The sequence below is a fragment of the Saimiri boliviensis genome, chromosome 15, assembly GCF_048565385.1.
Source record: "Saimiri boliviensis isolate mSaiBol1 chromosome 15, mSaiBol1.pri, whole genome shotgun sequence".
Lineage (NCBI taxonomy): Eukaryota > Metazoa > Chordata > Mammalia > Primates > Cebidae > Saimiri > Saimiri boliviensis.
This window is the reverse complement of record NC_133463.1, coordinates 91,085,384-91,222,392: the sequence shown is the minus strand read 5'-3', so window position 1 is coordinate 91,222,392 and position 137,009 is coordinate 91,085,384. Positions and strand designations below refer to the sequence as shown.

Genomic DNA, 137,009 nt, shown 5'->3' with positions numbered 1-137,009 from the left:
AGGTTGCGGATGGGGCCGTTTGGGCTTGGGCCCCGCTCCCAGGCCTGCCCCAGCGGGGACGGGGTGGCGCCTGCCCTGTGGGTCCCTTCTGGTACCACTTCCCGGCTCTGCTGCATCGTTTCTGTTGTTTGCTTTCTTTTGTTTGAGCCAAGATCTCTCTGTGGCTCAGGCTGGAGTGCAGTGGCGCGGTCACTGCTCGTCGCAGCCTCGACCTCCTGGGCTGAAGTGATCCTCCCGTCAGCCTCTTGAGTAGCCGGGACTGCAGGGGCTCGGCACCATGCCCGGCTAAGTTTGTTGTTGTTGCTGTTTTTTAAGATGAAGTCTCGGAGAGAGAGATCCAAGACGGCTGATCACCAGCAGCTCGGGATTGGAGCTCCCAGTGAAAACGCAAAGAACGAGAGGACGCCACACCTTCACATGAATTCTTGTTGCTCACGCACCAGGAGATTCCCAGCGGAGGAGCCCCACGGGCCGCCAGCGCGACTCTTGTGACCGGAGAGGCGGTTTTGCCGGCGCCTCGGAGCGTCGGTTCTTGGTGCAGAGTCGGAAAAGCACCATCAATCTTAACGCCGCTGATTGAGTCGGCGCAGTGGGTTGCTCAGATTTCGGCGCTGAGAATCAATAAGTCGGACGTCCACTCAGAAACCTAATTACAAAGACGGTAATTATGAAGACCACAGATGGATAAAGCTACAACGAAAGAAAGAAAACAGCCAAAAAAGGCTGAGAATACCCAAGATCAGAACGCCTCTCCCTCAGCGGGGGATCCCAGTTCCTCATCAGCAACGGAACAAGGCTTGATGGAGAACGAGTGTGTTCCAATTACAGAAGCAGGCTTCAAAACGTGGATAATGAGAAACTTCTGTGAATTAAAAGAACTTGTTCTAACACAATCCAAAGAAACTAAGAACTTTGAAAAAAGGTTTGACAAAATGTTAACAAGAATACACAATTTAGAGAGGAAAATAAGTGAATTGATGGAGCTGAAAAACACAATACGAGAACTACGTGAAGTATGCACAAGTTTTAACAGCCGAATTGATCAAGCAGAAGAAAGGATATCAGAGGTCGAAGACCAACTCAATGAAATAAAACAAGAAGACAAGATTAGAGAAAAAAGGATAAAAAGGAACGAGCAAAGTCTCCCAGAAATATGGGACTATGTGAAAAGACCTAATCTACGCTTGATAGGTGTACCTGAATGTGACGAAGAGAATGAATCCAAGCTGGAAAATACGCTTCAGGACATTATTCAGGAAAATTTTCCCAACCTAGTAAGGCAGGATAATATTCAACTCCAGGTAATACAGAGAACACCACAGAGATATTCCTCAAGAAGAGCAACTCCAAGGCACATAATCGTCAGATTCACCAGGGTTGAAATGAAGGAGAAAATACTAAGGGCAGCCAGAGAGAAAGGTCAGGTTACCCACAAAGGGAAGCCTATCAGACTCACAGCAGATCTCTCAGCAGAAACCCTACAAGCCAGAAGAGAGTGGGGACCAATATTCAACATCATTAAAGAAAAGAACTTTCAACCAAGAATTTCACATCCAGCCAAACTAAGCTTCACAAGTGAAGGAAAAATAAAGTTTTTTGTGAACAAGGAAGCACTCAGAGATTTCATCACCACCAGGCCTGCTTTACAAGAGCTTCTGAAAGAACCACTACACATAGAAAGGAACAAACAGTATCAGCCTTTCTAAAAAACACCAACAAGTAAAGAGTATCGATATAATGAAGAATTTACATCAACTAATGGGCCTAAAACCCATTGCATCCAGATCCATCTCACATGCAAGGATACACAAAGACCCAAAACAAAGGGATGGAGAAAGATTTACGAACCGAATGGAGAGCAAAAATAAATAAGTAAACAAAAAGCAGAATTTACAAATTTTGCCTCTGATAAAATAGTCTTTAAAGCAACAAAGATCAAAAGAAGCAAAGAAGGACATTATATAATGATAAAAGGATCAATGTAACAACAAGAAGAGCTAAAGATCCTAAATATATATGCACCCAATACAGGAATACCAAGACATACAAGACTTATAAAGAGACTTAGACTCCCACACAATAATAGTGGGAGACTTCAACATCAATATTTGACAGATCAGTGAGATAGAAAATTAACGATATCCAGGACTTGAACTCAGATCTGCAACAAGTAAATGTAATTAACATTTATAGAACTCTCCACTTTAAATACACAAAATATACACTCTTATCAGTACCACATCATATAACTTAGAAGTTTAAATGAAATATTGGCTGGCTCCTTGTTTGTTGTTCTCTTCCCTCATTTTCTTTCATGTCTCCATTATTAAGGACAATTATGGGCATACCCATATTTAGGCTGCATTCTAGCCCCGGCAATAAAGCAATACCCCCATTCTCTCTCCCTCTTTCTCTTTCTCTTTATTCCTCTTCTTTATTCTTTTTTAAATTATTCTTTTTTTCTTTCTAAAAAAAAAAAAAAAAGAATTGTTTAAGCAGCCAATGCTTGAGAAAAAAAAAAAAAAAGATGAAGTCTTGCTAGCTCACTGCAACCTCTGCCTACTGGGTTCAAACGATTCTTCTGTCTCAGCCTCCTGAGTAGCTGAGACTACAGGCATGTGCTACCACGCCCAGGTCATTTTTTGTATTTTTTGTAGAGACTGGGTTTCACCATGTTGGCCAGGCTGGTCTCAAACTCCTGACCTCAAGTGATCTGCCTGCCCTGGCCTCCCAAAGTGCTGGGATTACTGGCGTGAGCCACCACACCCAGCCTTTTCTTATTTTTATTTTTGAGACACAGTCTCGCTCTGTCGCCAGGCTGGAGTGCAGTGGCACTTTTATTTTTTGTAGAGACGGGGTTTCACCATGTTAGCCAGGCTGGTCTCGACCTCTTGACCTCATGATCCACCAACTTTGGCCTCCCAAAGCGCTGGGACTGCAGACATGAGCCACCGCACCCGGCCTTAAGTTTTTAAAATTATTTTTTAGTGGAAAAGTCTTACTATGTTGCCCAGGCTGGTCTTGAACTCCTCAACTCAAGTAATCCTCCTGCCTCCACCTCCCAACATGCTGGGGTTCAGGGGTGAGCCACCGCGCCGGGCTGGGGGACTGTTTTGCAGATCAGGTGACTCTAAGGTTTCCTCTCAGGACACACTGCTGGGCAGAGCTGGAGCCCACATACTGCTGCCCCCCGGAGCCAGCGCCCTGGGGTGTGGCAGTGCCTCCCTGCTGGGCAGCAGGGCCACCATGTGGTGGGCCGTTTTGGTGCTGTCTCCATGGTAAGGACGGAACAAGCCGGGCACACAGCCTCCTGGCAATGCCACAGGTGTCAGAGGCAGCCCCTCGTGAGGGGTCATTTCCTGGCTGGGGCAGGGTTGGGCAAAGAGGCTGCAGGCTCATTTGCTCACCCAGATGCTGCAGCCCAACCCTGAGCCCCGCTGGAGGTGCCAGGGCAGGGGTGTTGTGGTAACCTGGGGCCTCTGCACCCCCGTCCTTCACCACCACACCTTCCTCTTGGCCCTTCCCTACAAGACCTCTGGGGCCACTCCAGCCCCCAGCCCTGCCTGGCTGACCTGAGCCTCACCCTGAAGGCTCTGTCACACTCATTCATTCATCCAACAGTGTGTGTCAGCGCCTGGTGCTCGGGGATCTTCCAGTGACCCCGGGTTCCAGCAGCAAACAAGACAAGGTCTCTGCCCTGGTAGGTCTGAGGGCCCAGTATGCTGAAGGGTGTTTTTGACAGTGCGTGTCTTGGGATGGTGCAGCCACAAATAACTGGAAATGCAGATGCCAGCAAAGGAAACATTATCTTGTGTGATCAGAAACCCAGAACTGCTTCGTACCACAGGCTGGACACCAGCAGGCCTGAAAGCTTTGGCTGGCAGTGGGCACCTGGGGCTGGGGTGCCTAGCTCAGCCTGGCAGGCTTCTCACTCTGGTCCAGCTGCAGCCGTTAGCTGGGTGTGAGCCCAGAATCCTTGCTTGTGGCAACAGGAGGCTCCGGGAGCCTGAGCAGAGCCGGGCGCGTGTGTGTGCACGTGAGTGTCGTGTGTCCACAGGTTTGTGCTCGTGTGTGGCATGTGCATGCCCGTGTGCTCCAGTTCGTGGAAGTGTCCGCATGGATAAGCGTGTAAGTGGCCTTTGTGTTTGTGTGTGTGCACACGTTGCTGCGTCTGCATGTGAGGTCAGGGTGTGCGGCCTGTGCCAGGCTGGAGCTGCTGGCTGCAGGACAGTGAGCCCGTGTGGCCTCCTGCCTCCTCCTTCTCTCCTCTTCTGTGCAGCAACATTCCTGGAAAGCCCAGCACAGCCTTGCCACCTCTAGGTCTGTGGTGCATCAGGCAGCTCCCAGACGTCGAGGGAGGTGGCAGCCTCCTGAGTGCCGGCTGGCCTTGTCTCTAGCGGGGGTGTGAAGAGGCTTGCTCTCCAGGAAGGCCCCCTGCCTTGTAGGGGAACAGGGTGGAGGCAACCGCCATGGCAGCCCTGTGGGACTCATCTGAGGCCAAGCAGGGGCCGTCTTCAGGCAGGAGGGGCAGGTGATGGCTCTGGCGGCTGAGGAGGCTGTGGCCCCCTGTGCCTGAAGGTCAGTGGGCAGTGACGAGGTCACCCCAGCTTCCAGCCGGGCGCTGGCCTGGACGGGTGCAATGATGGCTCTGTCCAGACTCTCAGTTCTTTCATAATCGCCTGGAACGGGAAGTGCTGGAAGGAGGGCGGAGATCGGCCTGGGAGCGCAGTTCCTGGCTGGGAGGAAGGAGGGGCCCTGCCCCATCGGTTTGATACTGAGGAGGCCGCAGGGTCCAGCCCTGCAGGGTCCAGCGTGTGTTCTTTTGTGTGCGGAGAGACAGATTGCAGAAAAGACACAAGGACAGAGAGATAAGAATTCAGCTGGATTGGCCGGGCGCGGGGGCTCAAGCCTGTCATCCAAGCACTTTGGGAGGCTGAGGCGGGTGGATCACGAGGTCAAGAGATCGAGACCATCCTGGTCAACATGGTGAAACCCCGTCTCTACTAAAAATACAAAAAATTAACTGGGCATGGTGGCGCGTGCCTGTAATCCCAGCTACTCAGGAGGCTGAGGCAGGAGAATTGTCTGAACCCAGGAGGCGGAGGTTGCGGTGAGCCGAGATCGCGCCATTGCACTCCAGCCTGGGTAACAAGCGCGAAACTCCGTCTCAAAAAAAAAAAAAAAAAGAATTCAGCTGGGCCGGGGAGCACTGCTGCCAAATGGCAGAGTCCAGCAGTGGCCGGAGTGCCGGGACCAGCTGATATTTATTGTTTACAAGGCAGGGGGCAGGGCCGGAGACTCATCTGACATGATGGGTAGGGATGAAGCAAATCACATACTTCAATACGCGGGGCCCGGTGGGTACAGCGCAGAGCGCCCGTCCCTCAGGCAGCCGCTGCAAGGAGGGGAGGCACCTACGACGGTGTCTTTCTAGGCACTTATCAGAGAGATCGAAGGCTTTTAGGGTTCCTCTATTCTTACGCCTCACAGCTTCTAAGAATTTACAAGGGAGCATTGGGTGGGGAAGCGGAACGTGAAAGTGGACAAGGATGGCGACTGTCAGCGCACAGCGCCACGGAGACGGTTTAAGCCCCTGGATGTCTGTGGGCCGGGTGGCCAGTGTCAGACCTTCCTCCAGAGCCGGCAGAGCAGAGTGTTCTCTGAAACTCCCCAGTCAGAGGGAAAGTCCCCTTCACCTGCTAGGTAACGGGTGCCTCCCCAGAAGCTGGCGTGACCGCAAGGCATTTACTCACCTCCTGATCACCTCTCACAGCGACCCTTCAGTTCCTAATTATATTTCACCAGATTACGTCTATACTGTAAGATTAAAATGTTGATGTAGGGGGAAACCCCGCAAGAGCCGAGTCAAGGGCCTAAGTCTCAGCCTGTTCTCATATATAGAATTAGAAAAGAATTAGAGACGTGGTTACATGGTTATTCCTGTATATAATCATAAAATAATCACGTAGCTACTCATGTGCAATCTTAAATATATATATATATATATAATCGTATAATCTTTAATCTTCCTAATAAGTCTCAGGTCAAGAGGCAGGGGACTGAAGTGGCATTGGAAAAGAGGTGACCCTGAGGCACGCTGCTCTAAGCCCCCTGTCACGCCCACATACGGGCTGCTGGAGGGCGCCTCGGCTGTGCGGCAGCGCCAGCGCTGGGAAAGCCCCGCTGTGTAGCCAGCTAGGGGAGGAGACGTCCAAGGTGGCCGAGACGTCCCCTTCCTGGGGCGGTTAGGAGGAAACTCCGCTTGTCCACGCTCCGTGGTAGGCCTGACGGCTGTCAGGAAGCCCGCAGACCTCCGGGGCTCAACTGTCTCTGTGTGACGCTGGCTTCAGCGGTCACGTTCCAGGTCCACCCTCACGCTCTGCTTCTGCACCTGGTTCCTCTTTTTCGTAGAAGATGAGAATGAGTCATAGTGACATAAACCTTAGTGACCTTGCTGTTTCTTGACAAGTATGAAAAAAGTGCTTGATGCCTCAGGTTTTCTGCTCGCCTCGGCTTCTTCAGTCTTGGGCCCCCTGCCTCCAGGACGCATGACTTACCTGACCCTGTCGCTGACCGCCATGACCACACCCTACCTGCCCTGCCCCTGCTTTGTGCTCAGTAAAAGTCGGGGCGTCCAGGCACTTGGGGCCACTGCCGCTCTCCCAGCTTTGGCAGCAGTGGATTCCCAAGCCCAAGCTCTCTCTTCTCCATTCTGTGTCTTGTGTCTTTATTGCCACAGTTTCTCATCTCCACGCCTGCAGGGAGGGACTCACGGGACCTTGTAGGGCTGGACCCTATATGTCCCTACACTATAATACTGAAGACTAATAGAGAATAATGATGCAATAATATTACATAATTGTGTGATTGTATCTAATATCTACTTGGTGTCATTTCTATAACTAAGCCATCAGTGAATATGTCATTGCTATAACTGAGTCATCAGTTATTTATGATGCTGGGACAGATTGTGCCTTCAGTCTCTGGCCATGGCACCTGGGCAACTTTCTTCCCACAGACACCTCATTGCTTTTAAATTATACAACATTTCTTGTATAAATTCCCTTTGATAACACTTTCACGACTTTCACAGACAATCTTCAACTTTCTGACCTGCAAACATCCCTTTCTTTAAACAGCCAGTTATTTTGTTTCAGCACAGAATTTACCATTTAAGATTCTTTTTTACACAAATTCTACTTTTTCTTTTTGTCAAAGATGACAACCGTTCTTTTCCAAAACAAACTGCTTTCATGCCTGTGGACTAGGCTGCCTAAGGGCACAAGATTGGATGTAGGATCACACATGGTACACAGTTTGTTAACTTTTGGCAAGCTTTAGAAATAGGTGCTGTCCTGTAATGCATCTCAGCCATCTGCAGGTTACTGGGTTAAGGATTTTTGACAGGAAGGCCACTAGCTGTCAGTGGCCTCTGTGCCTTTGGGCCAATATTTCTTCTTCTTTTTTTTTTTTTTTTTTGAGACAGAGTTTCGCTCTTGTTACCCAGGCTGGAGTGCAATGGCGCCATCTCGGCTCACCGCAACCTCTGCCTCCTGGGTTCAGGCAATTCTCCTGCCTCAGCCTCCTGAGTAGCTGGGATTACAGGCATGCACAACCATGCCCAGCTAATTTTTGTATTTTTAGTAGAGACGGGGTTTCACCATGTTGACCAGGATGGTCTCGATCTCTCGACCTCGTGATCCACCCGCCTCGGCCTCCCAAAGTGCTGGGATTATAGGCTTGAGCCATCGTGCCCGGCCCTTTTTTTTTTTTTTTTTTTTAAGGCAGAGTTTCCCCATGTTGGTCAGGCTGGTCTTGAACTCCTGACTTCAGGTGATCCGCCTGCCTCAGCCTCCCATATTGCTGTGATCACAGGTGTGAGCCACTGCGCCTGGCATGGGCCAGTATTTCTTAGGCTATGCCCTTGTTTATGCTGACAAAAGGTGGAGTGGCTGCTTACGGAGATAAGCTTTCCACCTGTTGGATTTCTGGTACTTGCCAAATGAGGGGGTTTAGCCTGCCTTGTGCGAGCTTTTTGTATGAGGGCTTTATTTTTAGGGCGTAAGAGTCTATCCGTAGATGGAGACTCTGCAAACTCTTGGGATAAGACTATCCATTGGTTTGCTATTTTCTACCGGAGTGAGGGTGTTCTCACTCCAAGGCAAATAGGTCCGGGCTGTTTTCTGCCAATGGAGAAGCCCAGAAGGCATCTTTTAAGCCTATTACTCTAAACTACTGGTGATTGTAGTGGCGTAAGGATTGGGAACAACAGGGTTTAAGAAGCCCATCACGGAGAAGACCTTCAATTTTCAATTAGAAGTTTTAAATTTACCCTGGCTTTTAAAAGAATAGGGCACATTGCTTTCTCGTCGCTACTTCTGTCTCTTCTCTTCTCTTTGACTCTGTCTCCCTCCGTCTCTCTGACTTCCTCGGCTCCTCGTGTTGGTCTCTCTCTCCTCTACGCTTCTCTCCCTCTCTCTCTCTCTCTCTCTCTCTCTCTCTTTTTCAAAGTTCCTTTGAACTTACCCTTACCGTACTCCGTCTCCTGCCGGTATTTAGCCTTAGATGGAGTTTGCTACCTGCTTGGGCTGATTTCAGGAAGACCCGGCCCCGCGAGCTGGGGCCATTGCTGGCCACATACTGTCCACAGCAGTGGTGGAAATGCACACCAGGGTGTAGCCGGCTGGGACGGTCCCCTGCAGACCCCACCCCCGGCCCCGCCTGCCGGAGCCCACGCCCTCCTAGGAGGAGAAGGGGTGGCTGGGGAGGGAGGACGAGAGGAGGGGTGGGGAGGAAGGTGGGGTGCAGGAAAGATTCGCCAGGCCACCGGCATGGCCCGACCTGTCGCCAAGTTGACTCCTCCTGGCAGCCTGTGTGGATCCCACCCATTTACCTCAACAGTTTCACGCCCTCTTGAACTCTCTCTCTTTTAGAAGCTCTTTTGCAGGTTTATCTTTCTACTTCTCTATTTATTTTTTCTTTTCTTTTTTTTTTTTAAGACGGCCTTTCGATGTTGTTACCCCGGCTGGAGTGCAATGGCGCGATCTCGGCTCACCACAACCTCCGCCTCCTGGGTTCAGGCAATTCTCCTGCCTCAGCCTCCCGAGTAGCTGGGATTACAGGCACGCGCCACCATGCCCAGCTAATTTTTTGTATTTTTAGTAGAGACGGGGTTTCACCATGTTGACCAGGATGGTCTCGATCTCTTGACCTTGTGATCCATGCGCCTCGGCCTCCCGAAGTGCTGGGATTACAGGCGTGAGCCACTGCGCCCGGCTTATTTTTTCTTTCTTGTTGATATTTGGCCAATTGTTAGTGACAAAAAAGTTCCAACATTCCCTGCCCCAGAGGGTCGCAGGACCCAGCCCAGAGTATTTTCCTGCCTGCCTCGTCGGTGGGCTGCGCTGCTATTGACCCGACAGGGGTTTGGGCGGGAAATTTTTGATCCGCTGTAGGAACGTTTTGGCTTGTGGTGGGCGGGGGGGTGGGTGGGGATGTTCAGGTTCCTAGGCTCCCATAGCACCATAGCAGCAGCTCTACGGATCATACCTCTTTCCTCCCCCGAGAAGAGGGGAAAGGGAAGTTCTGAATACCTTTTTTTTCCATTGCTCTCTCTCTCATTTTCTCCATTTTTGGGGTGAGGCTCAATTTCCCTTACTGGAAATGTCTTGCCACTCTCGCTGTTGGAGGTTTTTATGAGGTCTGATCCCCGCCCCTCCACGTCCAGCAAAGATATCTTACTTAAAACACAAGGACGTAGAATGTGCTGTGTGCCTGTAAGTGTGGCATGTCTAACAGCGACACAGGGTAGGGCTTAAGAAAGTTATTAGCACACTTATGATTTCAAGAACGGAAACTTTAAAAAGGAACTTTTCTACTTCCCACAACACCCTCCACCCATCCTGGTCCTGGAGAGCCTGATGGCAGTGCCTGACCTCAGGAAGAGGAGACCAAGAAAATACACTTTCTTGGCTGAGTGCAGTGGCTCACACCTGTCATCCCAGCACTTTGGGAGGCGGAGGCAGGCGGATCACAAGGTCAACAGATCGAGACCATCCTGGCTAACATGGTGAAACCCCGTCTCTACCAAAAATACAAAAAAAAAAATTAGTTGGGTGTCGTGGTACACGCCTGTAGTCCCAGCTACTCGGGAGGCTGAGGCAGGAGAATTGCTTGAACCTGGGAGGCGGAGGTTGCAGTGAGCCAAGGTTGCGCCATTGCACTCCAGCCTGGCACCTGGTGATGGAGTGAGACTCTGTCTCGAAAAAAAAAAAAAGAAAAAAAAAAAAAGAACTGGCAGGAAAGTTGTTTACTGAAACTAGAGGCAGGGGGTGAAGAGAACCAGGAAGTTAAACTTCAAAACGGAGAACAAAAAGTAAGAGAGCTAAACATGCCGACATACTGCTTCTTTGAAGAGAAACTTGGAGCTCACTGTATTTAACATGAAGGTTGTAGTGAGCTGAGATCACGCCACTGCATTCCAGCCTGGGTGACAGAGACTCCATCTCAAAAAATACAAAAATTAGCTGGGGGTGGTGGCAGGCGCCTGCAGTCTCGGCTACTTGGGAGGCTGATTTGCAGGAGAATTGCTTGAACCCAGGAGGTGGAGGTGGAGGTCAGCTGAAGTGGCGCCACAGCACTCCGGCCTGGGAGACAGAGCAGGACTCTGTCTCAAACCAGCAACCACAGCAACAAAACCCCGACAAAGAGCGACGAGGATGGAGAATAATTGTACTGAACGATGGAATAGCTGTCAGCGGACAGGGGACGATGCCGGGGTGCTTTCTCTCCCACTGTGGCGGGGTCCCAGGCTTTTATGGGCTCAGAACAGGGGAGGGCGTGCTGACTGGTTGGTGGGCATGAAAAGAGAGGCTAAAGCAAAGGCACCACTCGAAGGTGGGCACAGCAGTGTGGAAAGCCAGGCAGGAAAGGGTAGGCGTATGTAAGCAGGCACAGGTGAAGGGTGGGGTCAATCAGAGGAAAGCACTCCAGACAGGAAGACAAGTTCTCGAACCCATCAGAGGATTTAACCTGCAGCTTGGCTTCCAGGCTGTCTTCGGCTTGGAGGTGGGGCTCCGCCAGGGACCCACCCCTACCGCACTGGCTTTGGTCTGTCTCCTGTGGCCATCACCAGCGCCTCTCCCACCATGCTAGTACCCAGGAATACGTGAGTTTTTGCTGTGTAGCCAATCACCCTAAAATGCAGCAGCTTAAGACCACATCCACTGATTTGCTGATAATTATGGGACTTGGTAATTTAGGCTGCGTTCACCTGATATGACTCAACTCCTGGTCCCTGTGTTGCCATCTGGGTTCACCGGCTGGCAGTCAGGAGGCGGTCAGCAGGCCGACATGTTGGGTGGATGATTGCTGGCAGGAGGGTCAGTGGTAGGAAACCGGTGCCTGAATCAGCATGGGCTGCTGTGACAAATCACCAGAGAATCAGTGGCTGATGGCTGGGTGTGGTGGCTCACGCCTGTAATACCAGCACGTTGGGAGATTGAAGCAGGTGGATCACCTGAGGTCAGGAGTTCAAGACCAGCCTGGCCAACATGGTGAAACCCCATCTCTACTAAAAGTACAAAAATTACCCAGGTATGGTGGCAGGTGCCTGTAGTCCCAGCTACTTGAGAGGCTGAGGCACGAGAATTGCTTGAACCTGAGAGGCAGAGGTTGAGTGACCTGAGATCACACCATTGCACTTCAGCCTGGGTGATGAAAGCAAAACTCTGTCTAAAAAAACAAAACAAAACAAAACAAAAAAAACAGTGGCTTAGATAATGAATATTTCTTATAGCTCTGTTGGCTGAAAGTCTGAGAGCAGAGTGCCAGCCTGGGTGGGTTGTTGGTGAGGGTCCTCTTCCTGGTTCCAATGAGATGGGATTTCAGCAGGACTTGTTTCACAGGATACATACAGGTCCCAAAGATCCCACGATAAAACAGGCTGCAGTAAAGAAGCCAAAACCCACCAAAACCTGTGTGACCTCTGTTCATCCTGCTGCTCACCATGCACTGACTGCAACCTGTCAGCATATTACAGGAAACTCCCACCCGAACCATGACAGTTTATAAACACCAGGTATCTTCTGCAAGTTGCTCTACATGATCTGAAAGGGGGAGAAACAGTCAGTGCCAGGAACTCCCCACCCCTTTCCTGGAAAACGCACGAGTGATCCACGGCTGGTTTAGCACGTGAACAAGAAATAGTCATCACAAGAGTCAGTCAGGCAACCCACACTGCTGTGGGAAGTAGGAAAGTTCCTTTCTAAAGTTTCCTTTATTTCTGAAGAGTAAGTGTGCTAATAACTTTGTTGAGCCATACCCTATGTAGCCGTTAGACCTGCCATGCTTACAGGCACATAGTATATTCTACGTCCTTGTACTTTAACCAGGATATCTGTGCTGGACGTGCTCACAGCCCTGTCCCAGCTCTCCATTGCCTTTACCTGTTTAGAAAAGTTGTAAGTTGTTAGCCAATCGGGTCTTAGTTTAGATGGTGAGGTCTGGCTCCAGCCAATGGAGATCAGGCACAGTAGTAAGGACAACCCCAGATGCATAAGGGATAAATTTGTGTGTTTTCCTTTGTTCTTTGTATTCTCGTGGCATGATGGCTAGTGACGTACCCTTCCTGCAGTGCAGGAAGTAAAAATGGCGTTGCTGGAAGATGCTGTGTCTCAGGGCTGATTTTTCTTTGTGGCGCTGAGCATCTATTTCCAACGTCTGCTATCAGTAGCCACCCGTTTATTCCTTTACTCTGTCTTTTTTTTTGGGAGTGGGGGACGGAGTCTTGCTCTATTGCCCAGGCTGGAGCGCAGTGGCATGATCCAGGCTCACCGCAACCTCCGCCTCCTGGGTTCCAGCGATTCTCCTGCCTCAGCCTCCTGAGTAGCTGGGGCTACAGGCACGCAGCACCACACCCCGCTAATTTTTGTATTTTTAGTAGAGGCGGGGTTTCACCATGTTGGTCAGGCTGGTCTCCAACTCCTGACCTTCTGCTCCACCCACCTTGGCCTCCCAAAGTGCTGGGATTACAGGCGTGAGCCACCACACCCGGCTATTCCTTTACTTTCTTTCTTTTTTTTTTTTTTTTGAGACAAGAGTCTCACTCCATCACCAGGTGCCAGGCTGGAGTGCAGTGGCACGACTTTGGCTCACTGCAACCTCCACCTCCCGGGTTCAAGCAATTCTCCTGCCTCAGCCTCCCGAGTAGCTGGGACTACAGGTGTGTGCCACTGTGCCCAGCTATTTACTTTCTTAATACAGCTGTGTAGGGGGAAAACTCCGTGAGTGCCGAGGCAAGGGTCTGAAGCTTCAGCCTGTTCCCATATCAATAGTGATTTACAAAAGAATTAGAAATGTAGGCACATAGTTATTTCTTTATATAATCATATAATCTTATAGTTACTTATAATCATAAAGATATATACTCAATATAACCTTTAATTTTACTAACGACTATTGGGTTATGAAGCATGGAACCGAGGTGACGCTGTGAGTAAAGTGACCCTAAGGCACGCTGCTCTAAGCCCCCTGTCAGGCCCGCATAAGGGCTGCTGGAGGGCGCCTCGGCTGTGCGGCAGCGCCAGGGCTGGGAAAGCCCCGCTGTGTAGCCAGCTAAGGGAGGAGACGCCCAAGATGGCCGAGACGTCCCCTTCCTGGGGAAGTTAGGAGGAAACTCCGCTTCTCCACGCTCTGTGGTAGGCCTGACGGGTATCTGGGAGCTTAACTGCCTCTATGTGACGCTGCGCTTCAGTGGTCACATTCCAGGTCCACTCTCACGCTCTCCTTCTGCACCTGGTTTCTCTTTTTCTCAGAAGATAAGAATTAATGTCCTTGACGTTTCTAACAAATATGCAAAGAGCCCTGACACGTTAGGTTTTCTCCTTGCCCAGGCTACTTGAAAGTCCTGGGCCCCCTGTCTCCAAGCCACGGGACTTCCCTTGCTATACCTGAGCGAGTTAAGGGATGCGCCCACTCTGAGATTGAATTATGAGTCCTTTAGTTTAGCCAGCGACTGACAGGTGGCTAATGCCCCAAATTCTCTCAGCCCCAAAGAAAGAGTCTGGGGGTTTCCTATGCCCCAGTTTGAAAAGGGAGGGGGGAACCTAGCTGAAGTAATTTTTTCACAGAAGCAGAGTAAGCAAAAAGTTAAAAGATAAACTGGTACAGGATACATAAAACAGTGCCAGGTGCAAGGGCTACAGCTGCCATGAACAGACACACAGCTTACGGATATGGGGGCTCATGCATTCCCAGGCTCTGCTGGTGCCTCCTCCCTCGGCCTCTTATCAGGAAATGCGCTCCGGGACGTGCCCGGTGTCACCCCGACCCAGCTGCATACTGCAGGTGCATACTTAATGAGGAGAAGAACCGAGACGAAGAGGCTAAGATGGAGTCTGTCCGGCTCAACAAGCTTCCATGAGGCCTGAGCAGTTCTTAGCTATGAAAGAGAGTCCGTTTAAGCTAACAAAAAGCAGGTTATCACACTCCCCTCTTGTGTTTTTGGGGATTCAAATCATGGATTCCTCAGTTACAGTGATGGGGTTATATTGGGTTCTTAGATACATAAGTTTAACGGAAGCTACGCGCTGTTTTACGGACTTAATAAACCAATTTAATAGGCAGGGCCCGAAAGTTAACCCCAACAAGAGGAGGAGCAGAGGTCCCACGAATCCCGTTCCTAAAGCAGTCAGCCAGGGTCCCAGTTACACATGCTTTGGTACCACGGGTGCTTTTCCCCCGCTCCTGTTGGCGTCTATCTAAATTTTCTCCAACTCTTTGAAGAGTATCCTGTATGGCTCCAGACTGGGCAGCATCAAAACAAGAGCTTTCCCCTAAAGCTGCACGGAAACCCCCTTGGGAGAGGAACACCAGGTCCAGGCCTTGGCGGTTTGGAAGCACCACTTCGGCCAAGGAGTCTGCCTGGGCACGCGGTGTGTTTACGGCTGACTGGAGATTTCTTAAGTCGGCATCTACTTGTTGAGTTAAGGACATTAGTCCAGTTTCTCCTCAGACTAGGGCGGCAGTGCCGACTGCTGCTGAGCCAGCCACACTAAGGCCGGCCAGAAGGGTTACTAGGAGTGGACACCCCGGCGGACCCTGGGGTGCCGTTCAGGCGGGGTGGTAAAGAGTTGTCCCTCTGGTCTGCTGAACACATAAACCCGGGGAAGCACATGAACTAACACGCACAGGAGAGGTCCAGGGTCGGTCCCGGTGACGCCACGGGTGAGGCCCGAGCTCCAGGCCAGTCAGGTACTGTTGGGTTTTGCTGGCCTTTTTGATGCGAGAGTGGTGAATTCAAGCAGGAATGCCGTCAACTTTCCAGGCTGTGGGCATGGTGAGGGTGGCAGTGTGACGTCCTTTCCAAGCAGGGACGCGTCCTTCCTTTTGAAACTTTTTTTTTTTTTTTTTTTTTTTTGAGACGGAGTTTCGCTCTTGTTACCCAGGCTGGAGTGCAATGGCGCGATCTCGGCTCACCGCAACCTCCGCCTCCTGGGTTCAGGCAATTCTCCTGCCTCAGCCTCCTGAGTAGCTGGGATGACAGGCACGCGCCACCACGCCCAGCTAATTTTTTGTATTTTTAGTAGAGACGGGGTTTCACCATGTTGACCAGGATGGTCTCGATCTCTCAACCTTGTGATCCACCCGCCTCGGCCTCCCAAAGTGCTGGGATGACAGGCTTGAGCCACCGCGCCCGGCCCTTTTGAAACTTTTGACATACACCAGGTTACCAGGACGGAAGGGGTGGCAGGGCCCCACCAGGTCAGGAACTGGAGTAGCGGTTGCTCCCGGGACGAGCAGCTGGATGGTATCTTGAACCTGTTGGAAAGACTGCAAGCACTGTAACAAGTTAGCGTAGCTCTGCTATCTGCGTGTCCCTCAGTTTAGGCAAGACAGGTCGGGCCCCCCCCCCATGATTTCAGAAGGAGCGATCCGCCTTATAAGGGGTGCATCCAACTCTGAGAGGGGCTAAAGGAAGGAGCTTTATCCAATTTTCACCAGCCTCCAAAATAATTTTGTAAGAGCACTTTTTAAGGTAGGATTCATGCGTTCTACCTGTCCAGAGCTCTGGGGTCGATAGGCACAATGGAGTTTCCATTGAATAGTTAATGCCTTGCTGACTGATTGAACTATGGACGAGGTGAAGGCTGACCTGTTATCAGACCCTCTGGTGACAGGCAGCCTGTATCGAGGGATGATTTCACCATAGCGGCAGTTTTGTTCTTGGTGGCAAATGCCTCAGTCCATCCGGAAAACGTGTTTACCAGCACCAGGAGGTACCTGTACCCTGCCCGGTGTGGCTTTACTTTGGTAAAGTCAACTTCCCGCCTTCCTCCTGGGCTACATCCTCAGAGACGACGGCCCAATTCAAGCTTTGGACCTGGCCTGGCACTCATCTGGGCACATGCCGTGCACCGGGAGGCCACTAGAGTAGTGAAGTCCTGGAGGTGTGGGAACTTGAAATGGCTCCTTAGAAGCTGGGCCAGCTTTGTTCCTCCCAGGTGGGTGGAAGAGTGGAGGCGGCTGACCAGCGCTTCTCCGAGGGCTCGGGAGGAAGATCCAGGAGCCTGGGAGGATCCACCGTCCATCCTGATTCCTACCGGCCTGAAGACCCGATGCTTGCTTCTCTTCTTCAGAGGAGTACGTCGGGTGGTCGGGTAGGTCGGGCTGTGGGAAAGAGACGGCTGGAAGCCGTCAATGGGGTAGCCGGGAGAGCAGCAGCTTCACAGGCTGCAGAACCTGCCTTTTGCTTTCCCCGGGCAACAGCCTGTTTTCCTTCTGACGTCTTTTGCAATGAGTTACAGCCACCTGTGGGGGAGCCGGATGGCCCCGAACAGGGCCCAAATCTCTTCCTTTTTTTTTTTTTTTTTTAGACGGAGTTTTCGCTCTTGTGACCCAGGCTGGAGTGCAATGGCGCGATCTCGGCTCACCTCAACCTCCGCCTCCTGGGTTCAGGCAATTCTCCTGCCTCAGCCTCCTGAGTAGCTGGGATTACAGGCACGCGCCACCATGCCCAGCTAATTTTTTGTATTTTTAGTAGAGACGGGGTTTCACCATGTTGACCAGGATGGTCTCGATCTCTTGACCTCGTGATCCACCCGCCTCGGCCTCCCAAAGTGCTGGGATGACAGGCGTGAGCCACCGCGCCCGGCCTTCTTCCTTGTTTTTAATAGTTCGTTGCTGAAGTGAGTAGCCCCAGCTCCTGATACGCGGCCCCGTGACCATGCACAGGAGCCATCAGTGCGGATGTTAGCACGTTTGCCCTAACCCCATCGGAGGGCTTGAGTGAGGGCATGTAACTCAGCGCTCTGTGCAGAGGGGCCGGTGGGCAGCGCCTGGGCCCACGGTAGGTCGGTCTCCGTGGTAACGGCCACAGCAGCTTTTCCCACCCCTCGCTCAAGGAAACTGCTACCGTCTGTAAACACGGTGGTATCCGCTTTTTTTAAGGGATCATCCTGGAGCTCAGGTCTACCTGTCGCTGCGGCTTCTGGTAATTCCTGGCAGTCACAGTTAGGGGTGGTGAAGTCTGGATCAGGAAGCAGAGGAGCTGGATTTAAACACCTTGTCGGGGAGAAAGTTAAGCGAGGCGGGTCTGACGGCAAACTCTGATACTGCAGGATGCAGGCATTAGACGTCCACTTGCCAGGGGCACCTCGTAGTAGGGCCTCCATGGCATGCGGTGCCGTGAGGGTTAAATTCTGGCCCAGAGTGAGCTTATCAGCCTCGTGAACCAGGCTTGCTGTTGTTGCCACTGCTCGCAGACAACCTGGCCACCCGGAGGCCATAGGGTCTAACCTTTTAGACAGATACCCCACTGGGCGTCACCGTGGCCCCAAGGTTTGAGTGAGCACCCCTTTAGCCACTCCCTGCTTTTCATGGACAAACAGGTGAAATGATTTGAGATATCTGGGAGGGTTAAAGCAGGGGCCTCAGTTAGTGCCTTCTTTAAGTTGTGGAAGGCCTGTTCTTCTGTGTCAGTCCAAACTAAAGGGCCACTCCCTCCTGTAGCTGTGTACAAAGGCTTGGCAGTTTCAGTGAACCCCAATATCCACAGGGGACAGTATCCCACAGCCCCCAGGCATTCATGTGCCTGTCTTTGGTAGTGGGGGTGGGGATCTGCAAGACGACCTCCCTTCAAGCACCGGCGAGGGCTCTTCTCCTTGGTTTAGGTCATATCCCAGATGGGAGACTCTAGAAAGACAAAGCCGGGCCTTTTTGGCTGAGACCTGGTACCCAAGCTCCTGAAGGAGGTGAAGAAAGTCTTAGTATGTTGCAGGAAGCTTTCAGTAGTTTCAGTAGCCAGTAACAAGTTGTTCATGTACTGAAGCAAAGTATAGTTAGGGCGATTGGCTTGTTTCCTGAACCAACCTCTGTTCATTCGAAAGCAAAAATAGGTTGGCTCTTAGGAGCCCGAGGAATGGCGAAGAAAGCATTTTTCAGGTCCAGGACAGCGCACACGGTGTGTTCTGATGGGAGGCAGTGGAGCGGTGTGTAAGGGTTAGGGACAGCTGGGGAGACCGAGGCTCTCCACTTGCTACCTTCCCGTAAGTCCTGCACCGGGCTGTAACCATCTGTCCCGGGTTTCTGAACCGGCAGGAGCGGAGTGTTCCAAGCAGACCGGCGAGGTGTAAGCATATTGGCCTGTGAGAGCCGCTCAATGTGGGGCTGATGCCCTCTCCAGCCCGCTGACCCACAGGGTATTGCTTGACTGGAACAGGCGGGGCAGCAGCCACAAGTTCTACAACTACTGGCGGATGGTGCTTTGCCAGTCCTGGAGGATTTGATTCTGCCCGGACCCGGGGAAAAAAGAGTTTGCAGACCGAGTAGGAGAGGGTGAGTTTTGCCCTTCTCGGCTGTGAGGACAAGCTATTCCTCCGACAGGGGCAGTCAGCAGGAGCTGAGCGGGCGGGGGCTCCGTGTCCGCTAACTTGAGACGGACTTGCTGAGCTGAGGACGAGACGGAGGACTGTGACTCGTGACGCAGGTTTTGTCCAAGGGAGGGAAGGGGCACTCTGGAGCTACTAGAAATGAATGATACTCTCTTTTCACCTAAGTTCACCTCACGTGAATGGGTGACAGGATATTCCTGAATAGCTCCGGTAGCCCCCTGTGCAGCCACCCCTGTTAGAGACACTGCCCAAGGGTGTTTGCAGCATAGAATGTTCGGCCCTCGTGTTGATTAGAAAACGTACAGGCTAGCCCCCCTGTTGGCTTGCTCTTATATTCTTTCCTGTGTGAACTCAAGAACCCATGTGGCCTCCTGGCCTCGCCCCAATTTGGCGGTCTGCCCTGTGACACACAGACACACAGTCAGTTGTTTTATTTTCCTTCTCTCTCTCTTTCTCTCTTTCTCCCCTGACCCTCTTTTTCCCTTTCTTTCTTTTTTTGAGACAGGATCTCGTTCTGTTGCCCAGGCTGGAGTGGTGTGATCACAGCTCACTGCAGCCTCGACCTCCCGAGTTCAATCAATCCTCCCACCTCAGCCTCCCTAGTAGCTGGGACTGCAGGTACACAGCATCATGCCCAGCTGGTTTTTGGTATTTTTCATAGAGATGGGGTTTCACCATGTCGTCCAGGCTGGTCTTGAACTCCTGGGCTCAAGTGATCTGCCTGTCTGGATCTTCCAAAGTGCTGGGATTGCAGGCAAGAGCCACCAACCCCTGGCCTAGCTGTCATCTTGCTGTGTTACCACATGGTGGAGAAAAGAGAGCTGGTCTCTGGCGGCTGCTGTGCTGCTTTTTTTTTTTTTTTTTTGAGATAAGAGTCCTGCTCTGTCACCCAGGCTGGAGTGCAGTGGCGAGATCTCGGCTCGCTGCAACCGCTGCGTCCCTCGTTCAAGGCATTCTCCTGCCTCAGCCTCCCAAATAGCTGGGACTACAGGCACCTGCCACCACGCCTGGATAATTTTTTTTTTTAGACGAAATCCTGCTCTGTCACTCAGGCTGGACCACAATGGCACAATCTCAGCTCACTTCAACCTCCCTGTCTCAGGTTCAAGCGATTCTCCTACCTTAGTCTCCCCAGTAGCTGGGACTATGGGTGCATGCCACCACACCTGGCTAATTTTTTTATGTTTAGTAGAGAATAAATGTTGTTCACTATGTTGGCCAGGATAGTCCCAAACTCCTGATCTTGTGATCTGCCCACCTCGGCCTCCCCAAGTGCTGGCATTACAGATGTCAGCCATGACGCCCCACTGTTGCTTCTTATAGGGCACTAGTCCCATTGACGAGGGCTCCACTTTCATGACCTAACCACCTTCCAGAGGCCCCACTTCCTGATACGATCACATTGACGGTCAGGATTTCAACAGATGAATTCAGCACGTGGGGACACACATATTCTGTTCTCAGTGCTCCACATGTGCTGGTCATGGCTGAGCAGGCCAGTCCCAGCTGTCACGAGGTAACGGTCACAAGAGTCTTGAGGGAAACGCAACAGGCTAGTTTACTGCATGAGTGCTCATCAAAACCCCTGATGGGAAATGTCATCGCATTCACTCTGAGTCCTCTCACGGGGGCCCACAGGCCTGTCTACAGGCCACTCCTGGCCACCTGGAAGGGGAGAGGCAGAAACTCTAGCTAAGTGTTCAGCTGGGAGAGTTGCAGTGGGAGAGGAGGAGGAGGGAGCATAGGACTGGGTGGTGCCTGGATGGGGTCTGCAAGGCAGCAGGAAGCAAAGATGGCTTCAGATCCACCTGGGCTAGGTGGGAGTCCTGGCTGGGGGTCTCATGGCCTGAGTTGGCCTGTTCTACTGCATGGGCTTCCCAGCCTCCACCCGTCCTTCTGCTTAGGGAGCCAGCCCTCTCCATCCAGCAAGCTGTCTTTGCTGCCGCCACTAGAGAAGCCCCCACAGTGCCTGTCACTGTATGTGAGGTAGAGTGATGCCGGCCCCCGGTGAGAGGTTCCGATGCTGGCCTTGGGAGCGGGGCAGAGGCAGGCTGGGCGGAGGCCATGGACTGCATCCTCACCTGTGTGCACAGGGGTGTCTTAGATGCGCCATGCGTGTGAGTCCTCTCCGCCACCGTTGCCACGTTTCACGTCTACATTGTTAGAAACCTTGATATCTTATTTTTGCTGCACCTACTTATTTTATAGAAAATAAAAATCTTTCCACCACATCTCTCATTTCCTACACTCTTCCATCTTGTAGATCTGAGTCTCCAGATTGTACCACCTTGCATCATCTGCAGCCTGAAGAACTTTCTTTTTTTCCTTTTTTTGAGACGGAGTGTTACTCTGTTGCCCAGGCTGGAATGCAACGGCATGGCCTCGGCCCACTACAACTTCCACCTCCCAGGTTCAAGCAATTCTCCCGCCTCAGCCTCCGAGTAGCTGGGACTACAGGTGCGAGCCACCACACCCAGCTAATTTTTGTATTTTTAGTAGAGACGGGGTTTCACTATGTTGGCCAGGCTGATCTTGAGCTCCTGACCTTGTGATCTGCCCACCTCCGCCTCCCAAAGTGCTGGGATTACAGGTGTGCGCCACCATGCCCGGCCTTCTTTTTTGAGATGGACAACTCTTGTTGCCCAGGCTGGAGTGCAATGGTGCGATCTTGGCTCACTGCAACCTCCACCTCCTGGCTTCAAGTGATTCTCCTGCCTCAGCCTCTTGAGTAGCTGGGATTACAGGTGCTTGCCACCATGCCTGGCTAATTTTTCAATTTTTAGTAGAGACGGGTTTCACCATGTTGGTCAGGCTGGTCTCTAACTCCTGACTTCAGGTGATCCGCTTGCCTCAGCCTCCCAAAGTGCTGGGGTTACAGGCGTGACCACTGCACCAGGCCTGAAGAACTTTAACACTGCTTATTCCTTATTCACTGTAGTAAAATTTTTACAGCATAAAAGTTGTCATTTTCACCTTTTTTTTTTTTTTTCTTCCTGAGACAGAGTCTTGCTTTGTCCCCCAGCCTGGAGTAAGTGGCACAATCTCAGCTTGCTGCAACCCCTGCCTCCAGGTTCAAGCAATTCTCCTGCCTCAGCCTCCTGAGTAGCTGGGATTATAGGTGCCTGCCACCAGGCCCTGCTAGGTTTGTATTTTTAGTAGAGACGGGGTTTCGCCATGTTGGCCAGGCTGGTCTTGAACTCCTGCATGATCCGTCCGCCTTGGTCTCCCAAAGTGCTGAGATTGCAGGAGTGAGCCACCTGGCCCGGTCTAGCCATTTTAATGTGCACAATTCAGTGGCATTATTACCGTCACAACTTTGTATAACCATCACCACTACTTTCAAAACGTTTTCATCACTCCAGACAGAAATCCTACACCCATTAAACAATGCTTCTTAATCCTCCTTACCCCAGCCCCTGAACCTTTAATCTAATCTACCTTCTGTCTCTAAGAATCTTCATTCTAGATACTTCATGTAAGTAAATCACACATTTGTCTTTTTGCGAGTGGCTTATTTTACAGAGCACAGTGTTTTCAGGGTTTATCCATGGCAGGTGTCCCCAAACTTTTTACACAGGGGGCCAGTTCACTGTCCCTCAGATCGCTGGAGGGCCGCCACATACTGTGCTCCTCACTGACCACCAATGAAAGAGCTGCCCCTTCCTGAAGTGCGGCAGGGGGCCGGATAAATGGGCTCAGGGGGCCGCATGCAGCCCGCAGGCCGTAGTTTGGGGACGCCTGATCCATGGTATATCCTGTGTTAGAATCTCCTTCCTTTTTAAGGGTGAAAAATATTTCATCGTTTGTATGGACCACATTTTGTTTATCCTTCCATCTACTCATGGACGCATGGGCTGTTTCCCTTTGGCTCTTGTGAAAAATGCTGCAGTGAACATGGAGGGCGCAAATTAAGTCTGAGTCTCTGATTTCCATTCTTTTGGGAATACAGCCAGAAGTAGGGTTGCTGGATTATACGGTCGTTCTCTATCTTTTCTTCTAGAAAGGCAGATTCCCACATGCAGCGCCTCCTGTGGATGTGTGTGGAGTCTTGACAACCCTACGCTCCCCCACAAATGGAGCTTGAGCGCTTGTCTGGAGGGTCTAGCGGGGGAGCGCAGCTCCTCTAGCGGGTAGGGTCGTCCTGTTCGACCGAGCCGCAGCTTCGGGAGGGACGCGCTCGCAGCGGCGAGGACGGAAGGGACACCCGCCCAGCCAGCCAGAGCAGCCGAGTCCACCCTGGCGGTTACTGCGGTGACAGACGCCGCGGCCAGATCGCCCTCACATCCGGCAGTTCTCCTTTTAACCTCTTGAGGAATCTCACTAGTTTTCTGCGGCGCCGCGCCATTTACATTCCCACCGACAGCGCACAGAGGTTTACACGGGAACACGTTTCTACGGACGAACCAAAAGCTTTCAGGCTTTCCGAGCTCCATGTCTACCCAAGGAACCCTGCTGTCCCGCGTCTTCTCCTCCGGCCACAGTGAGAGCGTCCGCAGAGCCTCCCGGGTCAACAGGAACCGTTCACCGGCCGTGCTCCCATGGGGCCCCCCGGAGAGCCTCACTCTCACCCGGCGCGAAGTGAAACGCAGGGGCGTGGGAAGGCGCGGCGGTGCGGCCTGGGGCGGCCCCGGGTCTCGCCCCTCCCGCAGTCTCCCAACGGGACGCGAACTCGGGCGGCACAAGCCGAGCCGGACGACTCCCCAGAGCCCGAACCGCCGCTTCCCGGCCGCCACCGGGCCACTTCCGGGCGCTCACTAGTGACGTCAGCCCTCTCTGCGCGTGCGCGCCTCCGCCTCCTGCCATTGCCAGGGCGACGGCGGGTCGCAGGTGGCCGGGGGACATCCGGGCCGTTTCCCCGCGGCCCCGCCCCGCCCCGCCCGCGGGGAAACGGTCGCGTAGCGATGACGTCGCGGGGGCCTGGCCGGGCGTCGGGGACTCAGGAGATGGAGGAAAAGGAGATATTACGGCGGCAGATCCGCCTCCTGCAGGGTAGGTCCTGCCGGGCCGGGACGCGAGTCCCGTTCTTCCCGCCTCACCTCGCGGCGGGTCCCCAGCCCCCCTCGTCGGAGGGGTCGCTCTCCGCCCGCGGGCTCCGAGTGTCGGCCTGGGTGGGGGACCGTGGGGTCTGTCAGGACTTGCGGGCCGGCGCGGGGCGCGGGTCGGTCCCCTGCTCCAGCTTCGTGGGGGAGGGAGTGCTGCCGGCCCTGCGGCGGCCGCGGGGGGCGGGGGCGCGGCCGTCGCCTGGTAACCCCCGCCCCCGAGCTGTGGGGCTCCCCGGCGCCCACCCTCTGTGCCCGCGCCCCGCTGCGGGGCTGGGACTGGTTCCGTCCTTGACGCCCGTTTTTATTTGTTTGTTTTTTAGAGACAGAGGCTTGCTCCGTCGCCCAGGCTGGAGTGCGGTGGCGCGATCTCGGCTCGCTCTCACCTCCGCCTCCCGGTTCAAGCCATTCTCCTGCCTCGGCCTCCTGAGTAGCTGGGGCTACAGGCACGCGCCGCCACGCCCAGCTAATTTTTGTATTTTCAGTAGAGACGGGGTTTCACCGTATTGGCCAGGCTGGTCTCCTAACTCCTGACCTCAGGTGATCCGCTCGCCGCGACCTCCCAGAGTGTTGGGATTACAGGCGTGAGCCACCGCGCCTGGCCTCGACCCCCGGTTTTGATGCCCCTTTTCTCCGTACGGTCACATTCCTCTTGCTGTTCCAGACGCAGACTCAACAGGCTTCAGCTTCCACACTTAAACATTTTGAAACCCAAATTGGTCTTTCCAAACTTAAACAAAATAAAACAAAATTCATGGGCAGACGCAGTGGCCCACGCCTGTTATCCCAGCACTTTGAGAGGCTGTGGCAGGAGGATGGCTTGAGCCCAGGAGTTTGAGACCTTCCTGGGCAACCTGTGCAAGACCCTGTCTCTACAGAAAAATGTTAAAAAATGAGATGGGCATGGTGGCTCGCGCCTGTAGTGCCAGCTACTAAGAGGCTGAGGTGGAAGGTTCGCTTGTGCCCGGGAGGTCCTGGCTGCAGTGAGCTGCGTTTGGGCCTCTGCTCTCTAGCCCGAGCAACAGCGAAATCCGTCTCAAAAGCCAAAACCAACCAACCAAACAAAAACTAATAAAATGAAAATGAAAATGAAAAATCCGTTTTGCTTTTATTCTCTCTAAGGAAGAACTTAAAGATTGGGAAATCATGTAGGCAGGAGAGGCCAGGTGGGCCGCCTCCCACTTGGGGTCACTTCTCAGGCTCACATTTCATGTGCTCTTGGGTGTCACCAGGTCTGGACATGGCTTTCTGTGCCCCTGGGGGCAGGGGCTGTGGCAGGGAATGCTGACAGGGGAGTCTGGCTGTTGCTGGTTTGCTGGGTGAGTCGGAGCACCCCTGGCTGCTGCTGTCCTTGTCCAGGGACTTAATTGTGGTTGTGTCAGTTCATTGCAGTAGGACTCCAGCCCATTGCTGTCTCCTCTTCTGCAGGGAAGACTGTGACATCTGATAGGGCAGTGGTCTATGCTTCTAGTACTCCTATTTTCTTTTTTTGAGATGGAGTCTCGCCCTGTCACCCAGGCTGGAGTGCAGTGGCATGATCTCCGCTCACTGCAATCTCTGCCTCAACCTCCCGAATAGCTGGGATTACAGGTGCATGCCATCATGCCCAGCTAATTTTTGTGTTTTTAGTAGAGACAGGGTTTCACCATCTCGGCCAGGCTGGTCTTGAACTCCTGACCTCGTGATCTGCCCTCCTCGGCCTCCCAAAGTGCTGGGATAACAGGCGTGAGCCACCGTGCGTGGTAGTCTTCTTGTTCCCTTTTGTCAGGCATGGAGTCCTCGGGAGTGCCGGTTCTGTCACACTCAGCGGAGCGCCCCCTTTCCATCTGTGGGCAAGCCAGAGGGCCAGTGCTATCATCCGATCCAAGTAATACAGAGGGGATCGCTGCTGTTGTCTTCATACTGAGTGACACTTCTCATCAAAGGATTGTGGACCCAGTAGACCAGCAAATAGGGGTTGTTATACCACATGGTTCATTTTTGTGTTAAGCAGGCGAAACTAGGATTGAAGTGAAGCTGATGGAGAAAAGGCTCATGGAAGCGACAAGCCCACATGACGTGGGCTGAGTTGTCAGTGAGTCCCAGGTGCTGGGGGCTGTCCCTCCTGAAACTGGCAGGGGCTCAGACGTGAGATGGGGTCTGGGGGTATCTTGCCACTGATGCCCTTTGGGGGTGGTCATGATGGTTGCGTTACCCTCTGGCCGAGCCTGTGGTTCTCTCTTCTCAGGTCTGATCGATGACTACAAAACCCTCCATGGCAATGCTCCAGCCCCAGGCACGCCAGCAGCTTCCCAGTGGCAGCCACCCACTTACCACAGTGGCAGGGCCTTCAGTGCCCGCTACCCTCGTCCAAGCCGGAGGGGCTACTCCTCACACCATGGGACCTCGTGGCGCAAGAAATACTCCCTTGTGAATCGGCCTCCGGGACCCTCAGACCCACCTGGCGACCATGCTGTGCAGCCATTGCATGGGGCTAGGGGTGGCCAGGCTCCTGACCCACGGCAGCATGTCCTTGAGAGACAGGTCCGGCTCACTCAAGGTCAGAATATGGTCACCAAAATTAAACCACCATCAAAGTCTGGCTCTGCCAAGGCCTCAGGGGCCCAGCGGGGCTCTTTGCGAGAATATGAGGACACCCCCTGGAGTGACCAAAGGCCCCAGGAAGGTGAAGGTGAGCCCCCTAGGGGACAGCTGCAGCCCTCAAGACCAGCAAGAGCCAGGGGCACCTGCAGTGTGGAAGATCCTCTTCTGGTCTGCCAGAAGGAGCCTGGTAAGCCCAGGGTGGTGAAGTCTGTGGGCAACGTAGGCGACAGCCCCCTGGAGCCCCGCCGGACTGTCAGTGAGAGTGTGATTGCCGTCAAGGCTAGCTGCCCATCCTCCGCTCTGCCCCCGCGCACTGGCATGGCCCTGGGCCGGAAGGTGGGTTCTCATTCTGTGGCCAGCCGTGCTACACAGCTCCTCGGAGATGGGAGAGTAGATGCCGGCCCCGCGGATCAGCCAGTTCTGGCTGGCTCCGTGGTGGGCCCGGCCAGACCGGCCTCAGGACCCAGGCAGGCCCGGGAGGCCTCGCCGCCTGTGTCCTGTCGAACTAACAAGTTCCGGAAAAGCACCTACAAATGGGTGGCCGCCTCTGCGAAGAGTCCCCGGGCCGCTCGGAGAGTGCTCAGCCCCAGAGTGGCTGCAGAGAACGTGCGCAAGGCTGCCGCTGGCGTGGCCAGTAAGGTGGAGAAGCCGCAGCTCAGAGCCGACCCAGAGCTCAAGCCCAGGAAGCCAGCCACGTCCTCCCAGCCAGGGTCTGCCCCCAGCAAGTACAAGTGGAAGGCATCCAGCCCCTCTGCCTCCTCCTCTTCCTCCTTCCGTTGGCAGTCGGAGGCTGGCAGCAAGGAACGTGCCTCCCAGCTCTCCCCAGTCCTGTCTGGGTCCCCGTCGGGGGACGGACCAGCAGTAGGACCCAGTGGTTTGAAGCCCCTCTCTGGGGAGACCTCAGTCTCAGCTTACAAAGTGAAAAGCCGCACCAAGATCATCCGGAGGCGGGGCAGTACCAGGTGGGCATCTCGGCCGGCTGTCGGGGAGTGTGAGGGGCTGTGAGGAGGGTTTGTTGGTGCTCCAGGTGCATCCGCTGAGCTCGGAGCTTCGCCTGCGGTCAGCTTCACGTCTCCAGCAAGGAGTGAGGCAGGGAGTGCTCCCGTCTGGCAGAGCTTTGGGTCAGGCTCAGGGCGGTTCGGGGGCTTGCCTAGGGCCCGGCACAGACTGGGAAGGGCAGGTGTCCCTCCCTCATGGTGCTGGCATCCCGTCCTTTCTCCTGCCGGTGAGAGATGAGAAGGTTGTTGGAGGCAGCTTCTGTTCCAGTTGCCTAGGGTTCACAAAGAAGGCTTTGTGCCAGGCCAGGTGCAGGGGGAACAGCCCCCAGGGACCAGAGCAGGGTCCACGTGTCCCCGGGAGGTGAAACAGAGCAGTATGTCTGCCCCTGACCTGGAGCTGCCAGCCACAGGTCTGTGCCGGGAGGTGGACTGGGGCTCTGGGTCCTGCCAGGGGTGCCTGATTTTTCCTGCATGGCCTGAGTCTAGGGCTTGGGCTCCAGGAGGCCTGGCCTTTGCTGGCCCCCAGGCTGAGGGCTGCTCCTGCTGGGCTGACTGGATGGGGGCTGGCAGCTGCTGGTAGGTGGCAGCCTCCTTGGGCGTTCCCGGCTTTGGGCTCTGTGGCCTCCCTTGCAGAGTGCGGCGGCTGCAGTTGCTCTTTGGCTCCAGGGTGGGCAGATTGGTGTTAGGTCCCAGCCCCCTTGGCCAAGCAGCTGGGCAGAGTGACTCCCTTGCTTGGCACATCTCTCTGGCCTTCCACCCTTGCGGACTTGGGATGAGACTCAGAGGTGGTGTCGTGGCACAGTGCTGGGTCTGGGCTCAGGGACTCCCATCAGGTCGGCAGCTGAGGTGGTGGCTGCACCTGCTGGGCAGAGGGCAGAGGTCCTGCCTTCATCATCAGACATGGTGGCACCCTGTCTCGGAGGCACCTCCTTGCTCTGACCCCTTGCTGTCTGGCCTAGGTTGCTGGGTCATGTAGCGCATTCTCTCTGGCCCTGGTCCCTCAGACAGGCGCCCGGATCCTGCTTCTGGCAGCTCTGCTGTAAACCGTGCTGGTGGCTATCTCTGTCTGGGAATGTGGAGAGGGAGTGTAGAGAAGCTGCCCCCTTACTGAGGGGGCTCAGAAGGCCACGTGGAGCCGGCGGCCCCTCCCCTTGCCCCACACAGGGGCTCCTCTGGCCTGGGTCAATGGGGAGGAGGTGGCACGCAGGTGGGGATGGAGCACTGAGGTCCCTCTTCTCTCCGTGGCAGCCTGTCCTAGCTCGGGAGTCATCTGGGCTTGTGGATTCAAGCCCACCACCTCAGCCTGGCTGTGGAGGGTGGGCCGAGCTGCTGTAGGGGGAGGCCTGGCCCTGACCTTTGGGGGCTGCTCCCATGCCTCTTAAGTCCTGGAGAGGAAGGGTGAGTGGGCAGAGCCCCCAGGGCCTGTGGAGAGCTGCCTGCATTTTGTTCCACAGCCTTCCTGGAGACAAGAAAAGCAGCCCCTCCCTTGCTACCACCGCCAAGAGCCACCTCAGCCTCCGGCGGAGACAGGCGCTCCGGGGGAAGAGCAGCCCTGTCCTGAAGAAGACCCCCAACAAGGGCCTGGTACAGGTTACCACACACCGGCTGTGCCGCCTGCCCCCGAGCCGGGCCCACGTCCCCACCAAGGAAGGTACGTTGCAGGCAGCAGCGCTGGGGCTGGAGCTGGGCACGCCTGCACTGGCTCTGCCAGCCTGTTGGGAGCCATGGGCACCTTCCCTGTCTCGTGCTGTTAGAGGCCCTGGCCAGGAGGGCACTGCCTGGCAGGCAGTGGGTTGTGGGCTGGCCGGTAGAGGAGAGGGCCTGGGTGCTGTGCCCTGTGGTCCGGGTGTGGGATGTGCTGCTGGATAGGCGCTGTGGCCTTTTCCGTGTGTCCCTTGGTGTGTACCCAGCTCTGTCCCTCCTGAGGGAGGAGAGGGTGGCTGCTGAGCCCTGAGGTGGGGGTGAAGCCCTCACTTGTGCTGTCCTGGGCACCCCCAGGCCTCTGGCTCCTCCAGGGACCTTCTGTGCTCTTCCGGCTGAGGCTGCAGATCCACCTGCCCTGCCCTTTCTCAGTGTCATGTGGTGCTGTGTTTTTGTTTTTTTTTTTTCTTGAGACAGAATCTTGCTTTCGCCACGCTTAGCTCACTGCAACCTCCAGCCCCTGGGTTCAAGTCATTCTCCTGCCTCAGCCTCCCAAGTAGCAGGGACTATAGGTGCACACCACCACGCCCGGATAATTTTTGTATTTTTTGTAGAGACAGGGTTTTGCCATGTTGGCCAGGCTGGTGTTGATCTTTTAACCTCATGAGTTGCCCACCTTGGCCTCCCAAAGTGCTGGGATTACAGGTGTAGCCACAGTGCCTGGCTCAGGTGAGTTTTTCGAGTGGCCTGACAGAGCCGGTCTGATCTCCTGCTGTATCACTCGGAGTGTGCCTGGTCCCCTCTGGAGAGAACTGGTCTGAGCCCCTGCGGTGGCCTAGGAAGGCCCTGGCCTGCAGGTTGTGGGGCATAGCCCTTTTGAGGTTGACCCTACCTGCACTGTGGCGATGGTGCCAGGACACACTGGGGGTACAGCCTCCAGACGGGCACGTGCTTGGAGGGTCTGGAGCCCTTGGGTGTGGCATCCCCCCAGACACTGCGGGGGGTCAATGTAGAGCCACGTGCACCTGGTCCTGTGCAGCTCTGTGGTTCCCCTGGGCATGTTAGGGCAGTGGCTTCCCAAGTTCGTATTTGTGACGTCTGGGGAAGGTGGGGCGTTGGGGATTGAGCAGGCTCGGACCTGGGCACACTGACTGGGAACTGGTGCTCAGAAATCCAGCCAAGGCTGGGCATGGTTGCTCATGCCTGTAATCCCAGCTCTTTGGGGGGGCCAAAGTGGGAGGATCACTTGAGGCCAGGAGTTCAAGACCAGTCTGGCCAATGTGACAAAACCCCGTCTTTGGCCAGGCGTGCTGGCTTATGCCTGTAATACCAGCCCTTTGGGAGGCCGAGGTAGGCGGATCATGAGGTCAAAAATTGAGACCATCCTGGCCAACATGGTGAAACCCCGTCTTTACTATAAATACAAAAATTAGCCAGGTGTGGTGGTGCGTGCCTGTAGTCCCAGCTACTTGGGAGGCAGAGACAGGAGAATCACTTGAACCTGGGAGGCAGAGGTTGCAGTGAGCTGAGATTGCACCACTGCACTTCTGCCTGGCGACAGAGTGAGACTTCATCTCAAATAAATAAAAAACCCATAATACAAAATACCCAAAATACGAAAATTAGCCAGGCATGGCAGCACACACCTGTAATGTCAGCTACTGGGGAGGCTGAGGCACAAGGGCTGCTTGAGTCTGGGAGGTTGCAGTCAGCCATGATCGCACCACTGCACTCCAACCTGGGCGACAGAACGAGACTCTGTCTTAAAAAAAAAAAAAAAGAAACCCAGCCAAGGGTACTATCATCTAGGCAGGCTTTAGAAGGCTCGGGAAGGAGTGGGGCCTGGGCAGAGCCAAGAGCTGTGTGGGGGCTGCCTCGGGAGGGCAGGGTGTGGGGTCCCAGAGGGAGGCAGGGTGTGGGGTCCCAGAGGGAGGGCTGGATGGGGTGATGCAGCGGGGGTGGGGGGATTGCCGCACAGGAGGAAGTGAGGCTGGGGGGTTGCTGGTTGGCTGTCCCCATTAGGTGACACCTGCTGCATGCCAGGACACATGTGAATTTCATCCTGGTGGTAGGGAGCAAGCAGAGACCCACGGGGTCCCGGGCGGCTACCTCAGGCGGGGTTGAGGAGGCCTCCAGCTCTGGGAGCCCAGCAGGGCTGCTGAGCCTAGGAGGCCGAGGCTTGCAGATGGTGTGGTGGTTGGGGTGACAGGCTCCCCACTGGGTGCAGGGTCAGCCCTACTCACCTGGCCTGTTGCCTCTTCAGGCCTTTAGTAGAGGGGGGCATAGGCAGGGGACAGTAGAGGCTGCTTCCTGCTGGCGGGGCCTTGCTTGACGCCCCCTGGATGCCTGCAGGGCGGAGTGTGGGCCTAGGAGGCCACCAGCTTCACCGGCTGAGCATTGCCCAGTGTATAGCTGAGCGGCTGCTGCAGCCCCGCCTCACTGGGGGAGGGCGGAATTGATCTCATCATTTTTTTAAAATTTAATGTTTTTAGAAACAGGGCCTTCTCTCCCAGGCTGGAGTACAGTGGTACAATCACGGCTCACTGCAGATGCTCTGGCCATGCCTTACCTTCCTGGGCTCAAGTGATCCTGCTGAGTAGCTGGGACTACAGGTGCATGTCACTATGCCTGGCTAATTTTTAATTTTTTGTAGGGACAGGATCTTGCTATGTTGCAACACATAGTCCTCAGCTGGGCAACATAGCAAGACTCTGTCTTGAACTCCTGGGCTCAAGTGATCCTTCTGCCTTAGTCTTTTAAAGTGCTGGGATTACAGGTGTGAGCCACTGGGCCCAGCCACACTCATAAAGACCAACATGAAGCTTTGCGCAGCGACAGCGTTGTAGCCTGTGAGGGTTATCTGAGGCGCGATGATTATAAATTGAAAACTTTTCCCAATACCCCGCCATGACGGCTTGAAATATAGTCAGCACTGGCAATTTTTGCCAGTCTCTATGGAGACTGAATTAAAAAAAAAAAGAAAAAATAAAAATGACCAACATGAGGCTGGGCGTGGTGGCTCACGCCTGTAATCCCAGCACATGGGGAGGCTGAGGTGGGTGGATCACGTGAGGTCAGGAGTTTAAGACCAGCCTTGGCAACATGGAGAAACCCTGTCTCTACTAAAAATACAAAAATTAGCCAGGTGTACTGGCGAGCGCCTGTAATCCTGGAACTTGAGAGGTTGGGGCAGGGGAATTGCTTGAACCCAGGAGGCAGAGGTTTCAGTGAGCTGAGATCTCGCCATTGCACTTCAGCCTGGGTGACAGATTCTGTCTCAAAGAAAAAGAAAAAAGACCTGCATGATTGCATGGAGTGAGAGGAGAGGGTCCTGTGTGAGGGAGGGCTGGGGAGGTGTCTCACTCAACTTGACCACCACTGGCCCATCTGGCAAGCAAGGTTGAGCCACTGTGCCTGGCAGCCTGCTGGCTCCTGGGAATACTACGGTGAAGGTAAAGAGAAGATGAAGCTGGAGACGCTTTCCAGTGGTGGAGACAGGCAGCCACCAGAATGCTCGTACATTGGCCAGAAAGGTGCTTCTAGTTGGAAAATGCCTTCTGAGGAACAGTCGGGCATAGCATTGGGCAAGCTGCAGAGGGGCGTTCTCTGGATGGGAGGGCTTCTCTAAGGAGGTGACCTGAGCAGAGAGGAGGGAAAACAGGGCTCAGCTCTGCAGGCTGAGGTGGAGGTGGGGACGAACTTACTGTGTTCCAGGAGCACAGGGAGGCTGTGGGGCCAGTTCACTGTCCAGGAGTGTGGCTTGGAGGGGATGGAGCCAGCGGGACAGAGGACCAGGGCCCAGAAAAGGGTCTTGTAGGCCACAGGAGGGAAAGGGGGTTGGTTCTGGCTACTTGGGAATCCAGGGAGGTACAGGGGAGGACCCTGGGAGGGGAGGATCCAGGTCCCCAGGGTGTCTGGCCTGAGTGGGCAGTGAGTCAGGAGGGCCTGTGTGTAAGGCTGTGGACGCCAAGCTGAGGAGCAGAGCCTGCAAGCTCTCAAGCGGGCAGGGAGCACGTGGAGGTGAGAAGCCAAGCCTGGCCACTCAGGTAGCTGGCTGCAGGGGAGATGGGCATGGCCAGGGCGTCTGCTGAGATGGGAGGCTGGGGCCTGGGAATTGGGTGCGTGGGTCCCTCAGGTACCCTCCTGCAAGACGCACCATCTCCCTTCTTGCTTGCCTGAGAACTGAGATCTGCCTATCCTCAGCCCTGGCCAGGTGGGCTCCTAGGTAGGACCCAGCTTTGTTTTGTTTAATGCTGCAGTGTCTGGAGAGCCAGTGAGCTCTTCCCGGACCCTCCCTCAGCCCTCCTGGGTGGCCAAGGCCTCCATCAGCTGGGGCATTGCTGGGTGCTGCTGTTGTGTGGGCTGTGGATGGGGCCGGCAGGTGGGGCTGCTCCTTCATTTGGCTGCTTGAGTTTTCTCTTTCTGCGTTTTCTGCCCAGCAAAAGCTCAGTTCCAGCCCCACCTTTTTTCTTAAGGAGATGGCAGTATCCCAGTGTCCAGCGGGGACCACCCTGTGCGCCTCTGTGCTAGGGACGGGCGGGCTTCTGGAAGCTGCCAGGCAGCCCTGCTGTGCTGCCCAGTGGCCAGTAGAGGGTGCGCTTGCCCCTCCTATCCCCTCTATCCGCCCTTTTTTGGTAATTGATCGCCTAATTTCCTCTTTATGTGAAAGAAAGCAGATATCAAGTAATTTGCAGCAATAACCTGCTAATGCTGGGCCAGTATCGAAACTCCCCTGTTCATTTCAAGTGGCAGATAAAACGCTAATACATAATTATCCTTGCAAATTGGATTATTTTAAATAACCAAAAGGCTACGGCCAGGAGAAAGCGATCCCATCTCCCCTGAGTTACTATTGCAGCATAATTGCCGCGTTCAATCAATTTCCCTGGCATTAGAAATTCCATCACAATCAACATTAAGCTTTATTCATTGTGATGGCTAAGAGCCGGGCCATTTCTCCTCTTTTTCTTAACTGGCAAAATTAATCAGGGAAAAGATTTTAAACATTTACCCGTGCGAAAGAGGTCAGCCCTGCCACTATATTGCTCAGCAGATAAGGGGGCTAATAAAAAGAAAATTGAATTACTAATGATCACCAAGAACAGAGTATATAAAACCTGGCAATCGCCAGTTCAGGAAAAGGGAGAATCAATTTTCTCAGGACAAGGTGCATTCATTTTTTATTTCGGTGCATATGATCAGCAATTTAATTTGAGAGGCATAAACAGGAGGAAACAGTTAGGGAATAATGAGCCTGGAGGTGTAAAGTGCTGCAGGATATATGCTGTACACAATTTATTTGGCACAACAGATAATCGCTTTAATTGAATTCAAAAGTGCATTGTTCAGCAGCAGTGTGGCCGCTCACGCCTGGGGACTGAGGCTGTTGGGAAGGTTCCAGCCTGACTCTTTGGTGCCTCTCCTCCCTTCTCTGCCTCCCCGGCCCTCCACAGTCCTCTGGGCCTGGAGTCAGACCTCGGCTGGAGGTGGGGCAGGAGATTCCTGGGGGTCTGTCCCTCTGCTGTCTGTGTGCCCCTTGCCTTCTGTTTCTTCCTTGCCTTTTCTCCTGGGGATGGGTCTATTGGCAGCTGCGGGATGAGGATATGAGACACTGGCCAGGCACTGAGGCTCATGCCTGGAATCCCAACCCTTTGGGAGGCTGAGGTGGATGATTGCTTGAACCCAGGGGCTCAAGAGCCTGGACAACATGGCAAAACCCCATCTCTACAAAAAAACACAAGAATTAGCCAGATGTGGTGGCACATGCCTGTAGTCCCAGATACTCAGGAGGCTGAGGTGAGAAGATTGCTTAGGTCTGAGAGTTTGAGGGTATAGTGAGCTGTGACTGGCACCACTGCACCCCAGCCTGCGTGACAGAATGAGACCCAGTGTGGGGGATGTGGGGCCAGCATCGTGGTGCATCCTTCTGGGGCCCGTCACTGTGCTCAGCCACCCTGGGATGACAGGCGTGATGCCCTAAGCCTGGCCGGCCTGTGCAGAGGGGTGCTGTCCAGGCTGTACACTCTGGCCCAGGCCAGCTCTCCCACCTACCACCCTGCACCCAGGCTGAGGAGCTTCTTGGTGGCAGGAGGTGATGGGACTCCTACCAGCCACATGGAGACATCTGCTGTTTTATGCCAATGAAAAGTCGTGGCAGGTGGGTGGGCAGTGGTGTCGTCAGCTGCTGGCATGGGAGGGCCTTCTGCTTCAGTCACCTGGGATGGGGGACAGGTGCCGGTGGCCTGGCCCCTTCCCTTATGGCCTGGGATGAGCCCTGGGCCCTGCCTGGGAAGCGGCCGCCTTTCCAGACTCGTCGCCAGCGTGCTGGGTGAGTATGCAGGCCTGGCAGGGCCTGGGCACACCTGTGGTGGACAGAAAGGACCCAGCTTGCAGAGTGGACTCATGTGGACAACCAGGCTGACCCGAGGCCTACTGGCTGCCCAGGCTTTGACAGGAGCCAGGCCAGGCGTCTGCCTCTGGCCCACAGCTTGGTGGACACATGAAGGGCGCTTCCTACCCGTCCCTCAGTCTGCTCTGCTGGCCCCAGGGTGTGGAGGAACTGTTGTCAGCGTTCCCAGAGGAGAAGCAGAGTCTCCACTCACCCCAGGTCACTGGCAGAAAAGGCAGGCCAGGGTCTTGGACTCTCCTCTGGCTGGTGTCACCAGGTTCCGGGGCCGCCCTGCCTGGGTGAGTCTGCTGGGGCCCAGATGCCCATTCCTTATCAGCCTGGATGCTTGTGAATCCGGGTTTCTCTGAGAAGGTGCCTAGGGAGACCCTGTGTGACCTGCTGTCCCTCAGCCCCTCCCCGCTACTAGGTGGTTGACATGGCCTCTCCCAGCCACAGCCCAGGACCCAGAATGGGACTTGAGGGGCTGGGGTCCCTTGATCACACGGCGCTCCCTGGATACTGGATCTCACACTCTTGCCCTGGCAAAGCCAAAGGTAGCCTCCCAAAGCCTACCCGCCCGCCCAGTCCTGTGTGGGGTCTCCCCTACTGTGGTGGGACAGTTCCTGGACTGCTGCCTCCTGGCTGCTGGGTCTCGGAAGGACCTGCCTTGGCGGCTGTTCAGAGGGCTGTGACCCCTCTGAGTACTCAGCGGTCCCTAGAGCCCTCCCTGTGTCCTCGGGTCCTCCCCGGGCACGTGGCTCTTTTCTGTGTTGCCTCCCAGTACCTTGGGGAGGGGGCGGTTTGCCAGGCAGCCCTGGTGTCCAAGGCCTGGCTGGATTCTGCCCCCAGCCCATGCTATGGCTTTGCACTGTTTGGCCACAGATACTTATGGGGATGTCATTGAGCAGGCATCTGCTTGGGAGTGTGATGGCCCCTCTGCCCCTCTGTCCCCAGCAGCTTCTCCCAGTGGCCACCACAGCCTGTGGATTCCGGTGTGTGGGAAAAACCCAACTGCTTTCTCTCGACTGACCCTGCCCCTTCTCGAAGGCCTGGCCTAGCTCCAGCCGGGCCCACCCTCTGGCCAGGCCCCTCCCCATCCATAGGTGTGCACAGTTTGCTCCCCTCATTCAGGAGTCTGTGAAGTGGGCCGTGGTCTGCCTTCCCAGGCCAGCTCCTTGCTCTGCCACCAGGAGCATTCCTTCCTCCTGCTGCAGGAATTGCTGTGTATTGTCTATCCTGCCTGTTAGGAAGGTTCTTTGGGGAGTACCCTGGCTGCCCTGTGTGCAGGACAGTCACCACACTCAGCGGGCAACCGAGGGCTGAGGGCCTGGCAGAGGGCTGCTGCCCACCAAGAGGAAAAGCCACAGGGCTTCCTGCCCAGACACTGTCCTGCCCCTTTGAGACACGCAGGCTGGTGGAGGTCGGCTGCAGCACTCAGAGGCCTGGTGAGCGAGCCCCGAGTCTGGTGCTCATGGCCTGGATCTTTGCTGGATGCCAGGAGGAGGGTTATGAGCCCCCAGGCGTGGTACAGGCATGGCCTGGCAGGAGACTTTGGGTCCCGTCCGTCTGTTCTTGCTGGTGCTCGGTTCCATGTCTGTGAATGGGGTCGAGAGTTGTTGCTGCGGGGCTGAGCGGTGCCTTCGGGCACTGTCCCTGGTGTGGTGTTCCTGCTGGGCTGTGCTGGCGGCCAGCATTGGCCACCTGGGACGCTCTGCCTGGCGCCTCTGGGGTCTGCGATCCGCCATCGCTTGCTGTGTGCATCTGGGCTGTTTGATTTTACTCTGGTGAACCCCGTGAAAGGGCATGAGAGCAGTTACATCTGGAGTCCTGCTTTCATAAGGAAAAAAGAAAATGCTGAATTAGGCTTCAGGAAAGGCAGCCACAGCGATCCTTGAATGTCGCATAAATTACCAGGCATGCTGGAGGCCTCCACGGAACTGGCGTGGGATCGAGTGTGTGCTGTGGTGGTGCTGCACTGGTCTGTGGGTGCAGAGCTGAAGACTGGGCTGCCTGGTCTGGGTGGCATTCTCAGGAGAGCCAGAACTCATACTGCAGCAGGTCCCTGGGTCCCCAGGCTGGGACAGCGTGGGCTGCTCCTTTTGTTGAATGGATTGTCCCTCTCCTCCCAGCCCAGGGCTGGCACATCCCCCAATCACGTGTCCTGGCAGACTTTGAGTTGAGTGCAGGACACCTGCCCGAGAGCCTGGGCGGGTCTCTCTCACCCTGGCGGCCTCTCTCAGAAGAAGCCCACCGGGCAGTGGGCACTGGGGTTTAGGACACAGGCTCTGCTGCCACCTGTGTTGGGGTTACATGAGCCCCGCCACCTGCCGACCCTCACCAGGCAGCGAGGGGCACGCTGCCAAGTGCTCGGGTGGCTGGGGGACACGGCCCACGGCTGTCCCCATGGCCACCTCTGCTGGCCTGGTCCTCCTCCTACTCTGCCTGCCTGTGCTCTTCTGTGGGCGGCCTCTCGGGGATCTGTCTCCAGCATGGCCAGTGCGCCCGCCCCCCGCTTGCCTCCTGGCAGTGTCTTTTCACCAGTGCTCGGTTCTCCCACCTGGGGAACGGGGGATATGGCTCCGCCAGCCTCAGCTGGCCTTCTGTTGAGGGGATGGGGAGGGAGTGTGGCTCTGGGTGCTGAGGCGGCCTCCTGCTGGGGATGAATGTGGCCTGTGCCTTCTGGGATTTGGCCCCATCTTTGCATAGGGTCAGGATGTTGCTGGGCCCCTGTCTTAAGCCCCTGCGGGGGCTGTAGCCTCCTATGCCCCATCTGCTACCCATAAGCGGCCCCTGCCAGCCTCTGTCTCTCCAGCTTGACCCTTGCCTGAGGGCACTGCTGTGGCACCGCTGGGTGGTGGCAGTGCTGGGTGTGGTCAGAGTCCACGTGAACTTGGGCATCGGCTGCGACCCTCGTGATCCCCACTGGTTGTTTCCCCTTGCACCAAGTTCAAATGCGTGTTGGGCGGGGTCCTGATGGGAGGTAAGTCCTGCTTCCCCAAGGGTTTCCTGCTCAGCACCAGCAGGTCCGGGAGAGGAAGCAGCCTCAGTCCAGTGCCTCCTGCCCACTGGCACCTGGTCTTCCTGCCACTCATCCCCCAGAGCTGACCTTGCCCTTGCTCACTGGGCATCCACCGAGCTCTGGTGCTGTGCTGGGACTGTGGCTGCTGGGACTGTGGCTGGCGGGACTGTGGCTGGCGGGACTGTGGCTGCTGGGACTGTGGCTGCTGGGACTGTGGCTGCTGGGCCAGCCCGGCAAGGCCCTGATGGCACCACTGCGGCTCTTGGTGGAAGGTGCTGGGCTCTTGCCTGATGGCAGACAAAGAATGTCCAGCCAGGGTCTCTCCCACTGGACCTCACTGAAGTCAGTGCCCTCTGTGGCCCCATTGGAGCAGCAGCCCGCAGCCTAGCGTGGTTTCAACGTGGCCGTGGGTGGACTTGGGGGTTCTCTAGGCCCCCTACAGCTTCCGTGGGTGTACCAGCCCCCTGGGCTCTGGGCCAGCCACAGGCAAATGCCACTGAAGTGGGGCCAGTGCCAGGCCCAGGCAGATGGCAGGCTTGGGGTTGTGTGGCAGGCGTGGCATCCAGATGGGTGGGGAGGCCTCTTGGGAGGGGGGCGCAGAGGCACAGCCCATCACCCACCCCGGCCTGGCCAGTTCCCTGCCCTCTTGTCCCTTGGTACAGATCTGCTGCAGTGCATGGCCAGCTCTGCGCACTGCGTGTGTACCGGGTGGCGGAATCCCAACTGGCCGTAGAGCCGTGCTCCCTGTAGAAAGGCGTGTGGGAAGGCGTAGCAGGAAGACCAGGGCTGTCTGTAGCACCCTTGATTGGAGCTTCCCTTTCCAGGGCTGAGCCCGGTGACTGCAGCCTCTGGTCCGTGTCCTCATGGGAGCAGGGTGACATGCAAGGAGCCCCCTCACATGGGCCCCAGAGATGTTCCTCTCCCAGCTGAGACCTCCCCTTTCTGTGATGTGGGGTCCCTTGGGTGGCTCTGCCTTGGGAGGGACACAGTCTAGTCTGTGGGTCCAGCTGTTCTGGAAAGGGCTGGGCCACGTGTTCCTCTTCTGCCGCTAGGGCTTCTAGACAGCCACGGGAATCCTGAGGAGGAGCCTGCGCCACCTGTCACCCCTCAGGGCCTCCTTTCTCATCCCTCACCTGTGGCTCTTCAAGGCTGTGCTGACCCTGCCGTCAGGAGCCATCACTCAGCAGGAGGCTGGCACGGTCACCAGCTCCTGGAGGAGCCTCAAGCCAGGCAGAAGAACCCTGCTGTGAGGTGTCGCTCAGGCCCGGAGAAGCCAAGAAAGTGCCATGGCTGCATCTGGCCGGCTGGAGATGCCAAGGCATGACTCTGCATGGCCCAGGCCTTCTCAGTGCTCACAGAGAGAGTAGATGGAATTTCAAAGGAAATCTGTAGCTAGATATGATGACTGCAAATTTAGCAGCCTTTGGGCATTAAGTGTCAAGTTATCTGTTGGTTTGCCTGAGTGTCTGTTATGGAGCCGTGGTCTCGGATATCAGCCCCGGGCCCCCAAGTTCCATTCTGGTGCCTTTAACCCAGGGGCTGGCAACGATGTACATCCAGGCCAGGGCTGGCGTGGTCTGTGTGCCTGCTTCTGCTGCTGGCTGGCCTGTACAGTGTGGACACAGAGCATGGGCCTGGGGAGGCTGGCAGTTCCCCTGCTGTGGGGTCTTGTGGACAGAATCATCGACTGTGCTTCCTGTTCCTCTTCCTCCAGGGAGCGAAAGGCCAGGGCCACGCAGCCACCAGCGCAGGGAAGCCGGCAGTGCAGCCAGCACCGCTCACCCTGCTTTGCCTCAGAGGCGCTGCCAGGGCGCAGGTGTCAGGTGTGTGCCTGGAGCTCATGGGCCAGTCTCCTCTCCCTGGGCCAGGGCCAGCTGCTGTTGGCCCTTCCTTTACCCACCTTTGTGCAGCTTGCCTGCCGCTAGTGCGATGGGGTTGGGGCTGGCTCTGGGGCTGCGGCCTCACGGCCCAGCCAGGGTTTCTTTGAGGTAGGCCAGCGGGCAGTGAACTCTGGGCCCCTCAGCTGGGTGTCTGGCCAGCGTAGTCAGGCAGGAAGTACTGAGGCTGCCCTGCACTTGTGGTGGCATGGCTCCTGGCAGAGCATGGCACGTCAGGGGCTCTGGGACTCTTAGCCTCGACCCTGGTGAGTTCTCCTCTAGGGCCTGGGATCGTAGACTGCACTCAGTAGCTATGGACTCTGGGACTCATCCCCCACTGCGGCAGTTGTGGGGAGGGCTGGGGAGTGGGCTCAGAGCCCTCCAGGGTCTGCTCTGTGGACTCTGGGACTCATCCCCGACTGTGGCAGTTGTGGGGAGGGCTGAGGAGTGGGCTCAGAGCCCTCCAGGGTCTGCTCTGTGCTGGCCACGTTGCTGCAGGGCCCATCCCTTGTTTTGAACTCCTGACCTCAGGTAATCCTCCTGCCTTGGCCTTTCAAAGTGTTGGGATTACAGGTGTGAGCCACTGAGTCTGGCTTCCAATACATTTTTTTTTTTTTCGAGACGGAGTCTCGCACTGTCGCCCAGGCTGTAATGCAGTGGTGCGATCTTGGCTGACTGCTGTCTCCGCCTCCTGGGTTCAAGCAATTCTCCTGCCTCAGCCTCCGGAGTAGCTGGGACTACAGGTGTGTGCCACTATGCTCTGTTAATTTTTTTGTGTTTTTAGTAGAGATGAGGTTTCCCCATGTTGGCCAGGATGGTCTCGATTTCCTGACCTCGTGATCCACCCCTCTCAGCCTCCCACAGTGCTAGGATTACAGGCATGAGCCACCGTGCCCGGGCGGGGGTCTGGGGATGGCCGTCCTCCGTGCCCATCCCGTCTCCTGCCTGCCCCAGTGGGTGCCTGGGCAGGGGTGGGAGATGGCTGCAGGTGTGGCTCGTTTCTGGGCCCTTTGAAAACACAGGTAGCAGATGCCCCGTGTATAGGAGGCCTGGAGCTGCTCCAGCCTGGGCTTCCTGCCCACAGCTAGTCCCCTGGCCCGCTAGGAGCTCCCCAGAGGCGGACATAGTGCTGGGGGTAGGGCCACTGGTGGTCCCTTCCTGCCCAATGGGGCAGCAGGACTTGAGGAGCTCTCAAGGCCTGGGAGGACGTCCCACTGGGTGGAGGGCGGGGTCAGTCCCTTCAGAGCTTCGAGGCTCCACACCACGTGTCTGCACTCTGTGGCCTGGGTCTCGGTGTGCTCAGTAGCCCCATGACCTCGGCCAGTGCCGCCTCCCCACGTCTCCAGGTTCCTTGCCTCAACTTACTGGCAAAGGCCTCTTGGGAGGAGCCAGGCAGCCAGGCCATGGTTTTCTTGTTGAGAACCCTCTGGACTGGGCGGGGGCTGTGGTGGGTCTGGGCTCACCCTGTCCAGGGTCTGTTTCTGTGTCCTAGGCCAGCTGTTTGTGCTGAGAACCCGGCGGGCTTGGTGGGTAGTCTGCCTGTATGCCGGAAAACCTGCTGCTGTGAACCTGATGCCCTCTCTGGGAGTTCAGGCCAGAAACCTAGCCATGGGGACACTGCTGGGCAGAGGTCCTAATTCCCAGCCAACAAGGCTAGAGGATGAGGGCAGGGAAGGGGAGGTTCTCGCCTAGCTCCTGGGCTGGGGTGGGCCCTGGTGGGCACAGGGAGCTGCCCCCTGTGGGAAATCAGATGTTCTGCCCTGTGGGCAGGATGCTGTGAGACGTAGCCCCACAGCCCTGTGTGTGGGGCAGTGCCTGCCAGCTGGGATCTGGGCTGCCTCGGGGTGGATGCCCACAGAAGATGGCAAGGCCTGGAACTCTGTGGGAAGTGGAAGCAGCTCAGCCTGGGTCTGCCTGAGGGCTGGAGGGTGCGGAGCTCGGCTCCAGCTGGACGCTTACAGGGCCGGGTAGTCTGGGTGTGTCTGGGTGGGTCCCCCCTGAAACCAGCACCCTGCGGCAGGTCCCTGACCTGCACCCCAGTGCTTCCCAGCCGGTTACCACTGTGTGGGCCTGGGAGGCTGAAGCAGTACGAGGGCTGGGTGGGGCATTGGATGGGCAGCTGGCCATTGGCTCCACCACCCCCTGGCCTTCCCTGCAGCCTAAGCTGCCCCTCCCACCACATGCATGGCTGGGGTGGCCCCGGAAGGGTGGTTTCACCTCCTCCCAAGTCAGGGCCCGGCAGGGGAGCCTGTGCCCAGGCTGCCCTCTCAGCCGCCTCTGTGTTCTGTTGAGGAGGAGACCCCACCTGCCTCTTCCTCATGGCGGCCCCTGGACAGCATTTTCATGATGCTGGCCATGTGTCCGGGGCTGGGGCTGCTGTGGAGAGCTCTGGGCACCCCCACTGCTCCTGCCTCCTGCCAGGGCCCCTCTTTGGACCCCAGAGAAGCCCACCCAGCTCCATTGTGCCTTCGTGTGGGACCCTGGGGCTGAAGGAAGGGGGCGGGGCAAGCAGTGGTGTTCCAGTCCTGCCAGGCCTGGGGGCGGCCTGTCTGGTCATTGTAAATATTTACCTGTCACTTTTGACAGATTGGGGCCAGCTTGATGTTTTAAATCTTCAGCCCGGTATGAAAGCTTAAAGGTATATATTCAATTTTTTACCATTTTATTGAAAATATTTAAAATCTGTTTTTACAGGGTTTTTCTTTTTGTAATCTGTGCCATCAAATTTGTAAACCACCAAAAATCAAGGGAACTTGTATATATTCATTTCCTTTTCTGGTGTAATGTTGAAGTTGTAAAGATTATTAATGCATGCCCACTGAATATAACCCTGGTTTTGTGATAAAGTTGCTTAGATTTTGTTGACGATGTTAGATTAGTAGTTGCATTAAATAACTAAATTCCTATGGTGATTATTAATTGAAATTTTGTCTTTAAGCAGAGAGTTATTTGTGAATATAAGCTTTGTGCTTAGAGAATGTATGTGTTTTTATCTGTTAGTATGAGAGAATATAAACTGCATCATTAGTGGAAAAAAAAAAAAAAGGGAGATTGTTTGCAGGCTAGGGGATTGTTTGCGTCTGCTGGGATGGCATGCAGCTGACTGTAGCTCCACTGTGATACTGTCTGGCTCAGAGGTGCTGGGCCGTGGCTTCCCACGGGCAGGGCCCTATTGGGCCCTGGTGTCATGTGTCCCCTGCCGTGCAGCCTTTAGGCCTGTGATGAGTCCTGTGCATGGGATGGAGTGGTGGCCTTGGCTACCCTGGGGCCTGGTCAGGCTGTTGTCCCCAGGTAGCCTGCACATGAGGCCTGCGGCTGTGAAGGGTGAGGCCAGCCACTTGCCCCGTGCTGCCGTGTGAACCGCTGTGGCTCACGTGCACACACACAGCGCTGCACGCTTACCTGTCCTTGTGTGGGCACTGTGTGAGCACGCGTGCCTGCTGGTCAGATCCTGCCCGCACTTGGGGCTCGCCTCCACAGCCCGAGCCTCGGTTTCCACAGCTGTGATGTGGGGTGCTCAGACCTGGGGTAATGAGAAACGTGGGGCTCAGTCATTCTCGACCTTTGTCCTTTCAAGACATATGAGCTCATATTACTTAAAGATGCGCTTACGACCCCAGGTCCTGCCTAGTGCACTGTGGTCTGGCACTCTGAAGGCCAGAGTCTGGCAGTGGCGGGGTAGTTGTCACCCCTGCCTTCCCTGCCTGGCCCCGAAGGCTGGAGCCCCAGGGCATTGGCCAGGAGTCTAGTTAGGGGGGTGGAGCTGGTACGGGGCCGTCTGCAGCCTGCCTTCCTGGCTCCCACCCTAACCCAAATGCTGGGCCACTGCCTGTCTGACCCCGTGCCCCACTGCCCCCCGTCAACCCTCAGCATACTCTCTGCCTCCCCTCTCCTGTCCTTCAGAGGGCCGTTGAGTCCCCTTTCTGGGGAGGCTGGGGTAGTGCCTGCTGCACCCTGGCCTGGCCTCAGCCTCAGCCTCCACAGGGCCCCTCGCTCACCGTGCACTGGGGAGGTAGGCATTGCCACCAGGGCTGCACTTTGTGCTTGAAAATGGAGGATCCAGAGGAGTGGAGATGGGCCTCCCTCAAAGGTAAGGGCTGCCTGCTGGGCTGCTGCTACTGCAGCCAAGGCCCAGGGAGCCTCTGGGCCTTCCCCCTGTGGCCCCCGTTGGGTGGGTTGAGGGCGGGAAGCCCCCTGCTGCCTTCTCAGGGTCCCCAGTTGCACATGTGTGTGCCAGAGGGAGCACAAGCAGGTGAGCCAGGGCCTCTGAGACTGCGGTTGTGGCTCCCACGCGCCATCTCCAGCCTTAGTGGGCGTGGCCCCGGTGCTGTGCTGCCAAGACCAGCCCTGGAGGAGGCTCTCGGGACACACCCGGTGCCTGGCACCTAGGGCCTCCCCTCCGCGGCCTGCCCACTGTCCCACAGCCATCAGAAAGGCTGGGAGTGGCCCAGAGGAGAGCGGTATGTGGCTGGGGGCCCTGGCAGCCTGTGGCTTCTGAGTGGGACATGCGGTTTCTCTCAGGACTGCTGCTTTCTGTAGAGGGTGTTGCCGGGGCTCTCTCCAAAGAATCTTTCTCAGGCTGTGCTTAGAGGTAGCAGAGGAGAGTTCCTGAGAGAAGGCCGTGCCACATGGTGGAGCTGGGTCTCCATGCTGCCCGGCAGCCACTTGGCCCCAGATCTGTTCTATTGACCTCGGGATCCAGCCAGGCCCAGCCATGTAAAGGTCGGGTGGGCTGGGAGAGAAGGGCCTGGGACTCCCTGTGTTAGGCTGAGGCTGTTCCCAGCCCAGGCTGTCCGGTGGAATCTCCTGGTTCCCTGAGACGGGAGCCTGACTGAGCTAGGCCGTGCTGGCCCAGGAGCTGCCCACTGGCCTACAGCACCAGGGCATGGCGCTCATGCAGAAGGCCAGGTCCTGTGGACTGGGAGACCCGAGGCGGTGCTGAGCGGCTGCCTGCAGGTCCTGTCCCTTGAGACGTGGTGGCCAGTGCCTCAGGGCCCGGCTGTGGCTCCCTAAGAGCCAGGAGCTGCTGTCCTGGCCCTGGGCAGGTCTGTTCTCTGGGAGCTGCTCTTTTGCCCTCAAGTACCTGCGTGCCCCCAGTACTGTGTGTGGGGCAAGTGGGAGCAGGGTCAAAGCAGAGACAAGCTGAAGAGGCGTTCTCAATCCTGTCAGAGCTCCCAGCCCTGGGAAGAGCTCAGTCCAGGTGCCCCTTAGGGCCCAAGGGCCAGATGGGGAGCAGGTGAGCCATAGGCCTGGGTCCTGGGCACACAGGCCCTCTCCAGGCTGGCCGGGGCTGCAGGCTGGTGAGGAGAGCTTGGGAGACATAGTTCACGAAGCATGTGCCTTGGGCCCTGGTCCCCTTCTTTGTGAAGTGGGGGTCGAGGCTGGGCGCACACCTGGCTGGGCCCAAGCCCAGATGTCCCTCACTGCAGCCCGCCTGCCCTGAGCCTACCACACCTGCTCAGAGCGCGGCCTGGGGTGCAGGCCTGGCTTGGTCCTGTTTCCTCCTGCTCGTCTGTCCCCTGCCCAAGGCCTGTCTTCAGCATTTTTTTTTTTTTTTTGAGACGGAGTTTCGCTCTTGTTACCCAGGCTGGAGTGCAATGGCGCGATCTCGGCTCACCGCAACCTCCGCCTCCAGGGCTCAGGCAATTCTTCTGCCTCAGCCTCCTGAGTAGCTGGGATTACAGGCACGCGCCACCATGCTCAGCTAATTTTTTGTATTTTTAGTAGAGATGGGGTTTCACCATGTTGACCAGGATGGTCTCGATCTCTTGACCTCATGATCCACCCGCCTCGGCCTCCCAAAGTGCTGGGATTACAGGCTTGAGCCACCGCACCTGGCCCGTCTTCAGCCTTTTTGAGAACCCCCTTAGCTGCCTGCTACACCGTCCCCTCCAGCTGTGGAGGACAGGGAGGCCCCCCCAGGCAGCCCGCCTCCTGACCCCTCGGCTCAGGGACTGTGGTGGGTCCCAGGGGTGGGCGGCGCTGCTTTTCCCCTCTCTTCCCCTGAACCTGAGGCTGGCAGAGCAGTGGGAAGAGGGGAGGAAGCCCCACCCTCCGCAATCTATAGTGACTGTCAAGGAGCAAACTACTCCCATTTCATACAGACGGGTCAGGTGTCGGCGTGCGATCGATGGCTGGCGCACAATAATTACAGGAACTAGCAGCTTGTGTTGCTTGAGTGACTTTAAGAAGAGTAGGGTCTCAATCTTCCCTTTAATAGGGCTCTGACAGTCACGGCGGCGGTGGCGGCTTCGGTGGGGCTGCGTCTCAGGCTGACAGTGTTGTCATTAAACACCAGGTAGTGTGGAACAACAGAAAGTGCGGATCCCACACGGGGGGACAGGGCGGCTGACAGCGGTCATTCGTCATCACCGAGCTGCCCAAACTCCTCAGACTGTACTGCGGACAGCTGCTTAGGGTGACTTATGGTCCTGTCGGGCTGCGGCTGTGATTTGATAATCCGTAAATGTTTGTCAGAGATGAATCCCTGGATCCCACGGGGCTGTGGCTGAGGGGCCCGAGGCCAGGGCGTGGAGGCCGAGGGGCCATCCGCTGGTGTGGCCGGCCGTGTGCTGCCCACCTAGAAAGGTGCTGGGGCCCAGCCTCCCGGGACAGGCCAGATGCACCTGTGCCTCCTCTCCCAGGGCTGGGGTCTTCTGCCGTTTCTGTTGTAGGGTGAGTGAGTGAGTGAGTGTGTGTGTGTGTGTGTGTGTGTGTGTGTTGTGTGTGTTGTGTGTGTTTGTGTTGTGTGTGTGGTGTGTGTGTGTTGTGTTTGTGTGTGTGTGGGTGTGTGTGTGGTGTGTGCTGACGAGGCTTTGGGGCGAGTTTTTCTGCCAATGTGGGATTCTGGCAGGGAGGGCCTAATGGCAGCGGCCAGCAGGCCTCTGCTCTCCACCCTGCTGAGCAGCCTCAGGTGCAGGGCCAGAGGGTTTGAGGGTGCTCAGGAGGGCCCCACGGCCCTGTGGCCCTGCTCTCGGCCACCACCACCACACACAGGGGCTCCTGCCCTCCATCTGCAGCGCTTGAGGTGCTGGGAGCCATCATGCACAAGAAAAGTGGAGTGATTTATTAGACTCATAAAAATTCATACTTTGTGGTTCTAGTCATCCCATATCTGAAGCTTGTTAGAGTGCGGTCCTGGCAGCTCCCGCCGCGCCAATGTGGGGGTGGGGCACTCACCAGGCGCCCCCTGCCTCGGCTGCCATCGAGGCTCATTTAGTGAAATGGACGGGCCTGAAGTAAGCGTGCAGCCACGCAAGGGGAGGGCTGGGGGGCCGAGGGCCCAGCCACGTCACCTGCACACTCCCTGCACCTGCGGGGCCTGGGCTGGAGCCAGTGGGGCTGGCCAGATGCCAGGGCTGAGTGTGGGTAACCCCTGGGGGTGGCTCCACATGGGCAGTGAGCCTGTGCCTGCACAGCCAGGGGTCTGCCCACATGGACAGTGGCCCTGGTGCGTAAGTGGAGGTGGCCGGTGTTTCCAGTGGTCTTCGGGGACGGGGGAGGAGCACCTGTGCCCGTGTTTCCAGGCTCCGTGCCCCCCGAAGGTGCCTGCAGAGGCTCCTTGGCCCAGCACCTGCCTGGCCCAGCTATGACATCCGACGGCATCGTGGGCAGGTGTTGTTCTCTAGACCTTGGCCACATTTCCACAGTGGGCCGAGGGCGTGAGGTGCCCTCAGCTGACGTGGCTGGCATTGTGGTTCTGCGTGGTGGCCAGGAGGGGCAGAGGCACCTCCCCTCTCGTGATGGGGACATTCTGCTTGAGCTGGCTAGAATCAGGCAGGAGTCTTCCCTGGGTCTTTCCCTCCAAACAGTGGCAGGGCCTGGGAGGCCCGTTGGGGCGGGACAGGCTGAGCTTCCCGTGGTGCCCGCCTGGATTCCACTTTTCCGCACAACTTCGGGGTTCCCACAGCCTGCCAGTGCCGTCTGCGGGAAGCTGGTGTCACGCATGACCAGCTGAGGTCGTGTACTCATCAGTACTAATCACCGCAGCTTCTCACTGTGCCCCCGGGGCCCTGCCGTTGACCCGCCTGGCTGGCGTGATGGAGGGCTGAGGTGTTGCAGGCAGGGGAGCGGGGCTGCAGCAGAGGCTGGCTCTGTCCTGCCCTTCTCGGTGTCTGGATGAGAAAAGCAGCTGAGAAGTGCCCGTGTGTGGTTGGGGAGCAGAAGAGCAGAGGCCGGGCTTCCGGATTGGGGCAGGTGGGAGCCCCATAGCAGGCTGGGGCTGCAGAGACTGACCCTCATGTTTCTTAGAACCCAGTGGGAGGGACTGGTGAGTCTAGACAGTGGGGGCATGGCAGAGCAGGGTCCCTGAGCCCCCAGCATCCAGGGGAGGGGAGTGTGTCTGCAGGGTGGTGGGGGCACTGGGCCGCGCACAAGCCTCATGCTGTGGGGAGCAGATGTGCAGGACCACAGCACATGCAGCAGCCAGGCCTAGCTGCACATGGGCCAGACAGGAAGGGGACTGAGGAGGGCAGAGAGAAGAAACAGACAACAAACCAAGGAGGCCTTTCCTTTCTTGCCTTGCACAGTGGCCTCGGAGAGTGGCCGTGCAGTCCCACTGCACCGGGTGCCGGTAGAAATTAGTTTCTTGGTCCTGCAGATGGGCGTCCTGCAGGTGCATGTCCAGGCAGTGAGCCCAGCTCCTGCACTGGGCCATGTTGGAGCCACTGTTCCCTCTGAGCCTGGGATAGGGAGCACGATGCCCGGGCCCTGCATGGCTGGGCACAAAACTCCAGGTCCTGAGGGGAGTGAGGGCAGGGTACAGGTTTGTGGGGTGAGCAACCCAGCCCTGTCCTGGCTGCTAGGGGCTAGAGCCATCAGAGCAGAATGATGGCTCTAGCATGTGTGCATGGCCACCGTGTGCATGTAACTCTGCGTGTGCTCCTGGGTGCACTTGCATGTCCTGGCATGTTCGTGCTTGCTGTGTGGTGCCACTGAGTGGATGCTATGAGGCAGCCTGGGTGGGCCGGTGGCTCCAGACTGGCTCCACTGTGGACGCTGCAGACACTGGGGAGACAAGGGCCCCAGTGGGGCCAGGGCGGGGCCTGCAGTGGCAGCCCGGCCTGAGGCTCCTGGGAAAGAGGGCAGTCTCCTGTGGACCTCACTGTGGCACTTGAGTGCCAGAGGTCCTCTGTTTGACTTCACTGCCCCGTGTACATGGTGGGCCTCGGGGGTGCTACTGCTCCTTAGGGCCTCTAGGGCCTGCCCACCCCTCCTTAGAGGCCAGAGTCCGTGTCACCCCCAATTTAGCCTTGGCCTTGCCACCTTCAGGACCTGACACATAGAAGTGCCACGGGTGAGCACCAGGCTCTCAAGGTGGTGACTGGGTGGCTTTCGAAAGGGCCTGGTGGAGAGGCTCTTGTGTGCAGGCCCTGGCGAGCTGCGCTGGCAGGGGCCAGGCTGGGTTTTAGCTGCTCCACAGCCCTGCGCCTTGTGCCTCCACCCTGTCCACCCCTGCCAGCCTCAGTGAGGGCTGTTAGGAGCTGCCGAGGCCCAGTTGCCTTCCAGGAGGTGCCCCAGACTAGCCTGGCTGCACAGGGAAGGGCATCTCTGCTCATGATGGGCAGAGCCTCCTGCCCCAGCAACAGTAAGAGCTGTTGCCTGAGCTGCCCTCAAAGAGACAGTTCTTCCGACGCTGCCTCCCACCCAGCACAGACACATCACGGTCTGAAATGCAAAAGCCTGGGACCCTTGGGGACATGGGCCACATGCTCTGTCAGAGTTTTCTTGGCTGTTTCTCAAAGAGCGTGCTCAGCTGCTGTCAGGGACGCTGCCTGGTGGGGCTCTGTGAGCCTGAGTCTCCAGCGCAGGGCCTTGGTGGGGGCTGCGGCAGAGGAGATGGGGCACTGGGCTCACCCGCCTTGCCAGCCCGCCTGGATCTTGCCTGTCTCCTTCCCTGGGGCTCCCCCTGCTCCCCTGCCTTTTCCTCTTGGCACTCTCCTAGCCTAGTTGGGAGGGTTGGGGCTGTGAGGGCCTTTGAGCTGGGACTGCAGGGGTGGAAAGTGGGGCCTGTGCTGGGCAGGTGCTTCCTGAGGGCAGCATGGTGCCAGAGGCTGTGGAGCCAGCTGAGGCTGCGGGTGCGAGCGTGGTGCCAGCCATGCAGGAGCGCTGGGTGGGCCTGGCCCTGACTCCCATCACCCCCAGCTCTCCCCCACCCCCGACTTCCCCAGCAGCGCCTGGGCACCCCCTGCCCGGGTTGTCCCGGCCTCTTGCAGCCCCTACTCCTCCAGCCCTGGGCCTGTACCCTGCTATCTCCTCTACCCGGAACCCTGGGCTCTGCTCCTTCCAGGCAGGCTCAGCTCCCCTGGAGGGGCCCTGCCAGGGGTCCCGCCTGCCGCGTGTACCTCCCTGCACTGCTGAGCGCTCTCTGTTGTAATCACAGCTCTACTTAGGCGATTAATCGTGGGAACTCTGCTCTCTGGGAGGAGATGTTGCCTTGTCCTTGGCGCCCTCTTGCGGCTGTGCGGCTGAAGACGCAACCCCTGAGCCCCGAGTGGAGCTGTGTTGGGGCGCCGGGTAAACTCCGTTTCTAGGGATGGCACTGGGCCTCCCACCCTCTTTCTAGGCTGTGTCCTGCTTGGTGCAGGGCACTCACGGCCCTGCCTGAGGGTGCCCCGTTCCCAGTCTGTGCTGCTGCCCGGCCCCTCCTGCCTCATGCTCAGGGCAGCGGGGCTGGAGACCCGGGCCGGCACAGAGTTGGCACTGCCTCAGAAACTGCAGCAGGACTGGAAAGGCACAGGTGCGACCCCAGGCACCGGGAAGAGTGGGCTTGCAGGTGTGCACCTGCCTTTAGTCACAGAAGGGCATGGCGGCATGCAGATGTCTGGGAGGTGTCAGGGCCTGTTCATAAAAAGCAGATCAGGCAATATACAAAGGTGGAGTCACCAGGAATTAGGGCCGGGGGGCCTGGCTGGCGCAGCGTCCTTGGCTCGCAGCTGTCCGTTTCCCTGGGCAGCTCGGCAGTGGCCCGGGGGCTGCACCTGCACTGGCCCCTTCCCTGCCTGCTCTCCTTGCACGCGGGGTCTGGGTTGCCCCAGGTCTGTCCATGGGCCTGGTCCATCCTGGCCGCTCCCTGCTGCCACTCACCTGGGGAACTTGGTGTGGTGCCAGGTGTCTCTTGGGTAGGTCAACATCATCCCTTCATGGGCCCCACGCTGTTCTGTCTGCTGGTGTGGGGGTGGCTGTGGACAATTCCAGAAAAGTCCGTGCTAGTCTTTGGCCTTCTGCTCAGCTGTCCCCATTCCCCAGCTGGGACGAAGCCTGCGGAGGCTTGGGGAAGGAGCTTCTACAACCAGGGTACTTCTTGGACCAGCAGCCCAGCGGTGACAGTTCTGCTGTCTTTGTGCTGGGCTTGTCTGCACCTGGGCCTGCTGTTCTGGAGGACCTGGTGCTTCCATCTCTGTAGCCACTGTGGATGAGGCCCAGGGGCTGGTGGATGCTGGCCTGGGGCACAGTCAGAGGCCTTCTGGGTCTCTACCCCATTTGATGGGTGAGGCCCTCCCTGATGGAGCTGGTCCTGTTCCCGTCGGCAGCCTAGGAGCTGGACAGGCAGCTGGACAGCTGCCCAGGACACTCACCTTGGCCCTGGTGGCTGGACAGTGGGATGAGGGAGCAGCCTTCTCTACTTCATAGCAGCCTCAGGCAGTTCTTTGCACAGAGTAGTAATTCTAGTTTCATCTTATTCATTAACCAATTGTGAAATTAGCAACTCATTTTCTTCCTAGTTATTTCCCTTTGAAGTTCCATAAAAATCTGAACTCTCCCTCAACTCCTGCTCTGCATCAAACAGAGCAAGGCCGCGACCTCCATCTGATCAGATCAGCCATCTGTGTTGGAATTGTCTGAGGAGAGCAGGTTGGGTGGGCAGGGCCAGGCTCTGCAGACGGAGCAGCTCTGCTGGGGGTGGGACCACACTCCTGGGCCCCCGATGGTCAGGCCCGGCCGCAGCGGCCGCCCTCCTGACAGCGCGTCGTTGGCATGTGGTGCTTGGTACACAGCAGGGCTCTTGGGATGCCCGAGGGCCGCCCCACCTGGCCCCCGGCCTGAGGGCATGGTGCTGTGTGCAGGAGCTGGAACCCCGCTGATGGATGGCTCATATCCCATTCACATATGATGCCAGCAGTTTTTTTGTGGTTTGTCTTCCATTGCGGTAGTAAAGTTTTTAATTAGGAAAGCTAATGAGATCGATTAGTCATTAGAAGTGACCTCTGGATGGCGGGCGGAGAGGGCTGTGTGTGTGGGGCTGATAACGTAGGCCAGGGCAGCGCTGGCAATAAAGGCGCAAGGGGCTTGACGTGCATAGAGCGTGCCGTGGGGATGTATCACGCGGAGAAAAAAATTACAGCCCTGGGAGTCTGTAATGAAGGGAATTAAACCAACATCCTATCTAAATAACACGACTATCTACACAAACCCCAGCCGGCTAGGAGGGATGGGCACCTGGGCCGGCGTCCTCAGGGAGGAGGGCAGAGGCCTGTTTCTGCCTGGGTCCTTGTTGGACACAGAGCAGCATCCTGGAGCCTCCCAAGCCTTGCCACCTGTCCACCCCATTGCCGCACGCCCTGGGGAGCAGGGCCAGGGAGGGACCCTTCCTTTCTCCAGCCCCTTCTGGGTCCGTGTGCCAGGCATGGTCTTAGGAGCTCTTGCTCCTGCCAGCTGCTGGGGGCCCGGCCTGGAGTTCATCCCCCGCCGCTAGTCTGTGTGGCTGTGCCCTGCTGATCCTGCATCGTCGTGAACTTGTCCGAGCTGCCCATTTGGGAATGAAAGGGACTGCCTGTGGTCTGCGGGGCCGGCTGCGGGGGCGGGGCCGGCTGCGGGGGCGGGGCCGGCTGTGGGGGCGGGGCCGGCTGTGGGGGCGGGGCCGGCTGTGGGGGGCGGGGCCGGCTGTGGGGGCGGGGCCGGCTGCGGGGGCGGGGCCGGCTGCGGGGGCGGGGCCGGCTGTGGGGGGCGGGGCCGGCTGTGGGGGGCACGGCCTTGCTGTGGGGGCGGGATGCAGTCCTGGACCTTCGCTGGCTGCGGTCTCCCCACTTTGAGCCCCTTGAAGTGCCCCCACTGTGGGGACTGTGGGTGAGGGTCTATCTAGGGTGACATGTGCAGGACATGCCTGCCCAGCCTGACTGGGCTGTGGCAAGAGGCCGGGACCACATTATTACCATATGGTTTGCAGGAATGACGCTTGGGCACTAAGAAGTAACATGTAGTAAGGCAGAGAAGCCTGACCTGATCTGACCACCGCCGGTGCCACACAGGAGCGTGACCATGGTGCTGCTGCCTGCCCCAAGCTGCCCCTCCTGGGCAGCAGTGTTCTAGAATGCAGCGTCCAGTCCTGTGTGCAGTGGGGGTTGGGACTTCCTGGAGGAGGTGGCATGTGCTGGACCTGGGAGGGCGGGTGAGCTCTGGTCCCCAAGGTTAGAGGTGATTTTAGCCAAAGGGATATTGTGCACCTGGCGATGGGAATGGAGCTGGCTCAGGTCTGGGGCCTCCTGTGCTCCGAATTTGGGGAAGAGGTTGAGGAGGAGGGGAACACAAAGCCCCAGGGCCCCAGTGTGGCTCAGTGTCCCTCCTGCCTTGCTGGGCACTACCTGGCTTCTGAGCGGGATTGCGCCGTAGCTTTGTTGTGCCATGGCTCCATGGGGCCAGCATTGCCCCAGGCTACACATGCCAGAGCAGCAGGCATGGGGTGGCCTGGGAGGCTTGTGAGCAGGCCACGGTGGGAAGCAGGCTGCAGGCTGGCACATGGGTCACCTCGGCACTCTGGGGTTGGGAGTGGGCGGGTGGCAGCCCCAAGCCTCGGCCCCATGGCTGGTGGTGCTCCAGTGGGTGCGCTGACTGCCCAGGTGCTGAGGCTGGCTCCCAGCTTGGCCCAAGTGGGGCAGGAGCATCCCGGGCAGCCCATGCCTTCTTCAGACAGAAGCGGGGAGCCTGCAGTAGGGCTGGAAGCTGACACATCACCTCAGGGTTATTGATAACTTAAAGACTTCTATGTTTTCTGGCTCTTAGTTGGAACAAGCTATTATTGATTTTTTGGTTGATCTCTCTTTGCTTGTAAGACCTTGAAAATTCAATTGGCAGACTCTCTGCTGTGGACTTGGGGGGGGGCTCTTGGGAAGGCTTTGATGCCATGTTGGGTCCAGGTGTTCCTGACATGCTCCCATGCAGGCTGACAGGTGCCTGGGTGGAGGCTGCAGCTTGGACGGTGCTGGGGTACACCTGCAGGAGGGGATCTTTGTCGATAGCTGGACAGGGCAGTGCAGGCAGGAGGGTGTGAGAGCCCATGGAGAGATGGGCAGAAGTGGGGCTCACGGAGGGGCCCTGGCTGCCTGAGGTCCGGTGGGTTTAGGGCTCCGGAAGAGATTTCGGGAACCGGTAACAGTTTCTGGTCCTGTCTAAGGAGCAGGGTGCCTCAAGGGCTATTTGGCTGTGGGACCAAGAAGATGTGAGGGAGGGTCTCTGCTGACCTCTGGACGTCTCCTGCGGGATCTCCTGGGCCTTGGGCTGCGAGGGGAGCTGTGAGGAGGGCGGGCCTGCGCCCGCTGCTGTGTTGGCTTTAATCCTCTGGGCAGTCAGAGCTGTGCATGATGCAAGTTGGGCAATTAGACACAATCCTTGAAGCTATGGATAAATTGCCGGCTATCAAGTGGAAGGGAACTCGGGCAAAACAGATTCCTGTTAATTGCATGAAATGTTCAGCAGGAAAAAGCCATTGTGTCTATCACCCTGCAAAATGTTATGAAAACAGTGATGAAGTACATTATTCTGTCTGGGCACGGCACCGAGGAGGTGCTCCTTGAGGCGGTGAGTGCCTCAGGGCCCCTCCCACGTACCGGGCACAGGCCACGAGCCTACCGTGCTGTCTTGGGTGGAGGTGGCCCATCTGCCTCCCTCACTGCTCTGCTGGAAGTCAGTCATTGACCTCGCGTGCTCCTGGGGCGGATACTGTCTAGAGGCCTCCGAGGTGTCCCTGACTGCCAGGCCCCTGGCTTCTCCTGGTTCTCCTGTGGGCGGTCCCTTGCTTCTCCTGATGGCTAGAGGGTGTGGTGGGGGATCAGTGAACACCTCTCCTGGAGGCTGCACTGGTTAGCTCCTGAAGCATTGGCTACCAGGCACCCTGGGGATATGTGTGCCACATGGGGTGGGGGTTCCATCTAGGGGGCGACAGAGAGTCTTCAAGCCCCAGGGGAGGCAGCAGGCAGGGCTGGCACCGTGGGCATCCTCTCTGACCCTGCCCTTGCCAACCTTCCCTGACCCGTGTCTGTGCCCTGGGTTTTCTCTGCAGCATCCAGCCTGCATGCCCTGCGGACTCCACCCACTAGCAAGGTGATCAAGACCCGCTACCGCATCGTCAAGAAGACCCCGGCCTCATCTCTCAGCGCCCCGCCCTTCCCCCTGTCTCTGCCCTCCTGGCGGGCCCGGCGGCTCTCACTGTCCAGGTAGGAAGGCCTCCTCCATGCTCCTGCAGGCCTGGGGACTGGGCTGCCTGGACCCTGCCCTGAGGGCAGGGGAGCTGAGGGCATTCCACAACTGCTTGGTGTTTGGCTCTTGGCTGGGGACCAGCTTGATTTTTCCGTTTCTTTAGCAATTTCTATAGCCAGTAGGAGGCCAGCCTGTGTATACCACACATACGTGAGGACGGACGGACACGTGCACATGCAGGCCCTGCTGTTCTCAGCGAGCCTGTTAGCTGGTGGGGGCTCTGTGCCATGGAAGCATCGCCGCCCAGACGGTCAGCGCCCACGCCATGTGCTGTCTGAGCATCTCTCAGGGAGAAGCTTCTGGTGGGAGAGGCTGGGCCTTGAGCGGGTGGCAATGTGTGCCCCTTCTTGCTCTGCCCACCTATGGTCTGGCCCCCACCCGCACTCTGACCTCCAAGCAGGCTGGGAGGTTGGCTCCATCGGTGGGAAATAGCTCTTGCCTTCCTGGGGTCCCCACTCTGGGAAGCTGTGCCACCCACTGAGTTGAGGTTGCTCAGCCTCTGGGCCTCAGGAGGCCTGGCCCTGGGGGTTGGTCCTTCCTTTGCTTGGTGGGGGTGCCCATCTCCATGCTTGGGAGAGGGTGAGAACCCTGGCAGCAGATGGGGAAGCAGGCAGTGGCATGTGTCCCTCTGTCCTCTGACCCTCCTTGTGGGAGCCTGCTCCTGGAGGAGTGGCATGGGCCAGAGATGGTTGACAGGGCCACGGGGCAAGCAGCCACAGTGCTGGGCACGGCCCCCCACCATACCGTGGCCATCTGGTGGGTCCCTGCTAGAGGTTCCCAGGCCTGAGGCTAACCCCAGGGGATCCACCCACTGGTGTGGACAGCCCTGTGTGGCTCTAGGGCCTATGGCAGGTCAGGCAGCTGGCGAGCCCACTGGGTGGTGCCCCGCTGCCTCCTGGATCGCCAGGCCGCACTCAGCATGGCCCTGCTGCTGACTTTTCTGGAGGCAATAGCTGGAGTATATTTTAAATTAATTTTACTGCACTTTTTGTAATATTTTTGTTTTAAATAGATTTATAAGCATCTCGGGGGCTATTTCTACAAATTTATGAAGATAATTTTTATTCTCTCGATAAGGTTAAATTTACACCTGCTATTTCCATATTAATTCACAGTGCTAAGTGGATCTAATTTTCTTCCGTTCTTCTATCTGGTGAGCATGGCCTTTCCTAATGCAATTTCCCCCTCAGTAAATCACTGTGATCAGGAGTCATGATCGAGCTAAATTAACTTAAATTAATTTACTTAATAAGAGCCCCGGATCATCGGGAATGAGGTTCAGATTTATGGATTCTCCACTCCTGCCCTCCTCCTGTGGTCGTCGTCAGGCCGCGTGGAGGGTCCACCTCTCCCAGGGGGCACGGCTGGGAGCCGAGTGTTGATGTTCCTCAGGGCAGACCCAGCGGAGCCTTTCCCTCTGGATTGTTAGGCCAAGAAGGCCTTGGGTTTGGGTCCGCCTGGGCCCTAACAGTGTCGTTGTACACCCCGGCTCTGGGGCTAGGGAGGCTGGGAGGAGGAGGAGTGGGCAGCCAGCCCCGTGCCCAGGGCCTCCTGTTGGCGCCGTGAGGCTGAGAGCTGCGGGTCAGCTGAGAGGCTCCCTCCAAGCTCCCTGTCCCTCCAGCGTGGAGCCTGGCCAGCTGCCCTGCAGGGAGCGGCCATGGCTCTCTGAGTGCCTGGGTGTAGGGGCTGGACCACAGGCATGGGTGCACAGGAGGTAGAGCGGGCACCGCCTTCGATGGCTCCAGGCCCTAGCACCAGGATCCTGAATTCAGCCCACCCGCGGAGACCCTGGCTGTGGTTGGTGGCCATGAGCTCCAGGCCTCAGCGTCCTCCCTGTGTGTGAAGGCCAGGCTGAGCCCACCCCAGGATGCACACATGGCTAAGGGGGTGTGTGAAGGGCCCTTCCTTGCTGTCCTGCCCACCTCAGCCCAGTCCTGTTCCCCTCCTTGCCAGGCATCTGGGACCCTTCGGGGCATGAGTCCTGGGCTTGTGGATGGGATGTGGGGGTGGGTGGGGAGGGTGCGGAGCTAAGGGGCACGACTCTCGGGAGGCCCTGGGAAGAGTGGCTGCCAGTGGGCTGGGCCTTCATCATCCAGGTTTGCCTGCGTCCCAGCATGGCTGCTGGGCCTGCTGTTGGCTCAGGGCTGTGGAGCCAGCGGCTGGTCTGGCCTGGCCCATGCACCGTCTCCCTCGCTCCATCCGAGCCAGGCTGCCTGCATGTTGGGCAGACCCCGTTCACCCTTCGCTAAGAGCTTCCATGGAGAGGAGAAGGCGGGCTGTCCTGCCAGGCGGCTGGCTGGGGCCTGAGACCAGGGCCATCTTTGGGCCCCAGCTCCCTCCCCCATCCTTGGAGGGGCTGGCGGGCAAGCCTCAGCAGTCCTGGAAGCCACAGTGGTCAGAGTTGGCAGGGGCTGGTGGACACACGGGAGGGGAGGGAGGCAGGCAGGGTGACCAGGGGCTGAGGGCCAGTGCTGGTGTGGGACACCCCCTGCCCACCCCTCACTGTGGTGGAGATCTGGTCATCCCGAGAGGAAGTCGTGTGTGGGCGTGGGGCCTGCTGCCCCTGAGGCCCTGGAAGGCCTCTTCCCCCCCACAGGCTCAGCATCTTGCTCTGTCCTTGAAGCAGACGTGCGGGTTCTGAGCACAGAGCTGGGCCTGCTCTCTGTGAAGCCCCAGTTCCCGGGAGGTGGACGATGCCGATAGCACTGCTCTGGGAGGAGGGGCAGCCGCTGGCAGAGGCCCTGAGAAGGGACGACGCTGGGGAGCACAGCAAGGCCCAGGGAGCTCTGAGTGTTGAGGGACGGCCTTGCGGGTCTGGGCAGGGGTCCCGGAGGCCCCAGGGCTGCTGCGGGAAGCGGCCGAGCATCCTGAGCAGGGTGTGGCTGGGGGCAGCGAGGTGCGAACCTGACGGCCTGTCCTTGCCTGCCTGTGCCATGGGGAATGGGTTAGGGTCTCTAGGCTTGATTCTGGTGGGGGGCTCAGGACAGGGCCTGCCTCTCAAAGGGCTGGAACCCCAAAGATGGAGGTGGGGGCAGGACCCGCACCACCCCTGTCCTGAGAAGGATGGGACGGGGCCCTGCTCAGGGGGGACAAGAAACTGTAACACAGGCTCTTGCAGTAAGGCTGGCACGGCTCTGCTGCTGACAGCAGCCCTCACCTTGTCCCCTCTCTGCCCCTGTCCCTGGAACTTCCCCTTCCCTCCCTTTTCCTTCCTCTCCCCTGCCTCCTCCCCTCCCTTGCCCTCCCCCTAGCTGTTATGCTCATGGCGGGGACTGCACCGCCCTGAGGGAGGGGGTCTCTCTCCTGGCCACGAACCCCCAGGATCCCTCTGCAGCTACTCTTAGCTTTCGGTCAGAGAGCCCCAGGTCCTGAGCGGTTGGTCCTAGCTCTGCCCTGGGCAGTGGGGAGGGCGCAGGGTGATTAGGTCTGTTCCCTCCTCTGGGAAGCTCTAGAATCTGCCCTTCCCTGCAGCCCGAGGGAGGAAGGGTGGGTGCCCGGCCTGAGCCCAGGCTCTGCCCTGTCCCAGGGGGTGATTTGGCATGCACCCTCACTCTCCCCCTCCTGATTTAAGTAGAAACTTGCTGTCGACCCAGTGCTCCCGTTGGGCCCATGTGGGAGGCTGGAGGGCAGCCTCAGGGTCCCTTGACAACTGGGTTTGTAGTAGAGGCCGGGGCCTCTCCTCCCTGTCAGCAGCTTCTCTGGGCTGGGCCATGGAGGAGCTGGTGGGAGAGCCAGCTGGATGCCAGCCCGTGGCCTCACATTCGTGGCTGGCCAGTACTTGTCCTTGTCAGGTGGAAGGCAGAGGCTGCTGGGCAGCAGCTCCTGGGGCTTCTGCATGCTGCCAGCCAGGGTCTCTGAGGATGGCACACCATTGAGGCATGCACCAGACAGTTCGTAGAGATGGGGGTGGGGCAGAAGGGGGAGGAGAGAAGGAGCAGTGCCTGTGTGCCACGGGCAGGGCGGGACTCCTGCCCCAAGGGGCAGCATCCACGGTGCCACCTCTGCTGCCCATCAGGGGCCGTGTTGCCCGTCGCCCTGGCCTGCAGATGCCCGGCCATGTGGCTGGGTGGGGCAGGGCAACAGCTGACAGGGGCTTGCTGGTGGTGTCCTGGCCAGGTACCACCTCTCCCCAGAGGCTTGAGGCATGGGACCGGGCTGTTCTGCTGAGCGTGGTGCCCATCGCATCTGCCACACACATGGGAGGGGCCATTGCTCTGGCCCAGGGCCCCTGGGAGCGTCCTGCACCACTCGCTGCTTCACAGGCGCCTCGGCCTTGCTGAGTGGTCCCTGACAGCCCGCCCTGGCCAACCCTCCCCGGTGCCACAGGACTGCTGCCTTCACCTGGGGCCTGTCCCGGGGGCACCAGGCCCAGAGTCAGTCCAGGGACTCAGAGGGTGTCCGTGCAGGCCCAGGGTGCAGGGGCACAAGGCGGAAGGTGGGCGAGGGGTTTCAGAGGAGCCACCGTGAGGCCTGAGGCTCTGCCAGGGAATTTAATGTTTTTGTTGTTCTGAGATTTGTGGATTTGCCCATGCCCTCACCGGCTTCAGCAAGTTCATTAATCTGAACTGAAGCTGAAATGTGACTTATATCCCTAACTGCCTGTCACTTTTTTTCTCTTTCCAAATTCATTTGACATGAAAGTGCGAAATAAACAGAAGCTGCTGCGCTTAAGCAGATGAATCGGAGGCTCCTCCGTCCCGACTACAAATGGTCCTGTCACAGGGCGGCCGCTCGCTGGGCCTGCCGTACTTTATTTTATTTCATTTCAGTTTGCGTCTGTGCAGTAAATCTTAAGTAATCCGTGCAGTTTTGATGAGGGTTAGGCCAGGATTTTGAAGGGCTCTGAAACGCTTCTCCAAAGTGACGGCTCATTAAAGAGGAATTCAGCCCAGGGAAGGGAGGGGTCCCCACAGTGCTGCTGCGCTCCCCATGTGTGTCTCCTTAATGAGCAGGTGAGCCTGCACAGCCCCCAGGACGCCAGCCGCCCTGCCCTACCTTCTGGTTTGGGCACTGTTGGCTCTGGCGCCGTCACACAGTAGCACAGACTGGGGCTTTGGTGGCAGACGCTGACTCCTCACAGTCCTGGTTGGACGTTCAAGACAGGGTGCTGGGCAGACGTGGTGTCTGGCGAGGGCCTTCTTCCAGGTTTACAGACAGCTGTCTTCCCACACGTCCTCACGTGGCCCAGAGAGCAGGGGAGAGCGTGGTGAGTGCGTGTGCACTCTGGGGGTCTCTTCTTTTAAGGACGCTCGTCCCATCACAAGGGTCCCACTTCAGGACTGCATCTCAACTCATCACCTCCAAAGGTCCTGTGTCCTCACACCATTCTGCTGGGGTCAGGGCTTCAGCATCAGGATTTCAAGGGAACACAAACATTCAGTCCACAGCAGGGTTCCTTTCACCTTCTGATGTGCCCCGAAGGGTGTGCCAGTCAGAGGAACTTGGGATGAATTCTTACGTAAAACCAGTGCTCCGTGGCCAAGCATGGTGGCTCACACCTGTAATCCCAGGACTTTGGGAGGCCGAGGCAGGTGTACTGCTTGAGCCCTGGAGTTCAAGACCAGCTAGAGCAACATGGTGAGGCCCCATCTCTACAAAAAGTACAAAAATTAGCTGGGCATGATGGCTCGTGCCTGTGCGCCCAGCTAACTTGAAAGGCTGAGGCAGGAGGATCACTTGAGCCAGGAGGTTGAGGCTACAGTCAGCCATGATCACGCCACTGTACTCTAGCCTGGGCGACAGAGCAAGACCCTGTCTCAAACAAAACAAAGCAAAACAAAAAACAATCCAGCATTCCATCAGGGCTCAACTCTGGGTCCCCTGGTGTAACTGTCTCCTCCAAAACTTATGTTGAAATCTAATATACGTGGCCTGGTGGAGTGGCTCACGCCTGTAATCCCAGCACTTTGGGAAGCTGAGGCAGGCTGATCACTTAAGGTCAGGAGTTCAGGACCAGCCTGGCCAACATGGTGAAACCCTGTCTTTACTAAAAAAAGAAAAAAATTAGTCGTGGATAGTCAGTGCTCTGTGGTGGGAGGGGCCTCCATGGATAGATCAGTGCTGCATGGTGGGAGGGGAGGGGCCTCTGTGGCTGTGTCAATGCTGCATGGTGGGGGGGCCTCCGTGGATGGGTCAGTGCTGCATGGTGCGGGGGGCCTCTGTGGCTGTGTCAATGCTGCATGGTGTGGGGGGGCCTCCGTGGATGGGTCAGTGCTGCGTGGTGGGAGGGGCTTCTGTGGATGGATCAGTGCCACGTGGTGGGAGGGGCTCCTGGTCAGAAAGTCTGGGCATAGCATCACGTGATTCCTTTCTGTCTCAGGCACCTGCTTGCATTTTGTGGTAAGAAAACCCTCACCAGGTGCCAGCCCCATGTTCTTGGACTTCTTCGGCCTCCAGAATTGTGGGCCAAATACACTTCTTTTCTGTATGAATTACCCAGGCTGTGTTATTCTGGTATAGGAGCAGAAAATGGACGTAGACTTAAGGGCTTTCTCTGCATCTGGTGAGAGCCACAGAAAGGCCCTGGCCGCCCATACTGGCAGTGTGCAGAGGCTCTGCTCACCAACCCCAGGCCCAGGACCCTGTTACAGGCTGGCATGGGGAGGTCCCAGACACCAGAGGGTGTCAGTGTGTAGGGTCAGTTGTTGAGTGCCTGGCACTGAATGGGTATGGCTCCCCCCACCCACAGATACCTGGGCAGCGGGCAGCCTCAGGGCCTGAGCAGTCAGGCTCTGCCCACAGTGCTCTCCTCCTGGCGGGGGCGGTCAGGAAGCAAGCAGACACTAGAAGCAGATAGTTCTGTGGGTGGCTATGGCCGGATGCGTGAGGCCCACCCAGGATGGATCTGTGGGGGGCGCTCAGAGAATGTCTCTTTGGGGGCAGGAGCCTGTGGGGGGGTTGAGTGACCAGCCTGGCCACCCCATGAAGGGTCTGGAGTGTCTGCAGAGAGGATGGGGCTGGGGGGAGGTGTTGAGGGTAGGATCTATAGCATGGCCGCTGCACTGGTTGGGGACCGGAGGGCATCAGAGCAGGCCTGCCGAGTAGGCCTCCTCAGCCGCGAGGGCTGGTGTGGCTCTAAGGCACGTGTCCCAGGTGTCCGCTGCCGCCGTACCGCCTGCCCTCTGACGTGGAACCTGGGGAGCTTGGGTCTTTGCCAAGAGTGCTAAAGCCCTGGTGTCTGCCCATGCCCAGCTTGACCCGGTCCCCAGGGCCTCCATGGAGAGTGGAAGCAGCCTGTCTGTGTCCTTGCTGCCGCATCACGGTTCTGCTGTGAACACCTCATACAAACAGCCTGGGGAGGCCCGAGGCCAAGGGTGGCCCTGAATGCTCTGAAAATGCTGAAGAGTGATGGCATTGGCGCTTCTGATTCTGGTTTATGGAGTTGCTGAGTTTCGATTGATTCTGTTCAAAGCAGGTGTTGGTTTTTTGGGAGGAGAGATGCACCCGCTGCGTTTGCACTGAACACCAGCTTGGCTCAGGTCTGGGTGCCTACTCAGGACAGAGGGGCAACAGCCAGGGACAGAGCACAGCAGGAGCTGGGAGCCCTGGGGGCTGGCTGCTGGGAGGGAGGGGTTGGGAGCCCTTGCTGCTGTCTTCCCGGCTCCCACCATGCTCTGGCCCTGGATGTTGATGCTCTGCACTACACGACATCGTCAACCGCCAGGCCCCCTCGTCCCTCTGTCCTGAGAACCCGGGACACAAGGTTCTCCCTCCCGGACTTCCCTCATGGCCAGGAGCTTGCCTGTGCTGAGTCCTTTGTCGTTTGCAGCCTTGGGTTTGGCAGTGGTCCTGGCCGGCGAAAGGCCCAGAAACACGGCTTGTGTGGTTTTGGCAGCTCTTGGTCCCTTCTCAGGGGAGGCTCACATTGGTGGCTTGCATTTGAGCCATGGCTCTGCCCCTGCTGCCCTGTGCTCCTCTGCCCCTGCTTCCCATCCCCCTTGGGATATGCCTGCCACTCTCTGTGGGGGCCCTCAACCTGGCTTCCTGTTTGGTCCCCACAGCAGTGTAGGGGCCAGCAGGCCCAGGGTGGCAAACGGGCAGAACACGGGGTGACCCCCTCTAGCCAGGGAGGACAGGGCTGTGTGGGGCAGGAAGCTGGTTGGGAGCACTGCCGCCTACCTCGTTGTCCTAGCGCTGCTCTGGAGGCGGCTTGGAGCGACCACAGACTCCGCGGCCTTTCCTTACCTTGGTGGCAGGACAGCAGGCTGGCAAGGCGAGATGCCCGGTGAGCGGGCCATGCCCAGAGGCTGTGGATCAGGTCAGGGGGTCTGGGTGCAAGTGACCCTAAGTACCGGAGTCTCCTGATTCCCCTGGGCCAGGAGGGTGGGGAGGCTCTAGCACTGCAGGTTCCAGGAGTACCCAGCCTCGGACGAGGCTTCACAGAGGGGTGGTGGTCAGGTTCTGGGAGTACCCGGCCTCGGACGAGGCTTCACAGAGGGGTGGTGGTCAGGTTCCGGGAGTACCCGGCCTCGGACGAGGCTTCACAGAGGGGTGGTGGTCAGGTTCCAGGAGTACCCAGCCTCGGACGAGGCTTCACAGAGGGGTGGTGGTCAGGTTCTGGGAGTACCCGGCCTCGGACGAGGCTTCACAGTGGGGTGGTGGTCAGGGGGTACCCAGCCTGTGACGAGGCTTCACAGAGGGTAGGTGGTTTGGGTTGTGATTTTTAACTGGGCAGGAACCTTGATTCTATTGGGTTTTGTGGGTGCTGCCACTCAGGCTGAGGCCAGGCTTCTTGACGACCTTTGCAGGGTCCCCCAGGCAGGCGGCTGTAGGGGCTGTGGCAGCCCCTGCCCTGGGCTCCGCTGCACGGCCCGGCCAGTTGTTTCCTTTCTCCTTCGCTCGTTCCCATTTGCTCACTTGGTGTGCGTCGAGGGCCTGCCTGTGTCAGGCCCATGCTGCAGGGAAGCTGTGGTCCCGTGGGATAGGGACAGGCTTTCGGGGCCTCTTCATAGCTGTGGTGCCTGCCAGGCAGAGAGGGGACTCTCTTGGGGAAGGAAGCAGCTGGCACAGCACTGGGGAGTCTCAGAAAGCCTGTGGGAGGCCCAGCGTGTTCAAGCACAGAGACCTGGCCAGGCCTCGAGCTGCAGAGGGCTAGCCTCGGGTAACAGATGTGAGACCCGGAGACCACTGATGGACCTGAACTTGGCAGTGCCAGACAGCCATGTAGTGACAGCCCTGGTTCAGCTCTTGCTGTGGGGCTGCTGGCCGGCAGGTGTGACATCCGGGTCCAGGCTGGCCCTGACCCCTGGCTGCCCAGGGCCTTCCTGACCACAACGTCGCGTCTGTGCTCTGCCTACTCCAGGACCTCACCGAGATCTTGGCCTACAGATGGCTGCAGTCAGCTCCAAAAGACCGTAGCTGCCAGGACGGGGCAGGGGCAGGTGGTGCTGGTCCTGGGCTGTAGCCCGTCTGAGGTGGGGCTGTTCTGTGGCCTGTGGCCACGTGGACCCCAGGCTGCCCCTCTGGCTTTGTGGTGCACCTTCAGGGACAGCTTCCTGCTGCTGCCCACCCAGCTGTGGAGATGAGGTGGCCGTGACTGGCAGTGGGGTTGTGGGGGACTGGGAAGCGGGTGTCGCGTGGTGGACAGGTGAGTGCAGAAGCCTCGGGGCAGGCCTGGGTGTGGAGTCCCCCTGTCCTGGCTGTTCTGGGAACCCCTGGGAGGAAGGATGGTGGCTGTGTGGCTCCTGGGCTCGCTCTTTCCTCTCTTACTAGCTTCTTGTGTTTAATTTTTAGGGATAACTTTTTATTTTGATACACTTTTACAGTTACAGAAGTTGCAGAAGTAATACCCAGGACTCCCTTACCGAAACTCCCTAGTTTATATTCTGTTTCTTCACATTTGTGGTATTGCTTTCTCTGCAGTTGTAGATGAGGTTTTGCACAGAAGCAGGAGCCTTGGTGCCCCGGAGCCTGGTGCTTCGGGGGTGTCTCTGTGACCATGTGCGGTTCTCCAGTGCTGGAAGGGCTGGGAGTCTGGCCAGGAGAGAGGCCAGCTATTTTGTGGACTTTCCCTTCCACTGGGCTCATCTGATGTTGTTTTGTGATAAGATGCAGATTCCCCGTCTTGGTGGGAAAGCTGCGGCGGCACTGGCGTGGTGGCCTCAGGCTGCCGGGCGCAGCGGTGTTGGCCCGATGGCTGGGTCATGCCGTCTGTGAGTTTTTCTATGGGGCAGCTTACTTTGGGTGATTGTTAGGGAGAAGGGTGAGACCTGAGGGAGAATCCTATTTCTTGTTGCCTTCTGTCTGCTCATTCTAGCTCTTGGACGATTTTCCCAACCCCTCTTCCATCCTGTGAGTCGCGGCCTTCCCTGTCCCTTTTGCCCCGAGTTGCCGTTGATTTGTTTTAACAGTGCGGACGCAGGAGTCTTCCTCCACCTGATAGGCTGTAATCTGCTCTGACTGGGATTTTGGTTCTCAGTCGGTCCCAGCCTTGGCTGCTGGAAGCCACCACCGGCTGGCCTGCATCCTTTCGGCGTGTCCCCTCATTCCTGGGCACATCCTCACGTTCTGCACGGCAGATGCTCCAGGCTCACGCTGGTCAGTTCTTTCTCCGCAGAACCCTGGCTCCTTGGGGTGCAGTGGCCCTCAGCCCTCCACAGCCGAGAATCATGAGGCCACAGGTATCAGTGGCGTCGAGGTCCCGGCCCGGGGGCTCACGCTGCTGTCCTCTCAAGTCAGAACCAGGGCACTGAGGGTCTGCTACCCCCCCACGCACGCCCCGACCCTGACAGCAGGAGCTCCGCTCCAACTCTGCAGGTTCACTGGCCTTCCCCCGTTCCATGTTCCTGGCTCTTGTCCAGCCAGGAGGCACCTGCCATCACCCTTAGTCTGTGCTCATTTGCTCAGGCCTAGCTCACAAGTTCCAGTACTGTTAACAGACACCACGGAGCAAAGCGGGGCTGCTAACTAGAAGTCCACGTTTGTTCAGTTCTTTGCTGGGTAGAATTCACATCTGGTGGGAGGTATAAATCTAACAGTCTGTGAGCTCTAACGAATGAGTCACCAGCTGCAGTGGCTTGTATCTGTAATCACAGTACTTTAGGAGGCTGAGACAGGAGGAGAGGTGAGCCTACGAGTTCAAGACCAGCTTGGGCAACGTAGTGAGACCTCTGTCTCTACAGTTCAAAAAGAAAAAGAAAAGAAAAATTGGCTGAGTGTGCTGGCTCCTGCCTGTAAGCCCAGCACTTTGGGAGGCCACCTGAGGCCAGGATCACCTGAGGTCAGGAGTTTGAGCTCAGCCTGGCCAACGTAGTGAAACCTTGTCTTATTTAAAAAAAAAAAAAGAAAAGAAAAGAAAAGAAAAATTAGCTAGGTATGGTGGCATACACTTGAACCCCAGCTACTCAGGAGGCTGAGTCGGGAGGATCGGTCGAGCCCAGGTCAAGGCTACAGTGAGCCATCACTGACACTACACTCCAGCCTGGGCCAAAAAGTAAGACTGTCTCAAAAACAGTAGCAGAAACCCCCAAAGCATTCACCCGTGCAACATGTACCTCATTAAGGTAAAGAACATTGCCATTTCCCCTCTCTATCCCCTTCCCGGTGGATGCCTCCACCCCCAGAGGCAGCCCTGGCTCTGATTCTCTCACTGTGGATTAGCTGCCTGTCCTGGAGCAGCCTGTGACTCTGATTCTCACTGTGGATTAGCTGCCTGTTCTAGAGCAGCCTGTGGCTCTGATTCTCTCACTGTGGATTAGCTGTTTGTTCTGGAGCAGCCTGTGGCTCTGATTCTCTCACTGTGGATTAGCTGCCTGCTCTGGAGCGTCTGTAAATGGAGTCAGATGTTCTCCCATTGCTTCCAGCTTGGCTAACTCCACTTGGCACCTGATTCAGGCTCGTGTCATTGCTGGCCTCACTATGCACTTCTCATCTTTGCCAGGCAGCCTTCCTGTCTTGTTCCACACTTTATTAATTTTACTGGAGTCCCTTGCAGTTTGACGTGACTGTGAATAAGCCTGCTCAGTCCTTGTGCAGCTCTCTGTGTACACCTGTGTTTCCATGACTGTTGCACACGGGATCACTGGGACGCAAGACATCTGCTAACTTTATGTGAAATTGCCAAACTGCTTTCCAGTGTGCTACGACCCTTTCTGTTCCCCTCAGTTGTGGTGTTACTGGCTTTTTAATCTCCATTACATGTGTGTGGCCTCTCTCTTGGTTTAAATTTGCGTTTCCCTGTATCCAGTAATGTCGAGTACTTACGCAGGGGCTAACCTAAGGCCATCCGTTGTCTTCCTGTGTGAAAGATCTGCTCAGGCTGTTTGCCTGTTTGTGACTGGTATTCTGTCTCCTCATTCTTTTTTTTTTTTTTTTTTTTGAGACAGAGTCTTGCTCTGTTGCCAGACTGGAGTGCAGTGGCCCAGTCTTGGCTCACTGCAACCTCTGCCTCTTGGGTTCAATTGATTCTCCTGCCTCAGCCTCCCAAGTAGCTGGGATTACAGGCATGCCCCACCACACCCGACTGATTTTTGTATTTTTAGTAGAGATGGGGTTTCACCATGTTGGCCAGGATGGTCACGATCTTGACCTCATGATCCGCCCACCTCAGCCTCCCAAAGTGCTTGGATTACAGGGATGAGCCACGGGGAGCCTGTCCCTCACTCTTGACTGCAGGAGCCCCTTCTCTCCCTTGCCCAGGCAGCCTCACCCGGTGGAATGAGGCCTTTGTTCCTGTGCAGGGCCTCAGGGTGACTGCCGGGGGCCGTGTTCCTGTGCTCCTGCCTGTCCCCTTGTGTGTCTGCCTGCAGCACCCGCATCCCCGGACCTGCCGCTTCCGTCGCACCCTGGCTGGCCCTTGCTCTGGGCTCTGCCAGCGCTGCTTTGCTCTGAAGCCCTGACCTTCTCAGGCCTTGCGTGGGCCTGTTTGCAGGGGAGTCACGGGCTCCTGTACCGTGGGGTGGGGTCCTGTGCTCCCCCCGGGGGGTCATCTGCAGGAGCCTGTTCTCCAGGCTGGCAGGTGTTTGTGCTTTTGCCACCCAGAGCCTGGGGCCTGGTCAGAGGGAAGGCTGGTAGGTGTGTCTGCAGGGCTGCCGCTGGTCCAGGGCTTCTCATTCATGCTCTCTGAGATGCTCTGGGATTTAAGAAAACTGGTAAATAAATCAAAGCTGGAAGTTCAGCCTGAGGGTGGCAGGGAGTCTCTCCTGGAGCTAGGAGGGTCCAGGGTGCTCTCTGGGCCTCTGTGGGATGTGAGCGGGCAGCAGTCGTGGACAGCTTGTGGGGTCCTGGGGCCCATCCTGGCCCCGGGGAGGGCCGGTGTGGACACCTCCCAGAGCCCCCCTTCCTTCCCACCCCCAGGCTTCCCCACGTGGTGTTGAGGCAGGACTCCGGCAGGTTTTTTAGAGTTTTATTTTATGGGAACAGGCGGCTACGGCTCCCCAAGTGCTGTAAAAGTTAATGTGATGGCCTCCCTGTGCCTGTGCTCATTTTTATAATTTTTTATTTTATGAAACAGGACAGGGAGCTTAGTGACTTATTACTATTCATTTCGTTTCAATGCAGTAAATATTGATTCAGTTGGGGGTTTTCAATTTAAACCACTCGGCGATTATATAAAATATTACTGGCCTCTGAAATTATGCTTACCGATCCCTTCGGCTGCTCATTAAGGAAGGAGTGCAATTTTTAGATCCCTTTGCCTTCATCATTCTAATAAATGGGCTGAGATACGGTTTGCACGGAAGGTGCCACAGAAGCTGCTAGCAGGGGCTTGACAGCATGGATGCAACTCTTAATTTGGAAGTCGTTTCAAAGTGTGCTGGGGTGCTTTCTTTCTTTCTCTGTTTGTTTGAGGCAGGCAGGCCTTTTGGCTTGCACTCTTTGGCAGTGCCCGTGGCAGCAGGGCTGAGCTGGCATCCTCCTGAGCCTGCATACCTGCCACCTTCTCTAAGTGTGGCCGAGGGCCAGAGCCCTCCTGCAGCCTTGGCTTTGGTAGTTTGGGGCAGGAAAGAGGAGGAGAGCCAGGCTTGCAGGCCGTGAGCTAGCCCGCATCCACACTGGGCAGGGATGTCCCTAAGGGACACCTCTGATCCTTTGGGACTTTTTCCATACAAAGGGAGAGGGACTTTTTCCTGGGGATCTTAGATCCGACCCCTCTCTGGCAGGCAGGGCAGATCGGGCCCAGGACACAGGACCCTGAGGAGGGAGCCCCTGGGGCCAGGGGTGCCTTCCTCCTTTGCAGGAGCAGCAGGACTTGCGTGCAGGTCGATGCCCACACAGGTGCGGGTGCGAGGTGAGGCCCTCCGGGGGCCCTTCTGACAACAGTCCCTGGGGAACTGAGCGGGAAGCCAGCAATGGCTCTTGAGTCCAGGTCTGTTTGCTGGCTCAGTCCCCGTCCCCACAGGTGGCCTGCTCTTGGCGGGGAGCTCAGGATGGTCCCGTGCTCAGTGCTGCAGAGGGTCAGGCCAGTGTGTCCTGGACTGAGGGTCCAGATAGTGGCAGTGATGTGGATCGGGGCTCTGGGAGTGGCCTGGTGCTGAGGCACTGGCTCCCCCGCACTGGGCCAGTCCGTGGTGTGTGTCCCCTGAGTGTAGTGTTTTCCGTGGGTGGCTGGTGAGGAGCGGGTGGCTGGAGCCCACCAAGGCCAGCACACTCCTCCCCCACCCCAGGCTCTGCCACCCGACCGGAGCCTGCTGGCCCCGGAGTCTCTGTGCCTCTTAGGCCCCACCCTTTGGTCCCATGCACATCTGTTTTTCCCCTCTTGTTTCTCCATTCCCTCTCTCTACTCTCTATGAGTGTGCCCAGCTGTCTGTGGTGTGGCCTCTCGCTACCCTCACTCATTCTATGCCCTCCCTCCTGGGGGAAGAAGCCGCACTCAGGAAACGCTCCTATGGGGCGGGCTGCCAGGAACAGGGTGGCCGAGGGCTTCCTAGCAAAGAGGGAGGCCAAGAGGAGTAGGTGCTATGAGCGGAGGGTGTCCTGTGCCCACAGGACTGAGGGATTCATGCCCCGTTCTGCTCCTTCTCTAGGGCCCATCCTGCACCTGGCCCACAGTCCTGCCCCCCTCACCCCCCAGTCCTGCTGCATGAACATGGCCTGCTGGGCAAGGGTGGCAGAGGGCCCCAAGAGTTCAGGACAACGGGTCCTCTCTGTCCCACTGTGACCAATGCATGGCTCCAGGCCAGCTGGCCCAAGGAACTGGTTATGGGTTGTGTGCCCCGAGCCGAGTGTGGCACGCTGTGTCTCAGCTGTGGGGCTCAAGATGCTGCTTTGCCTTTTCGGACTGGCTCCTGTGGGGTCAGGCAGGTGCGAGCCTTGTCCAGGCCCAGCTGTGAGTGACTGTCCCTGTCCCGTTGTGGGCAAGCCCTTGGGACAGGATGCAGGAGCTCCCTGGTGAGATGCTGCCACCTCAGCAGAGCCGCAGGCCACAGCATGGCTCCCTGGGGGCCAGGAGTGGCATCACAGGGGCAGAGCTGCAGGCCACGGCATGGCTCCCCGGGGGCCAGGAGTGGCATCACGGGGCGGGCTGCAGGGAGTGTCTGGTGACAGATCTGGAGGGAGCCTTCCTTTAGTCTGTACAAGCACCGTAGGGAGGGAGCCCAAGGGCCTCTAGGTTTCCTGTGGGATCCGTGGAATTCCCCTCAGTCTGGGGAGGGCAGAGTCCCCTGTGCCTCGGCCCTCCTGCCCCGTGTGCCCAGCTGTGGACACGTGTGTGTCTGCCAGTTGGTGCCTGGGCTCCCTGGAGGGAGGGGCACTCGTGGACATTCCTGGAAACTGAAAAACCACCCGACTGGAAGAAATAAATGTCCTTGTCACCCAGTGCTACCTGGTGTCTTACACAGCTAAACACCATTTTCATTCCACTTTGCCTTGGTCTTAGACGTATTAGCAAAGCATCATTTAAATAGTATATATATATATATGGTTTTTTTGAGATGGAGTCTTGCTTTGTTGCCCAGGCTGGAGTGCAGTGGTGTGATCTTTGCTCGCTGCAGCTCCGCCTCCCGGGCTCAAGCGATTCACCAGCCTCAGCTTCTGGAGTAGCTGGGATTACAGGTACCCACCATCACGCACAGCTAATTTTTGTATTTTTAGAAGAGATGGGGTTTCACCATGTTGGCCAGGCTGCTTTTGAACTCCTGACCTCAAGTGATCTGCCCACCATGGCCTCCCAAAGTGTTGGGATTACAGGCGTGAGCCACTGCGCTGGGCCATCACTGTCATATTTAACTCCCCGAATGTATCAGCCCTCCAGCCAGTTCTCACCCCAAAACGTGACTCACCTCTCAGGGCTGGGCTGAGCATTTGGCGGATAGGCAGGGTCAGTGCATTGCACTCAGACCTGGGGGCCCTTCCAGAACAACAGGGGCTGTGGCAGCTGCGTCCTCTGCCTGCCTCACCCCAGTGCTCCACTGGGGAGGAGGGTGGCAGCAGGTTCTCTGGGCTGGGCCTGGGTGGTCACTGCAGTTGGCATGGGGACAGTGCCTGACAGAGGACTGAGGCCCCCACAGGGGACAGGAGTGCTCAGGAGAGCTGGGCCCGTGGCGGTGGGAGTCCTTCAGCTGGCCACCCCCAACCCGGGCCTCCCTACCTCTTTTCTGTTGTATTGCTGTGTGGGCCCTCAGAGATGGGGCTGGGGGTGAGATTCCTGCAGTGTCCAGGCCCCGGGGGCCTCGCAGCTGCTGAGCACCGTGCAGCCCACCCGCCTTCCTCACGGCCACTTCCCCTAGCCCCCAGCACCTGCTAAGGCCCTGTATCAGGTGCCTGCTGGGCGTGGTTTAGGAACCGTGGGTGTCTCAGGGTGTTTCCCTGGAACCGTGTGGCCTGGAGTGTGAGTGGGGGGGTACAGTTCCGGGGACCCGTGGCTCAGGGACAGGCCCAAGGGGCGGTGGGACGCGCCCAGCACTCTCCTGAGTTTCCTGCAAGTCAGCAAGGGTTCCTCGGCCCCGCCCACTCCCCAGAGTCAGGCGCGGTTTAATTTGCGGTTGGATGTCTGCTAAGATTTCGTCCACTTCCCAAGTCAGCACTTAATTGGCAAGGCGCTTGATTTAACAGCGTGGGAGCCTCCACCGGAAAAATGGCTTGAATAAATCACCGGCTGACGCCAGAAAATAGATATAATCTCAGCATTAACTACATTAATAGTAGCAGGAGCCGAATTAAGAAAGCCATAAAGCATAGGCGGGTGGGCATAAATTATGGCCCCCAGCTCAGTACCCTCAGTGCTCTGGCTCACAGGGTCCGTCCTGGGTTGGCACTGGGGCGAGGCACCCCTCCCTCGCCCCTAGGGCCGCTTCCCGCCGGCTCCTCCCCTGGCTAGGTGGTGGTGGGGTGGTGGGTGGGGCCGGGTGGTGGTGGGCGGGGCTCTGTGGCTGTGGTGGGAGGGTGCATCCCTCACCCCTACCCGCAAAGAGTTTGCTGAGGGACCCCAGCTCTCTCCTTTCCATTGGCTGCATGTCCTCCATGACTCCCCCAGCCCACCCCACCCAGCTTCCTGGGGCCAGACTGAGCACTTCCCACCTGGGGTGTCTCCTGCCCAGTGGGTATCAGCAGTCATGGAGGGTTGCAAAGCAGCGGTAGGATTCAGTGAGGGCAGGTACCAGACCCAGCTCCAACCTTTCTCTGGTGTCTGCAGCCTAGAAGGGGATGACGTTTGGCTTGCCAGGTAGCTTGATCCCCACCCAGGCCCCATCTCGCTCCTCTCATTGCTGGTCTTACGCCCACCCCAGAGAAGTGCCTTCATCCGGATGAACAGTCCTGGGGGTCAGCACTGCCACTGGCTTGGGGGGCGGAGGGGGCATGGACTGCCAACCCCTCCTGGCCTCGTTAGCATCAGCAGCCATGGGCAGAAACATGGACAGCAAAGCAGAGGAGGGTGCCATCTAGGCGTAACTTTAATTCTTGGTCAAGTTCAACATGGTTTGTGTTCCCTGTACACTTGTCTCCAGCTGGCTTGTTTCTTACAGAGTCATCAAACTCCCAAGTGGTCAGGGGGGTCACTCTTTGTCATTTTCTCACTTTGAATTTCATGAGGATTTTTACAGAAGCTTTTTCTGTGCACTTAAATTGGCCAGTTTGTTGAAACTTCATGTATTGATGTTCTTAGAACTGCCTTTCCTACCGAAGATGGCATGAGTTCTAGAAGATTCTCTTGGGCCCTTCCCACTCACATCTATCCCACCATCACCTGCTCTTCTCTCTGTACACCTATGGGCTTTGTCTGTTCCTGAGCTTCGTGGTGACGGGAACGTGCAGCAGGTGCTGTCCCGTGTCTGAGCTTCGTGGTGACGGGAACGTGCAGCAGGTGCTGTCCCGTGTCGGAGCTTCGTGGTGACGGGAACGTGCAGCAGGAGCTGTCCCGTGTCGGAGCTTCGTGGTGACGGGAACGTGCAGCAGGTACTGTCCCGTGTCTGAGCTTCGTGGTGACGGGAACGTGCAGCAGGTGCTGTCCCGTGTCTGAGCTTCGTGGTGACGGGAACGTGCAGCAGGAGCTGTCCCGTGTCTGAGCTTCGTGGTGACGGGAACGTGCAGCAGGTGCTGTCCCGTGTCTGAGCTTCGTGGTGACGGGAACGTGCAGCAGGAGCTGTCCCGTGTCTGAGCTTCGTGGTGATGGGAACGTGCAACAGGAGCTGTCCTGTGTCTGAGCTTCTTGGTGACGGGAACGTGCAGCAGGAGCTGTCGTGTGTCTGAGCTTCGTGGTGACGGGAACGTGCAGCAGGTGCTGTCGTGTGTCTGAGCTTCGTGGTGACGGGAACGTGCAGCAGGAGCTGTCCTGTGTCTGAGCTTCATGGTGATCGGGCTGTGTAGGAGGAGCTGTCGTGTGTCTGAGCTTCGTGGTGACGGGAATGTGCAGCAGGTGCTGTCCTGTGTCGGAGCTTCGTGGTGACGGGAACGTGCAGCAGGAGCTGTCGTGTGTCGGAGCTTCGTGGTGACGGGAACGTGCAGCAGGAGCTGTCGTGTGTCTGAGCTTCATGGTGATCGGGCCGTGTAGGAGGAGCTGTCCTGTGTCTGAGCTTCGTGGTGACGGGAACGTGCAGCAGGAGCTGTCCTGTGTCTGAGCTTCATGGTGATCGGGCCGTGTAGGAGGAGCTGTCCTGTGTCTGAGCTTCGTGGTGACGGGAATGTGCAGCAGGTGCTGTCCTGTGTCGGAGCTTCGTGGTGACGGGAACGTGCAGCAGGAGCTGTCGTGTGTCGGAGCTTCGTGGTGACGGGAACATGCAGCAGGAGCTGTCGTGTGTCGGAGCTTCGTGGTGATGGGAACATGCAGCAGGTGCTGTCGTGTGTCTGAGCTTCGTGGTGATGGGAACGTGCAGCAGGTGCTGTCCCGTGTCGCAGCTTCGTGGTGATCGGGCCGTGTAGGAGGAGCTGTCCTGTGTCGGACTTCTTTTGTTCATTTTTCGTGGACTGAATTGTCTCCCCCTAATATCCAGTGTGACTGCGTGTGGGGATGGGGTCTTCAAACAGGTAATTGAGGTTAAATGTGATACACATGTGCGTGGCTGAAATCACAGAAGAAAATGCAGCTCTCTGATTTGGAGGCTGGTTCCTTGGTGAAGCGGAGGACCCGGCCCGGTATTTCTAAGGGAGTCTGGAAGAGTAAGCCTTCGGGGATAATGGACAGCACAGACAAATGGGTCCCTGGCGAGGATGAAGAGTCTGGGAGCAGCCCCAACGTCTGCTCACCCACGTGACGTGGGCTCCCCTGGACCTGAGTGGGTCAGGGGCTTATTGCGATGCACGTGTCTTGATGGATAGATAAAAGGACTTTGACCCCTAGCTCAGACCACAAGTAAAAATTGGTTCAAGAAGCCTCAGGCTTAATATGTAAAAGCTAAATTAACCAAGCTTTTAGAAGAAGACATGAATGCGGGGTAGACAAATACCTCTTGAACAGGACACAGAGAGTACTACTCATAAAAGAAAAGGCTGAAAACCAGACACTTGGAAGAGCAGGGCCTCGGAGGCGAGCAGGCGTGCGGGGTGGAAGACATCCTTAACAAAACAAAAAGGCAAATCACACAAAAACAGGCTGGCACCCAAAGTGGCCCTTTACAGAAGGGCACCACCACGAGACCCGAGTGAAGAAAAAGATGCCCAGCAGTGGCCGCCGTTGGGATGGGCGTGAGGACCCACCCTCCACAGCGTGGCGAGAACAGGAGACGGGCCTGCGAATGCTGGCCACGGCCACGGGACATCCCCAGTGCTCACGTACTGCCGCTCACAGGCTGGGGCAACTACTGGGAAATGCTCTGGCCTCACCTACCACAGCTCAGGGTCCATCATCCTCTGAGTCAGCAACTCCACAGAAATGGGCTAGCAGGCACCCAGAGACATGCCCGAGACAGCAGCTTCGTAACTGGCAAAGACGGGAGAGACCCCAGACACCCACCCATCAACTGTGGACACACGCGGCGTATCCATATCATGGAACACTATACAGCAGAGAAAAAGAACGAGTTCCTGCCACGTGCGGCACTGCAGCGGAGTGACATACGCCAGCCCTCCACCTGCCTGGCTGCTGTCACGGAAGGCTCCGTGCTGGGCGGCTTTGACAACAGAAACACTTTCTCACCAGGCGGGGGGTGCGACATCGAGGTGTTGGCAAGGCTGCTTTCTGGTGGGGTCTCCCTTCATGGCGTGCACTGTTCTCTGGAGGCTTTTCCTCTGGGTGTGTGCCCCGGTGGCACTGTTTCTTCTTGTAAGGACATTAGTCTTGTAAGGACTGGGCTGGGTTCTCAGCCTCACCAAGGAACCAACCTCCGAATCAGAGAACTGCATTTTCTTTTTCTTGTGATTTCAGCCACACCCATGAGCACCTTGAGCCCCGGCCCCGTCTGTCTCCCTCCTGTTCTCGGCCCCCGGAGGGACCCATGCTCTGTAGCTCCCACATGTTGGTCAGGCACACCTGCTGTGGAATTTTTCTTAAGTTATTTTGGAGTTTTGATGGATTTTTTTTGTATGTTCTAACTGGTTTTTGCCGGTGTCTTGCAAGGCTGTTGGTTTTCACACGTCTTGACTTCATAATTAGTTCCTGGTTATTCCTCTTAAGCGAGTGGGTTTTTGTTGTTGAGGCTTGTAGGTCTTTCCGTGGTTTTTGTAGATACCACTATCCTTGCAAGGACTGCACGAAGTTTGCTGAGGTCACCACCCCTCTCCAGGGGAGCTGAGCTGGATTCGCTGTGTGGTCTTTGGCGGGGCTTTCCCAGGGTCTGGGAGTGGGGAGATGTCTGCTGTGCGTCTCTTTAGACAGCAGTGACCTGTGGGTCGTTGAAGGCCTAGGCAGCATTCCTGGCCAGCCTGCCCCTCAGCAGCCAGCACAGGCAGAGTGGCTCCTGGGCTGATGACCCAGCCCAGAGGGTGGCACAAGTGCAGAGGGTCGAGGGCCCAGCAAGGACGGCCACACCTGGCCGCCTGGCCCCCCTGCCAGATGAACTCCAGAATGGGACTCTGAAGTCCCAGGAATACTTGTTTTTTGCAGCTGCCATACAAAACACCAATAGCTTCAGCTGAAATGGATTTTTAAAAGTGTCATTTTATGGAGAATTTTACTTTCCATCTTGTTTATTAGGCTCTTAAAGGGAAAGCTTGTAATGTATCCATTGATCGAAATACCAATTGAATAGACGTGAGCCCATAAAATGCATAAAATAGTCCCAGCCCCTCATAATGGAGCATGATGTTTGTAACGGAGGCAGTGCAATTAGTATTGCCCCCTGCCACCCCGCCAGGCTGCAGGGACGCCCCTCAATCCTCCTCTTTTTTTTTTGAGACGGAGTCTCGCTCTGCTACCCAGGCTGGAGTGCAGTGGCATGATCTCGGCTCACTGCAACCTCTGCCTTCTGGGTTCAGGCAGTTTTCTGCCTCAGCCTCCTGAGTAGCTGGGATTGCAGGCACCTGCCACCATGCCCGGCTAATTTTTTTGTATATTTAGTAGAGACAGGGTTTCATCATCTTGGCCTAGCTGGTCTTGTACTCCCAACCTTGTGGTCCACCCACCTCAATCAGTCTCCCAAAGTGCTGGGATTACAGGTGTGAGCCACTGCACCCAGCCTCCTGAATCCTTCTTATTCATTGCTGCGGTGAGATGGGGCAGGAGTGCCCTTGGAAGGAGCAGTGCCCATTGAGGATGTCCTCAGGTGTCACAGTAGAGCCTCTGCCCCATGAGTCAGCCCGGGGCCCCAGGGAGCCAGCCCTGCCCAGCCTCAGCTGGACCAGCCCCACTCAAGGCTGTCCCCAGCCTCTGGGGTCCCCAAACAAGGCTACTGTCCCCAAGGCCACGTGGCTCTTTCCCCTCATGGTGCCCCTGGCCTCTGGTGCAGGAGTCTCAGCTCTCACCCAGGCCTGTAACTACTGGAGGTGTATCCTGGAAAGCCCAGGGGCTGACCAGTCTCTGCAGGCCCCCGTGCTGGGAGGTAGATGTTGCGGGTAGGGGGGTGGTGACAGCAGGAGACTAGAGAGCCCATCTGGCCATGGTGCCAGAGCCCCTGCTAAACAGCAGCTGCTGCCCCAGGTATCTGGGGGACCCTTGGAGCTGGCGAGGGTCCCATGGTCTGGGTATACGAGATTGGAGGACGGAGGGCCAGACTTGTTAGGAGTGAGTTATGTGGTTGGAGGAGGGTGCTTCCTGTGAGATCAAGTGGCCATAGCCATTGTGAGGCCTGTGTGGTCACCACATAGTCAAATTGCAGCCCTGGCAGCCTCGAGCCCTAGCCCTGCCCCTTAGACCGTGGGGGGCAGGATCCAGGAGATGGGAGCCCATCTAGCACCCCCACCATATGCCCCTACTCTGTCCAGCCTGCTCGCCCCTCCCTGCCGGCTCCTTGGAGCTGGGGAGGGCTCTGTCTTCAGGACATTCTATGGGTGCTTGTCCAGTAGAATCATCTCCCCTGCTTTGTCCCAGGCTGGCTGGGCTGGGCTTCTCCAGGTGAGGGTCCCATGTAGCCTGACCAACCCACTTGGGGGCCGCAGCAGCTCAGCCCCAGAAGCTGGAAGGGAGGCTTCCAGCCAGCCCCACACGCGCACACCCATGGGCGCACACGCATGCTCGCCCTCCCGAGCCAGCACTGTGATGGGGGCGTCAGCGTTTCCAGTGGAAAGCCCCACTTAAGCAGTTTAGCGCCTGTCACGGCGAGGCTCTGCCTGACCTACTTGGGGATTTGCTGCGGCGCCGCCTCCCCCGGCCGCTCCTCTTCTGCTGACTTCGCACTCCCCGCTTGGGCTCCAAGCTTCGAGAAATTGTGCTCCATTTCCTGAAAAATGCTTCCCCTGTTGTTTTCTCTGTGTCCCAGCTGGCCTGCCTGTCTCCTGCATGTCGCTGCTGGCCCAGGCGGCCTGACCCGGTTTGCCGGGTCCCCGGCCCACACACACGGGTGCAACCCCGGAGGCCATGTCCCCACGGCCTGGTGCCTCCTGCGCTCCTGCCTCTTCTGGCCACCAGGGCCAGGCTGAGACCACTCAGTCCTCGGCCTCTCCTGCTGTCACCATACCTGTGCCCCCAAGGGTCTTTCTATGTCTGCATGTTTCACGTCCCCATGTCACCTCCATAGCACCCTGGCCATTGTCCCAGGGAGGCAGGGACAGGCTTGCCTTCCTCCCTGAGCCCCGCTGCTCCCTTTGTTCTCAGAGAGTCCATCTCGCCCCGGCCTGCATTCCCAGCACCCGGCCCTTGCTGCCTGAGCCCGCTCCCTGCATCTGCTGACCAAGCCCCCTTGCCCATCTCCCGACGGCAGGACACCTCCCTGCCACGGGTCTCCCTCCCAAGTGTCTGTAACTGACCAGGGCCTCCTGACGCTTCCCCACCCCATGCGGAGCCCCCGAGTGGCACATACTTAGGTGTGTTCTCGCAACACACATTTACAGAGCCCCCTGCGTGCCCGGCACATCTTCAGGCCAGGGGCACAGCCGCAGTCTTGGCAGATACGGGGGCCCCTGTGCTCAGCTTCCCCAGTGGTAGGTAGGGCCAGCCTCCCCAGTGCTGTGACATCTGCACTTGGCCTCAGGCCTGCCCTGGGATCTGGACAGAGGGACAGCGTGTGCAAAGACCTGGCGCCAGGAGGGAGCACGGTGCTTTCCAGAAACAGGAACTTCCCAGGGGGACTGGAGTTCTAGGCTGGAGGGAGGCTGCACAGGGGCCGTGACCAGCGAGGACCTGAGTGCCTGGCCCCGCAGGGCCTTCTGACATGGTCATCATGAGAACGGGTGACCCACTGCAGGGTCTTGGCAGGGACTTGATCAGATGTACAGTTTTCAAACCAACTGGCAGGGCAGGGTGGGTGCAGCCCCATTTTCAGCTGTGAACCAGGGCGGTGACCCAGCTGGCTCATGCGGGCCTGGGGCTCTGAGTGACATGTGCAGGCCCTAGGTGTTGTCTCGGAGCGGGACTTCTGTCAGAGATGAGGCTGAGGGCCCTGGGCAGGGTATCCGAGTAGAGGCTAATAAGGTCCCTTGTGGGAAGAACTGCTGGCTGGAGCTGGCTCCTGGGCCTGGCTGTGGGAGCAGGAGGGCCAGCCAGGGCTGCCTGTGTTTAACAGACAAGACTGGACCTGGATTGGCAGCAGGGGAAGGTGCAGGGCAGCAACTTGAGGGTCCTGGAGGGTCCCTGCTGTTCCTCTCTGCCTTTGGTTTCTCTTCCAGGGTCTGATGTCTCCTCGCCAGCTCCACCTTGTGGCGGTGGCTAGCAGGAAGAAAACCAAATCCCAGCCCTCCCTGCTGTGAGCCCCTGGCAGGTCTGGAGGATCTGAGCAGCTCTCCCCTCTGCTGGGCACAGGGCCACCTCTTTGTTCCCAGGGCTTCTCCTCAAGCACAGACACAACCTGACGGAGTTCTTAGGGGCTCTCATAGTGGGTGGGGGACATCCCCGAGACTGGCGTGGGGACTTCAGGGGGGTGGGAGGGAAGGATGCTGAGGGGCTGTGGGGAAGGAGCCCCTTCTTCCTATCAGCGTCTCTCTCTGGCTGAGGGTCTCTGGTCCCACTCTGGTCTGTGCTGGACTTCGTGCAGCCCTAGGTGGCAGCACTGGCCCCGGGAGCTGGGTTGCGATGATGTCTGGAGAGGCCTGGCCTTCCCAGGGCTGCCTGCAATCTGGCCTAGGCCTGGAACACCTGGCCACATGACCCCAGGCCTTGGAAGACACCCCCTGTTGAACAAGCCACAGAGCCTCAGGGAAGGCGTCCTGGGAAGCGTGTATCTGAGGGTGCTGTGGGACTGGGGAATTGGAAGGACAGCTTCCAGGCTTAAAAGCTGCCTGGCTGTGGCCTGGACCCTCGGGTCCCACCAGCACGTGTCTGGCCAGGGCATCCTGGGGGCTGGGCTGCTTCCTGGGGCTGTAGGGTGGAGGAGGCCTCCACCAGTCCCCATACCACCTGTGCCTGAGTCAGGAGAGCGGGCCCCTTTCCTGGCCTGCCCACCACGCCACTGTGCCACAGTCACGCCGACTGCCAGGCCCAGCACTCTCTGATTGGTCTTGAGGCTGGGTCCCGTGGCATGGAGACGCTGCAGGCAGCACGAGCAGCAGGGAGCAGGGCTGCACTTGGCTGAGGAGCCGCCTCAGTTTGTCAGGCGTGCTTCTGCTGAGCTGGGGCTTCTGCTACTGGGAGCGTGAGTGCTGAGCCGTCACCCCGGGGCAGGCAGTGCACGGTACCGTGTTCAGGCACTGCCCTGGCCTCAAGGCCACTGATCTGGTCTGTGTATGCGGGCATCTGTGCCTGGGAGCCATGACGTGGCCTGGGGCGAGGCCCCTCTCAGCCTGTATGGCCCATGCTACACAGCCAGGGGCTGCTCTGACTTGCCACAGGCCATGCCCTCAGGGAACAGGTAGAGAGTGGGTGTCCAGGGTTGGCCCTCAAAGTCCTTGCATGGGCTACCTGGCAGCAGTGGCAAAGGGCTTGCAGGCCCGGGAGGCTGGCACCTGGCAGGCTGTGCGTGGGCATGCCTTGTGGATGCCGGCAAGGGCTGCACCAGGTTTGCTCCTGGGCTTTCAGGAAAACCAAGACGTCAGAGCAAGCCTCTCTTCCCCAGCACCACTGAAACCCTGGGACAGGCGGAAGGAGTCACTGGGGGTCGAGGGTCTGAGGTCTGCCTGGCCCCTACTGTTGCTCCCTGTGCCCGGTGGCGCTGGCAGCACTCAGGGGGACAGAGGGGCCTAGGCTGAGGCAGACGGGGGCTTTCAGAGACAGGACATCCTGGGCTCAGCCCTCCAGGCGCCCTTGCTGCCCTTCGCCAGCCCGGACAGCCTGTGGCCTGGAAGTTTCCGGCTCCTCCCCAGGCCGTGCTGCACAGACAGCTTCTTTATAAACCCACTTTTGTGGTGTGTGTCTTTCTCCCCATTACTGCTGCTTTTCATTTAAAATGTTATCTCCCCCTCCTGGCCTTCATGCCCCCCCAGGGGGAGAGGGGAGGCCCAGCCTCGCCCTGGTGTAGTCAAGGTTATGGTGATAAATCCTGGGGCATTGTCACTTCTATTCGGAGTAAATTGGCTGGCCGCTTTCGGGCTGAAGGAAAGATAATTTGCTGTAGTATTTCAAATGGATTAGAAATGGATTTGAAGGGAAAGTTCATGCCTCCCATTACAAAGGCGAGAAAGAAGACTATCTTAAGGCACTGTTCCCTCCCTGGCCTTCATTATCCACGCTTAATACCTTTCCTATTTTCCAGCGTTAATGAAATTTCCTGGCGGCGTGGGCCTGCCGGACGGATGGGAGAGGCCTTTAGATCTGCAGCTCCCGTTGCAGAAAAGGAATTACAGAGCCTTGCCGTGAGGGCAGATGCGCGCTCTGGGTCCTTGGCCCTGCTATTATCTCATTAATTTCATCCCTCTTCTCAATGCAGTTCGTTTCCAGAGGCCGTCCTCTCCATTAGGGTCACAATTTACTGGAGTGCTGTGACACCCACGGGCGTGAAAATGCTACAAGGCCCTTGCCCCACGCCCTCCCAGCACCCTCCTACCTCAGGTTCCAAAGCCAGCCAGGCAGCCAGGGCGAGGTCAGAGGTGAGGGCAACCCCAGACAGTTCTCTATCGCCCCCCGCCAACCTGCACAGGCCCTGAGGTTCCACCACAGCATCTTCCCAGGATCCAGCTTCTCGGAGTGAGGCTCCCTGGCTCGATGTGCTGAACCCCAGGAAGCACCCTGCCCCATTCCCGAGGCCCTGGGCTCCGAGGCGGGGCACTGGGAACATTCTCAGGCGTGGAGAGCAGGCACAGAGCCTGGGGCGGCTTGGCAGAGGCTGCCACACCCCCATTCTGCCCAGATCCACGAACGTCCTGTGGGTGCCCTCCAGCTCCAGTAAGTTGTTTTTTTAGGAGAGAAGGGGACAAGCTAATTGTTTGTGTTCATCTGTAAGAACGAGCAGGGACATGGCTGCCACAGCGCCCAGCCAGACCGAGCTGAGGGCAGCCCCGGTGGGTGGGATGGTCCTAGAAGCTCCCTGACCCCCAGAGGCCCTGTGCCTCTGCCCCCACCAGCCCTTCCCTGGGCCTGGCCAGCCGTGGATGCCCCTGAGTGGGAGAGCAGGTGCTACAGCTAGGCCTCGCCCTTTCCCTCGTGTCTTTGAAGAGCCGCAAAGGGAGTCGGGTGGCCCGTGCTCATGTGAGCCTTAGTCAGGGGCACACTCCCGCAGGTGGGTCCTCGCAGGCCTGGGTTCCAGGCCTCCCTCCCTGCCGTTTCCTCAGGGCGTCCTGGACATAGGCGGAGAGCTGGGGCGGCTCTGCTGCCTGCTTGTCCCTCTTGCTTTGTGGCGGCTGGGGTTGAGTCTAGCCTGTGCTGTGGGCAGGGTTGGGCATGCAGGAGTGGGTGTTTTGTTTTGTTTTGTTTTTTTGAGTGGGTGTTTTTCCCGAGTGTGCAGCCACTCACCAGAGCCTGCGGGAAGGCAGGGAGCTGGGGGCTCCCAGGAGGGTGGCCCTGAGTGGCCCCTTGCCCTGGCCCCAATTATGTGATGTCCAGAGGCTCTGTGAGTGGCCTGTGCACCCGGGCCACCAGCCCCTTCACCCTCCCAGTACTGCCCAGCCCTGGGCTGGTGTAGGAAGGAGCAGCTGCCCTGTGGGCAGTAGGACCCCTGAGGCCTCTGTGTACTGAAGGGCTGGTGTGGAGGCTGTCCCAGGGGCCTGCCAGCATCAGGCTGAGCCAGCTCTAGTGGCCAGGGCCCTGGGCTCAGCCTGACAGTGGGATTTGGGGTCAAGCTGAGTGTCCCTCAGGCAGTGGCCATAGCTCTTATGGAAGGCCAGAACCTGCCTCTGAGCCCCCAGGGCTGACAGGGTTCTCCAGCTGAGGGGCTAGTGCAGGAGGTCCCACCCGGCCTGGCCCTCCTCCAGGTCTGGTGCCAGGGCAAGGCGAAGGTGCAGGGCACAGACAGGATGGGTGGGAGGCAGGGGCCAGCAGACCACTCAGCACTGCTACATCCCTTGGTGGGCTCTTTCCCGCCAAGACTGGTGTTTGTGAACTCGAATTGTAATTAAAGGAAACTGGGTTAAGTGCTCTGGCCGCCGTGGTTGTACTTACACTGCAGCTCCAGTCCCTGGCGCCAGGCTCTCTCTGCTCCTGTTCTCTCTCCAATGGGCCCTTGGAGGCCCCGGCGGCTGAGAATTACCCCAGCTTGCAGGCGGAGAGACCAAGGCCCGGAGGGCTTGTGGCTCTGAGAGGTGGGGATGACGGCTGAACCCGACAGCAGGGCTGCCCCATTCCCAGTACCCCCCAGTCTGTGGGCTCCTCGAGGGCGACTTTGATACCCCCAGGTCTGTTGGCTCCTTGAAGGTGGCTTTGAGGGCTGTGCTGCTGTCTGCCTGCACTTGCCCCATCCAGCCAGACAAGTGAGCCCCACCTTCATGCATGCTGCATGCCTGGGTCTAGGGATACCCCACCCCGGCCAAGACCACCTGGAAAGAGGTCTCCTACAGCTGTGGTAGGGTTGATGCCCATGTACTCCACAGCAGAGGGGCCTGTGCAGCTGTGGCAGGGTTGGGGCTGTGTACTCCACGGCAGAGGGGCCTGTGGCAGCTACAAGGCCAAGGGGACCCATGTGGCACGGGGTGCGTAGAGCGGGGCCCAGCCTAGTGCCAGGCCTGACCTGCCCATCCATGCCTCCCACTTGGCTGGCCCCTCTGCCGCCTGCCTACTCATGGCTACCTGGGAGGGATGGCCCAGCACACGCCTGCCCAGATTACTGAGAGGCGTGGTATTCACCTCACGGGTCATGGCAGCTCCAGCATAGTGTGAGCTAATGTGGAATGAAGCTCAATTAGCATGAGCAAATCACTGCCGAAATGTACCCTGGCAGCCCCATGCCCTGCAGAGGGCCATGCTAGGCCCTGAGCCCCCACCTTGGGACTGCTTGCCCATGGCTCTGCAGGGCTGTAGGCGTGGCTGGCAGCTTCAGAGAGATTCCTCTGGAGTACAACTCAGGCCCCTCCTGTCTTGCTCTGTCCCCGGACTTCCCCAGGAGCTGTGGGGTATCTGGCAGGAGTGGGGGCTGGCAGGGCTCAGGGTCCATTGGCCTCGGTCCCCTCCTCCAACCGGGGTCATTGGCTCAGCTGACTCCAGGGACCGTTCTGGCCTCTTCAGCCCTTGGACTTGAGGCAACTTCAGTGTTTCCCCAAACAGCCTGCCTGGCTCAGTGCACGCTCAGTGCAGGGCTCTCTGAGCCGTGGGTGAAGGGGATGCAGGACAGCCTGCCGACCCTATGCTGTCCGTGGTCCTGAAGGCCAGGATGGCATGCGCCAGGGCCATGTTGGTAGAAACAGTCCCAGCCTTGAAGCAGACTCAAGGGGAGTCTCAGCCCAGGTGCCAAGGGCCATTTGTGCTTCTCATCAACACGTGGACACCTTGCAGGCCCACTGCCCTGCAGCCCCAGGGACCCTTATCCCGCAGTGCACAGCCAGCTGGTTACATCCACGGGAGAGGTGTGCACTGGAGGACGATGCTGCTCCCTCACCGAGGCTCTTAAGGGCTCATGAGTTCCCAACCTCATGAGTGGGTTTGGGGGCACCATCTCCTGGGACTCCTTGTCAGCATTCCCTGATGACAGCCAAAATGTCCCTGATGTGGGGGTTGGGGACCAGACGGGGACAGAGGTCTCTCGGCAGCTGGGCCAATGGCCTGTGGTTGCCCCAGCTGCGAAGGTTGGGGATGGGGGACAGAGGTTTCTTGGCAGCTGGGCCAGTGGCCCGTGGTTGCCCCAGCAGCAGTGTGTACCCACCGTGAGTGCTGCTGTCCCCCTTGGGAGGCCGGCCTGGGCTTGGCCCCTGGCACTGACCTCCAGAGCTGTAGTCTGTCCTGGGGCGAGGTTTGACGGGCGTTTCCTGTCTCTGCAGGTCCTTGGTGCTGAACCGCCTGCGTCCAGTTGCCAGCGGGGGTGGGAAAGCCCAACCAGGCTCCCCTCGGTGGCGGAGCAAAGGCTACCGCTGCATCGGAGGGGTCCTCTACAAAGTGTCTGCCAACAAGCTCTCCAAGACCTCCGGCCAGCCTGGTGATGCCGGCAGCAGGCCCCTCCTCCGCACAGGTGAGAGGTGGGGTGGGGGCGCTGGGGGAATGACACCAACCAGTGTGCAGTGGGCACTGCAGGCCAGACCCCTTAACCTCTGACATGCCATGGCTACTCCAGGCCTTGGCTCAGGCCCCTGTCTTGGGGAGGTGTTCAGGGGCCTCATGCTTCCAGGGAGTCAGTCCAAACAAGCACTTCCCAAATGGGTCACGTCCCAGCCGGGGAGTTAATTTCACTCTTCATACACCCAGCGTCTTCCTAGCCATCCCTAATGAGAGCGACAGGGTAGCCAGAGATTGGAGGGTGCCGGGAAGCCTTTCTCTGCCATCCCCCGGGAAGGGCCCTGGAGTGGCGACCGGCTCGCCTGGCTGAGTGGCCCCTGATTTTCCGTGGGGTGGGGGAGAGTTGCTCACTAGCGCCGTGTTTCGATTTTGGACAAAGGATGAGGCCAGGTACGGTAAACACGCCCGGGTGAGCGCACACCTGGGGCCGCGGTGCCCGTAATCACATTGGCAACGCATCGACAACTGTGTCTGGAGGCAGCTGGCGCCGCTGTCTCGCACCCTCCCAGTCCAGGGAAACAGGCTCAGGAAAAGGAAATGCTTTGGCTTCACTTATCCTACAAATTAACTAGAAAAATATTTTGATTTCAGTCCAATTTTACCCCTTCTTATCCGTCAAAAAAAAAAAAAAAGTGGGGAGATTGCAAGTGGTGTTGAGGTTGCAGAGGCTGGGCGGTGCCAGCTCTCCAACCCACCTGGGCCTGGAGGGAGGACAGGTTCAGCACCTGGAGGAGGTAGACTCTGAGGGCAGGGTCTGTGGGGGTCAGAGGAGAGGCAGGGAGCATCTCTCCCTGGAAGCCAGCCTCGCTGGCCGCCCTGCCTCCCTGGAAGCCAGCCTCACTGGCTGCCCTGCCAGGCTCTGCTCCTAGCATCCGTCTCTGGGCTCCAGGGGCTTCTGGGCTGTTTCCCAGGCAGGGTTGCTGGGCACGTATTCCCAAGGAGCAGCACGGGGGCCCTGGCACCTGCCTCACAGGGCTCTCCGAGCCACACTGGCTGGCCAGTGCCTGTGCCCATGCCTGCAGTTGGTCGCTGGGGCTGGGGGGCCCGGTGAACTGAGCAGGAATAAGCCCCCGCTCGCTGAGGATCTGGTGAGAAGCCCTGGGTCCCCAACTAGGCATTGTGTGACCCCTGCATGTGCCTTGAGGGACTGGGCCATGTGATCTGTGCACGTGGCCTCATCTCTGCTTCACCCTGGTGATCAGTGCAGGAGCTGGCTCAGAACATGGGGGCCTTGGTGAGGCTCTGCCTCTGGGGGATGCTGCCATGGGTTGGGAGACAGGTCTTCCTGTCACCCAGCAAGGCCTGCTCTGGTTACCTGTGACCCCATAGCTTGGTGGTCCATGGGGCCCTACACACAGCTGTTGGTATCATGGAGGGCAGTAGCCTCGGGTTCCTCTCCAGCAGGCGCCTCCCTGAGTGAACAGAAGCCCATGCCCAGTCTCTCGCACAGCAGGTCCCAGGTGCCTGCGGCGTCCAGCAGCCACTAGCCATGTGGCCCACAGGGAGCCTGAGCAGAGGAGCTCCTGGGGCCGGTAGCAGGTGCTCTAAAGACACTGGGCTTGGCCCCCCGGCATGAAGCCAAGAGGTGGCCTCTCTGCTCATGCCGGCCGATCCCACCTTCCCCCGGGGCCTCCTTGGCACAGGCCAAGCCCCATGTTAGCTGGCCCGTGGTCCTGAGGGCACTGGCGCTGCAGGCACGGTCCCTGCACTGGCTTTCCTCTCTGGTCCGGGAGGCAGTGGGCAGAGAAGCTGGGCTGATCCCTCTGTCCATGGAAGGGCACCCCAAGCCCTCACCTGCCTGCCTGGGAAGGAGGGTGCCCTGCACCTTCCACGGATGCTGCCTCTGATGTCCTAGTGCGGGTGGGGGGCACAGGCTGAACATGAGGGAGGATTCCTGGGGTCCAGAGGTGTAACTACACAGACTTGTGTCCAGTCAGGCGGTCAGGGAGGCTTTTCTCATGAGCTAAAACCTGAGAGGAGGCCAGAAGGGATGGGAGCAGCAAGCACATCCCCAGGCGGCCATGTGGAGGCCTGGGCGGGAGCGTGCGGGGGCATCACCAGGCATCGCAGGACCCTGTGCGCAGCCGGCGGGGCGGGGTCATCTGCCTGGCACCACTGCACCCCATTCAGAAAGCTCCTGGCAGTAATGATGATTGTACTGACTGAGGTTAAGGGCCAAGACAGCAGCCATGGAGACCATGATGTCCTGATGTCCCCGAGAAACCCAGGCAGCCAGGACGGGCAGTCAGTCGGTAGGCCCTGTCCTGCTCTGCGAAAGCTGGAGCTTGGGAGGGGATGCCCACCGTCCTTTCTAGAGCCAGAGCCCATTCCAGGACCTACCCACTCAGGGAGCGACCCCCACCACAGCAGCTACTTCCCACTCCCTGCACAGCTCCAAGGCTGGCCCCGCCTCTTCACGCCAGGTCTGGTGTGTCCTCAGGACTCTCTCCCCCATCTTCAGGCTCACACACCATGCACTTGTGCGACCCATGGAGGGGCTTGTGGCTTGGGTCCGTCTCAGCCCTCAGCGGGATCCTGCGGCCCCCATGTGTGTTGGGCTGGGTGGGCCTGTGGGGGAAGGTGTACCTGGTGCCCCGGCTCCTCCCATCCCTCAGTGTCCATCCACGAGACGCCTTTGGCAGACGGCAGGCAGGTGGCCGGCTTGCACTTGGCCCTCCTAAACACGGTGCCCACCACCCGAACGGCGCAGGCTCTGAGCTCTGGGAAGGAGGGAGTGTATGGCGGGCTGCTCAGCAGTGGGGAGGAGAGGGAGGGGCCCCACACTCCTCCCTGGGAGGCTGCGGCGCTGCTGCGTCTCCCCTCCAGTGCCAAGTGCTGAGCTCCGCAGAATCTTGCCTTCCCATTTACACACATGGCAGAGTCCCGACGGGCGCAGAGCCCCTGACGTCACCTCACTGTGAACAGTCCATCCTGTCCACTCTTGCCCACTGGCCCCTGCCTCTGTTGGCCCTTCCTCTGCCCCAGAGGCATCTGAGAGCCAGTCTGGTTTTTCCAGCCCTTCTGGGCCCATCTCACCCCTGCACCAGCAGCAACCCAGAGCTCCCTTGGTCAGCCTCAGCAATGCAAGCAGGAGTACCTGGTGCACAGAGGCCGGTGTCAGCTAGGGCGGGCAGTGGTCCTGGGGCTGTGCAGCACCCAGGGAGCCCATACCCGCCCTTCGGGTGGGCAGGCAAAGCCACTGCTCCAGCTGCCTGGGCCCCCACCGGTCCCGCCTCACCGTGAGGAAGGTAGATGGCTCCCAGCTGTGGGATACCGCTGATCGGCCCACTTAGAGGAATAATAATTAAAGAAATAAATTTTCTCCCCTAGTGTCAGCAGAAATTTGACTTCAACAAAAAAGTGCAGCCTTCTTGGAAGGGGTGGGGATGCTGTCCTGGCTGACACCCGGGCTCTGGGCCCCTGATGGCAGAGTGTAGAGTGGCTTCTACCCCAGCTTCCCTACTCCCTGAAGCCCAGCCCTTCCTCCCGGTCCGCCTGCCACCTGAACGGTTGAACCCCAGGGCCCCTCCCTACTCTGGTGTGAGTACCCAATGGGCAGGGCCCATGTGTGGCCACCAAGAGCCTGATGGCCACTGTGGGGGGGCCGTCTCAGGCCACAGGGCTGGCTTTGGCTGGTTCTGTGTCCCCAAAGCCCCTAGGCCAGAGTGAGGCACCTGTGGCCATGGCCCTCCCTGCTGCTGGCCAGCTGCGCAGTGTTCCTGGCACATGGGACCTCTGTGCACCTCTGCACACCTCTGCACCTCCCCTGCTGGTCACCTGCCGAGCCTCCCTGGGATGATGAGGGAAGGCCCTATCCGCATGCCCCCGCATCGCCTCTCCTGGGGTGTCCTGTGCTGCTGGCCGCCTTCTGCCAAGGGTGGCAGACGGATATGCCCTGGAGGACCTGGTGGGCGTGCTCTGAGCAGACCAGGGCTTGGTGCAGCTCTGCCTGACTTCCTGGGAGAGGGCCGGCCTGGGGGTTGGGGCTGCCTGCATGCCCTGCTTGTCATGGATGTTGTCCCTCAGGCCAGGCAGCAGTCATTCAGGGGGTGCTGGCCGGAACGGGCTGGAGGTGCCGAGGAAGCCCTGACCGCAGGCCCCCGTTCCACTTGCCCTGCAGAGCCTGACATCAGCAGTGCCCGATGTCAGGAGGAGCCCGGCCCAGAGTGGCACTGGGGCACTCAGCAGGGGGTGGGGCTGGCGGGGGCCATGTCTATTCTAGGAAGGTCCTGGGGAAGTGAAGGTTCTCTGGAATGCATGGCACCTTCTGCTGTCGAGTTGCTGGGGGTTATTCAGTTGAACTTTTTAGCACCTCTCAGGCAGCCCTTGCCTCTTTTCCAGCCAGCTACTTTATGTGCATTTTTTAACACCGCAAAGCATTTGAAAGAGTGCCTCCTGTTCTTCCCAGAACTCCTGCCGTGAGCCTCATGCTGGCGTTTTTTTTAAAGAGTGCAGAGTGGAAAGGGAAGTAACAGCCCCGAACCCCGGTCCTGCCAGGCAGGCGTGTGACTCCAGCGTGTCCCTGGCCGGGAGCAGATGGCGCCATGCTGTCACCAGCAGCGGGGTGGGAGCCCGGGAAGCAGCACCGCTGACAGGCCGCCACGTTGCCCGTCCCTCACCATACCGTGCTGCCTGGACGGGGGCCGGCTGCCCACTCGAGGACAAGCGTCCTGTCCCAGCCCGAGAGCCCCTCCCGCATTAGCCCCCAGCACCAAGACCCTCATCACCCTCCCTTTGCCCTTGGCCTCCCCACACCCCCCAGGTTTCTGCCTTCCTGCCCCCAGGCACCATCACTAGCTCCTGCTTCTGCCCCAGCCAAGTCCTCCACTCAACTCTGGAGCTGCCCTTTGAAACTTGAGATGGACTGAGAGTGGGGCAGTAGGCAGGGTCCCAGAGGGCAAAGGGCAGCAGCACGACCGACTCCAGCCAGCGAGCGCGGGGTTGGATGCAAAGCACAAAGTGGGGAGTGTGGGAGGCTCCAGCCTGGGGGTGCGAAGGAACAGAGCCTGTGGCACCGGGCAACCTGCGAGAGTGAAGACAAGGCTGCTCTCTGGTGCTCAGTGGGGCGGGGCGGGGCAGCTGTGGGACATCCCTTTTTAAACCAGGATGGCTTTGTCACCACCTCAGGTTCCCAGAATTTCTGAGTGATGTCACCTCTGCCTCTTAACCATAGTGTCTATTTCAGCATTTGCTCTGTAGGAAATTGGATCTGGTCTGGACAGGGTCATGTGTGTATTTGAGGAACCCGGGAAAGCCGCCCTCAGCAGGCTTGTCCTGCCCTGCCCGCCCCATGATCCTGGGGGTGACCTCTGTCTGTAAAAGGCAGGCAGGGCTGTGCCACCAGAGCAGACCCTCCTCCTACACTCGGGGCCCCTCCCTGCCTCTTCCTCTTGGCTCTCAGGCCTCGCAGCGCTCCACAGTGTCCAGCCGCAAGGTCCCTTCCCTTCCCACCAGTGCCGCCGCCTCAGGCCACGTTTCAGAAAGGCTGGGGTGGTCCTCATACTCGAGCAGCATCTGATGAGGCACCTCCAAAATTTAGAGCAGCAGGCACCGCCAATATCTGCCAGGGCCAGCCAGGGCCTTGGGGACAGATCCCTTCCCCAGGAACCCACAGCTGCGGTGGGCAGAAGCTGCCACCAACCGGGCTTCGCCCCAGCACCTTCTCCGCTGCATTTCATTAGTTTTGGTTTTACAACCCTCTAAACATCAGAAACCGCTCTTGCTCCTAAAAGGCCTGGTCACAGGTGCCCAGGGGCCATATTCATGCCCTGGTCAGCAACTCCACAGGGCCCCCACAAGCTCCGGGCCAGGCCCTGGAGAGGGAGGTGTTGCTGTTAGTGGCTGCGCTATTTACAAGGCAGGTTCCCTGTGGCCAGGGCTGAGGAGGGAGCCAGGAGCAATGTCCATGGGCCAGTCACTGCCACGGCCCAGGGGGGCCACCCAGGGGTATGAGGAAGCCAGCAGGGGAGGTCCAGCCAGCAGAGTGTGGCCCTGGGGAGCCTCTCCAGGGAGGTAGCAGGAGCAGACGGGCGCACCAGCCCACGTGGCTGAGCCCTCTGCAGGTGCTGCCTGGCTTTGCCAGCTCTGAGGGCATGGACAGGAGCGCTGCCCAGCCCCTGCCCTGGAGAGGAGCCAGACACCGGGCCCAGCAGCTCCCCACCCTCAGTGCTGTGTCCCCAGTGAGGCCTGGCAGGGCCCAGGAGGGCCGCTGACCCACTGTGGGGAGGGGAGGCTGTGTCTGAGCTGAGTGCTGGGACCCCGGAGGGCCTTGGCTAAGGGCTCAGCAGGGAAAGAATGTGCAGGCCAGGCTGTGGCCCGCTGTGACCCAGGCCCTTCTCCCCACAGGCCGGCTGGACCCTGCAGGCAGCTGTAGCCGTTCCCTGGCCAGGTACTTCCTTTGGGCCGGGCAGTGGGTGGGCCCCTTGCTCGCCCTCGGGCTCACACCGCCCGTCTCTCCCTGTCTGCAGCCGGGCCGTGCAGCGTAGCCTGGCCATCATCCGTCAGGCGCGGCAGCGGAGGGAGAAGAAGAAGGAGTTCTGCATGTACTACAACCGCTTCGGCAGGTGCAACCGCGGCGAGCGCTGCCCCTACATCCACGACCCTGAGAAGGTGGCCGTGTGCACCAGGTGCCCTCCTGCCCTCACCGCGGGGCCGGGGGAGGTTCTGAGCAGGCCCTGCTCTCGGTCCCTGCCGGCCCCTCCTCACACCCTCTCTCCTGCTGCTGCAGGTTTGTCCGGGGCACCTGCAAGAAGACGGATGGGACCTGCCCCTTCTCCCACCACGTGTCCAAGGAGAAGGTGAGTGTGGCGCTGGCAGCCCTTCTCCCATTCACATTTCTCTGGGGTCTCGGCTGCCCGGCCCCCGGGTAGATGGTGCCCACGGCTTTCCCTGGGCTTAGGACATGCAGATCCCAGCCCTGGTGTCCTTAGAGGCTGCCGTGCCACCTCCGTCCCTCTGTGGGCCATGCCTCCGGGCTCCCTCTTCCCGCCAAAGCGTGCTGATGGGTCCCCCCTAACCACATGTCAGGGTCCCTTTTTCCTTCTGGCAGCAGCAGGCCTCACCAGATCCCCAGACCCCCCCATACACATGCCCAGGGGAAGCTGGCTTTACAGGTGCCCCTGTGGACCCAGGGCTGAGGCCTCAGGGTTGGGGAAGCTGTGTGTGAGGGGCTCAAGGGGAGGCTGCCTGAGCAGAGGGCGGGAGGGAGGGGCTGGACACATGCAGAGCAGGGCTCCTGGCTCATGTGGGTGTTCCTGCCGCCCAAAGCCCCACAGACTCACCTTGAGCCAAGGTGGGTCCCGGCTGGGAAGAAGCAAGAGAGCTCTGGGGCCGGGGTCAGGGGTCAGGCTAGCAGGGACACACGTAGCGCCTGTGCCCTGGACTCGGCCGCGGTGTGGTCATGGCATACCAGTGGAGTGGTGGCTGCCGCGGGTGAGGGAGGCGGCATTGGGCAGGGGTGCTGCTGCTGCAACAGCTTTTCCCCTTGAGGAACTTGAAAAGAATCAGCATTTTTCTCCCTAATAGAGCTTCGGAACTCTGTTGTGAGCAATTTGGAAATTCACGTCGAGTTTCGGGTTCATTAGCTCCCAGCTCCAAAGCAGGAGCACATTCCAAGCTGTCTAATGTGGACGCCCCGCACCAGCACCCTGAATTAATGTTATTGTTATTTGTGTGGACGTGGCAGGGTGCAAACAAGGTTAATTGAAATGAGAACGCAGTTTCCTCTTGATAACAGCCCCGCTCTGACAGCCAGGAGGAGCTCCGTTTGGTGGAGATTTGGCTTTATCATCCCTTTTTATTAGAGCTAATTTGGGCTCTATATCAAAAACCACATTAAGGGAATTGTCTACAGCCCACCACCGCCAGCCCCAAATGGGCCCCCAACCCCTTTCCCCTCTGCGGCTGCAGTTAAAAGACAATTAGAAATAAACTCCCACTTCTTAAATCACCCTTTGTTTCTTGGCCTTCTCCCTCCCTCTCAGCCCTGGCCGCTGACTCTCTGGACCCTTTTTTCTCTCCTTAGCCTTAGGCAGGTTCCTCTCCCCTCCCCAGCCTCACCCAGAAAAGTGACTTTTTAAAGTCTCTGGGTCTGCCCAGCTTCCCCAGGGCTCTGGGAAGGGGAGGGGCCCAGGGTGGGGTAGGGGCAGGGAGGGTGGTCTGGCCCTGGAGGGAGGGTGGGGCTGTGCTCCACAGAGGCCATTGGAGGGAACAGGAATAGCCAGGGGAGTGGCTGGAGACCCCGGGGTGCCCGGCGGGGGCTCTGTGGGGGCTCCAAGCTGAGGCAGGACATCCCCGTTCTGGACACGCAGGCAGCCCAGGAGGAACCCGTGGTGGCCCACGAGGGGCAGGGAGGTGTCTCCTGGAGATGGCAGGAGGCCCCTGCTTCCCTCCCCGGGTGGCCCTAGCCCCGCCAGTGCTCCTCAGGCCTCAGGTTCCCCAGATGGGAGGACAGTGCGTCTCTTCCCTCTCACAGCCCAGGTGGTGACAGCAAGCCCTGACTGTGGCCAGCGGCCCTGTGCTGGGGAGGAGGACGCTGCTGGCTCTCCTTCTGACAGGCCTCAGCCGCCACAGTGCTGGCCTGCAACCAGAGCCGTACCAGGCCTGCTCCCAGACGGCCCTGCCCACCCAGAGCCCAGGGACACTGATGTGGCCCACGGTCAGGTGCCTGGGGGGCCCTCTGTTAGCTGCTGGCCCGTGGCTCGTCCTCCCATCTGGACACTGGCCCCATGGCCTGAGGGGCTCTGAGGGCAGCCCTGGCCACAGGCTAGTGGTTGGGCACCGTGGCCGCCCTTTTGCCCTAGATGGGACAGGCTCAGAGCAGGTGAGGGACTTGGAGCCGCAGGGCTGCAGGCTGCTGTGCTGTCCTCTCCACAGAGCGAGGGCTAGGGTGCGGCTCCCCGGGGAGGCTGGGCCCACTCTGAGCAGCAGCTTCCCTGCCCTGCAGCTCCTGGTGGCTGCTCTTCCTGCCAGCCAGCCAGCGTGTCCGTCTCTGTCTTGGGGAGGGCCATCTGTGGGCTGCCCGCGGGGCCTCACTGCCGCCCTCCCCTTCCCCTGCAGATGCCAGTGTGCTCGTACTTTCTGAAGGGCATCTGCAGCAACAGCAACTGCCCCTACAGCCACGTGTATGTGTCTCGCAAGGCCGAGGTCTGCAGCGACTTCCTGAAAGGCTACTGCCCGCTGGGTGCAAAGGTGAGGGGTCCGTGGGTCCCAAGTGGGCGGGGTTCCTGTGGCTTGGTCGTCCTCTGCTCACTCTGGGTGCCTGCTGTGGCGGCTGGATGACCTTTCTGCAACCCTGAGGTGTTCACTGTCATCAGCTCCACCTCCACCTCGCAGTGACTCGGAGGTCCAGCAGCTTTCCCGGGGTTGCACAGCACCAGCCCAGGGTGGGGTTTGAACCGTGGGAAGGTGAGTTGCAGAGGGCCTAGACTTCCAGGTTCAGCGTGCGTAGCCGTGGGAGCTGTCCCTGGATGGTGGGGGTGTGGTGGCTGGGCCGGGGCAGCCCCTGGGATGTTGCTGGGGTGGCAGTGTGATGAAGGGGATATTGGAGGCCGGGGTCCGGCAGGGCTGCAGGTGGATGTGTGGCCAGCAGCCTCCCCAGGAAGGCAGGGGGTGGACGGGACACTCCCACACAGCCTGGGACAGAGGGGTGGGCTGGGCAGAGCCGAGGGGGCCACCTGAGCCATGGCTGGCGAGGCCGGAGTGAGCTGGCACTGGAGCCCATTGGGGGGCACCACTGCTGGGTGGGGAACTGGGGTCCTGGGCTGCGAGGTTCACCTGCAGCTGATGGCTCCAACTCCCCTCTTCCGGGGGCACGGCTGACTCCTGCACTGCAGAGGCGCTCATAGGCTCGCCTGTCTGGGAGATTCCCCTCTGCCTCACCTGCCCTCCTGGCTTCACCAGGACTCCCCGCCCCAAGCACTGTGGCCTCAGCCACCCCAGTGATCCTGGTCCCAGGTACAAGCCCCCTCTCCCCCAGCCTCTCACGCCTGTGGCTCTCCCTGCCCTGGGGGCTCCTGCACCTGGCCCATTCCTGGTGGCTAAGGCTGGGGGCCTCCTGGCTCAGGCAGGGGAGGGGCCAGTAGCGGCTGCAAGGGAAGCTGTGGCCCAGAGCTGGGGGACTGGAGATGCTCCCTAGTCCCTGGCACCTTGAGAGGGAGCCCCGGGGCCTGCAGCAGGGCCCACTGCCACCCAGTCCTCATACCTTGTGAGTGTCGGTGCTGCCTCAGGGTCTGAAATCCCTGTGAAGCCGAGAACACCAGGCACCCCAAGAACCCTTTCCCAGCCCACCCGCAAGGACGCCAGCCCTAGGCTCCAGTGTCTCTCCTGCCCAACGAGGGTCCTGTAGAAGCTGTGCCACGCACACCCTGTGCACGGCGTTCTGTGGTGGGTCGGGCCCTCCCCAAGCACCTTCTCCCTCATCCTCAGTCCTCACGCCCACTTCCCGGGAGGAGCCAGCCCCCAGCTCCTCCTGCTGCCAGGCCAAGGGTTGGCCAGGCCGGGCTCCCCAATCTGGAGCCTGGCAGGGAAGCCCCTTCAGGGAGGCAGGGTCTGACTGGGGCAACCCCAGACCCTGTAGGGGTGGTGGCAGGATCCCCATGGAGGCCATGGCTGATTATTGTAAACTGTTTCAATTTAAATGAAAATATCAAAGTGATATTTAGGTCCTGCTTCTATTAGTGGAAGTGCTTACTGCTGCCTTTCCGCGTGTCCGCGCCCGGCACCCGCATGATGGATCGCAGCTTGTAATTATATATGGGAAAGCGCTGAGCCGGCCAGATCCAGCGGGTACAGGCGGCCGCCTGGGCCTGCGAGGGTTAATTTTATTCTCTAAATAATGTGAAAAGTGCTGAGTCGTCACCTTGCGCCAGAAGTAGAAGTCCTCAAATGGGCCCCAGAGAGTTTATAATATTCCACTGAATCAAGTGAAATTGTTAACCTTGCTTCCTAAGGCGATGGCTTGTTAAAGAGGCACGTTCCCTTTTCTTGTGAATAATTTAGGCAGAGAGTAAATCTCCGCTTCTTCCCCTTTCGGAGGCCCACGGCTGCAGCTCAGGGGTCAACCTCCGCCAGACGCCGCCTGTCCAGGAGTTGAGGACGGGGGTGACTTGAGACTGCCTGACTGCGCACCTGCGGGGCCTGCCACGCGCCTCCTGGTACACGGCGGCGCCCTCCGGGAGCAGCGCTGCTTTCTTCCATTGCCTTGGGCGCTCGCCCCGTGTGCGTCAAAGGGATCTCTCTGGCTGACGCGTTTGCTGGGGGGAGACTCTGAGATGAGAAAACCCCACCTTCTCCCTTAGTCTTAATAGCCTGCTATGTCTGTCAGCTGTCAAATTCTGATCTGCTGCTAGCGTCCTCGAACGGAAGAGTTTTTCTTCCTCCTCCTCGCTCACCGCCTACCTGTGTGTGTCCACGGGTGTGTCTGGCTGTGTTCACTGCCATCACCTTTTAATTTAACGCTTACGCTGCTCCTGCCCCTCCCTTAAAGATTCCTCTCTTTATGATGCACCCGACAATTTCTGCACACTTTCTGGCACCCAGATGCTCCCAGCACCCAGCTGCTCTGGGACAGCTGCTCCTGCAGGGCACCCTGGCTCCTTCCAGGTGTGTTTAGGACTTAGGGTCTGGGTACTGCTCCGATGGCTCTGGGTGGGTGGGTCAGCTGCTCCTGCAGGGCATCCTGGCTCCTTTTGGGTTGTTTAGGACTCAGGGTCTGGGTACTGCTTCCGATGGCTCTGGGTGGGTCAGCCGCTCCTGCAGGGCGCCCTGGCTCCTTCTGGGTGTGTTTAGGGCTCAGGGTCTGGGTACTGCTTCCGATGGCTCTGGGTGGGTCAGCCGCTCCTGCAGGGTGCCCTGGCTCCTTCTGGGTGTGTTTAGGGCTCAGGGTCTGGGCACTGTGTGTGCTAGTTGCAGCTGTGGGGTGTCGCTGCTGCTAGCGCCCAGGGCTGGGAGCATCATGTGCACGCGTGCAGGACAACAGCGACGCCACCCGAACTCCATGCTGAGAGCTCCCGCCCACCTTGGCCATCTCACATCTGCAGTGCCTGCTCCGTGAGCCTCCACGCTGCTGGTTTCTCCATGCCCTGCATGTGGTTGGTGCCCGTCCACAGGGAGCTGCCGAGAGAGGGAGGGCCCTGGCTGGGTCCTGGGTTTCAGCTCCCCAGTTTGAGCTGATTGCTGAGTCATCTGGGATTCCTCTCGTGCTCGCCCTGGCTTCATCCTCCAGGCTCACTGGGGCGGCCATGTCCTCTGAACAGCGCCTTTCTTGGTTCTGGTCACACAGCGCTTCTCTCGTTCATCCTTTATGAGGCAGGGTCCTGACATCTTTTGCTCTGTGATTTGTGCTGAGGGGTCTTATTTAGGACCTATCCCCACCTACGGTCAGAGTGCCTCTGGCGTCGCCCACTGCTGGCTCAAGACACAGCTGTGGGTGCAGCTTGTCCCTGCACAGTCACCTCCTCCTCTGGCCGCACTGTCCTTTTTCATACAATTGCGACAGCAGCACTGCCTACCTTGAGTGGGCTTGGTGACTACCGTGGACCTGGCAGAACTGGGCGGCCCCAGCATGGGAGGCCTCCGCTGTGAGTCCGCTGCCGTTTGCTGTTCTTTCTTTGTGCATTGTGTGAGGTGGGGCCCCGCTTAATCTTTCTTCATGTCCTTGGCACAGTCCCCTCAACAGCAGTCTAACCCTTTGATTTGTGGTGTCACCTTAAAAGAAACCAAACAGCTTTATTGAAGTAGTTTCCTTCCCACGTGATTCCTCCACTATAGTTGTATGGTTCTGTGAGTTTTAGTAAACTTAGGTTCCTGGCCGGGTGCAGTGGCTCATGCCTGTAATCCCAGCACTTTGGGAAGCCAAGGCGACAGATCACCTGAGGTCGGGAGTTCGAGACCAGCCTGATCAACATGGAGAAATGCTGTCTCTACTAAAAATACCAAATTAGCTGGGTGTGGTGGCGCACGCCTGTAATCCCAGCTACTTGAGAGGCTGAGGCAGGAGAATCGCTTCCACCCAGGAGTTGGAGGTTACAGTGAGCTGAGATCACGCCATTGCACTCCAGCCTGGGCAACAAGAGCGAAACAACGTCTCAAACAAAAAAAAATTAAACTTCAAGTCATGCAGCCATACGACAACGCAGCTTTTGAACGTTTTCACTGCCTCTAGAATTCCCTCACCTCTTTCCATCATCAGTGCCAGCCCTGCCTTCCTCCCACCCGCAACCCTAACACTCATCCACTTCTGTCTCTGTAAGTTTCTTCTGTGGGCCTTTCGTGTAACTGCAATCACGTGGCAGGTGGTCGTTTGGTGTCTTTGATTTTACATCATGTTTGGAGGTCTGTCCCCAGCTCCTCAGCGCTGCACCCTTTTATTTCAGAGTAAAAAGCCACTGCAGAGACCCGCCACGCTTTGTGTGTCTGTTCCTGAGTGGGGGACATTTGGGTTGTTTCCAGTTTGGGGCTGTTGTGAGTAACGCTGCCTTGAACACCTGCTCACAAGCCTTTGTGTGGCTGATGCTTTTGCTTCTCTTGGGTAGACACCTAGGAGTGGAATTGCAGGGTCAAGGGTCACTGCGTTACCAGCCACGTGACTGTTTTCTCTAACGGCTTCACTGTCTGGGTGTGTTTTGCACTCCTGCCAGTAGTCAGCAAGGCTTTCGTCTTGCTTTCTTCCTTGCTGGCTCCTGGTATCTGTCTTTCTCGCACAGCCGTTCTGAGTATGGCATGCCGTCTCCCTGGGGTTTCAGTTTGGATCTCCCTGAGAGCTTGGGTGTGCAGAGGGTGTTTATGGACCACTCCTATGTTTTTTGAAAAACAGCTTTATTGAGATAATTCACATACCACATAATTCACCCATTTAAGTGTACAATTCAGTGGCTTTTGGTACACTACGTTACTTTTTAAATTGTGGTAAAATATATATAACATAAATTTTGACCTTTTTTTTTTTTTTTTTTTTTGAGACAGAGTCTTGCTCTGTCGCCCAGGTTGGAGTGAAGTGGCATGATCTCGGCTCACTGCAACCTCTGCCTCCCAGGTTCAAGTGGTTCTCCTGCCTCAGCCTCCTGAGTAGCGGGGACTACAGGTGCATGTGCTACCACACCTGGCTAAATTTTATATTTTTATTAGAGACGGGGTTTCACCGTCTTGGCCAGGCTGGTTTTGAACTTCAGACTTCATGATCCACCCACCTTGGTCTCCCAAAGTGCTGGAATTACAGGCGTGAGCCACTGCGCCGAGCCATTTTTGACTATTGTTCAGTGTCAAAATGGCACTTAGTTCAACAGCGTAAACTACATTCACAACAGTCTGCAACCATCACCACTATTTCCAAAATGTTTACCACCCCTGACAGAAGCACTGTGAGGTTGAAGCAACAGCTCTCCATTCCCCACTGCCCAAACCCTGCTGAGACACCTAACTAGTAGTCTCAAAGTCGCCTACTCTAGGTATGTCCTGTGAGTGGAGTCATACAGTGTCTGTCCTTCGGCACCTGCCTCCTTTCCCTTCGCACGATGTCTTGCTCACACATGCGACCCCACGTCATTCCTTTCTTATGGCTGGAGAGCGTTCCGTTGTGTGTCGTGCGTTTGGTGCGTGGCGACTGTGAACAGTGCTGCAGTGCTCACTGACGGGCAGGTATCTGTTTCAGTCCCTGCTTCCACTTCCTTTGGGTGGACATTAAGGAGTGGAGTAGCTGGAGTCTGGGTAATTCTGTTTAGCTTTTTGAGGAATCGCCAAACGATTTTCTGTTGTGGCTGTACCGTTTTACGTTCCCACCACCAGTCACAAGGGCTCCGGTTTCTCCACACCCTCCCCACCACTTGTTGTGGTTGAATTCATTTATTCTAACGCGCGTGTGTGTGTGTGTGTGTGTGTGTGTGTGTGTGTGTGTGTATTCTTTAGGGTTTTCTTATACATAAGATCATGTCATTGGCAAACATAGTTTCACATCTCTGTTTTCAATTTGGATGCCTTTTATTCCTCCCTCCCTCCCTCCTTTCCTTGCCTTTTCCTCTTCCTTTCCCTCTCCCTCCCCCTCCCCTCCCCCTCCCCCATCCCCATCCCTCCCCCTCCCCCTCTCCCTCCCTCTCCCCTCCCCCCCTCCCCCTGCCCCTCCCCCTCCCCACTCCTCCACCTCCGTCCTCCTCCCCATCCCTCCTCCTCCCGCTCCCCTTCTCCCTCCCCCTCCCCCTCCCCTCCCCTCCCCTCCCCCTCCCCCTCCCCCCACCTCCCCTCCCCTCCCCCTTCCTCCCCCCTCCCCCTCCCCTCCCCTCCCCTCCCCTCCCTCTCCCTCCCCCTCCCCCTCCCCTCCCCATCCGTCCCCCTCCCTCCCCCTCCCCTCCCCTCCCCTCCCCCTCCCCCTCCCTCTCTCCCTTTCTCTCTCCCTCCTCCTTTTCCTTTCTCCTTTCTCCTCTCTTTTCCTTTCCTTTCTTTATACTCTCACTGTGTCGCCCAGGCTGGAGTACAGTGATGTGATCTCAGTTCACTGCAACCTCCACCTCCCAGGTTCAAGTGATTCTCCTGCCTCAGCCTCCTGAGTAGCTGGGACTACAGGTGCATGTGCCACCACACCTGGCTACATTTTATATTTTTATTAGAGACGGGGTTTCACCATGTTGGCCAGGATGGTCCCAAACTCCTGACCTCAGGTGATTGCCTGCCTCAGCCTCCCAAAGTGTTGGGATTGCAGGCATGAGCCACCGTGCTCGGCCTCTAGCTAGAACTTGAATACTATGTTGAATTAAAATGGCAACTGTGGGCATCATTATCTTTCCTCATCTTAGAAGGAAAGCTTTCCTTTCTCACCATTGAATACATTAGCTATGGGCTTTTATGTATGGTCTTTACTATGTTGAGAAAGTTGCCTTCTATCCTATTTATTGTTTTTTGTTTTTTTTTTTTTCAATCGTGAAATGATGTTGAATTTTGTCAGGTCTTTTTCTGTATCATCTGAAATGATGATGTGGTCTTTTTCCTTTATTCTATTAAGGTGGTCAACTCATGGCACCACATCCAATCACAATCTCATTAATTGATTTTTGTTTATGAAACCATCCTCGCATCTGGGAATAAATTCCACTTGGTTATGATGTGTAATCCTTTGTTTTTTTTTTTCTTTGAGACAGGGTCTCACCATCACCCTGGCTGGAGTGTAGTGGTGCTATCTTGGCTCACTGCACCCTCTGCCTCCCAAGTTTAAGCTGTTCTCCTGCCTCAGCCTCCCAAGTAGCTGGGACTACAGGCACAAGCCACCATGCCCAGCTAATTTTTGTATTTTTAGTAGAGATGGGCTTTTACTATGTTGGCCAGGCTGGTGTTGAACTCCTGACTTCAGGTAATCCACCTGCCTCAGCCTTCCAAAGTGCTGGGATTACAGGTGTGAGCCACCATGCTCAGCCTTTTTTTTTTTTTTTTTTTTTTTTGTGATAGAGTTTCTCTCTCTTGTTGCCCAGGCTAGAGTTCAGTGGCACCATCTTGGCTCACTGCAACCTCTGCCTCCCAGATTCAAGCAATTCTCCTGCCTCAGCCTTTCAAGTAGCTGGGATTTCAGGCGCATACTGCCACACCTGGCTAATTTTTGTATTTGTAGTAGGGACGAGGTTTTGCCATGTTGGCCAGGCTAGTCTCAAGCTCCTGACCTCAGGTGATCCACCCACCTCAGCCTCCCAAGTGCTGGGATTACAGGCGTGAGCCTGGGCCTTGATGTGTGATCCCTTCAGTGTGTCGCTGACCTTGTTTTGCCGAGGGTTTTTGAATCAGTGTCTATAAAATACATTGGTTGTTAGTTTCTTTTCTTGTGTCTTTGTGTAGCTTTGTTATCAGGGCAATACCGGCCTCACAGAATGAATCAGGAAATGTTTCCTTCTCTTCAACATTGTGTGAGAGTTTGAGAAGAATTGATATTCTTTTAAATGTTTTAGTAGAATTCACCAATGAAGCCATCAGCTCCTGTGCTTCTATGCTTTGCTTTTTTCTTTCTCTCTCTTTTTTTTTTTTTTTTTTTGGAGAAGAGGGTCTTGCCATATTGCCCAGGCAGGTCTCGAACTCCTAGGCTCAAGCGATCCTCCCACCCCTGCTTCCCTAAGTGGTGGGGGTTACAGGCATGAGCTGCTGTGCCCAGCTGTGTCCTGGACTTTTCATTCTTGGGAGATTTTTGGTTACTGACTCAATCTCCTTGCCATGTAGGTCTGGTCAGATTTTCTGCTCTTCACTCAGTTTTGTTGGATTGCATATTTCTAGGAACTGGTCCATTTCGTCTAAGTTTTCAATTTTATGTGTGTACAACTGTTTGAAGTTTTCCTAATTGTCCTTTTGATGTCTGCAGAATCTATAGTGATACTGGAAATTTCATTTCTATAACTGGAAGTTTGTGACTTCATTTTTTCATTGTTTGTTTTGCTAGAGGTTTGTCAATTTATTGATCTTTTCAAAATACCAGTTCTTAGTTTTACTGATTTTTCTCTATTGGCTTTCTGTTTTTAATTTTATTGGGCTTTCTGCTCTTATTATTTCTTTCTTTCTGCTTACTTGTAGTTTATTTTGCTGTTTTTCTCCCTCTACATTCTTGAAATGGGAGCTGAGATTATTGATTTGAGTAATTTGATTATTTTCCCCTTTTTTTGAAACAGGGTCTCACTCTCACGCAGGCTGGAGTGAGTGGTGCAATCATATCTCACTGCACCCTCAACCTCCTGGACTGAAGCAATCCTCCTGCTTCAGCCTCCTCAGTAGCTGGGATTAGAGGTGCACACCACACACCCGGTTAATTTTTAAAATTTTCTGTAAGACAGACTCTTGCTCTGTCACCCAGGCTGATCTCAAACTCCCAGCCTCAAGCAGTCTTCCCACCGCAGCCTCCCAAGTAGCTGGGACGATACAGGTGCATGCCACCAAGCCTGGCTGATTTTTGTATTTTTTATAGAGACAGACTCTCACTATATTGCCCAGGTTGCTCTCAAACTCAGGAGCTTTAGCAGTGCATCCATCTCGGCCTCCGCTAGTGCTGTGATTCTAGGTGTGAGCCACAAAGCCCAGCTCCTGTGGATTTTTATTTTTTTATTTTCCTGAAGATTTTCTCTTTGCCCTATGGATTATTTAATAGAAGGCAAAAGAGTCATACAATCTGAAGAGAAACCAGAGTATTGCCTATGGATTATTTAAAAGTGTGTTATTTAGTTTCCAAGTGTTTGGAGATTTTCCTGTTCTTTCATTGATTTCTAGTTTGATCTGTATTGATTAAAACCACACAGATTTAATTCTAAGCGTCTCAGAGTTTGTGTTCTGGCTGAGGATGTGGTCTGTCTTGGTGTATGTTCCATGAGCACTGTTGCTGGTGCTCTGTAAATGTTGTCCCGTAGATCTTGCTAGTTAAAGGTGTTTTTGAATTCTTCTGTATCCTTGACGGCATTCGGTCTAGTTTTCGTTGTTGAGAGAGGTGTTGAAGTCTCTAACTGTGATTGTGGATTTTTTGTTTCTCTTTTCATAGCTATCAGTTACTGCTTCATGTATTTGATAGCTTTTTTGTTTGGTGCATATACATTAGAATTGTTCTGTGTTCTTTTTGTTGTTGTTTATTTAGAGACTGTGTCTCCCTTTGTTGCCCAGGCTGGAGCTCAGCGGTGCAGAGTTCACTGCAACCTCAAACTCCTGAGCTCCACTGATCCTCCCACCTCAACCTCCTGAGTAGCCAGGACTACAGTCATATATAATGTTTCTCTCTGTCTCTGATGATTTTCTTCGCTTCAAAGTCATTTTTTTCTGATGTTAGTATAGCCACTCCTGTTTTGAGTCAAGTTTTCATGATATGTTTTTTTTTTCTCGTTTTACTTTAAATTTACCTATGTGTCATATTTGAAGTGACTTTCTTGTAGACAGCAGATTGGTCAATCATGTTTTAAAGTTCACTCTGCCAATCTCTTTTAGTTGATATATTTAGGACATTTACATTTAATGTGGTTATTGCTGTATTAGGGCTTAAGTGTATCATTTGACGTCCTTTGTTTTCTGTTAGTTTTTTTTTCCCTCTGGGTTTCTCCCCCCTGCCTTCCTATGGGTTACTTGAACACTTTTTGGAATTTTTATTTGATTCACTTACAGTGTTTTCAGTATAGATCTTTATGCAGTAGTCTCCCCTTCTCCATGGGGGTTACATTCTAAGACATGGATACCCGAACCTATGGGTAGCATGGAACCCGATTGCTGTCGTTTGGAACGTGTTTCTGTTGGGTCTTCCACCCACAAATTAAATGCCTTTTTAAATCTTAACTAAACATTTATCACACACTGTTGTCCTAACTCTTGCAGTTTGTGGTGTGACAGCAAAACTAGCATGAATTTCTTTTTCTTCACAATTTCAAGGATAGAAGATTCATTCTTACTATAGATCTCAGCAACCTCAGAATATTGTTATTATTGTTATTATTTTGTGACCAAGTCTTGCTCTGTCATGCAGGCTGGAGTGCAGTGGTGCAATCTCTGCCCACTGCAACCTTTGCTTTCCTGGTTTAAGCGATTCTTCTGCCTCAGCCTCCCACATAGCTGGGATTACAGGCACCCACCATGATGCCTGGCTAATTTTTGTATTTCAGTAGAGGCTGGGTTTTGCCACGTTGGCCAGGCTGGTCTCGAACTCCTCACTTCAAGTGATCTGCCCTCCTCAGCCTTCCAAAGTGCAGGGATTACAGGTGTGAGCCACTGTGCCCAGTCTACTTTTTTCTTTTTTAAGCAGAGAACTTTCACCTTTTCACCTAAAGGAAGCATTTTAGAGCTTCTCTTATCCAAGTTGTTAGCATCACTACTGTTGCACTTTGGGGTCGTTTTTTATTAAAATCAGGGTTACTTGGACCCAAGTGCTACAGTACCCCAAGAGTCTGTCTGGCGAGTGAGACAGCTACTACGTGACTAAGGGGCAGGTAGTATACAGTGTGGAAAAGGAATGGTTCGTGTCCTGGGCAGGACAGAGTATGACAGTGCAAGATTTCATCACACGACTCAGAATGGCATGCATTTAAAAATGTATGAATTGTTGGACAGGTGTGGTGGCTTACACCTATAATCCCAGCATTTTGGGAGGCCAAGGTGAGTGGATCACCTGAGGTCAGAAGTTCAAGACCAGCCTGGTCAACATGGTGAAACCCCATCTCTACTAACAAAAAAAAGTAGCTGGGCATGGTGGTGGGCGCCTGAAATCCCAGCTACATGGGAGGCTGAGGCAGGAGAATCACTTGAACCCGGGAGGTGGAAGTTACAGTGAGCCGAGATCACGCCACTACACTCCAGCCTGGGCAACAAGAGTGAAACTCCATCTCAAAAATAAAAAATATGAATTGTTTCTTTTTGGAATTTTTCATTTAATATTTTTAGACTGCTGTTGACTGAAGGTAATTGAAACTGCAGAGAGTGAAACAGTGGAAAAAGGAGGACCACCATGTTGCTTTCTAAGTGATTACCCTGGCTATGGTTTTATATTTGCACGACTGATGAGCGTCTACTGGTGGTAGCATTGTACCAGTTTGAGTGAAGTGCGGGAAGTCTGCCTTCCCTCATCCCCCCTAACTGCCCCCTTTTACCGCTGTCTGGAATACTTCCTCTGCACAAGTTAGAGCCGCAACAAACATGGTTACAGTTTTTGCTTTAACCATCAAACATGCTTTAGAAAACTCAAAAACTGAGATGGAAAGTCTCGAATGTTTGTCCATATTTTTGCTTTTCTTGTTCTTTATTCCTTCCTGTTGTTCCAGGGGTTTTTCTTTTGTTTCCTTTTTGTTTGGAGAGCTTTAACCATTTTGTAGGGTAGAACTGGGGGTGACAAGGTGCTTTTCTTCATAAGAAGATGTCTTGATTTCCCCTTTATTCCAAAAGTATAATTCACTGAGTCTGGGATTCTGTGTTGACAGTTCTTTCTGTTCAGCTTGAAAAATGTTATGCCTCTTGCTTATGTCCTCCATGGTGTCTAGTTAGAAATCCACTATTTGAATTTTCCCCCCACAGGTAATATGCAGGGTGCTGTGACTCATGCCTATAATTCCAACACTTTGGGAGACCCAGGTGGGTGAATTGCTTAGCCCAAGAGTTTGAGATTAGCCTGGGCAACATGGCAAAGTCCATCTCTTAAAAAAACAAAAACAAAAACAAAAAAACTTAGCCAAACATAGTGGCATTCGCCTGTGGTCCCCGCTACTCCTCAGGTGGCTGAGTTGGGAGGATTGCTGAAGCCCTGGAGGTCAAGGCTGCAGTGAGCTGCGATTGTACCACTAGGCAATAGAGTGAGACCCTGTCTCAGAAAAACAAAATGTAGTTTCTCTCTGGCCGCTTTGAGGATTATTTCTTTGTCTTTAACTTTTATTAGTCTGACTATCGTGTATTCTGGGGTAGATGCCTTTTTTTTCTCTCTCTTTTTGAGACAGAGTCTCGCTCTGTTGCCCAGGTGCCCAGGCTGGAGTGCACTGGCGCAATCTTGGCTCCCTGCAACCTCCGTCTCCTGGGTTCAAGCGATTCTCCTGCCTCCCGAGTAGCTGGGATTACAGGCATGTGCCACCATGCCTGGCTAATTTTTTGTATTTTTAGTGGAGACGGAGTTTCATTGTGTTAGCCAGGATGGTCTTGATCTCCTGACCTTGTGATCCGCCCACCTCAGCCTCCCAAAGTGCTGGGATTATAGGCATGAGCCACTGTGCCTGGCCTCTGGGGTAGATTTCTTTGGTCTGTCCTGTTTGAGCCTTCTTGAATCTATAGGCTATGTGTTTTGCCAAATTGGGAAAGTCTTTATTATTTCTTTGAGCTCTTCTTCCTCTGCGTCTGCATCTCCAGTCACACGAACGTTAGGTCTTTTGTTGTGGCCCCAAGGCCCCCAAGGCTCTGTTCGTTTTTTAAACCTTATTTTCTTTCTCTTGTTCAGATGGGCTGTTATTCTGTCGTCTGGTTCTCGGCCTCATCCGTTCAGCTGCTGAGCCAGACACTGAGTTTCTTATTTCAGTTACTGTATTTTTTAGTTGTAAAATTTTCATTTGATTCTACTGTATCTTCTTTTTCGCTGCTGTGCTTTCTATTTCTTTTGTTCAGGCGTGTTTGTGTTACGTCTGGCAGTGTCTTTGTGACGCTGCTCTGGCGTCTCTATGAAATAACTCTGATACCCTGCCTCTCAGCATTGGCGCATGCTGCTCCCTTTCCTCACTGAGCTTCAAGTCTCCCTTGTTCTTAGTGTGAGCGTCACTTTGTGTTGAAGCTTAGTTGTGCTGGCTGTTTCTGGGTGGAGGTGCCGCCTCCTTCTTGCCAGCTGTGAGTAGAAACCCATTTCCCTGAACTTGGCCTCCCTGACGCTGTGCAGGGTGGCGTGGAAAACAGGCCTTCCATGAAGCCTCCCTCCTGGATAGGGAGAAGGAGTTCCACAATATTCCTCCCTCATGGCCTCCATGGACTCTGTTGGTGGGATGGGGGAGAGGTGAATGTCCTGGCTTTTCACCATCCTGGCAAGGAGGGGAAGGGTCCGGGATGCAGGCTGGAGTAGGGTGGCGGTTGTCCGAGAGCTCTGTCTTGCTGGGCCTGCCCTTCGCCTGTACCTACTGGCATCTCTGTGCTGCTTTGACTCCAAGTCTTAGATGGGGACAGGAAGCAGCTCAAGGGAGCCCAGCACCAGTCATGGCTTGATCGCAGCCATCGGCACCTTCCCTGCAGCCCAGAGCTGGCTTGGGTTTGTTATGGTAGCACTTAGCAGGAAGTACAGGGTTGGTACTTTGGGTCTGTCTTCCCAGCAATGCAAGTTCCTTCTTTTTTTTTTTTGAAATAGAATCTTATGTTTTATTTAACCCAACCTATCAAAAATTTCAACATATAATCAAGATTTAAAAAGAATACACCAGAGCAGATGAGGTGGAGTCTCTGTCACCAGGCTGGTGTGCAGTAGTGCAATCTCAGCTCACTGCAACATCCACCTTCTGGGTTCAAGCAGTTCTCCCTCTTCAGTCTCCAGAGTAGCTGGGATTACAAGCATGTGCCACCACGCCCAGCTAATTTTATATTTTTAGTAGAGACAGGGTTTCACCAAGTTGGCCAGGTTGGTCTCAAACTCCCGGCCTCCCAAGTGCTGGGATTACAGGTGTGTGCCACTGTGCCCAGCCTACTTCTTTCTAATACCAGTTTTGGCTGATTTTCCCCCAGAAACTGATCGGTTTTACTAAGGTTTTCAACATATTGGTGCATGTTGGTGTGTCTGCAACATCCTTTGTTACGTCTAGAGGTTTTTTCATCTGTATTTAATTTGCGTTTTCTCACTTGTTTCTGGGAACAGTCTTGCCAGGGGCGTGACTATCTTATTGCCCTTTTCAGACAACCAGCTTTTGGGTTTTGCTCATATTCTTTACTGCTTGTTTCTTTTCTTTTTCGTTGACTTCTGTGGTTCCTTATCATTCCCTCTTTGCTTTTGGTCTTCCCTGAGCTCCTTTCCTGCTTCCTGCTCTGGGGACTGTTGGGAACGAAATGATTGGCTTTTGAAATAGGAGAAAGACCTGAGATTTGGGAGGGGCTAGGGTGGAATCAGATGGTTTGGATCTTCTGTGTGCCTGCCAATTTCTTCTTTTTTTTTTAGATGGAGTCTTGCTCTGTTGCTCAGGCTGGAGTGCAGCGGGGCAATCTCGGCTCCCTGCAACCTCCGCCTCCCGGGTTCAAGCAATTCTTCTGTCTCAGCCTCCTGAGTAGCTAGGACTACAGGCACACGCCACTACGCCTGGGCTAAAATTTTTTTTTTGTATTTAGTAGAGATGGGGTTTCATCGTGTTGCCAGGTGAACTCCTGAGCTCAGGCAATCTGCCCACCTCAGCCTCCCAAAGTGTTGGATTACAGGCATGAGCCACTGCGCATGGCCTGATTTTCTAATATTAAACCAACCTTGCATTCCTGAGATAAACCCAACTTGGTCCTTTATATGTTAGTGTTTTTATACATTGCAAGACTGTTTATAATTTATGTAGGACTTTTGCATTCTTTTCATGAGTGATAATTGGCCTAAATGTTCTCTTCTCATATAGTGCTGGTCAGATTTGGTTTCAAGATTATTCTGGCCCCATAAGCTGAGCAGTGTTCTTTGTTTTTCTATACTGTGGATTTGTTCGTGGAAGACTGGAATTGTACATCTGGAGTGTTTGGTAGCACGGCAAGTAAAACCCTTTGGGTTGTAGCTTTACCTTTTAACTGCTGATTCCAGTTTCTTAGTGGTTATAGAAATACTTGGATTTATTTTTCTTCTTGTCAGTTTTTCTAGAATTTGTCAATTAACTAGTGTTTTTAAATGTACTGGCATGATGTTTGTTGTCACAGCATGTGGCATCTTTCATCATATGCAGCATCTTTAGTTACATGATTGTCGTTCCCAACATCGTTTACATCTTCCTTCTCTGTATTTCCTGATTAATCCTATTGGACACATTCATTACTGTTTTCAAAGAACCAGCTTTTTAACTCTCTTGGTTGTAATTCTTGTTTTATTTTTCTTTCCCTCTGCTTTGAGTTCATTTGCTGTTTTTCCCCTACCTTTTAAGGTAGGTCTTCCGTTGTGATAGAAGCATTTAAGGCTATGCATTTTCCTCTAAGCCCTGCTTTAGCTGTTTCACTGATGGCGATACATTTCCAGATCTTTGGAGGGTTTTCTGGGGGGTTTGTTTGGCTTGTTTGGGTTTTCCATTAGTGCACATTGAAGACTAAATAAATGAACACGAGGCGAAGGGTCTCAGGCCTTTTGAAATTTAAGATTCACTTCATGTCTGGTGTTTTCTTGTATATTTTCTTCTATCATTTTACTTTCTTCATAGCTCCTAGGTAATTTCAAAAAGTTACTTTATTTTTAGAGACAGAGTCTCACTCTCTTGCCTAGGCTGAAGTACAGTGGTGCAATCTTGGCTCACTGCAACCTCTACCACCCAGGTTCAAGTGAGTCTTTGCATCAGCCTCCCGCGTGGCTGGGACTACAGGTGTGTGCCACCATGCCCAGCTAATTGTTGTGTTTCTAGGAGAGGCAGTTTAACCATGTTGGCCAGGCTGGTCTTGAACTCCTGACCTCAAGTGATCCGCCTGCCTTGCGCTCCCAAAGTGCTGGGATGACAGGTGTGCTGGGCCTGGAAAGTTCTTTTTGGTCCTGGGTATTTGGTCGTGTTCTCCAGGAGGGTTAGTTCTGACTGGCACTGTCCAGTACAAACGTGTGAGTCATATGTGAATTTCAGCTTTTCTAGTAGCCACCTTTAAAAGGTTAAAAAATACACCAGAGCAGATGGAATCATATGTTTTATTTAACCCGGTCTATCAAAAATTTCAACATGTAATCAAGGAAAAAGAAATTGTGTATTTTACATTCTTTTGTTTCTACTCTCTCAGCCCCGGCACCTGGCTCTCACCGACACCCACACCTCAGCTCACACTGCCTGTGTGGCCCCTCAGCTGGCTCTCCGCACCCAGTGTTGCCACCAGCCATTGTTGGATCGGTGGCTGCATCTGATAAAATGGACCCGCATGCCCCTAGGCTCATCCCAGCGCCACGTGTGATGCCTGTGCTGGGGACAGGGCTTTCCTTGTCAGGCACAGCCACCGCCCCCGCCCCCCAGGAGGCCTCACCCCCAGGTCTGTGCAGGCCCCAGCATCTCTTCAGCTGCAGGCTCCTGAGCAGCCCATGGGTCTCGGGGCCCCACAGCACTGCCAGGCCCTGCGTGGAGGGACTCAGACTTCGTGTAGCAGGAACGAGTGAGCGAGTGAGCAAGGGTGTGGGCACTGGCCTGAGCCTGGCTTCCTCCTGGGGGCGCGGCGGGGGCCACACCACAGGAGCCGGGGAAGGTATGGGGTGCAGTGGGGCCCGGCTCTGAGGAGGTGCTCATGGCCAGCCCCAGGTATAGGAGCAGCACCTAAGATCACAGATTCTTAGGTCAGGTGCCTGGCAAGCAGGGGCCATGTGTCTGGGAGGACATGGGTTCAAGGCTTTGACACCCCATGAGTTGGAAGCACTCAGGCCACTCCAGTGCCGTGGCAGGTTTGAGCCACTCTTGGTGGGTTAGGCAGGGAGCTTGTCACAGTTTGCGCTGGTTCCATGAAGAGCAGTTTGGGTGCCCCATGCAGTGGGCTCTGGAGGGCGGCGGGGAGGCAGTACCCTCCCTGAAAGGCCTTGGGCACGAGGTGGGCAGGCAACTGGGCTGCAGAGCAAAGGCCAGGAGCGGGCAAAGGCCTTGGGCAGAGGAAGGGCAGGCTGGGCACCCTGCTCCCTGAGCTAGGCTCAGCCACTGGAGCCTTGGGCAGCCTCTTCGTGTTTCCCTGTGGGTGTGGAAGGAGAGCTGGGGCCACGTTGCTGCCCAGAGCACCTGCTGGCTGGCACGCCCCCCGCCCCTCGGGTATAATTAGCACTTGACAGGTGCTAGGGATCGCGTGCCCAGCCCAGCCCAGCCCAGCCCTGACCCAGTGCGGCCTGGCCTCGGCTGACCCACCCTCCTCCCCTGACCCAGCTCAAGCCCGCCCTGCTGCTCCCCACTGCCGCCCATCTCTAGCCACATCCACCTTCCCGGGCTCCCTCTGGGCTGCCTGGATGGGCAGGCCGGGGTCTGGCAGAGGTAGCGGGCGGGCAGAGCCCTGAGCCATGGCCTGGCCAAAGGCTCTGGGAGTCCCCAGGCTGGCCCTGTCCCACCATGCTCTCAGTCTGTGCCCAGGGCCTCCAGTTGCTGAGGGCCTCTTACAGGTGGGTGAGGGCCCCCATGGAGCCTCTCTGACCTGGTGGCCTCGACCTTCCAAAAGGAAACCTTTGACCCCAAGACTTGGGCAGAGCCTGTGGGGCCTGTGGGCGTTCAGGGGCCTGGCCTGGCCCTCCTTGCTCTCCCCATGCAGGGCCACAGCCTCCAGCCAGCCCACCCAGCTGTACCCCTTCTCTCTGCAGTGCAAGAAGAAACACACACTGTTGTGCCCAGACTTCGCCCGCAGGGGGTCGTGTCCCCGGGGCACCCAGTGCCAGCTGCTCCACCGCACCCAGAAACGCCACAGTCGGCGGGCAGCCACATCCCCCGCCCCAGGACCCAGCGACACCGCTGCCAGGAGCAGGGCCTCAGCCAGCCACGGGCCCAGGTGATGGGGCAGTGGGTACCGTACATGTGAGCCTGGGTGGCCCCTCCCTGTCTGGGGAGATGCTCAGGGCCCTCTGGGTGAGCCCCCCCGCCCCCAACTCAGCTCTTCAGGCTTCAGATCCAGAAAGGAATCCCAAGCCAAGGCTGGGGTCACGTGACCTCCAGAGCTACCCCTACCCAAGTTCCAAATCTGGACAGAGCCAAGGGCATCCCTCGCCATGGAGGAAGGGGGGGCTTCACAGAGACCTACTCCCTGGGAGAGGGTGGGAGGTCCAGCTCCTGGAGGAGTCTGGGGCTCCCTCATCCAGCCCCCATGCAGACCAGGAAGCCAAGGCCCTGGAGGTGAAGGGCAGGCTTGGTGTGGAGCTGGGGCCTTCCCCGCACCTGGCCTGTCCTTGTGGCCAAGGGCCAGGCTTGACCTGTGCCTCCAGTTCTGCCCTGAGTTCAAGGGGGCCACAGAGGCAGGAAGCAGCTGAGAGCATGAGTGGCCTGTCGCTGGGACCCCTCCCATCACCCCTCCTCACACGTCTGCCCCTTCCTTTCCTGCAGGAAGCCCTTGGCAGCCCAGCGCCCCACCAGGCAGACGCCCAGCTCTCCTGCCCTCACCGGGGCTGCCCTGGCTGCGCCTCCCCACTCCCCAGGGGTGTCAGCCTCTCCCTCATCCTCCAAGGCGGCCTCTTCTCCTTCCTCCTGTTCCTCCTCCCCCTCCTCCCTGTCCCCTCTCAATTCCTTGGACCAGGAGGCCCCGTCTCTCCAGGAGGCCACCTCAGCGGTGGCGCGCTCCAGCAGGCTCTGCAAGCTGCCCTCCTTCATCTCCCTGCAGTCCTCACCAAGCCCAGGAGGCCAGCCCAGGGCCCGGGCCCCCAGGGCCCCCCTGACCAAGGACTCAGGTAGGCAGCGTGGCCTGACTCAGGCACAGGGGAGTTTTAAATGCCCATCCCAGACCACCACGTCAGAATCTTCAGGTGGAGCCTGGGTGAGTCCTGAGGGCACCAGGTGTGCACCTGCCAGCCCGGGGGGCGGGGCTGGCCGAGGGCGAGTGTGGCGGTGGCCCCTGCGCTGTCGGCCCCAGCTGAGGCTGATTTAATTAGAAAGCACCCATTTCTGTTAATTTGTTCTGGAAGATCACGGCGCACTCCTGGAGAGAACAGATGTTCCCTCTCCCCCAGTGAGCGTTTGGGGCTTGGTAAATGGCTCCACTCAGCCTTGTTTAGGAGAGAAAAGAGGATTTTATGGCTGCAAACGACCCTTTCTGTAAACATTTTACAGCTCTCTGCGCGTTTGAGTGACGATAAACCCCACGCAGCTCGGCGGGCTGCAAATTTGTGACCATACGGCTATCATTTTATTGTCATATTTCACGGTCGTAACGTTAATGGAAGATGCTTGCTGCAGCCTTCTCCAGCATCTCCGCTGAGCACGCTCAAACGCCTGCCTCGGAGGGGCTGCCTCCTGCTCACAGCCTCCACGCTGGGCGTGGAGTGTGGCCAGACCCCACCCCACAAGACGTGGGCACCCGCTCCCTCCATCTGGGTGGGCCTCTCTGGGCTGGGGAAGCAGATAGGCCCCCAGGCAGGCACCTCTTCTATTTTTTTTTAAGATCAGGAACCCAGCAGCCAATTCCAGAGCCAGCAGAGGTGGGCAGGGTGCTGAGGGGTCCCATGTGCAGCTTGGGCAGGCCCCTCAAAACGCTGCCGTGGCCGGGTACTCGGGCAGGTGGAGGTGCCTGGGACGGTTTCTGGGTAGGAAGCTGGGCCGCAGGGGCAGGCTGACAGGTCAGAGCCGGGTAGTCCGCCACCTGGGCCCACAGCTGTGTGCGGGCGAGTGGCCCCGGGGCAATGCCGGTCCTGGGGCAGCTACACGGAGGTGTCTGTATTCAGTGGGCTGCCGTGGTGCCTGTGGGGTGGTCTGGAGATCTGGGGAGAGAGGAGCGGCGCCAGCACCTAGTTAGTGAGTGAGCACTCACAGGGCAGGGGCCCCCAAGGTTCCCCGCTGGGGGGAACTGCTCCCTCCCACACCGCCTGCCTCCAGGCCCTGCCCGCCTCACCCTGGGGCCTCTGTCCTGCCCTGCCCCTCCTGCCACAGCTTGTGTGCACCCCGGCTTTCCACATGGAAGGTGCAGCATGGCCGCCTCACGGGCCTGGCAGCCTCACTGCAGGTGTGTGTGTGTGTGGGGTTGCCCAGTGCTGTGTGTGCTGGGACCGATGGCTTAACCTGCAGACCTTGTGGCTAGGACCGCCGCCCCTGCCAGGAGGACCCTTGGATTGCAGGCAGAAGCCTCAGTCGACGCCATAGACTGAGCCTGCACCATGGGCGGACAGGCACAGTGGCTCACCAGGACCCGTTGGCAGCGGCGGCAGGAGCTGAGGCCTGTGGCCTGTGAGCTCTTCTCTCTGGAACTCAGACCCTGCTGTGTTAGCCCCATCCTGAGTCCCAGACCAGGAGCATTGCATACTGGGGAGGGTCTTCTAGGGCTTTCCTGGCACCTGACTTTTGCCCTCTTGCACAGGGAAGCCTCTGCACATCAAGCCACGTTTGTGAGGACCCCAGGAACCGGCCTGCACCTACCTCAGACCCTCGTCCTTGGAGAGGAAAGAGGCTGTGTCTGCCACTCTGCCCCAGAGGAGGGCTGCCCCCCACCACCCCCACCTGGGGCCACAGGGACACTGTTCTGCCTGCCTGGAAACTTCCATGACCACTGTGTGCCCAGGGCCTGGCCCCTGACCCCACCCACCCCCCTCCAGGGTGCCAGGCAGGGGTGGCCTCCAGGCCTGTTCCCCACAGCCTTTGGCAGCAGTGGCCCTGTGGCCCCCCAGCCCTCTCCACCCAGGTCTTGAGCCCAGTGAAGAGGCCACCGGCCAGGCCTCCCAGGCAGGTGTTTTATGTTCAGCAATAAAAGTTCTGTCCATAACTGGCTGGCTTATCCTGACTGCTGCCACACCACCACCAGGTGGTTGGCACTGCCCCTCTGGGCATGAGCACGGGGCCCCTTTCCTACCTCCCAGGATAGTTCGGAGGTCAGAAGGAACTTTTCCCCAGGCCTGAGCCAGTGCCATCTGGGGTGGGGAGGGCCTGGGGGGCACTCTGGGGACCTGGGTGCAAAGGCTGGGGTCATGGTGAGTGGGGCAGCTCGGCCGGCTCCCAGCTCCCCCGCCGTGCACAGGTGCCTGTGCTGGAGGGGCCTGGCCAGGAGGCCTGGCTGAGGTGGTGTCAGGGACCCCGGATTGGGAGAGGCAAGGCCTGGAGGGGCACAGGCTCCTCTGGGGATCTGCTCCCACTTCTCTCACCGCCAGAGAAACAAGAGGGTGGCCCCTGGGTGAGGCAGGCCACAACTCTCAGGGCCCACAGCGCAGCCTGCAGTCAGATGCTCAAGTCTCGTGCCCTCTGCCTGCCTGGGCTCCAAGTGGGTGGCCATGCCACTGCCCACCCCACACCCCGCAGGGCCCCTTGGCCTGGTCCACACTCTGGGTGAGGAGAAGGCTCTGTCCCCTCAAGGTCCTGGTGTCCACCCTGGAGTGGGGCATCCTAACATTGGCGTCAGAGGGCAGGAGGTGTACGAGGCTCACAGGACAGTTCCACCAGAGCCAGTGCTGGGTGACATGGCAGTTCCCAGTTCTCTCTATGGTGGCCATTGCCGTGACCTCTTCCCTGCACTCCTGGGCCCCAGCCTGTGGCTGTGGTCCTGCTGCAGCCGGATTGGGTGGGACAGTGGATTCTGGAAGCCAGAGCTGTGGGTGGGGTGTGCCCAGCTGGCTTCAGTCCCCTCCAGCACTGGCCTGGCTCTCCCAGACACAGGGGCCCAGACATAGGGGCTCGTGTCCATGCTCAGGGCCCCTCATGCCTACTTGGAGCAGTGGGCAAACTGTGGCTGCTCTCAGCCACACCCTCCTCTTTCCCCAGGAGCAGAGCGGGCTGTGGGTCCTGCACTGGGCTGATGAGGGGAGACCAGGGACACAGATTGCAGCCGGCAGCAACAGGCACCAGAACCAGCAGCCTCGGCCTGCGGGGCCTGCTTCCCAGGCCGGCCAGACAGAAGGAACCCGGGCTGGCGTCGGGGCCACTGATGGGCCCAAGCCTCCTACACCTGCGGGGCCCCTCAGCCCTGGGCCTCCTCCCCGTGGCTCACTGTGAAGGGCCACCAGGCAGGACTAGGGGGTCCCAAGCTGTGGCCACCTCTTAAGATCACCTCCCTGCCTCCCTCTGGGCCACTTGATAAATGGGGTCATGGGCTTGCACCTCAGACTGTGCTCTCTGGGACCCCCGATTCGAGGGTAGGCACCGGGTGGACATGAGGCGGCTGATCCTCTAACCTCACTGCGTGCCGCTGCCAGTGTCTGCTGCAGGCCCCATGGGCAGCCAGACCCACCGATGGGTGCCACTGCCTTCGGCCACCCTGGGGCTGGCACACGGTCCCTGAAACATGAAATGTTTGTGGGTGGTTGGTGGTGGGGAACAGGCTCCCTGTCCACCCAGTCAGTGCCTGCCTGGGACCGTGAGCTCTGCCATCTGCCACGTGGCACGGCCACTAGCAGGCCCCAGGCATTGCTCCTGGACAAGGGGGTGTGATGGCAGTTCAGGGCTAGGCCCACTGTTCCCAGACACAGCCCCTGCCCAGGAGTGGCCAGCAGGAAGGCTCAGAAAAGGCTGGACATGGCCTTCAGGGGACCACCATGGGGTCCCAGTCCCCCACCTGGGGACATTATGCAGCCTTGGCTCTGCCTGGTCACTAGTCCTTGCTTGTCCCCTGCATGGATGGAGTGTGCCCGTTTGGTCACATGAGGACCCTCATGCCAAGGGGCAGCCGGCAGCAGACCAGCGACTGCTCTGCCAGGGCACCTGGCCCAGGGACCCAGGAGGGCGGAACCAGGGGAGTCCCTGTCCCTGCACTGACCACGGCCCCAGCTGAGGACAGCCTAGTGGACTGTCCCCTGCTGGGGTGGTTGGAACAGGGAAGGCCTCCCGAGGAGAGCGGGTAAGCCCGCACCCAAGCCCAGGTGTGCCGCAGAGTGGCGTGTGCTGGAGCAGCTGGAGGGAGACCCCACAGTGGAAGCACACATCCCCCGGGGGTTCCTCAGCCCTGGCGGGGCACGGCCAGGCCTCAGGCAGGCAAAGCGTCCCCCAGTGCCAAGAGGATGGGTCTTAGGGCTGCTGCCTCATCTGAGGGAGATGTGATGGCCGCAGAGGTGGGAGCCATGGGCATAGTCCATGGCCCCTGGGGAAGGTGGATGGGTGGGCGGGCGGTGCAGTGATTTCTGAGTGTGGCTCTGTGCCCCCTGTGTCTGGAGGGGTGCTGGCTGGGCAGTTGCATGCTGGCCTGGACCCCCCTAGGGGCTGGGAGGTGATGGAAGGGAGAGTGTCAGGGGGTCAGCCGGGAGCCCCTGCACCTTGCTGGGCTAGGCCTGTGCCCATCCTGCCTCTGTGCTGAGGGCGCTGACCCTGCCTCACTTAGCGCCCACCAGCACGGGAGCTCCAGGAGGGCAGGGAGCTTGGGCGTGCTCATTCATGGCTGAGTGAGCGCCCTAACTGGCGCCTGGCATACAGCAGGTGCACCGTCCGTGCTTGAGCAGGGGCACAAGGAAGGGGCGGAGCAGTGGACAGACTGAGGAGGGACTCTCCGGAGGCCCTGGATTTGTTTTCTTGGTTTTGCTTTTTAACTGCAAATCAGCCCCAGCAGCAGGAGCAGGGTGAGGGTGGAGGCAGCCCCAGCAGGCCCCCAGCCCAGAAGACCCTGAGCCTCTGTCTGTGGGACAGAGAAGGTTCCATCTGCCATTATAACTTCCGCACAGGGAACGCTGGCACTGGGCGTGTGGGTAGCACGTGGCTCCCTGCTCAGGCTTTCCCACCTAAATGCCACAAAAATGACACAGACTCTACGAGAGGCTCTGCACAGAGCACTTACCGTTGGGGTGGCAGGATGGGGGTTCCAGAGGTCCACATGGTGGCAGGATGGGGGTTCCGGAGGTCCACGCGGCGGCGGGGCGGGGGGTTCCGGAGGTCCACGCGGCGGCGGGGCGGGGGGTTCCGGAGGTCCACGCGGTGGCAGGATGGGGGTTCTGGAGGTCCACGCGGCGGCGGGGTGGGGGGTTCTGGAGGTCCACGCGGCGGCGGGGCGGGGGGTTCCGGAGGTCCACGCATGGCCTGGCACGGTCAGCTCAGCCCTCCTGTGCGGCTGTGCTCTGGCAGGGATGGAGGAGCTGTGCCGGACAGTCCCCTCTGGCCCCTTCCCTCAGTAAAATGCATGAGCTCGGGCCCCCAGCAGACAGCAGACTGCATGGGGTCCCATGGTGGACAGCAGAGGGGGCTGCAGGGGTCAGGTGGTGGGCACCCCAATCTCCCTGTCCCTCCTCATACCAGGTTTCCCTCCACCCAGAGCCCTCTGGGAGCCCATGATGACTTCCTGGGCCCGGCATCAGCCTCCTCCGGCTAAGATCTTGACCCAGCCACCTTGGGCCCTTCCATGCCTCTCCCAGGCAGGGGCTCTGGGCTTCCTGCTCCCGGCCTGAAGGGCTTGACCCCTCCATCTGCTCAGGTGTCCATAAGGCTCCCCCAGCCCCACCAACCCAGCACTCCCCACCCGGCCAACCTTCCACCTTCTCACAAATGTGCGTGGGGGACAGGCCCTAAGGTGGCCTCGTGAACCCCCTAGTGTTGATAGCCTTGGGGGACCCCTTTCCACCGACAGACTCCAGGAGGGTGGCTGGATGCCACAGCTGTGATCACAGCACCTTATGCCCCGCTGAGAGCCTCTCCTGGCTAGCCCGAGGAGCAGGGCCTGTGCTGGGGACCACCCTTGGTGAGGAGCTCAGGGGGCCCTCCAGGCAGCAAGAAGCCAGGCCTCAGTTCTACAGATTTGAGGAAATAATCCTGCCAACAGCCTGATGGTGCCTGGTGACAGAGCCCTCCCCATCCCACACTGAGACTGCAGCCCAGCCACCTCCTAGACTGCATGCTGGACAGGGGCCCCTGCTAAGCCCTGCCTGGACACTTGGCCCACAAAAGCCACGAGACCATAAATGTGTGTTAAGTTTCTAAACGTCAGATAATTTGTGAGACAGCAATAGAAAGCAAATCCACTATCATTTTACTTATTTTTTTTTTCTTCTTTATTTTTTTTGAGACAGTTTCGCCCTTGTTACCCAGGCTGGAGTGCAATGGCGCGATCTCGGCTCACCGCAACCTCCGCCTCCTGGGTTCAGGCAATTCTCCTGCCTCAGCCTCCTGAGTAGCTGGGATCACAGGCACGCACCACCATGCCCAGCTAATTTGTTTTTTTGTATTTTTAATAGAGACGGGGTTTCACCATGTTGACCAGGATGGTCTCGATCTCTCGACCTCGTGATCCACCCGCCTTGGCCTCCCAAAGTGCTGGGATTACAGGCTTGAGCCACCACGCCCGGCCTTCATTTTACTTATTTTTATAGCTGATGTTCTGTTCTCTGAGGCCTACTCAGGAGACGGTCTTTTCCAGAAACTACAACAGTGTGTCCCAGCCCACATGCCCCTTCCTCACATGACCTACACAGGTGTTGGTGCCCCTGCCCGGAGGGGCAGCTGACCTCTACGCACCAGGACCACCAGCACAGTGCAGCAGCTTCTGAGGCACATGTGTCCCTCCACCTTCCTCTCTGGGACACAGACGCTGGGAACCAGCAGCCATGCTGTGAGGAAGCCCAAACAGCCACGGGGAGCAGCCCTGTGGAGGCATTGCGAGCAGCTGTTTTGGCAGGCAGCTGCCACCATCTGCCAGGCCTGGGTGTGAAGATGCTACTCAGTGGCACCATCTGTCAGCTGTCCCGTCACCCCAGACCCCAAGTCCTCCCACTGTCAGGATCAGAGGCAAGCTGTGCCCCTATTACCAGGACACATCTCCCCAGAGACCATGGATGAAATAATACTGCCTTGTGCTATCAAGCTTCAGGGGGCTTCTCAACAAGGGACCCTGGCCACCTCCCTGATGGAGTGTGCCCCCCAGGCAGACGGACTGATGTATGCTAGCTGCTCAAGAGAAGCCCGTTGGGTGCATCAAGGTACCCAGCCACACAGGCTGCCCCTGTGGAATTCTGTGAGGGCCAAATGCTGAAAGTTTGGGGGGTGTTGGAAGGCTGGCAGGAAGGGAGAGCGCCTCTCCTGGGAGCCCAGGGAAGAGCCGTGCACAGGTGAATTCTAGGCAGCCATCCTGGCCTTGAGGTTGGGGTGGGTGGGTTAGGGCAGATCTTTGAGGCCACCCCAACCTCCAACAGCTTCTGCCCCATCTCAGAGCAAGATGAGTCACTAGTGCTTCCTGTGCCACTGAGTCCAAGCCTGGCTGGGGGGTCAGCAGTCAGTGTCCCTTAGCCTGAGGTCAGGAGCTTTGGCCCCCAGGAGGGCTCTCACTGCAACGGCCTGGGGTCAGGCACCTCCTTCACTCCCACGGGTGTGCCGGAGTCCTACTGGGCTGGTGAATGAACACGGTCCCCTGGTCTACTTGGCCTGGCAGGAGCCACAGTGTGATGGGGAGCCGGCAGCGACAGCGGAGGCACAGCCCGATACAAACACTCTCCCTTTCCTCCTCAGCCCCCTTTCCAGCGAGCCCAGGGCCGCCGGGGTGTGGTGCCCAGAAATGCTGCTGCACCCTCGGAGGGCCGTGTAAGGGCGCTCCAGCCCCAACGACTCCTCCCGGGCTGCAGGTGCAGACAGCTTGACTGCCACCAGCTCCACCGCACGGTGGCGTCTCCCGCCCGGGCCTCCCTCCCTCTGAACGCCGGGCGCCATAAAGGAAACCCCACACCCCTGGCTGGCTGACCGCTCATGTGGTCTCGAGTCCAGGTACCTGGCATGGGGACTTGACTCTGCCGTGTGCCCACTTTCCTGAGCCTTCATTTCTTCATCTGTGGAAGGCTCGTGATACTGGGATGGTGGCTGTGAGTTAGCCATGGGAGATGGGCTATAGCATTGAGGCCTGAAGGCGCGGAGGCAGGCAGGGAGCTCAGAGCCCCGGCTGGGACAGGATCAGGGCAGAGGGGTCCCTGCAGGTGGGTCTCATGCTTTTCTTGGCCCTGTCACAGGGAGGAAGGCCTGGCCGTCCCAAATCTGCAGTCCCAGCTCTGCCCAGAGGAGTGGGAGGGCCAGGGGCCGGCCAGAGACACCTGCGACACCGTGGGAAGCAGGTGTTCAGTCCTCACCGGTGGCTGTCTTCTCGCTATAAAAATCATGGACATCTGCAGAGGGAAAGAGGGGAAAGAAAGGCTGGTTCAAATCCCGTGGCACCCTGACCAGGCCTCCCTCTGGCCTCTGCCCAACTCTTCAGGATTTTCTCTCTACGCAGGTGGTAACATTGTAGATTTATTTTTGTCGTTGTTAAAGTCATAGAACAGCAATGGAGAGAATTTAGAGAAAACAGTAGGCCCACTTCGCGTCACCCGCCCCGTAACTCCTGGTGCCGCCTCCCGTCAGCCACTCGCTGGCTCGGGGACCTGGGGTCGCAGGCCCACCGCCCATCGTCGCCGCCTTTGCCCCGTTTCCCCGAGCTGCCTCCTCCCAGCAGGTGCAAGGCCGCCAGGTGGAAATCCCTGCCTTCCCGTCTCGGCTACCGCGTCCCGCTGCCGGCCCGGCGAGGCGCCTCCAGCCCCGGGCGGTGGGCAGCTGGGGCCCGGATTCCCAACGCCCGGAGGGGCCCTGCCCCCGCCGCCCTCCCGCGCCCGCGTCGCTCCGCGCCCCCCGCAGTCCTGCGCCCTCCGCGGGCCCCACACGCCGGCTCTCCGTTCCCGGCCCCACGCGCGTGTCCCCCTCCTCCCGCGCCGCGTGTCCTGGCGCCCGGAGGTGCCGGCAACTTTGTTGACCAAATTCCTGAACGCGCTGAGCCGCAGGCTAAAAATAACCGGCTCGGCGCGTCGCGCCCCAACGGGCCACGCGGTGTCACCCATGTCCCGAGGCCCGGAGGTCCCGCCGCCGCCGCTGGCGGAGGCCAGGCCGGGCCGCGAACCCAGGGGGCCGGGGGCGCCCCGCCGCGTGGCCCGAGGCGGACGAGGCCCCGAGGGGTTCCCCGGGCGCGGCCCGGCTCTGCTCCCCCGGACTCTCCGGCCGCCGGATCTCGGAGCTGAGGCCCCCGGGGACCCCGGTTACCCCCCGCCCCGCAGTGCGCCCTCTGCCCGTGCAGTGCCCCGTGACGGCCGCCAGAGGGCCCTGTCCCCTCCTCTCGCCAGCGGCCGGTCCCCACCCCTTCCCACAGCTGTTTCCCGCAGGAGATTGACAGCTGGGCTGCGAGTTGCCATGGGGATAGGCAAATGAGGGCGGCGGGGCCGGGGCTCCGATTGGCCCGGGGGCGCGCGCCCCTCCCGGGGAGGCGGGCCCGGGCGTCCGGCTCTATAAAGGGGCGCGCGCCGCTCGGCGTTCAGCCGTGGGAGGCGGGGCCGGCCGGCGGCGCGGGGGGGGGCGCGGGGCCGACGCGGAGCGGCCCGAGGCGGTGGCGGCCGCGGGGAGGAGGCGGCGGCGCGGGCCCCGAGCCGCCGAGACACCCGGCCCGCAGCGCGCCGCCCGGAGTTAACCACGTGAAACTTTTCCCCGCGGCCCTCGGCGCCGCAGCTCCGAGCCGGCGCCCCCCCGCCCCCGCCGGAACCGCCGCCCGCGGGGGGGAAGGGGGGGGGAGGCCCGCGGCTGCCCCCACCGCAGCGACGCCGCCCGTCGGGGCGCGGCCGGGCGCGGGCCCCGGGCGATGGCCGCGGAGCTGGCGATGGGCGCCGAGCTGCCCAGCAGCCCGCTGGCCATCGAGTACGTCAACGACTTCGACCTGATGAAGTTCGAGGTGAAGAAGGAGCCGCCCGAGGCCGAGCGCTTCTGCCACCGCCTGCCGCCCGGCTCGCTGTCCTCGACGCCGCTCAGCACGCCCTGCTCCTCCGTGCCCTCCTCGCCCAGCTTCTGCGCGCCCAGCCCGGGCACCGGCGGCGCGGGCGGCGGCGCGGGCGGCGGCGGCGGCGCGTCTCAGGCCGGGGGCGCCCCGGGGCCGCCGAGCGGGGGCCCCGGCGCCGTCGGGGGCGCGTCGGGGAAGCCGGCGCTGGAGGATCTGTACTGGATGAGCGGCTACCAGCACCACCTGAACCCCGAGGCGCTCAACCTGACGCCCGAGGACGCGGTGGAGGCGCTGATCGGCAGCGGCCACCACGGCGCGCACCACCCGGCGGCCGCCGCGGCCTACGAGGCTTTCCGGGGCCAGGGCTTCGCGGGCGGCGGCGGCGGCGCGGACGACATGGGCGCCGGCCACCACCACGGCGCGCACCACGCCGCCCACCACCACCACCACCACCACGGCGGCAGCGCGGGCCACGGCCACGGCCACGGCGGCGCGGGCCACCACGTGCGCCTGGAGGAGCGCTTCTCCGACGACCAGCTGGTGTCCATGTCGGTGCGCGAGCTGAACCGGCAGCTCCGCGGCTTCAGCAAGGAGGAGGTCATCCGGCTCAAGCAGAAGCGGCGCACGCTCAAGAACCGCGGCTACGCGCAGTCATGCCGCTTCAAGCGGGTGCAGCAGCGGCACATTCTGGAGAGCGAGAAGTGCCAGCTCCAGAGCCAGGTGGAGCAGCTGAAGCTGGAGGTGGGGCGCCTGGCCAAGGAGCGGGACCTGTACAAGGAGAAATACGAGAAGCTGGCGGGCCGGGGCGGCCCCGGGGGCGCGGGCGGGGCTGGTTTCCCGCGGGAGCCTTCGCCGCCGCAGGCCGGGCCCGGCGGGGCCAAGGGCGCGCCCGACTTCTTCCTGTAAGCGCCAGACCCCGAGCCCGCGCCGCCGTCGCCGGGACAAGTTCGCGCAGGCCGCCCGGGGCGGGACTCGGACTCCGCGGTCCCGGACGCGCTGGCCCCGCTGCGAAGTCTGCGGGCGCGGGGCTGGAGGCCCCTTGGCTCCCGGCCCCGGTTCGCGCGCGTTCCGCCCGGGTCGCCGCCCTGACGTTGCGCGGAGGACGGTGATTTCCAAGGAAACTTGAGCCAGCTCTAACTTCTTTCCGAGCGTCCACTTGTACATACGTCGAGCGCGGTTCTCCGTTCCCACCGTCGCCCTGGCCGCCGAGGGGCCGCGCAGCCGCCCGTCCCTTCCCGGGGAGCCCCTGCCTGCGCCGGCCCTCCGCCTCCCTTCTCGTTGCTCCTTTGCCTTGCCTTTTTAAACTCCTCCTCCCCCTTTCAAAATCAGTCTTATTTTCGAAGTATTTATATTTATTATGCTTGGTGATTACGAAAGAAAACCTCGGAGGAAGCCCCCTTCCTTCCCCAGCCGGCTCCGCCCTCAGTCGCGAGTCGCAGCATGTGTCGCTCGCCAGCAGAGGCCCGGCCCCTGCCTGCCCCCTCCCCGCCTGCCCCCGACCCTGCTACTGGCGTTCCCTGGGGTGAAGCCAGGGACGTCCCCTGTGCTGTGTCCAGGCCTGCTGTCCTACTATGCTCATGGGGGGAGGGGGGTGGGTCCTGTGCTCAGCCGGGTGGGGCTGGCCCGGACCCCGAGCTGCTGTCTCTATGCACCAGAACGTATCTATGACTCCTGGGAAAATATATCTTATTTTAATCTTCAAGAGAAGTGAAAGAAAAAAGTAATGCAGAGTATTTCTAGCAGAAAAAAAATTTTTTTAAGCGGAGGCTTTGGCCAGAGCCTCCTGGCATGGGGCGGGTGGAGAAAGTGTTTTTATTTTAATTTAAATTGTGATTCGTTTTGTTTGTGGAGTCTTTCTTTAATGCTTCATCACTTTTTGGACTACCGGGGAGAGCCAGCGAGGAGGCGGGTGCTCCGGCCCCTGTAGGCTGGGCCGGGCCCCTGGGGGGACCTGCCCAGTTTTCTGGGGCCCTCAGGGGCCTTCTCTGGGATTGCAGCCGGTCCGCACCCGTCCCTTGAGCACTCGGAGTGGAAGACGCGCCGACTCGTTGAAAGTTTTGTTATGTTGTTGGTTTTCGTTGTGTTCTTTTTTCATTTGCTACGAAACTGAGAAAAAGAAAAAAATACACAAAATAAACCCGTTTAGATCCAAGTCACTGCGGCCTGGCTGGTTTGTCGGCCGTGTTTCTCCCGGAATCCAAGGAAGAGGAGGGCCCTGCACTGGGCTTGGTGGTGGCCCTGGGTGACGGGCGGGCCCTCGGTGACAGCAGGATGGGGGAAGACACTGAGCAGCCAGCCCACACCCCGAAGACCTGCGCCCTCTGCGGCTACCCTCGGCCAGGAAGGCCAAGGGACTTTTGGGGAGAGTCACTGAGGCAGGCTGGGGTGCAGGGCAGGAGGCGTCCTTGGGGAGACGCACTGCCGCATCCTGTTGGCCAAAACTGTCCCCAGCCCTCAGAGCCCGCCTGGCTCCTCTCCCACCTGAAGGTGCAGCCTGCCCTCTGTCCTCTGAACTGCTGGCTGGGCATGGACTACAGTCGCCTGGGAGGAGGCAGCACCCCAGAAACCTCACCCCACAGGGCCCCAGGGCAGCCACAGGACGTGTCATGGACGGTTCCCTCCCTTCACCGGAAGAGAGGCAGGCGAGGGTCCGTGGTTTGCAAATTTTGAGAGGGCTTCTGGCCTGCAAGGGCTCGCCACACTCGCCTTCCTTGGGAGGAGGCTGCGATGCTTTTCCGTCTGGGGGAAGCAGACGTTCTTTCTGGGGACCGGACAGAGTTCTCTGCGCAGGAATCTGCGGAGGTGGTTTTGTCATTTCAAGCAGAGAGACCTGGAGGAAGGTCCCTGCCGGCCTCCGCCTTTGCCTTTGGGTCTCTGTGGGAGTTCAAGCAGAACCCTAGCAGGGGAGCTGGCCGGGCCGGTGTCTCTGAGGTGGAAAGTGCTGGTTGGAATTAAAGAAATGTGGGTCGGAAGAGGAGCTCAAGGGACGAAGTTGGCAGGGACTAGTGGGTTCCAGCCTCGGGTGGCTTGGTTGCCAGGGGCTCCGCCCGGCCCGGCTTTCGTTCACAGAGGCCACCCCTCCCTGAGGAGGGGCGGGGAGCCTTGGGCACGTTCTCCATTGGGAATCAGCTGGCTTATATCTTGCAGTCTGAAGTTGTAAAGAGCCGAGGACACGGGACACCTGAGTTTCACCACTGCCGCCCTGAGGAGCCCTTTGTACGGAACCTTTCTCCTGGCTGAGAAAATGCAGGGCCCAGTGACTCCGGCAGCCTAGCTCAGAGGCCGCCTTTTTGGGGTGGTGGTGGTGGGCAGGGAAATGTGTCACCCTCCCGGCGCCTTACCCCCACTCCAGGCGTCTGGGAGCCCGGCACCCAGGGGCCAGAACTGGGCCTCCCGGGGCATGGGGCCTGGGGATGCTGCTGGAGGCTTCCTGGGTTTGGGACTCAGAGGAGCCCAGGGACCCCCTGCGGCGCGCGCCGGCCCTGGGGGCCTTAGCCGCTCCGGCTCCGCTGCTGCTCTTTTCTCTCCTCCTTCTCTTTCATCTGTCCCCCTCCCCGCCCCGCACCACACACAAGGTACAGCAGGCAGGTGAGCACGGGGACGAAGGGACCCCTGTGGGGTCTGCTTATTCCTGTGTTCAGAGACAGAGCTTTTCTGAAAACCATTCTCGGGGAGCCGTGAACCCCGAGGGCAGCAGGCGCCCTGGAGACCACCCACAGGGCACACCCCTGACTGCCTCGGAGCTCCACATAGCTCCAAGGGCTGCCTGGAGGCCTTGGTTTGCCCTGAGGGCATCCCTGGGGCCAGTGTGACCCTTCGGAGGCTCTGCCGCAGCCAGGCCTGGCTGGGGCCGGCAGCGGGGGGGGGGGGTGGGGGGTGGGCAGCTCTGGGGTTCCTGACTGAGGGAGGTTGGGTGGACATTGGACCCCTCAGCTCCTCCTCACTGGGCCTGGGGCCCTGGAGGGCAGCAGAGCTGGAGTGCCAACAGCACTCCCGAGCACGTGTGTCCCTGCCTGTGTGGAGGCAGCGCCAAGGGGCCCGAGTCTGAAGGCAGCTGGAGGGCGCCTGGAAGGGGCAACCACGGCATCCTCAGCTCCTGGGACTCCAGCCCCTGACCCGTCCTGGAAGGCAGCTGACCTCATGCATGCCTGGATGCCCCCAGAGGTCAGTGATGGAGCCTGGCCTGGGTGTCCCCGCCTCTCGTCACCCGGAGCCAGAACAAGCAGGGTCTCCTGGCACCTCGAAGGTGCTGCCCTCTGCCTTCCTGGAGGAGGCTGCCTGGGCCCACAGGGTAGGGCTTGTCTCCCACACACCCTGGCCACCACCCCACCCACCCCATGTGCCCACCGGGGGCCCACAGCAGGGCCCCAGGTGACAGTCCTGGCCCAAGAGCTCCTGAGGGAGACATCCACCTGAGTGTCCTGCGGCGGCCCCCACGAGAGCCCCGTGTGAAAGTGGGAGCCTGGGGCCTGAAGTTGCCTTTAACAGGGCCGTGCAGCCTGAGAACCTCGCGTTCCCAGGGCAGCTCAGATACGTGGCCCCGGGAGTTGTGCCCCACCTCCTACCAGTGGGAGCTGCCATTTCCCAGAGAGCAGGGGGAGGCCGAAGGAGCCGGGGTCAAGGCCCTGGGCCTGGGTGGATACCCACGGCACACACTGGACACGTGCCCAGGAGCGCGGGCTGCACTCAGCCCCCCACACTCGCCTGTGCCCAGCAGCCCACCTGGATGGGCATCGGCTTCCTCCTTAAGCCCCCGTCGGCCACACGCAGGGCTTGGGCTGGGGGAGCTCACGGCAAACGGGCCTGCCCGGGCTTCATCTCCTTCCCCTGCGGTTCCCAGGCGCTGGGCCGCGTGCGCCCTGTCTGCAGCCTGCAGCCCCCCCTCCTCCACGGCCCCCCAGCTCGCCACATTGGGCGGCAGTCGGCAGCGCCCTCCCCGGCCTCCTGTAGAGCTGGCTCTGAGATCACGGCCAGCACCAGGCCGAGGCGTCCTCTGCCCCAGCCCCAGCCCAAGGCTGGGTACGCTGTGGCACGTGCACACGGGCATGGGCATGCAGGCATGCAGACAGCCCAGCACATGGGGGCAGATGCAGGCGCACACAGACTTTACCACGCGGACACATAGAGCAGACACGCCTGTGGCCATGAGTACACCTGGCCAGCACATGTGAGGGTGGACTGACACCCAGACACACACCTGTGGCTCCTCCACCCCACATGCACACTCACCCTGTGGTTTTGTCTGTGCCAGTCCTTCCTGCCAAGCCCACCTGGCCACAGCGGCTTCCTGACACGGGCCACTCCAGTGAAGTGCAGTCTTCAGCCGCTGTCCTCTCGGTTCAGCCCCGCCCACCCTGTCTGGGCGGAGGGGTCGTGGCCCTGCCCTGCCTCTCTTTGCCACCTCTCTCCCAGTCCTGGTTCTTGGAGCCGCCGTGAGGGGCCGAGATGCCCTCCAGGATGGGGGCCTCATCCTCCATGGCCAGATGCTGAGGGCTCTCTAGGGTCACACCCTCTTCCAGGGACAGATGTGGGGCGCAAGGCCCAGCCGCCCATTGGTTGGAACACGAAGAAGCCCAGCCAACTGTGTGGGGTGAGGGCTCCTTGGCTCAGCCCTGGACACCCTGAAGGGGCCTGTCCAACAGATAGGCCTATGGCAGGTCACAGTGTCACGGAGGGACTTGGCCCGGGGCCAGCACTGACCTGCCCCTGGGTATGGCTGGGAGCCTGGGGGCCCAACACCCCCACCCTGGGTCTCGAGGAAGGGCAAAGCCATCCCTGGCCCAGGGCCTGGGGACGTGGAAGGGGGTGGGTGTCAGGAAGAGCCTGGCCTTCTCCCCAGGGAGCCTCAGTCTCCCCACCCGCCAGCCACTCTGGGAAGCAGACACTCAGGAGCTTTGAGACAGCCACAGAGGCAATGGGGACATTTGGAGAACAGGAAAGAGCCACCGCCCCTGTGGGGTCCATGCTCTCCCTTGCCCAGCCCCCACCCCTCCCCGCTGTCTCACAGCTGGACCAGCCCTGCCGCTGCTGTCCCTGGGCCTGGCTGCCTGGTCAGCACTTCCCAGCCACGGAGTCCAGCCGAGGGCTGGGGAGGCCCAGAAAGGGTGCGGGGCAGGGCCTGAGCCCAGTCTGTCTCCACCCTCGCAGGGCCCACCTCCGTAAGGCTGAGGGTCCTGGCAGGTCGCAGGAGGGGCAGCAAAGGCTGAGGTGAGGGCAGGGGCTGGGGTGGTCCGTCCGGGAGAGTCCGGGTGGGGGAGACCTTCCTGAACACGGACTGGGAGGGGCATGGAAGTGGGGGAGGGGAGGTGCAGGGTCTGGGGTCCACCTTGATGATGGAACCCCTGGGGTTGCATGGGGAGGGGGAGCAGAGGGTGGACTTTGGGGGTGCAACATGTGGGTCAGCAGGGAGAGCCTGAGGCTGTGGGCCAAGCTGGAAAGGGTGAAGGTCTGTGGGGTCCGGGCTGAGCCTGGCTCCTGGGGGGAGTCTCGAGGTGGGGGCGGGCAGCTCCGAAAGCAGTGTCCTCTGGGGTCCCTGAGAGGAAGTATTGGATCCCCGGGGTCCCTGGGAGAGGGTGGCGGCCAGGGGAGTCTGAATTAGGGAGTCTGGGGCGGCAGGGGAGGCTGGCGGGAAGTGGGAGCGGCGCTCAGAGGGCTCGGCAGTGGTGGAGGAGGAGGCAGGGCCGGAGGGAGGCTGACCCCGGAGGAGGGAAACCTGCCTCATCACCTGGAAGGAGGAGGAGGCGGGGTGGGGGTGGAGGAAGAGAGTGTGCCCCCAATCAGGAGGTGGCAGGAAGGTGGAAGTAGCTTGGACCCCACACTTCAACCCCCACAAGAAGTCGGCAGCCGCACGGGGAGCAGTGGGGAGCAGTGACAGTGTAATTTGCGGCAGGCGGGCTCAGAGCCTGCCTAATTCGCAGCGACACCGCTCAGCTGCCCAGGGCTCCAGCTGTCACAGCCAATTAGCCCGAGGCCAGGGAGGAGGGGCGGGCGGGGCGGGCATGAAGGAGTCAGCAGGGGAGGCCACGGGGGGGGGGGTCTCTAGCCTTCAGGCCCGCCTGCCCTGCCAGGCACCCTAAACTCGCTGTGGAGAGCAGGAAGGTGAGGCACCCCCAGCAGCAGCCCTGCTGTCCCCCAAGCCTTGCTGCCTCCTCAACGCCGGCCTCTGGGACCCTGGCGCCCTTGACGCCTGGCACCCGAGGTAGGTGTCCCGAGACCAGCTGGGATCAGTTCAGCCTGGAGGATAATTCCTCTCTTCACTCAGGACACCGTCTTCCCAGACAGAGCCACTTCGGTCCCTCCGTTCCATGCGGCAGGCTCCGCCCTGGGGCCTCCCTACCCATACTGCACCTCCTGGCACCCCCTCAGCCTGGGTTAGCTCCTGGGGACGGCCCCTTCCCCTCTCTCCCACCCAGTCCTCAGAGGTTGACACAGGAAGTGTCTGGCACCAGCCCTGAGGGCCCTGATAGCCCCCGGGAGCAGCCTGGGAGCAGCGGTGATGTGTGGGCAGGGCGCTGGGCACAGAGGAGCCCCAGGCCGTCGGTGGGGCCCCCGCTTCTGGCTGGGACCCAGGTGTCTGGTCACCTCCCCCCAGGAGGAGGGTCTTAGGGATAAACCCCCGTCCTCGGGGAATTCACACGCCCTGGGTGGCCCCTCTCCAGCCGCCACCTCTGCCCAGCTCTGGTACAGATGCCCCAGGGGAGCTGATGCCCTGGGAGAGGGGCATAGCCCACTGCTCCTCTGGGAGTTTCAATTTGAAACTAGGGAGTTTCAAATACGGGGCCCCTGGCTGGGCCCCCCCCCCCCCCCGCCTCCAGCCCCAGCTTCTCCCTGGAGCCTCTGGTCTCCATCTTCAACCCTAAGGCTGCCCCGCCACACGGAAGCTGGAGCCCACGCTCCTGAGGGACCTGCTGGCCCCCGCCCCTCCCCGGCCTCAGCACTCCTGGGCGCGCCCCTCATGGGAAGCCCTTTGCAGACCCCACAGACCCCACCTCTGCGTCCTGGGGCGCAGAGCGCGGCTCCTCTGTCCCAGAAGCTCTGGCCGTGCAGGCGCCTGGCCTGTCCTCGGCCCCTGCTCCATCCCCTCTACTGGGGCCTGGCGGTTGCCCCTGACCCACGACCGGTCTCCTGCCCATTTGCTGCAGTGCTGTGGGGGGCTGTGCTGTGCCAAGCGGGGCACTGGCTGCGCAGCAGACACGTCAAGAGGCCGCACTTCTAGGCAGACGCGTCGGAGTGTGGGAGACGCTCGGCCTTGGGCACCGCAGGGCACAGCAGCGGTGCCAGGACCGATACCCCGTGGAGTGGCGCGGGCAACACGGTCCTGGGCAGCACTGGGCGCAGCAATGGGAAGACAGCCGGGAAGATGGAGAGCAGGAGGCACAGCGGGCCAGGGGGGAGGGCCAGGAAATCGGGAGGGGAAGGGCGGGGAGGGAGGGGAGCCTTGGTAGGTGGCTGGGCCTGTGTGTGGAAAGTGGGGCTGGAGCAGCTTCAGGGGAGCAGCCAGCGAGAAGGGAGCAGGGAGGGCGGCAGGAACTGGGGACAGACCCTGGGGCCACTATGCGGGCAGCAGGGGTTCCTGCTTCTGTTTAGAGGATCATGGGGGACACTGACTGGAGCTTCCACGGGTCCAGGGAGGTCACTGGCCAGGCCCACTGAGACCCTCAGTTTCTTCCTCACTTTTCTGCCCGGTAGTTTCAGACAAGCTCGGAGCCCCCAGCTTTCTCTGCTGTTAAATGGAAATTGTAATAATAGAACCTGCCTCCCTGCGATTTCTTGCAGATTAAATGGGCCACGGGGCACATGCAGGGCTGTGGGCTGGCCCCTCACCCTTCCATTCCTGCTGGCGGTTCCCTGCAGAAATGGTTCCTCACCCAGTGTCTCTGCCCTCTGGGTCCTGGGGGTGTTGCATTGGGGACGGGACACTCTGTCAGCCTTGTGCCCTTCCTGGGCCCACCACCCCCATGGAGGAACAAGAGGCTCGCTAGCCCCGCAGGGTATCTGAGGGTGCTTGGTGTACTGCACTGGCACCATCATACTTGAGAGCTCAGGAGGCACGGGGGGGTGGGGGTGCCGAGGGCTTGCACAGGGTGGCAGTCTGGAAGGGCCCTGGTTTCTCCCCACCATGTCCAGGCCTCTTCTCTGTAGCAGGGTGCGGGCTGCCATTGCCTTGAAGGTGGATCAGGCAGGGGCGTGGGAGTGGAGGCGGGTGAGGTGGTGGGGGCTGGGGATTGGGGCGGGCCCTGGGCCTCATCACTGGCCTTGGCTGGGTCAGGTGGGCACCTCCCAGCCACGCCCCTAACCCAGTCACCAGGCCACCCCCACCATGGTGGCAGAGGGGCTGGACCGGAGGAGCCCTGACCTCGGCCCCTCCCCAGCTGGAGGTGGAGGGGGAGCAATCTCTGGGCTCAGTCCCTCATCTGTAAAAAGACATGCGCTCTCCCCTCCTCCCATGCGGCATGCACACTGGGGCCTCATGAGGAGTAAAGAGAGGGCTCCGGTCGGCAAGCCCTTCGTCAGTCTGAGAAGGCTTCTCGGAAGAGGAGGCTCTGTTCAGAGGGGGGGGCATGGAGTGGGATGTGCCTCTCCAGGTGCACTGGGGCAGGGTTTACAGGGGCACCGCCAATCCGAGACCAGAGACATCTTGGCCAGGTATGTGGGGCTTGCAGAGGGGCCGGGGGAGAAGAGCTTGGCTCCTGGAGGGAGGGGAGGAGCAGGCACGGGAGGGGCATCCAGAGTTGCCGTCCATGCGGGTCCCCAGCTCAGCCCAGCTCTGCTCCCTGAAGCCTTTCCTGCCCCTACTCAGCAGCAGTGTGCTGGACCCACCACTGCAGCCCCCCCTCCGCTCCTCAAACTCCCTCACCCGCAAGGTGGGTCTGTCCCCTCACCCCTCCCTGCACAGCCCTTCCCAGAAGGCCTGGGCACTAGGGGCTGTTCTTGGGGACAGAACAGCCCCAACCCCTCCCACTTTCTGCTGAGTTTGGGGAGCTGACTTAAGCTGAGCTCAGAAACTCTGGGGCCCTGGGGAGGGCACTTAGAGCCACGTTGAGATTAGATCCAGGAAGGCACGACATTTAACATTCTCCAAAAGAGAATTCTCTCGGCAGGAATTCATGCGACAAGCCCAGACACACTCCTGGATCCCGCTGTCTAGCACACTTTAGCCATTAAATCTTCCGACCCACATACGCATAAATAACACTGAAAATGCACTCTGTAATAACAAATAAAAGTATGTTGTCTAATCTTTCTTACCTGGAAAGATGTTTACCGAAAATCCCAGGGCCAGCTGAGCTGCTGCCCACACCTCCAGGCCAGGAGGGCCCAAGACACACAGTTCGGGGTGGGAGGGTCACGGGGACCCCTCCCTTCCCCCTGACCTCCTTTCCTGGTGACAGGGAGAGGGAACAAGGTGAGGGGGCTTTGCTGTGAGTCTCAGACCGAGAGCTGTGCCCTCATTCGCCTTTGGATCCTCTGGCCTGAGGTACCTTGAGGCTCACTGATGTTCATACCTTAACTGCAGACCTTGGCAATTCACGGAGAAATGTAAATACAGGTAGCAGAGAGCTAAAGGAACAGTGACTCCCGCAAATTAAATGGAAATTAATGACTGTGTTGTAAAAGTCAGGAGCTGATCGCCCAGGGCGGCTGTCGTGGCTGCTTCACAACGTGCTGGATTCAGGCTTGTGTGTCTTGGCCTGTTCTCCCAGGGTCTCCTGGCCCAAAACGTCAGCTTCTACTTCAGGCATCTTGTGGGTAACCCCCCATATAGGCACCGAGGAATGAGAGCTGAGCAGAACCCTGGCACAGTTAGGGCTTGAGGAATATCTCACTGTATAGTGTTACTACTCAGCTATTTCCTTTTATATAACCCTTTACATAATCATATATTAGTTTATAGAATTAGGGCTTGAAGAGTCGCTTTATATAACCCTCTCTATATAATCATATAATCATTGATAGTATGAGTGCCTGAAGAATATTTCCCTACATATATTCCTATAAGTATATCTTAGTTAATAATCGGAGGAATGCCTAGAGTGGACACAGTACAGAGCATGAATTGAGAGATAAGCAGCTTATAATCAGAGGAATGCCTAGAGCAGACACGGTGCAGAGCATGGTTTAGGGAAAACAGTTAGACCAGGACAAGACTCCACGGCCCAAGCGGCAGCGTTCAATGTCGTAAAGATACCCGCTGTGTGGCAGGCTTGGGGCGAGAGCCACTCCTCCTGATGAAGGAGTTGCAGGACCCTGCTCCAGTTCTCGTGGAAGGCTGCCCTCAGACCGGCAATCCACCTTGGGGACTGTGAACTTTATCAGCTCTTGCTACTGTGCTGCTGGAAAAGCATCTTCCCATAGAACCCACTGGAAGCTGCCAGAAGGTGGCGGTAACCCTGACAGCTCTGTCACTGCCGTGTGACTTAAGCATCCTCCCATAAATCTTCGAAGTAGTTTTCCCATAGATAGAAGTATCGCACACGGCACCCTCTTCACTGCGCACGGCCCACCTTCAAGCCTCGGTGATCTAATGGGGGTGGACCCCTTACTGCACACGGCCCTTGCCTGCGTGGGAACAGGCCCCTTGCTGCGCACTGTCCACATCCCAGCCTCGGTGACCCAATGGGGGTGGACCCCATGTTTTATTGCTCACAACCCAATCACTATCTTTAAAGATGATTTCGCTCACTGCCCTGCCCCCTAACCTATACACAATAAATACTCAGGCTTCCGGACATTCAGGGCCTCGCCTGACTCCGCTCATGGGTGGCGTGGCCCCCCGAGCCCAGCTGCGTTTTCTTTGTACTTCTGTGTCCTGTCTCTTTATTTCTCGGATCCTGCGCCTCAGCACAGCATCAGGCTCACCCCACGACCCCGTGGGGCCCTCAGCCCTGCACCGTCTCATCTGCACTTCAGGAAGGAGGACGGTGAAGGAGGTAAAGGGAAAAGGGGCACATGAGGCAGGGGTGGGTGGATGGGCAGGGTCGTGTGTGTCCGAGGTTGATTTCGTAGAGGCCGCAGAGCGCCTGGCGCTGAGGAGGTGCTCCGTTAGTATTTGTTGAAAGGAAAGGAAAGCATGATGGCAAAATGGACTGCCCCTGCCCAGCCCCTGCCCAGCCTCTGCCCAGCCCCTGCCCAGCCCCTGCCCAGCCCCTGCCCAGCCTCTGCCCAGCCCCTGCCCAGCCCCTGCCCAGCCTCTGCCCAGCCCCTGCCCAGCCTCTGCCCAGCCTCTGCCCAGCCCCTGCCCAGCCCCTGCCCAGCCTCGGCCCAGCCCCTGCCCAGACCCTGCCCAGCCTCTGCCCAGCCTCTGCCCAGCCCCTGCCCAGCCCCTGCCCAGCCCCTGCCCAGCCTCGGCCCAGCCCCTGCCCAGACCCTGCCCAGCCTCTGCCCAGCCTCTGCCCAGCCCCTGCCCAGCCCCTGCCCAGCCTCGGCCCAGCCCCTGCCCAGCCCCTGCCCAGCCTCTGCCCAGCCCCTGCCCAGCCTCTGCCCAGCCTCCTCCTGTCCATTTTCCAGACACCGCTGTCATGTGGCTCCCTCTAAAGCCTTCTCTGGCTCCGTGGCTTTTCCAGGTCAGCCCGGGTTGCTCGGCCAGTTCCGAGACCTGCCCTCCCTTGTCCCTGTCCTCACCTGCCCCTGAGAGCTCGCACTCCTCCTTTAGGATCTGGGCCAAAACAGCCTCCTCCAAGAAGCCACCCAGGCTGTTCTGTGAGCTGGGTTCCTCCTGCCTCCACCCCCGCC

General features: G+C 58.2%; 2 protein-coding genes and 1 non-coding gene across 6 annotated transcripts; all 3 read left to right on the top strand.

Moving 5' to 3' along the window:
- The first annotated feature begins 23,702 nt into the window (after window positions 1–23,702).
- On the top strand, window positions 23,703–116,527 carry ZC3H3 (zinc finger CCCH-type containing 3). Of its 4 annotated transcripts, none has more exons than XR_743695.3 (12): window positions 23,704–23,879; window positions 26,157–27,474; window positions 28,965–29,161; window positions 55,710–55,863; window positions 86,141–86,328; window positions 92,718–92,760; window positions 92,840–92,998; window positions 93,100–93,169; window positions 95,430–95,561; window positions 113,269–113,453; window positions 114,002–115,831; window positions 115,962–116,527. XR_743695.3 is itself a non-coding variant. In XM_003942068.4 (12 exons), the coding sequence occupies exons 1-12, from the start codon at window positions 23,792–23,794 to the stop codon at window positions 115,991–115,993; spliced, it is 2,907 nt and encodes a 968-aa protein (XP_003942117.2). In that variant the 5' UTR covers window positions 23,705–23,791; the 3' UTR covers window positions 115,994–116,504. The 4 variants fall into 4 exon arrangements, 3 of the variants coding, with proteins under 3 accessions (XP_074243355.1, XP_010328199.1, XP_003942117.2); XM_003942068.4 differs by having other exon boundaries at window positions 23,705–23,879; window positions 114,002–114,342; window positions 115,962–116,504; XM_010329897.3 differs by having other exon boundaries at window positions 114,002–116,526.
- Window positions 31,972–32,112, top strand: LOC120362362 (U4 spliceosomal RNA). The gene has a single exon (XR_005578283.1). It is a non-coding gene; the product is annotated as a U4 spliceosomal RNA (small nuclear RNA).
- Window positions 116,528–123,823: 7,296 nt separating the features above from the next.
- MAFA (MAF bZIP transcription factor A) lies at window positions 123,824–126,429 on the top strand. Its single transcript, XM_039464636.2, has one exon. The coding sequence runs from the start codon at window positions 124,143–124,145 to the stop codon at window positions 125,181–125,183; it is 1,041 nt and encodes a 346-aa protein (XP_039320570.1). The 5' UTR covers window positions 123,824–124,142; the 3' UTR covers window positions 125,184–126,429.
- The last annotated feature ends 10,580 nt before the right edge of the window (window positions 126,430–137,009 follow it).

What these genes read in the sequence shown, in the direction of transcription:
- MAFA (XM_039464636.2), top strand. Translation starts at nt 124,143, where the DNA reads ATGGCCGCGGAGCTGGCGATGGGCGCCGAGCTGCCCAGCAGCCCGCTG.
- ZC3H3 (XM_010329897.3), top strand. Translation starts at nt 23,792, where the DNA reads ATGACGTCGCGGGGGCCTGGCCGGGCGTCGGGGACTCAGGAGATGGAG. An exon ending in CGGCGGCTCTCACTGTCCAG is followed by an intron (nt 55,864 to 86,140) that starts GTAGGAAGGCCT and finishes CTGTCTCTGCAG; the next exon opens with GTCCTTGGTGCTGAACCGCC. An exon ending in ACTGCCCGCTGGGTGCAAAG is followed by an intron (nt 95,562 to 113,268) that starts GTGAGGGGTCCG and finishes TTCTCTCTGCAG; the next exon opens with TGCAAGAAGAAACACACACT.